Source organism: Antechinus flavipes, chromosome 2 (assembly GCF_016432865.1).
Source record: "Antechinus flavipes isolate AdamAnt ecotype Samford, QLD, Australia chromosome 2, AdamAnt_v2, whole genome shotgun sequence".
Classification (NCBI taxonomy): Eukaryota; Metazoa; Chordata; class Mammalia; order Dasyuromorphia; family Dasyuridae; genus Antechinus; species Antechinus flavipes.
In genome coordinates this window covers 288,094,325-288,238,503 of record NC_067399.1, presented here as the reverse complement: position 1 = coordinate 288,238,503, position 144,179 = coordinate 288,094,325, and positions in this window count along the sequence as shown.

Below are 144,179 nucleotides of genomic sequence, written 5' to 3'. Positions count from 1 at the left end.
CTGAATCCAGGACTGGTCCTCTATTCACTTTATTACTTGGCTGCCCAAATCTAAGTTCCAATGTCTTATTACCAAAAGTTGGATTAATGGATAGTGACCTATTAATTTACTCATTCATTCATTCATTCATTTATTTTTGACATTATTATTGGGGTATGTGAACTTAAAAAAAATAACATAACTTATAATCATGGTGTTTCTATGTATTTTATTTTTTTCATTTAAAAACACTTGAAGAAGGAGTTCACAGACTTGACTAGACTGCCAAGGGAATATGTGGAATAATAACAACAATAACAAAATGTTGAGAATATTTGTGTTAATAAATGAAAAAAAAACTCTAATTTGTTAAAGTAGAGAAAGCACTAACTTACATCCCATAAAATCATGAATCCATGTTTTAAAGCAGAATAATAATATTCCCAACAATCCCATTTTCCTCAATTATTATAACTTCATAGAGCAAAGTTAAGGATAAGGATATAATTTTTAATCTTCATTTCAGTGAGTTTCTTTTTCTTTCTTAGTTTCACAGGAATAACAAGAATGAAAGGGAAGAAATAAATAAATAAAGGTCTTCAGTAAATCAAATTCAATATTCAATATCAATTATTCAAGGGAGTATTCTCTTATATTTCCTTTAGGTTTTCCAGGTGTATCTTTCCAGTAAGTAAATCCTTCCTCTGTCTGCCTATATCACTGTTGTCTGTTTTTGACAGCAAGACAGAGAGAGCAGGGAGTTCTTCAGGTTAACTAGATTTAAAGATCCCCATATTATTACATCCAATAAAAATATATATATTAATTTGCAAAGATTTTTCTTTCTAAGTTTAGGAGTTACCAGAAAGGAAAAGTAAATATTCAGGTGGCTGCTCAAAACCATGGAGACCATACTTAGAAAACTGCATAGTCACATAGAGTGAGCTTTTAGTTATTTTTCTTTCTTCATCTTGTACACAAACCTTTTTCCTTTTCCTTCCTTCCTTCCTTCTTTCCTTCCTTCTTTCCTTCCTTCCTTCTTTTTTCCTTCCTTCCTTCCTTCTTTCCTTCCTTCTTTCCTTCCTTCTTTCTTTTCTTCCTTCCTTCCTTCCTTCCTTCCTTCCTTCCTTCCTTCCTTCCTTCCTTCCTTCCTTCCTTTTTCCTTCCTTCCTATATGGGCATATATCAGAACAGAGCTTTCACTGTTTGTACAATTGTAAAAGATAGGTCCAATAACATTCCCCATATAAGCTCAGCATGATGTTTAAAACTACAAGTAGTAAAACATCGATTTTTTTCTTCTTCTTCCTCCTCTCCCTTTCCAGGGCTTGTCTAGGTTTCATCAGTGTAAATGCCAGATGGAGAGTGACTGGTTTTAACTCATGGATGGAAACATGCCAAGGAGGGAGAGGCTACGGTTTGAACTAATCTTCAAATGGAAGAGGGGGAAACATCAGCAGCCCCCTGGAGGATTTGAAAAACATATTTACACCTCCTGCTATGCCAACAGTGACAGCAACACAAATCATTGATGTGTACAGACAGCAAGATGGAAACATATTTAACCGAGTGGAAATTAGAAACAGCCACTACCCACAGCACCTCATGAAAAAGGTACTTTAATAAGCTCCTTTCCCACCCTCCTCTTATAATTTTGGGAATCTGGAGATATCTGACATCTTTCTATGTTAAGGCCTTTCTTTGTTTCTTTAAGTTAGCAAAATTTAATGTGTTGGGAAGGCCTCTCTTTTGACTTCCTCTTAACTTTCACCTTAGTCTTCCCTGAGAAATGAAAAACTATTGTTTACAATTCTTCAGTAGAGAATAGCAGTGACATATTGGAGTTGGCAGGGTAATGAAGATCTGAACTCTGTGTCAGCAAAATGTCTGGCTCTCACTTAGGAAGAACTGAGTCCATGGAGACATTACTCTGGAGTAGCCATACCCAGAGCATGGAGTTTGATCACTACTGGAAAGATTCTCATTTACTAAAAGTAAACTTTGTTCTTTGTCTTGGACTTCCATTTCTGGCAAAGCTGAAACTAGAACAGAGTGACTGAGGCTTTACTCCATGGTGAAAATAGAGAAAAGCCTTTCTTTCAGTAATGGTCTTTTAATCTTCTGGGCCACTGTTTCTATGCTTCTCCACTTGAAATATCAGAATTCTTAGTTATCACTTTGTCCTTGATATTGGTAATTTGTCATCAGAATGTTAGCATCTGCCAACAGAACTTAGAACATATCAACAATATTTGGATGGATATGTGGCTATATACCCATCTGTCCAAAAATAAGCATCTCTCTGGTGGTAGTGTATCTATGCTTACTTCATATGTGCTATAGAGTTGTATCTTAGTATTCTTCAAAGAATAATATTTTTTTTTTTTTAGAATTTGAGGGGACATTATAAGGTACTCATTTTAAAATTAATGAAAGAGAATAATTCCATATTTCACAAATGTAATAAGATGTTGAGCCAGGAATAACATTCAGATGTCCTGTTTTCTAGTCCAATATTCTTTCCACTATAGCATAATGCTTTGGAATATAGTATAGTCACTCAGGTGTTTCATTCATGGTGCTTCAGAATGTATGAGCTCTCAGTATAATAATTTGTTATTGTTGTTTGGTCATTAAATCACATTTAGCTTTTCATGACCCTATAAATCATAGCATGTCAGTACTGTCCAAAGAGTTTTCTTGGCAAAGATACTGGAGTGGCTTTTCATTTCTTTCTCCAATAAAATAAAGCAAACAGAGATTAAGTGAGGAGCCCAGAATCACACAGATAGTAAATGCCAGAGGCTAGTTTTGAAGTCAGATATTCCTGACTTCAGGCCCAGAGTTCAAGTTCACATAACATCCCTCAAGTTGACATATTTCCAAATACATAAAGTCAATACCTTAAATATCCCAAAAAACAGTAATGATCCCTGGTATATAATGATCTGGAGTCACTTTGGTCACTTCTGTGCTTTGAGGGAGAACTATTCTCTCCTGGTGACTGGCAGCTATACAGTTATTCAGCAAGGCACTTAAAAATGGAAAAGATATGTCTGCATTTATGTGAAAAACAACAAAAACCTGGGGATTTTATGCAATTCTTTATGCAGTCAGATTAAGTAACATCCCAAGTTCTGTAGCTAAGCAATATATAATGACACCATTTCCCCCTACATAATGTGGCACAAGTTTGAAAAATCATTGAATTGCAAATGTAGAGATTTGTGTTCTGATTCCAGACCTGATACATAGTAGTTATCTGATTTAATTGTAATTTTTTTTTTTTTTTTTTTTTTTTTTTTTTGCTGAGACAATTGGGATTGACTTGCCCAGGTTCACATAGCTAGGGAGTTTTAAGTGTCTGAGACCAAATTTGAACTCAGGTCCTCCTGACCACTGCACCACCTAGCTGCTCCTAGTTATCTGATTTAGTATCACTATTTTTCCTTTCTGAATGCTATTCTTATCTGGATAGTGCAAATTATTTGTAGTGTCACTTTTAGCTAAAACAAAGAACAAAAAAACAAAAAAGCAACCCCAAACCACTATCACTACCACTACTACCACCACCACCACATGTGGTGATTCAATGAATTAGTCAAAGGATGCTACTGTCTCTCTTCCATACATATCCTTCAGGTTTCATGATATCTCTTTATGAATTTTTTTTTAGTAGAAATTTGGCCCAACATTAGTCTTTTTTTTATAATTATAACTTTTTATTGACAGAACATATGCCTGGATAATTTTTTACAATATTATCTCTTGCACTCACTTCTGTTCCGACTTTTCTCTTCCCTCCCTCCACCCTCTCCCCTAGCAGTCTTATAGATGTTAAATATGTTATGGTATATCCTAGATATAATATACGTGTGCAGAACTGAACAGTTCTCTTGTTGCACAGGAAGAATTGGATTCAGAAGGTAAAAATAAAGAAAAATAAAAATGCAAACAGTTTACACTCATTTCCCAGTGGTCTTTCTTTGGGTGTAGCTGCTTCTGTCCATCATTGATCAATTGGAAATGAATAAGATCTTCTCTTTGTCAAAGAAATCCACTTCCAACAGAATACATTTTCATACAGTATTGTTGTTGAAATATATAATGATCTTCTGGTCCTGTTCATTTCGCTCAGCATCAGTTCATGTAAGTCTCTCCAGGCCTTTCTGAAATCATCCTGTTGGTCATTTCTTACTGAACAATAATATTCCATAATATTCATATACCACAATTTATTCAGCCATTCTCCAATTGATGGGCAACTACTCAGTTTCCAGTTTCTGGCCACTACAAAGAGGGCTGCCACAAACATTCTTGCACACACAGGTCTCTTTCCCTTCTCTAGTATCTTTTTGGGATATAAGCCCAGTAGTAACACTGATGAATCAAAGGGTATGCACAGTTTGATTACTTTTTGGGCATAATTACAGATTGCTCTCCAGAATGGTTGGATTCGTTCACAACTCCACCAACAATGCATCAGTGTCCCAGTTTTCCTGCATCTTCTCCAACATTCATCATTATTTTTTTTCTGTCATCTTAGACAATATGGCAGGTGTGTAGTGGTATCTCAGAGTTGTCTTAATTTGCATTTGTCTGATCAATAGTGATTTGGAACACTCTTTCATATGAGAGGAAATAGTTTCAATTTCATCATCTGAAAATTGTCTGTTCATATCCTTGGACCATTTATCTATTGGAGAATGTCTTGATTTCTTATAAATTAGAGTCAATTCTCTATATATTTTGGAAATGAGGCCTTTACCAGAACCTTTATCTGTGAAAATGTTTTCCCAGTTTGTTGCTTCCCTTCTAATCTTGTTTGCATTAGCTTTGTTTGTACACAAGCCTTTTAATTTGATGTAATCAAAATTTTCTATTTTGTGATCAATAATGATCTCTAGTTCATCTTTGGTCATAAATTCCTTCCTCCTCCACAAAGCTGAGAGGTAAACTATCCTATGTTCCTCTAATTTATTTATAATCTCGTTCTTTATGCCTAAGTGAGGGACACATTTTGATCTTATCTTGGTGTATGGTGTTAAGTGTGGGTCCATGCCTAGTTTCTGCCATATTAATTTCCACTTTTCCCAGCAGTTTTTGTCAAATAACGAATTCTTATCCCAAAAGTTGGGATATTTGGGTTTGTCAAACACTAGATTCCTATAGTTATTGACTATTTTGTCCTGTGAACCTAACCTCATTCTACTGATCAACTAATCAATTTCTTAGCCAATAATAAATGGTTTTGGTGACTGCTGCTTTATAATATAGTTTTAGATCAGGTACAGCTAGACCACCTTCATTTAATTTTTTTTAATTAATTCCCTTGAAATTTTCGAACTTTTGTTCTTCCATATGAATTTTGTTGTTATTTTTTCTAGATCATTAAAATAGTTTCTTGGGAGTCTGATTGGTATAGCACTGAATAGATAGATTAGTTTAGGGAGTGTTGTCATGTTTACTATATTCTCTCGGCCTATCCAAGAGCACTTAATATTTTTCCAATTATTTAAATCTGACTTTATTTGTGTGGAAAGTGTTTTATAATTTTACTCCTTTTACTTTCCTTTGGTAGATAGATTCCCAAATATTTTATGCTATCGACAGTTATTCTGAATGGAATTTCTCTTTGTATCACTTGCTGTTGGATTTTGTTGGAGATGTATAAAAATGCTGAGGATTTATGTGGATTTATTTTGTATCCTGCAACTTTGCTAAAGTTATGAATTATTTCTAATAGCTTTTTAGTAGAATCTCTGGGGTTCTCTAAGTATACCATCATATCATCTGAAAAGTGTGATAGTTTGTTTTCCTCATTAACTACTCTAATTCCTTTAATCTCTTTCTCGACTCATTGCCTAGGCTAGCATTTCTAATACAATATTGAATAATAATGGTGATAGTGGGCAACTTGTTGCACTCCTTATCTTACTGGGAAAGGTTCCAGTTTTTCTCCAGTGCATATGATACTTACTGATGTTTTAAATATATGCTCCTGACTATTTTAATTAAAATTCCAAGTATTCCTATCCTCTCAAATGTTTTTATTAGGAATGGGTGTTAGATTTTATCAAATGTTTTTTTCTGCATCTATTGAGATGATCATATGGTTTTTTTTAATTTGGTTATTGATATAGTCAATTGTGCTAATAGTTTTACTTATATTGAAACAGCCCTGCATTTCTGGTATGAAACCTACTTGGTCATAGTGTATTATCCTGGGGATGATTTTCTGTAATCTTTTTGCTAATATTTTACTTAAGATTTTAGCATCAATATTCATTAGGGAGATTGGTCTATAATTTTCTTTCTCTGTTTTCAGCCTAACTGGTTTAGGTATCAGTACCATGTCTGTGTCATAAAAGAAATTTGGTAGGACTCCTTCAATCCCTATTTTTTTCAAATAGTTTATATAACATTGGAGTTAATTGTTCTTTAAATGTTTTATAGAATTCACATGTAAATCCATCTGGTCCTGGGCATTTTTTCATAAAGAGTTGGTTAATAGCTTGTTCTATTTCTTCTTCTAAAATGGGACTGTTTAGTCTATTTACTTCTTCCTCTGTTAATCTGGGCAAGCTATATTTTTGAAAATATTCTTCCATTTCATTAAGTTATCGGATTTTTTGGCATAAAGTTGGGCAAAGTAACTCCTGATTATTGCTCTAATTTCCTCTTCATTAGTGGTGAATTCTCCCTTTTCATTTTTAAGACTAATAATTTGATTTTCCTCTTTCCTTTTTTAAATCAGATTTACTAAGGGTTTGTGTATTTTGTTGGTTTTTTCATAGAACCAACTCTTAGTATTATTAACTAATTCAATAGGTTTTTTTTTTACTTTCAATTTTATTGATCTGTCTTTTTATTTTTAGAATTTCAAATTTAGTGTTTGATTGGGGGTTTTAATTTGTTCCTTTTCTAGCACTTTTAGTTGCAAGTCCTATTCATTGACCTTCTCTTTCTCTATTTTATGCAAGTAGGCCTCTAGAGATATGAAATTTCCCTTTATTACCACTTTGACTGCATCCCACACATTTTCGATATGATGTCTCATTATTTTCATTTTCTTGGGTGAAGTTATTAATTATATGTATGATTTGCTGTTTCACCCAATCGTTCTTTAGTATGAGATTATTTAGTTTCCAATTATTTTTTGGTCCATTTTCCTCTGGCTTTTTGTTGAATGTAATTTTCATTGCATTGTGGTCTGAAAAGCATGCAGTTACTATTTCTGCCTTACTGCATTTGAGTTTGAGGTTTTTACATCCTAGTATATGGTCAATTTTTGTATAGATTCCATGAACTGCTGAAAAGAAAGTATACTTCTTTCTGTCTCCATTTTGTTTTCTGCAGAGATCTATCATATCTAACACTTCCAGTATTCTATTTATCTCTTTGACTTCTTTTTAATTTATTTTGTGCTTTGATTTATCTAATTCTGGGAGTGCAAGGTTGAGATCTCCCACTAATATAGTTTTGCTGTCTATTTCATCTTGCAGCTTTCTTAATTTCTCTTTTAAGAATTTAAATGCTACACCATTAAACATTGATGTTTAATATTGATATTGCTTCATTATCTATGCTACCCTTTAACAAGATATAGTGCCCTTCCTTATCTCTTTTAATTAGAACAATTTATGTTTTTGCTTCATCTGAGATGAGGATGGCTATCCCTGCCTTTTTTTACTTCACCTGAAACATAGTTGATTCTGCTCCAACATTTTACCTTTACTCTATATATATTGCTCTGCTTCAGGTGTGTTTCCTGTAAAAAGCATATTGTAGGATTCTAACTTTTAATCCATTCTACTAACTGCTTCCTCTTTATGGGGGAGTTTACCCCATTCACATTTATTTTTAAAAATCACCAATTCTGTATTACTTGTCATCTTGTTAACACCTGTTTTTTTTTTTTTTTTGCTTTTCTTCCTTCCTTCTCCCTTACCCCCCTTCTCAGTATTAAACTTGTGAGTACCACTTGCTTCTCACAGCCCTCCCTTTTTAGTATCCTTCCCTCCACCTTAGAGTTCCTTCCTTTATCTTATTTCTTTTCCTCACAATTTCTATATTTCCTTCTGCTTAGCTTATTCCTTCCATTTTCACTTTTCCCTCTCACTTTTCAATGAGATGGGAGATGTTTCACCATAAATCAAATATGTCTAATATATTTCTCTTTAAGCCAATTCTGATTGCAGCACGATACACACAATATTCACCCTCCTTCATTCGTTCTCTCAGATACAACAGGTTTCCTTTGCCTCTTTGTGAGATGTAGTACCCCTACTTTATGCTTTTCCAGGTACAATTTCCTTTCTGCCTCTTGTTTCTAGAACAAGGTACATATGTATTCTTTATATATATTTATAGCAGAAATATAATTCCCAAGATTTCTTTTTACCTTTTTAGGTTTCTCTTGAATTCTATATTTATAGATCAAACTTTTTTTTAATTCTGTTTTTTTTATTTTTTCATCAAAAATAGGTGAAACTCACTTATTTTGCTGAATGTCCATCTTCTTCCTTGGAAAAAAGATGCTCATTCTGGCTGGGTAAGTTATTTTTGGTTGCATATCAAGTTCCTCAACCTTTCAGAATATCATATTCCACGCCCTTCGATCCTTTAACATGGACACTGCTAGGTCTTGAGTAATCCTTATTGTGGCTCCTCTATATTTGAATTGATTTTTTTCTAGCAGCTTGCAGTATTGTTTCCTTCATCTGATTCTGGACTTTCTTGGTGTTTTGATTTTAGGGTCCCTTTAGTAGATGATTGATGGATTCTTTCAATTTCTATTTTACCCTCTGTTTCTATAACCTCTGGGCAGTTTTTGTTGATAATTTCCTGGAAAATAGTGCCCAGGTTCTTTTTTTCATCATATTTTTTTAATGGAGTCCAATAATTCTCAGATTGTCCCTCCTACATGTATTTTCCATGTCTGTTATTTTTCCAAGAAGGTATTTGATATTTTTTCCATTGTTTCTTTTCTTTTCTTTCTTTCTTTCTTTCTTTTCTTTTTTTTTTTTTTTTGTTGTTGTTTTGCTTGACTGATTCTTGGTGTCTCCTCGAATCATTCAATTCCATTTGTTTGATTCTGATTTTCAATGAAGTATTTTCTTCACTCACTTTTTAAATATCTTTTTCTAATTGTCCAATTGAGTTTTTAAGTGAATTGTTTTGTTCTACAGAATTTTTTCCATTTTGCCAATTTTATTTTTTAGAGAGTTATTTTCTTTTTCCAGTTTACTAATTCTATTTTTCAAGGATTTGATTTCTTTATCCACTCTATCTTTAAATGAATGGGATAACTTATCCACACTCTCTTGCCAAGCTTCCCTTTCCTTTTCCTATTTTTCTTCTTGCTCTCTTGTGAGAACCTTTTTAATTTCTTCTATGAAAGTCCTGTGTGGAGGACCAAGTCATATCCCCTTTTGGAGATTCATCTGGAGACAGTCTGTTTTTAGTCTCCTCAGGGTTTAAAGTCTGCTTTCTATCTGTAGAGAAGCTATCAGTGGTTAAAGTCTGTTAAATTTTTTTGCTCATTTTGTTAGAAAAGAATCAAAGAAGACAAACTAGCAGAAAAAAATCAAATGCAATCTGCTTTTGATTGGACAGCAGTGAGCCACTAGTAGGACAGCAATGTCTGTGCTGTGTCTGACCTGTGAGACTATGAGACTCTGAGAGCTTGCTGAAACACTGTGGGTGGGTGTGGCCAGGTCCCAAGAGATGCTAACTTTTCTGGGTTATAGTCTTTATGCCCTGTGTTTTTTAGCTTTTCTAATTGTCTACTGGCTTGCTGCCAGGGCAAAGTAACCAATACTGTAGTAAAGTAAAGTTAAGATGGCTGAAATCACATCCCCCCTCCCCTCCAGTCTGCTCAGGTGTGAGCTGTTTGTCATGCTCTCGCTACTGCTGCCTGCTCTCAACCTTCACCTGATCTAAAACCATCTACACCTTCGAGCAAAAACTTTTCTGGTGAATTTCAAGGATGTCTTCTCAGTAATAATTTTTTTTTCAGTCAAACACTAATTTTGAGGCTTGTCATGAAATAAATTCTGAGAGAAAACATAGAGCTTAAGTAGATGTGTGTCTCCTCTCTGCCCTCTTGGCTGGAAGTTCTGAATGTTTTTGTTTTTGAGAGAGAAAGATAAGGTTGGAGGGAAAAAAAAGAAAAGGATCTATGATGGGGGATGAAAGTCAAATTAAGGTAAGTTAAGGAGTAGAATGAAAATTTTACAAAATGTCTGTGCAATCAGGTTTTGTAACTGTCTTTTATATTGACATTAATTTGATTTCATCTCAAGTAAATTATTGGGAAGAGGCCACAGCAAAGACCGTAAATATTTCTCTTTGAAGTGATAGATTAAAGGAAGAAGGAATGTTTCATCTGAGCAAAAGAAATCTCAACAATGGAAAAGATGCCCATACTTCTATATCTAAAGGACTCTCACATGGAAAAAAAAGATAGGAATTGTTCTTTTTGGCCCCAGAAAAACCAAAGAAGGAGGACTGAGTGGAAATTTCAAAGAAATAAGTTTAGGTTCTTTGTCAGGAGGTATGAGGGGTGACAAGAACAAAATTTTAAACAATTAAAGCTATTCATAACCCATATCTTCTAATTTTATTATAAAAACTTGGATACTTCATTTTATCTTTGGTCTTCAGTTTCCTTATTATAAAAAGAGTAAGTCTAGGATAGAGAAGAAAAAAAAATACCTTCTAATCAATGACTAGTTAACAAAAATTTATTAAGTATTTATTGCATGACTGACATTGTGCAAAGAAAAGGAAAAGAAAAAAAAGTAAAACAAAGAAAAGAGAGGAATAACAAAACAAATAGAAAAAAATACTGCTCTGAAAAGGATTACATGTAAATGAGAGAGATTACATACAAAGGCCTATGTACAACGAAGATATATACAAGAAAGACTGATGATAATCTCAAAGGGGAGTTTCTAGAATTAAAGGAACAAGGAAAACTTTTTGTAGGAACTAAAATTTTTGCTGCAAATTGATTGAACCTAGGAAGGCTAGAAAAAAGAGATGAGAAATGGGAGCATTGTAGACATTGGGGCTAGTCAGAGTAAATTTATCAAGTCAAGAAATAGAGTATCTTGTACATGGAAGACCAGATACCAGTATCTTGCCCAAAGTTTAAGATTTTTGCCGTCCTACATATTATATTTTGAAGAATCTGGATAGGTTGGCTTAAAATCTATCACAAAATCATTCACCATTCAAATTCAAATTCAAAACACTGTGCTAAGAGGTTAGGATTAAGAGGGAAAAAAAAAGACGTAATCCTCTTCTTTAAGAGATTAAAAGCTAAAATAGGACACAATAAATATATAACATTTTTGGTACATAAAATATGTAATAAATAGGAATATAATATATAAATACAAACACATAAATATTTATATACTATATATAAACACAATATTTATCAGCTCTATCATATGTAATATGTTAATATATAATTTCTATTCTGTATTTACATTATATTATAACATAATATATAATATAGTAATACATAAAATGTATATACTTTAAGGATATAATTTATCCATTATGTCATATGAGCATGTGTATTTCTGTAAATATGTATACACATATAAATATATAGATACATAAATGCATATATAAATATGTAGATAAATATATAGATTAAAGGAATAAATTGAGGCCAGTATGGTGAGATAGATTATTGAATATGTAGAGCTATCTAGAAAAATCACCTAAGATGTATATACACAGAAAGAACATCAATTAAAAAAGTACTTTAAAAATGCACAAAAGAAAAATAGAGAAGCATGCAATGCAATCGTTTCATAATTCTCTCTCTAAATTTAACATATACTCTATAGATAATTTCTTTTAAAAACATATTAAAAACTACATAATTTCTTTCTTGTTCTTCTTTGTATATGCACATTGTTATTTATTAATATCATAGTAAAAAAGGAAAGTAAAGAAGTAAAGAAGGAGGAGGAAAATTCCTATAGATAGAACTTGTTTTGTCAAGGAGCCAAAGAGATAGGCTATTTTCAAATGCAGATTTTGCAAGGGGCATGGATATCCTCAAAGAAAAAGGTTCTTGTTCTGCCCTATAATCCTATGTCTCACCTCCCCATCCAACTCCCTCCTCCCCCCATCCCTCATACTCCTTGGCTAGTGGCAAAGGCAGTCAGGATTAGATGCCATTTTATGTATCACTTCCCTTTTCCTGTAGGAAGCTCAGCCCTATTTTTCTATTAGTTGCTATATATTTCTCTTCCCCTTTTAAAGTGCATCTTGAAACTACCTTCTGTAATTGCAAAATTACAGTCTAGAGGATGTGAATTTAAGTTCTGGCTCTATTACTTAGTGTTCCTATGAACTAAAGCAAAATAATTTCAGTTGTTTGCTCCTTAGTCTCTTCAACAGACTAATGAAGGGATTGCTCAGATATTCTTCATGATTTCTTCTAATTCTAATTGTGATTCTGATTATCTTCTCATATTCCTTTCAATTTCTGTTACTCAAAGAAGGCTAGCTTTTTTCTTGAATATACTATATGTCAAAAAAAATTGTCTTTTTTGTCATGTAACCGTAGATAACATTTATCATCTATTTCAATTCTTTCATTTTGTAGGCATGGATAATTGTGGCCTGGATAGGTTAAGTTGAGTTTGCCTCATTAGTAGCAGAGGTAGGGCTAGGACTCAGGTCTCCTAATTCCCACTCCTGAACTGTTTCACCTATATCATTCTTCTTGGTATCATTCCTGATAGGAAAATTCTCTCTCTCCCTTTCCCTCTCCCTCTGTCTACATCCCTACCTCCCTCCCTTCCTCTTTCTGTCTGTCTGTCTGTCTGTCTGTCTCTCTCTCTTTCTCTCTCTTGCACACATGCACACACACACAGGCAATACATATACACTCATACCAACTTTTTAAACCCATTTTTTTTCACCAAGTATTACATTTAAAAATTTTGAGGATGATGATCTAGAAAAAATAACAACAAAATTCATATGGAACAATAAAAAGTCGAGAATCTCAAGGGAATTAATGAAAAAAAATCAAATGAAGGTGGCCTAGCTGTACCTGATCTAAAATTATATTATAAAGCAGCAGTCACCAAAACAATTTGGTATTGGCTAAGAAATAGATTAGTGGATCAGTGGAAAAGGTTAGGCTCACAAGACAGAATAGTCAACTATAGCAATCTAGTGGTTGACAAACCCAAAGCCCCTAACTTCTAGGAAAAGAATTCATTATTTGATAAAAACTGCTGGGATAATTGGAAATTAGTATGGCAGAAATTAGGCATGGACCCGCACTTAACACCATATACCAAGATAAGATCAAAATGGGTCCATGACCTAGGCATAAAGAACGAGATTATAAATAAATTAGAGGAACATAGAATAGTTTATCTCTCAGACTTGTGGAGGAGAAAGAAATTTGTGACCAAAGAGGAACTAGAGACCATTACTGATCACAAAATAGAAAATTTTGATTACATCAAATTAAAAAGCCTTTGTACAAACAAAACTAATGCAAACAAGATTAGAAGGGAAGCAACAAACTGGGAAAACATCTTCACAGTTAAAGGTTCTGATAAAGGCCTCATTTCTGAAATATATAGAGAACTGACTCAAATTTATAAGAAATCAAGCCATTCTCCAATTGATAAATGGTCAAAGGATATGAGCAGACAATTTTCAGAGGATGAAATTGAAAGTATTACCACTCATATGAAAGAGTGTTCCAAATCATTATTGATCAGAGAAATGCAAATTAAGACAACTCTGAGATACCACTACACACCTGTCAGATTGGCTAAGATGACAGGAAAAAATAATGATGAATGTTGGAGGGGATGCAGGAAAACTGGGACACTAATGCATTGTTGGTGGAGTTGTGAATGAATCCAACCATTCTGGAGAGCAATCTGGAATTATGCCCAAAATATTATCAAATTGTGCATACCCTTTGATCCAGCAGTGTTTCTATTGGGCTTATATCCCAAAGAAATACTAAAGAAGGGAAAGGGACCTGTATGTGCCAAAATGTTTGTAGCAGCCCTATTTGTAGTGGCTAGAAACTGGAAATTGAATGGATGCCCATCAATTGGAGAATGGCTGGGTAAATTGTGGTATATGAATGTTATGGAATATTATTGTTCTGTAAGAAATGACCAGCAGGATGAATACAGAGAGGACTGGCGAGACTTACATGAACTGATGCTAAGTGAAATGAGCAGAACCAGGAGATCATTATACACTTTGACAACGATATTGTATGAGAACATATTTTGATGGAAGTGGATTTCTTTGACAAAGAGACCTAACTAAGTTTCAATTGATAAATGACGGACAAAAGCAGCTACACCCAAAGAAAGAACACTGGGAAACGAATGTGAACTATCTGCATTTTAGTTTTTCTTCCCGGATTATTTATACCTTCTGAATCCAATTCTCCCTATGCAACAAGAGAACTGTTCGGTTCTGCAAACATATATTGTATCTAGGATATACTGCAACATATCCAACATATAAAGGACTGCTTGCCATCTAGGGGAGGAGGTAGAGGGAGGAAGGGGAAAAAAATCGGAAAAGAAACGAGTGCAAGGGATAATGTTGTCAATATAAAGTAATCATTAAATAAAAATTAAAAAAAATTTTTGAGGAAAACAAATTTCAGTTAATAAAATTAAAAAGGAAAAATTCAAAATGGTAGTAGTAAAAAGTATAGAATGTTTATAAATATATTAATTGGCTAAAAGGAGGCTCTATACTATGTGTTATTATGTAGTTTCTATAATGACATCAGGAATATTTTCCCATAGTCATACTTGACAGTTTTCCAAGGTAGTCTTGGAAGGAGCTGAAGTAAGAAAATAGCAGGCAGTTTATTTGCTTTCTCTTGAAACCAAAAGATTTTCATTAGTACAGAATAACATTTAACAAGAGTGTCAGTCTCAGTACTGAGCTCATCCCTGCACTGCCCAGAAGCCAAAACAATGTGTTATCAACTTGCTGTGTATTTCTCCTGCATTCCCTTTACCACTAACATTATTATATACTTTAAAATAGGTGTGCACATAAATTCTCATTAACACTTACCAAAATCCATGCTTATGAATAATCAGCTTCACTCATCAAAACAAAGAAAAAACTAAAATGACTACAAAGTGGAACAAGGTCTCATCCTTGTTCCTCTTACTTATTTTTCTTAAACCCTAAACTTATTTTCTTGCTAAGAAACTTCACTCCTAGCCTACATGCATATTTAAAAGCTATAGAAAAGAACACTTTTATTATTTTCTTCATGTTACCTTAAAATTGTTTACTGAAAGCTATATCTCAAATTAAAACTACAATAGAAAAAAATCTTTGTTGGATATTTCAAACTCAGATATATAATTTGCTATTTTGCCTTCTGAAATCCTACTTTTGACTGTTTCATCTCACTTTCTTCAGTCTAAATTTAAAACAGCTGGTGGGTGAGCAGAGTCAAGATGGAAGTCCACAGGCAGGAAACCAGTAAAACTCTTACAACATTCACCTTCAAATAACTTTAAAATAGCTCTTTAAATAATATTTTGGAATAGCAGAGCCAACAAAAAGTAAGAGTGAAATAATTGTCCAGACTAAGATGACTTAAGAAGTTGACAATATATATTTGTGACATTGGGATTTGGATCGGCCAAGATGGCCACAAAGCATTGGCAGCTCAGGAACTCTCAGGTCAGATATAATAAGGGGGTTGGAAAATTGGTCAGAAGTTGTAGAGGGCCCTTTCCTAGAACTGGGTGCAACTGGCATTGATCTATTTTCCATTGTAATTTTGACTCCCAATTCCAAGGTGGAAGGGTACTTATGGTTGGTCACAAAGAAATAAAAGCCCTGGTCACAGTTCTAAGACAGAGAACAACACTATCACTTATGCTTGATGAAAAACAGTTCCTGGTCATAGCTGCAAGAACAAAGGTTATACTACTGCTTATAGTTGCAGGGGAAAAAGGATCCTTTCTGAGTAAAATACAAAACCCCAAACCGGAAAACAATTGTTATACCTATCTCTGTAGAAGCATCAAAAACTTGCAGATTACTAGATTTAGTTCTGAAATGTATAGCAGAAAAAAAGAGAGTGGGAAAAAGGGGAAAAGAAGCCTGAAACCTCAGATACTACCTACTCACTTCCAGATATGTAGAGCCAAATTTTATTATGTAATCCAAATAAAAAATAGGAAAAAATGAGCAAACAAAAACAGCAACAGCAATAATGACAACAAAACTAATTCTAAAAATTCTATTTTAGTAGCAGGGAAGTTCAAGACAAAAACTCAAAAGAGAATGTGAAAATGGGTACAAACAAAACTACAAAAATATGCTATTTGGATAAAACTTCAAAAAAAATTCCTAAAATTTTTTATTTTGTTTCTCTGTTTTTGTTTTAGAGATAATGATACAAGGAAAAATAAGAAAAGAAATGTGATTAATGAAAAGAAAAAATAATGTGAAAAGAGAATTAATAGCTTGGTAAAAGAGGAATAAAAATGCTTGAGAAAATAACACCTTAAAAACAGAATTAGGAGGCAGAGTCAAGATGGTAGAGAGTAGACAGATAGTTAAGCTCTCTCTAGTTTCCCTAAGATCAACAGTAAATCAAGCCTCCGAACTGGTTTTGGAAAGGAAGAATCCACAAATATGAGAAGTGTAACATATTTCCAGCAGAAGATATTTTGGAAGAACATCAAGAAAAATCTATCTCAGTCTGGCAGGGGAGAGGTGATTTAACATAGGTAGAGTACAAGGACCTAGGATGGAGAAACCTCTGCAACCTGTAGATATCTACTGAGAAGTTCTTATACAAAATAGGGTGGCATCGGCTACTCTGTCCTGGTTCAGAAGCCAGTGGATCAGCAAAGTATCTGTGAGGCTTATAATGCAACTACAGAAAAATCATTTAGAAGTTCAACTGACCAAATGCAAAAGGAGGTAAAAATCTAACTGAAGAAAATGTTATTAAAAATTAAAATTGAACAAATGGAACTAAAAGACTCAATGAGGCATCAAGAATCAATCAAACAAAATCCAAAAAATGAAAAAAAAAATAGGAGAGAATGTAAAATATCTCTGAAAACAATTGAACTGAAAAATTAATCCAGGCAAATGTATCTAAGAATTATTGGACTATCTGAAGACCGTGATGAAAAGAAAAAGAGCCTAGACAACACCTTTCAAGAAATCAAGGAACACTACTCTGATGTTCCAGAACCAGAGGGTAAAATAGTAATTGAAAGAATTCACTTATCATTTCCAGAAAAAGACCACCAAAGGAAAACTCCAAGAAATTTGAGGCTAAATTTCAGAATTGTCAGATCAAGGAGAAAATACTGCAAATGGCCAGAAGGAAAAATTCAACTATCAAGGAACCACAGTCATGATTATCCAGGATTTAGCAGCTTTAAAAGATCAAAGAGCCCCAAATATAATTTCCTGTTTGAACTGCAAAAAAAAAAAAAATCAATTCAGGAAATATTCAGGAAAATTAAACCTTATCTTTCCAGGAAAAAGAGGGGCATTTTATGAAATAAGGGATTTTCATTTATTTTGGATAAAAAGACAAGAGCTGAACAAAAAGTATGATCTTCAAATACAGAACTCAAGAGAAGCATAAAAAGGTAATAAGGGGAAAAAAACTTTTTTAAAAAGGTTAACAAGCTCAGTTTATTATAAAGGAAGAGGATATATAGCTTTCTAAGCTTGTTAGCCAATACTCCTTTATTTCAGGTAGTCCAAGAATCTTATTCTAAATATCATCAGGCAGTGCAGTTTGCCTTCCTTTCCACACTCCTATGCTTCCCCCAGGAAAAAATCCCCATGGTTTGGGACTCAATGAAATTTGACAAATAGATGTGACCCATTAAAAATCTTTTGGTCATCTGTCTTTTATCCATGTTGTAGTAAACACCTTTTAAGGATTTCTTTTTGCAATACCAGCAGCAAAATAGATTTTCCGGGTAGTCACTGAATTCCTTATATAAGCTATTGCAATTATGGGTATATCACAAGGGAAAAAAAAAGATAATGGACCTGCATATACTTCTAAACATTTTGCACACTTTTGTGCACACCACTGGCATTCCCTTTAATCCTCAAGGACAGGCAATAGTATGTTGGAATCCTTACTAACTGCTAACTAATTAGAGTTGATCTAATCTTACAAGAAAATGTTTTGGACAGAACCTGAAACAAGGTACTAAGTACAACTAATTAATACAAGGCTTATGTTCACACCTTTACTCATTGGAGTTCAATGAGTTCACACCTCCCTTGAAGCTCTTGGGGCCAGAGAGCACTATGGGAGAAAACCCACAATCCCTCTCTTTTGTATCCCACAATTCCTCCCTCTTGGATAAAAGAAACAGACAGAGGCTCTCGGGGGGATTTTCACCGGAATGGCATGAAGAGTGGAACTGGCTGGAGGCTGAAGAAAGCAGAGGCAGAGGCTGAAGGACAAAACCTTTGGATTTGGCGACATTCAGAGAGAGCTCTTGGAACCAAGCAGAGAGATAGGCCTCTAAGCTAATCAGGCTATATTGGAGATAATAAAAGATCTGAACTTTCATCACCTGGCTGCATTTGGGAAGAAGATGACCACACCGACAAAATCCTGATTCCAGGGAAGGCACCCAGAGAGAACTTTTATAATATTTTAAAGAAGAACAAGAACTCAACATTTGAACTCACTACAATAGTAGAGAGGAGAAACAGAGACATCAAGGTGCTCTTCTAAAAACAAAAGAAAGGGGAAGCACAGGTAACCCTAGAGAACTTCTAAACTTATCTATATATATCTATATATCTATATATAGATATATAGATAGGTATATAGATATATATAGGTATATATATATATATATATATATATATAATATATATATATATATATATATATATATATATATATTTATTTTTGGTGGAGATGCACTGGCTCTGGCAGACAGGTTTTATAATCCGCCAGAAGGGCAGTGTCTAGTGCAAGCAGCTCCAATATCTTTAGATAATCATCAAGTGATATGGAGAGAGCCAGAAAGTAGTGAATTGAAGGGACCAGATAGGTTAACTGCTTGGGGAAGAGGGTTTGCTTTTATCTCTACAGATAAAGAAGGAATCACATGGGTGCCAATGAGCCGTATTCATCTTGTCTATTGAAGAAAGACAGAAAAAGAAACAATGGAGAAGACCCAAGAAACATCTGGTGATTCCATCTCTATCTACATGTGCCACTGAAAGAGCATGGCAGTTAACCCTATGTGTATGGCAATTGACTCATGAACATCAAAAATTGTTAATGAGACTGAAACAGGGCTTCAATACTTGCAGAAATTATTGGATTCCCTGACACATGAAGTACTGGACAATAGATATGTTTTGGACTACCTGCTTCTGCTGCTGCTTGGCTGCTGAAGGAGGTGTATGTGTAATTGTTATTTATATATCCTCTTTCTAGGACTCATGGAAATCTTTTATAATACCATGTTGATTCATATTGTTTGTTATATTACCTCTTGCTTGTGTAACCTCCCATGCTAATGGATTTATGTATACCTGTTTCAACTAAAACAAAAGAAAGTTGGAGATTTAGAGGGCCACAGATAGTGGGGGAACTCTGTGGAAGATATAAGACTCTTTAGCCCAGAGGGAACCTGCTGATAGTATCTAGTTTGGCTATTCAGCTCCCTTTGGTGTTCTTACCCTTTTTGAGAAGTCATGGAGGGTGTAACCACCTGTGTTCTACTTGAAGTAAGGGATGCTTACAGTAAAGAGAGACATTTACATATCAATAGCAGGGTGCTTATAGTGACCACTTGCCCACTGTCCTGTGATGATGTAATGTTACTATAGTTATCACTTGCTCAGTGTGATGTGATAATATAATGGTTCTACAGTTGGCACATGCTCAGTGTGCTGTAGTGATGTAATTGTACTAAGGTATTTAAGGGCTGAGAGGACTTGAAATAAATAGACTTCATCTTTGACCATCCTTGTGGTTCTCCTGCCTCCTTCACTCTTCCAATAAGATCAAGGTTTGTCCTGAGATCCTCCAGAAAGCTAGTCTGGATGGTATATTTTGGGACCCTAATTTGGGTCTCTAGAAATCACACTATGTTTTGGCACCTGAACAGGAATATCTAACAGAACACGACAATTATTTTACATTTCCTTCTAGGTTTTCTTTTCTTTTCTTTCTTTCTTTTCTTTTTTTTTTTTTTTTTTTGCTCGACTGATTCTTGATGTCTCATTGAGTCATTCATTTTCATTTTTTTCAGTTCTAATTTTTAGTGAATTATTTTCTTCAGTTACCCGAGGGACATGGGGAGAACTCAGAAAAATATGTGTCTCCTCGTACATCTTGGCTCTGCCCTGAGAAAGTCTTTTAAAAATAACTATAGATAATATAAAATATTTAGGAGTCTACCTTGCAAGACAAAGTCAGTACCTATATGAACGTAATTATAAAGCACTTTCCACACAAATAAGGTCAGATTTAAACAACTGGAAAAATATCAAGTTCTCTTGTGTGGTGAGCTTTTTCTTCTCAAAACGCAGCCAGGTGATAAAAGTTCAGATCTTTTATTATCTCCAATATAGCCCGGTTAGCTTAGAGGCCTATCTCTCTGCTTGGTTCCAAGAGCTCTTGCCGCTTTGTCCTTTGCTTCTGCCTCTGCTTTCTTCAGCCTCCAGAGCCAGCACCACTCTTCATGCCATTCCGGTGAAATCTCGACTTGTAGCTTCTTCACTCTGAAGAACTTCTTTGACTGGCCCATTGAAGCTCTATTTATGCTCTTTCGAGAGGGATTGTGGGTTTTCTCCCATAGTGCTCTCTGGCCCCAAGAGCTTCAAGGGAGGTGTGAACTCATATGAGTAAAGGTGTGAACACAAGCCTTGTATTAATTAGTTCTACTTAGTACCTTGTTTCAGGTTCTGCCCAAAACATCTTCTTGTAAGATTAGATCAACTCTAATTAGTTAGCAGTTAGTAAGGATTCCAACACTCCTGGGTTGGCTGACCTGAATAGGACAATTCTTTCTAAATTAATATATTTATTCAGTGCCACCAATCAAATTGCCAAGAAATTACTTTACAGAACTAGAAAAAAATAAAGTTCCTCTGGAAGGGGAAAAAAGGTCAAGAATTTCAAGGAATTTAATTTATAATTGTAAATGTAGGTGGTCTTGCTATACCAGACCTAAAACTATATGACAAAGCAGTGGTCATTAAAAACTGTATGGTACTGTCTAAGACAGTGGTTCTCAAAGTCTGGTCCAGAGCATCCTAGGAATCTCTGAAATCCTTTCAGAGAGTCTACAAATTCATAATTAGTTTTTATTTTTAATGTGATCAATATCTATAACTATAAACCACATAAACAAAAAACTCTTTGGACAGATCCTCAATCATTTTTAATAGGATAAAGATATTGGGAACAAAAAGTTTGAGGACCACTGGTTTAAGAAATAGAGTAGTTGATCAGTAAAATAGGTTAATTTCACAAGACACAATAGTTGATGATTATAGTAATCTAGCATTTGATAAGCCCAAGAACTACAGCTTCTAGTATAAGAATTCACAGTTTGACAAAAATCATTAGAAAAGTGGAAAAAAGAAGGGCAGAAGCTAGGCATTAACAAACACCTACCACTCTATACTGAGATAAATTTGAAATTGGTCCAATATTTTAGACATAAGGAGTTATACTACAAGCCAATCAGAACAAAGGATAATCTACCACTTAAATCTGTGGAAAAGGAAGGAATTTGTGCCCAAACAACTAGAATACTTTATGAAATCCAAAATGAATAATTTTGATTATATTAAGGTAAAAGCTTTTGTATAAATAAAACCAATGCAGACAAAATTAGAAGGAAGCAGAATACTGAGAACTATTTTTACATCTATAAAGTTCTCATTTTTAAAGTATATGGAGAACTGACTCAAATTTATAAGAATACAAGCCATTCTTCAATTGATAAATAATGAAAGGATATGAACAATTTTCAGATAAAGAAATTAAAACCATTTCTAGTCATGTAAAAATGCTTTAAATCATCATTGATCACAGAAATGCAAATTAGGACAACTCTGAGATATCACAACACACTTCTCGGATTGGCTAAAATGACAGGAAAATAGTAATGATAAATGTTGGAGGCGATGTGGGAAGACTGGAACACTAATGCATTGTTGCTAGTGCTCTGAACTGATCCAACCATTCTGGAAATGAATATGGAATTATGCCCAAAGGGTTATGAAACTTTGCCTACTCTTTGATCCAGCAGTGTCTCTACTGGGCTGTTATCCCAAAGAAATCATAAAAAAGGGAAAAGGATCTACATTGTTATGATGTTTTTTGTTTGTTTTTGTTTTACTTTTTGATTTTAGTTTTTTTGTGCAGCATGATAAATATGGAAATCTATTTAGAAGAATTGCATGTTTACCATATATTATATTTCTTGCTGTCTAAGGCTAGGGTTGAAGGAAGGGAGGGAGAAAAAATTGGAACACAAGGTTTTGCAATAAAGAATGTTGAAAATTATGCATATATTTTTAAAATAAAATTCAAAAAACAGAATTTGTATTAAGTGAAAGGTAATATCTGTGAGAAATTAAGGAATAATAAAAATTACAAATTAGAAGAAACTGTAAAACATCTCATTTGAAAAATCATTGGTTTGAAAAATTGATTAAGAAGAAACAATTTAAAATTTATTGAACTATCTGAATTCCACAATTTAAAAAAGCCTAGGCATCAAATTTCAGTGAATTTTTAAGGAAAGCTGGCATGTTATCTTGGATGTGGTGTGTAAAACAAAAATTAAAATAATCCACCAATCACTTACTAAAAGATATTCCAAATTAAAACTCCCAAAAATTAATAGCCAAATTCAAGCATTTCCAGGTGAAAAGGAAGATATTGTAAGCAGCCAGAAAGAAACCATTCAAATATTTTCAAACAACATTGAAGACCACAAAGCTTCCTTCTTAAAGCAATGGAAGGGTTGGGATATAATATTCCAGAAGACAAAAGAGATAGTGGGTAATGAAAAAGAATAAGAAAATGAGGACTGTAGGGAATCCTAGTGAGGAATCCCAATCAGTCTTGGGCATGCCTTTGTGTAAATTTATTTGTTAAGAACTTTGGAATGCACTCCTTGTCATCCAATAAATCTCAGGAAGCATTGGGAGTACTGGCCATCTTCCTATCATAGCTAATGAACATCCTGAATGGTAGGCTTGTGTTTGCCCTGAGAACCTTTCCAGTACCTGGAGTAAAGATAGTCCTCCTATCTTAATGAACTCCCTGTGATAAAATATCCCTGCACCTGAGGAGGACTGTTCTGTCTCGAATTATATATCAAATAAGAATATTGTGTCTTCTTTGCTCTCAGCCTATAAAAAGCCCTTAATGGAAAGGGACTTGAGAGCTCAGTTAGGAAGTTAATGCCACTTCCCTAACACATCTCTGTTCCATTCAAGACTGTGGATCACTGTAACTCAGACTCTCCCAGTTGTTGGAATCCAGATGTTGGAGCTTCTTTGAAGTAGTGAAGATGTGTGTTTTATGATGTCTAATGACTGTTTCGTATAGTGTCTTGGTCACCACTGTGATTGTTAATTGTGCATTACTGTTATACTATGAATTTTCCTATTTTCTTATATCTTATTCAAATCAAGGTTCTTAGCAGCAATAAAGTTCTGTATTTCATTTTTGGGGGCTGAGACAATTGGGGTTAAGTGACTTGCTCAGGGTGACATAACTGGAAAGAATTGAATGTCTGAGGCTGGGTTTGAACTCAGGTCCTCCTGGTTCAGGGCTGGTGCTCTATCCACTGCATAATCTTTAGCTGCCCCCATATTTCATATTTTTAAAGTCTGTGCCTGTTGAATATGAATTCTGAATCTAGATTAATCCTACTGGGGGTGCCTATGAAATGAGTAATATGTGAACAAGTTGTGATACATGACTGTGATGAAGTACTATTGTGCTATAAGAAATGATGAGGAGTATATTTTTTGAGAGAGGAGGAACAGTTATTAAAACTAGTTCAAAGTGAAAAAAAGAGCCAGGAGATTATTGTGATAATAACAGCAATATTGTAATGATGACCAACCGGGAAATATTTATCTACTCTGATCAAAACAAAATTCCAAGATAATTCTAAAAAAAATCATAATTTTAAAAAGTGCTACTTATCTCTACAAATAGAACTAATGAATTCTGAGTACAAAATGAAGAATTCTCACTGTCTCCTGGCTTTTTTTTTGCTACATGGTTAATATGGAAATGTTTTACATGATTTCATATGTATAATTAATATAATCTCGCTTGTTTCTCAGAAGGTAAAGGAAGATTGGAAGAAAGGAAGAGAATTTGGAACTCAGAACTTAAAAAGAAAGACATTATTAAAATTAAAACTATTTTTAAAAAGTGATAGAAAAAATAGCTGATGGAACACTGGATGGAGCCTTGAGCCTGCTTTCAGGAAGACCTGAGTTCAAATCAAGACTCAGACAACTGCTACATGTTTGACCCTACAAAAGTCATTTAATCATTGTCTAGCATTTCTCAATTGTTTTTTGCCATTCTCTTTTTATTTTGTTTTTTTTTTAATATTTTATTTTATTTTATTTAATAATAACTTTATATTGACAGAATCCATGCCAGGGTAGGTTTTTTTTTTTTTTTTTTTTAACCACATTATCCCTTGCACTCGTTTCTGTTCCTATTTTTCCCCTCCCTCCTTCCACCCCCTCCCCTAGATGGCAAGCAGTCTTATATATATTAGATATGTTGCAGTATATCCTAGATACAATATATGTTTGCAGAAATGAACAGTTTTCTTGTTGCACAGGGAGAATTGGATTCAGAAGGTAAAAATAACCCGGGAAGAAAAACAAAAATGCAGATAGTTCACATTCATTTCCCAGTGTTCTTTTTTTGGGTGTAGCTGCTTCTGACCATCATTTATCAATTGAAACTCAGTTAGGTCTTTTGTCAAAGAAATCCACTTCCATCAGAATACATCCTCATACAATATCTTTGTCGAAGTGTATAATGATCTCCTGGTTCTGCTCATTTCACTTAGCATCAGTTCATGTAAGTCTCTCCAAGCCTCTCTGTAATCATCCTGCTGGTTATTTCTTACAGAACAATAATATTCCATAACATTCATATACCACAATTTACCCAGCCATTCTCCAATTGATGGGCATCCATTCAATTTCCAGTGTCTAGCCACTACAAATAGGGCTGCCACAAACATTTTGGCACATACAGGTCCCTTTCCCTTCTTTAGTATTTCTTTGGGGTATAAGCCCAATAGAAACACTGCTGGGTCAAAGGATATGCACAATTTGATAACTTTTTGGGCATAATTCCAGATTGCTATTCAGAATGGTTGGATTCGTTCACAACTCCACCAATAATGCATCAGTGTCCCAGTTTTCCCGCATCCCTTCCAACATTCATCATTATTTTTTCCTGTCATCTTAGCCAATCTGACAGGTGTGTAGTGGTATCTCAGAGTTGTCTTAATTTGTATTTCTCTGATCAATAATGATTTGGAACACTGTTTCATATGAGTGGTAATAGTTTCAATTTCATCATCTGAAAATTGTCTGTTCATATCCTTTAACCATTTATCAATTGGAGAATGGCTTGATTTCTTATAAATTAGAGTCAATTCTCTATATATTTTGGAAATGAGGCCTTTATCAGAACCTTTAACTGTGAAGATGTTTTCCCAGTTTGTTGCTTCCCTTCTAATCTTGTTTGCATTGTTTTGTTTGTACAAAGGCTTTTTAATTTGATGTAATGAAAATTTTCTATTTTGTGATCAGTAATGGTCTCTAGTTCCTCTTTGGTCACAAATTTCTTTCTCCTCCACAAGTCTGAGAGACAAACTATCCTATGTTCCTCTAATTTATTTATAATCTCATTCTTTATGCCTACCCATTTTGATCTTATCTTGGTATATGGTGTTAAGTGTGGGTCCATGCCTAATTTCTGCCATACTAATTTCCAGTTATCCCAGCAGTTTTTTATCAAATAATGAATTCTTATCCCAAAAGTTAGGATCTTTGGGTTTGTCAAACACTAGATTGCTATAGTTGACTATTCTGTCTTGTGAACCCATCCTTTTCCACTGATCCACTAATCTATTTCTTAGCCAATACCAAATAGTTTTGGTGACTGCTGCTTTATAATATAATTTTAGATCAGGTACAGCTAGGCCACCTTCATTTGATTTTTTTTTTGCATTAATTCCCTTGAGATTCTCGACTTTTTATTGTTCCATATGAATTTTGTTGTTATTTTTTCTAGATCATTAAAATATTTTCTTGAAAGTCTGATTGGTATAGCACTAAATAAACAGATTAGTTTAGGGAGTATTGTGATCTTTATTATATTTGCTCAGCCTATCCCAGAGCACTTAGTATTTTTCCAATTATTTAAGTCTGACTTTATTTGTGTGGAAACTTTTTTGTAATTTTGCTCATATAATTCCTGACTTTCCTTTGGTAGATAGATTCCCAAATATTTTATGCTATCAACAGTTATTCTGAATGGAATTTCTCTTTGTATCTCTTGCTATTGGATTTTGTTGGTGATGTATAAAAATGCTGAGGATTTATGGGGATTTATTTTGTATCCTGCTACTTTGCTAAACTTGTGAAGTATTTCTAATAGCTTTTTATTAGAATCTCTGGGGTTCTCTAGGTATACCATCATATTATCTGCAAAGAGTGATAGTTTGGTTTCCTCATTGCCTACTCTAATTCCTTTAATATCTTTCTTGACTCTTATTGCAGAGGCTAGTGTTTCTAATACGATATTGAATAACAATGGTAATAGTGGGCAACCTTGCTTCACTCCAGATCTTACTGGGAAAGGTTTCAGTTTTTCCCCATTGCATATGATGCTTACTGATGGTTTTAAATATATGCTCCTGACTATTTTAAGGAAAAGTCCATTTATTCCTATGCTCTCAAGTGTTTTTATTAGGAATGGATGTTGGATTTTATCAAATGCTTTTTTCTGCATCTATTGAGATGATCATATGGTTTTTGTTTGTTTGGTTATTGATATAGTCAATTATGCTAATAGTTTTCCTAATATTGAACTAGCCCTGCATTCCTGGAATAAATCCTACTTGGTCATAGTATATTATCCTGGGGATGATTTTCTGTAATCTTTTTGCTAATATTTTATTTAAGATTTTAGCATCAATATTCATTAGGGAGATTGGTCTATAATTTTCTTTCTCTGTTTTCAGCCTACCTGGTTTAGGTATCAGTACCATATCTGTGTCATAAAAGGAGTTTGGTAGGACTCCTTCAATCCCTATTTTTTCAAATAGTTTATTTAGCATTGGAGTTAATTGTTCTTTAAATGTTTGGTAGAATTCACATGTAAATCCATCTGGTCCTGGGGATTTTTTCTTAGGGAGTTGATTAATAGTTTGTCCTATTTCTTTTCCTGAGATGGGACTGTTTAGGATATTTACTTCTTCCTCTGTTAGTTTGGGCAAGTTATATTTTTGGAGGTATTCTTCCTTTTCATAAGTTGTTGAATTTATGGGCATAAAGTTAGGCAAAGTAACTCCTAAATATTGCTCTAATTTCTTCTTCGTTAGTGCCGAGTTCACCCTTTTCATTTTTAAGACTAACAATTCGATTTTCCTCTTTCCTTTTTTTAATCAGATTTACTAAGGGTTTGTCTATTTTGTTGTTTTTTTTTCATAGAACCAACTCTTAGTTTTATTAATTAATTCAATAGTTTTTTTACTTTCAATTTTATTGATCTCTCCTTTTATTTTTAGAATTTCAAGTTTAGTGTTTGACTGGGGGTTTTTAATTTGTTCCTTTTCTAGCATTTTTAGTTGCAAACCCAATTCATTGACCTTCTCTTTCTCTATTTTATACAAATAGGTCTCTAGAGATATGAAATTTCCCCTTATTACCACTTTGGCTGCATCCCATACATTTTGGTATGATGTCTCATTATTATCATTTTCTTGGGTGAAGTTATAAATTATGTGTATGATTTGCTGTTTCACCCAATCATTCTTTAGTATGAGATTATTTAGTTTCCAATTATTTTTTGGTTTACTTTCCCCTGGCTTTTTGTTGAATGTAATTTTCATTGCATTGTGGTCTGAAAAGAATGCATTTACTATTTCTGCTTACTGCATTTGAGTTTGAGGTTTTTATGTCCTAATATATGGTCAATTTTTGTATAGGTTCCATGAACTGCTGAAAAGAAAGTGTATTCCTTTCTGTCTCCATTACATTTTCTCCAGAGATCTATCATATCCAATTTTTCTAGTATTCTATTTACCTCTTTGACTTCTTTCTTATTTATTTTATGGTTTGATTTATCTAATTCTGAGAGTGCAAGGTTGAGCTCTCCCACTATTATAGTTTTGCTGTCTATTTCTTCTTGCACCTCTCTTAATTTTTCTTTTAAGAATATAGATGCTACACCACTTGGTGCATATATGTTTAATATTGATATTGCTTCATTATCCATGCTACCCTTTAGCAAGATATAGTGCCCTTCCTTATCTCTTTTAATTAGATCAATTTTTGCTTTAGCTTGATCTGAGATCAGGATGGCTACCCCTGCTTTTTTGACTTTACCTGAAGCATAGAAGATTTTGCTCTAACCTTTTACCTTCAACCTGTATGTATCTCCCCACTTCAGGTATGTTTCCTGTAAACAACATATTGTAGGATTCTGGCTTTTAATCCATTCTGCTAACTGCTTCCTCTTTATGGGGGAGTTTACCCCATTCACATTTATGGTTAAAATGATCAATTCTGTATTACTTGCCATCTTGTTAACCCTGGTTTATGCTTTTCTCCCTTCTTTCCCCCTTACCCCCCTTCCCAGTATTAAGCTTGTGAGCACCACTTGCTTCTCACAGCCCTCCCTTTTTAGTATCCCTTTCCCCTGCTTTAGAGTTCCTCCTCCTATCTTACCTCTTTCCCTCCCAGTTTCTGTATTCCCTTCCACTTAGCTTATTCCTTCCCTTTTCACTTTTCTCTTCTCACTTTTCAATGAGGTGGGAGAAGTTTCACAATAAATTGAATATGTCTAAAATTTTTCTCTTAAAACCAATTCTGAAGGCAGTAAGATACCCACTATATTCATCCACCTCCATTCTTTCTCTCAGATATAATAGGTTTCCTTTGCCTCTTCATGAGATGTAGTGCCCCCACATTACCCTTTTTCTGGTACAATGTCCTTTCCACATCTAGTTTCTAGAGCAAGATATACATGTATTCTTTATACATCTTTGTAGCCGAAATATAGTTCCCAAGATTAATCTTTACCTTTTTAGATTTCTCTTGAGTTCTATATTTGTAGATCAAACTTTTTGTTAAGTTCTGGCTTTTTCATAAAAAATAGGTGAAATTCACTTACTTCATTGAATGTCCATCTTCTTCCCTGGAAAAAGATGCTCATTCTGGCTGGGTAAGTTATTTTTGGTTGCATACCACGTTCCTGTAGCCTTTGGGAATATCATATTCCAGGCCCTTCGATCCTTTAATGTGGATGCTGCTAGATCCTGGATAATTCTTATTGTGGCTCCTCAATACTTGAATTGGGATTTTTTTAGCCACTTGCAATATTTTTTCCTTCGTCTGAGGGTTCTGGCATTTGGCCACTATATTTCTTGGTGTTTTGATTTTAGGATCCCTTTCAGTAGGTGATCGATGAATTCTTTCAATGTCTATTTTACCCTCTGTTTCTATGACTTCTGGGCAGTTCTCTTTGATAATTTCCTGGAAAATAGTATCCAGGCTCTTTTTTTATCACACTTTTCTGGGAATCCAATGATTCTCAGATTGTCTCTCCTGGATCTGTTTTCCAGGTCTGTTGTTTTCCCCAGAAGGTATTTCATATTCTTTTCCATTGTTTGATTTTTTTGGATTTGCTTGACTGATTCTTCTTGTCTCCTGGAGTCATTCAATTCCATTTATTCGAACCTGATTTTCAATGAAGTATTTTCTTCACTCACTTTTTAAAAATCTTTTTCTAATTGTCCAATTAAGTTCTTTTGTTCTACAGAATTTTTTTTTCCATTTTGCCAATTTTGTTTTTTAGAGAGCTATTTTCTGTTTCCAGTTCACTAATCCTATTTTTCAAGGATTTTACTTCTTTATCCACTCTGTCTTTAAATGAGTGGGATGGCTTCTCCAGCCTCTCTTGCCAAGCCTCCCTCTCTGTTTCCCATTTTTCTTCTAGCTCTCTTGTGAGAGCCTTTTTAATTTCTTCTATGAGAGTCATCTGTGCTAAGGAACAGATGATCTCCTCCTTTGGGGATTCACCTGGATACAGTCTGTTTTTAGTCTCCTCAGGATTTAGAGTCTGCTCTCTATCTGTATAGACGCTGTCAAGGATTAAAGTCCTCTTCAATTTTTTGCTCATTTTGTCAAAAAATCAAAGACAAACTAGCAAAGAAAAAAAAAGAAAAAAACCTTAAATGGAGTCTGCTTTTTTTGGCGGATGGGCTAGGTGGTGTCACCAAGCTTTCTCTACAGCCTGTGGGGCAGCAGCGAGGCACTAGCAGGACTGTGCTGTGCCTGTGCTCTGATATCCGAGAGCATGCTGAGACACTGTGGGGAAGGGGTGGCCAGGTCCCGAGAGACTCCAGCTGTTTGGGGTTGTATTCTTCATCCCCGGTGTTTTTAGCTTCTCTGCTGGGCTGCTGGCTTGCTACCAGGGCAATGTCTCCAATCCTGTAGCAAAGTTCTCCCTGCAGAGACGGCTGCAATAACACCCCACCCCCTCTCCGCTCTGCTCCCATGCTCTCGCTGCCACTGCCCTCAGCCTGCGCCCAATCTAAAACCGCCCCCCCCCCAAGCAAAAACAGACCATTCTTGGCAAGTTTCAAGGATGTCTTCTCTTGGTAACTATTTGTGGGGTTTTTTTCAGTCAAGCATTAATTCAGAGGTTTGTAATGAAATGAATAGTGAGAGAAACGCGGAACTTACACAGCTTTGTGCCTCCTCTCCGCCATCTTGTCCGGAAGTCCCCACTTTTCTCAATTGTAAAATAGGTATAATTATATCTGCCCCACTGGATTGTTATGAGGATCAAATGCAATATTATCATTTTTAAAATAATTCTTAGTAAAATGCTGGGTACATACCAGGCACTATATAGATGCTTTTTTTTCCTTTCTTTTGCCTCCACTAGCCTTGTAGGAACTTCTAGGAAGTTAAAATAAATATTCCATTGGAAGAGTAAGTGTATTTGCTAAATATTTTAGAAATCTAAAATTCAGAATCTTACTAAGAGTTTTTGACTTCAGAAACTGAAAATAAAATCTGTTACAGTAACTAAGTATGTTTTTCATGTGCCAAATTTTAGGTATTAGAGAACAAATTATATTTGGATGAATTGTTGAATAAATTAAATTTTCAAAGTAAAATGGTATGAATTTAAATTTTTATTTGTTCCCAAGTGCCACTGTACAATTCTTCATGTTACTGGGACAATGTTTCCTCAGTGCAAAGTATGCGCTATTGTTGTTGCATGTTGTCTTTTGAAATAAAGGAAAGAATGTTTTTGTTATTACTTTGAGTCTATGAGAGGCACATTGTTGGCTCCTTTCCTTAAACCAGATGTCTTAAAATAATTTATATGCAAAAATAATAGTCATTGTGGATCATCCAGTTTTGTACTGTCAAGTTAGAGATCTTTGAATAATATGTTTTACACTGATTTCATTTGGAATATAATCAATCAATTGATAGCATGCATGATATACTTGATTGGCTTTAGCTTTTTTTGGCACTTGGATTCAAAATATTTATATTGGTTTATTGTTATGTTCTCTTTTTAAAACAATTCAGTACTATTATACTGCAAGAAATGATGAGCAGGATGCTTTCAGAAAAACCTGGAAAGATTTACATGAATTGATTCAAAGTGAAGTGAGCAGAATAACGAAAGCACTATACACAGTAAGAGCAATATTATAGGTTTATCAACTGTGAATGAGTTAACTTTTCTTAGAAATAACAATGGTCCATGGCAATTTCAAAGGACCCATAATGAAACATGCAGTGTACATCCAGAGAAAAACATGATGAAGACTGAATGCAAATCAAAACATACTTTAAATTTTTTTCTTCATTTTTTAAAATGTTTTCTTTCACTACATGATTTATATGGAAATATGTTTTCTGTTGGAATCTTTACAAACTGCTAACTCATTAGAGTTGATGTTTTGGGCCAGAATCTGAAACAAGGTACTAAGTAGAACTAATTGATACAGTGCTTGTGTTTGCATTTTTACTCATTGGAGTTCACACGTTTGGGAAATTTCAGGGTTTAGTATGAGATATCTGTATTCACACCTCCCTTGAAGCTCTTAGGACCAGAGAGCACTATGGGAGAAACCCATAAACCCTCTCTCTTGTATCCCACAATTCCTCTCTCTCATATATAAGATACAGACAGAGGCTCTCAGAGAGAATTCAGCCAAATTACATGAAGAGAAGAGCGTCAACTCAGAAGAAGCCACGAGTGGGAGCTGAGCTGAAGATTGAGAAGGCTCTCTCAGAGGCACAACCAGATTCATCTTCGTCTCACACCACTGTGGTGGATGGGCTCCTGCACTTCCTCCACTGAGATCAAGCTGGTCTGAAAGACTTGCCAGAAAGTTAGCCGAGCCCCAAGTGAAAGAGACAAGAGATTCATTCCATCTTTGTGCTGGCTGGAGGCTGAAGAAAGCAGAGGCAGAGGCTGAAGGACAAAACCTTTGGATTTGGAGACATTTGGAGGGAGATCTTGGAACCAAGCAGAGAGAGAGAGGTCTCTAAGCTAACTGGGCTATATTAGAGACAATAAAGGATCTGAACTTTTATCACCTGGCTTTGATTTGGGTGATTATTTACTCTTAATTGAAACTGAAGCTGCCTCCAGAAAATCTCCACGAGAAACCTTCTCCTTCAGAGAGAACCTTCATCTTATATATTTTAAAGAAGAAAAAGATCGCAGTTTTCTATGACTACATAAGTAAAATTCATGTCAATTGCTTGCCTTCTTAATTGGTAAGGGGAGAGGAGGGAAGTACGAACATTTTTTTTTAAAAATAAAATAATAATAAAAATATAAAAATAAAAACAAAAAAACTAATAAATTTTTATACACCATTGGAAAAAATAAAATATTTACAAATAAGAAAACAAGGTCAGTTTAATAAGAATTTATATATATATATACACAACTCATATGTACACACATACACACCTGGCAGAGTGCTAGGTGCTGAAACATAAAGGCTAAAATAAAATCTCTAATTCTCTCAAAGAGTTTATATTCTATTTACATATATCCAATAAAAGATTACAAAATTAAATTAAAGCAGTATATAAATATTGCTTTAATATTTAGATAACACTTCATAGAATTATTTATTATTAATTATCAATTTTAAATTTTTAATTTGAAAGACAGATGTTACATAAAGAAAATCATCATACCAACTTTCCTGAAATCATTTGGTACCCTCCAGAGTCCAGATCTTAAAGGGCTTATTTAAGCATAAAATAGTGTTTTGTTGTTAGAATGAGTGAATAAGAATCTAATTCAACTAGACAAATATTTATCATGTGTTTCTTAAGTGTGAGTTATAAAGGCATTTGCAAACTCAGTGAAATTTTCACACTACTCAATCTCCTTCACCCCATGTATTCATCCAGTTACATTGTCTCATAGATTCTACATCTGAAACACATATTTTATCTAGTCCTTCTATTCACTTATATAAACTCTTTGCTCTGTCTATCAGGTCTTCCTGACCTGATATGGTATGTGGCCATACCTTCCTTGATATTTTCTCCATATTAAAGCTTTCTGTCTCGAATCCTTCCTCTATTTAGTTGTCAATGTTATTTTTTCTGAAATACAGGTTTTTTTCTTGTCACTTCTCTGCTCAGTGCTTGAATGAGTCACAATTGCTTCTAAAAGCAAATGCAAAACCCTCTATTTTTCATTTAAAGAATTTTATTATCTGGTTTCTGCATACCTTTCCAGGCTTGTAACATATTACTCTTATCTACTCTACATTTTAGCGAAACAGATTTTGTTGCTATCTTCCAATAAGATAATCCTTTACCCATTCCCATGCATTTGGAGGCTATCCTCCAAGGCCAGAATAAAATCTTTCCTCAGCTCTCCCTCATACAATCCTTTGCTGTTGTCCAGTCTTGTCTAACTTTTTGTGACCTCATTTTGGATTTTCTTGGCAAAGATACTGGAATGATTTTCCATTTTCTTCTCCAGAAAATTTTATAGATGGTAAATTGAGGCAAAGAGAGCTAAGTGACTTGCTTAGGGTCACACAACTGTTAAGTATTTGAGCCTGGATTTGAACCCAGAAAGATGAGTCTGATTTCAGGCAAAGTGATCTATTCATTGTGCCTTGATTTTCTTTAAAATTCATTATAATCATTTGCTCTTACATGAGGTCATTTCTGACTCTCTTCTCTTCCCATTAAATTATCTTACATTTACTTAAATGTGCTTATTTCTTCACTCCCATTTACAAAAGACAGGTTCATTTTTATATTTATATTACCAATATCTAACATATCAGTTGACGTATTGAAGACATTTCTTGATTGTCTACTTAATTTTTTTTCACCTCATGGAATAGATCTTAAGAATGAGCAATATTTTAAACTTGGTCCTGCTCAGTTGGTTAATATTCTTAAGGTCTTGCTCCTTTATTGAAATTTTGTGCCAGTGTTTTCCACTGTTTAAATCTGATTTTCTTGATCAAATTCAAGCAAAGAAACAAATAGAAATTCATTTTTGCAGCATCTTCTGACACTGTATGATAAAGAGCATCATTGATAAGACAGTGCACCATGATATTTACATTTAGAAAGAAGAAAAATGCTGATTAAACTTTCATTTAGTCCACATATCTCAGTCTGCATTATTCTGAGTAATTCCATCTTTTCTGGTTTGAAAGCCACACACATCCCCAATCACACCATGCCAGAAGCAATAAAACCACATCCAGTAAGAGGAACTGTTTACTACCAAAACATTGAAACATCTTTAAGCCAGTAGTGTTGCTGTAACATATTTTTTGAGTCCAAGACTGATTGTTCAAAAACCCAGGGTACAGTCCCCATACTAGTGGTTTATTTTTTAAATCCATAAAATATATTGAAATGAAGTTTCCTTCATTTCCCAAGTACTGGAAGAAAAAAACTTACAAATAATCCTTTATCAGGCTATATTTGCTGGGAAAAAAAAAAAAAAAAAAAAACAATGTTATTGACATGGGCAAATATGTTGCTGTTGTTTTTAATCAATGAAAGCTGTCCATATAATGATATTACTCTATCTTTTTTCAAGATCATTTTTAAAGATATTCATTTCTTTATGAATCATTTTGGGAGAGAAAAAATGGAACAAAAGGGAAAAACTACAAGAGAGAAAAAAAACAGATAAAAAAAGACGTGAACTTAGCATATGTTGATTTATATTCAATCTCCATAGCTGTTTTTTGGATGCAAATAACCATTTTCTATTTAAAGTTTATTGAGATTTGTCTTGGATCACTGAACCACTGAGAAGACTTTCATAATGATCATCACATACACTTGCTGTTAATCTGTACAATATATTCCTGGTTCTGCATGTTTCACTCAATGTAAATTCACATAAATCTTTCCAGGTCTTTCTAAGATCAGCTTGCCCATCATTTTTATATAACAATAACATTTCACTATTTTCACATAACACAACTTATTCAGCTATTCCCCAATATGGACATCTATCATTTTTCCTTTTTGCTACCACAAAAAGAGTTTCTACAAACATTTTTGCACATGAGGGTCATTTCCCTTTCTTTATGATTTTCTTGGGATATAGATAAAGTAGTGGCAATGCTGGTAGTGCCATTACTTTTAAGGGAAAGTAATAACTTTTAGATTTAATTTCAGTGTCTAAATAATATTTAAAAGGAATAAAAATTGGAATTGCAGTATGAGTAACTCTTAGGTGTGGAAACTCCCACACCCAGTGATGTTTTACTGCAACTTAGAGGTACCTAGAATACTAAAAAGTTTAGTGATTTACCTGACTGTTATATATAACTAGATTTTCAAGATCAGATATGTGTCCACTGAACCATTCTGTTTCTTAATGTAGAGGAAGAATATTACTTTTAGATTCAATGCATTTAGATGGAAATAAAAAAGTTGCATTGACTTAAAAAAAAGGATTTGTGCACAAGAGTAAATAGATAGTATAAACAAAATTTTAAAGATATTAGAGCTCAAAGTAAACTAAGAGGTTATCAGATTTTATACATTTATTTTTCAATTACAAAAGGAAAGTTATAGAGGAAGAACTGCAAAATGACAGATATTTGATTAAATAAATCCAGGTTTTCTGAATCCCAGTCAAATCTATTTCCACCACACTATATTGCTATGTGTTTTCTCTAATCCAAATTTGTATTTGGATTAGAATGTAGCATTAGACTTTGTCTGTAGTAGACAATGAAAATAATTCTGATTCTGATTCTCTAATTCAGCAATTAGAAGAGAGGCTTCAATGAGCTACTGGTTCTGACGCAAACAAAGCAGAGTGATATCTAGAAATCAGTGACATTGTCAAAAGCCTCTTCTATGTAAGAGAGGCTTTACATTATTTCCATAATGCATAATACACCATATTATTATACACTATACACCAGGATTATACATTATGTTTTCTTTTGGTAGGCTGGATTTCATGGAGGTAAGGGAGGTTGGTCATTTTACTTCCTATATGGAAATAGCTGTAAGAAATAGATCAAATCTAATTTCTCTTCACTTAAACCTGAGGGAGGATGATTAGAAATAATGATAGTAAATGTTGGGATATTTTCCATGTTTCCATTTTCTAATCTTATTTCTAGGACCATCCTTCATATCATTATCTGGAAGAACACACCTTAAGTGACTCGTGCTATATATTTTGTGAGCAGAGTCATTCTAAAAGTATAGTGAAATATTGTTGGAATCCTTACTAACTGCTAACTAATTAGAGTTGATCTAATCTTACAAGAAGATGTTTTGGGCAGAACCTGAAACAAGGTACTAAGTAGAACTAAGTTCAATGAGTTCACACCTCCCTTGAAGCTCGTTGGGCCAGAGAGCACTATGGGAGAAAACCCATAATCCCTCTCTCTCATATCCCACAATTCCTCCCTCTTGGATAAAAGAAACAGACAGAAGCTCTCGGTCAGATTTCAGTAGAGTTACGCCAGAAGCCCTCTCTCCGAGGCAAGGCAGAATATTTTCCACTTGGCTGGCTGGTGGCAGAAGTGTTCTTCGGAGAGGAAGACGCTACAAGTAGAGATTTCACTGGAATGACATGAAGATTGGAGCTGGCTGGAGGCTGAAGAAAGCAGAAGCAGAGGCTAAAGGAAAGAACCTTTGGATTTGGAGATACTCGGAGGGCCCTAAGCTAAACTGGCTGTGTTTTGAGAAGAACAAGAACTGATTCAGATCCATCTGAACTAGACTAACTGCTAAGTAATTAGAGTTGATCTAATCTTACAAGAAGTTGTTTTGGCCAGAACCTGAAACAAGGTACTAAGTAGAACTAATTAATACAAGGCTTGTGTTCACACCTTTACTCATTGAAGTTCAATGAGTTCACACCTCCCTTGAAGCTCGTTGGGCCAGAGAGCACTATGGGAGAAAACCCATAATCCCTCTCTCTCGTATCCCACAATTCCTCCCTCTTGGATAAAAGAAACAGACAGAAGCTCTCGGTCAGATTTCAGTAGAGTTACGCCAGAAGCCCTCTCTCCGAGGCAAGGCAGAATATTTTCCACTTGGCTGGCTGGTGGCAGAAGTGTTCTTGGGAGAGAGGAAGACGCTACAAGTCGAGATTTTCACCGGAATGGCATGAAGACTGGAGCTGGCTGGAGGCTGAAGAAAGTAGAGGCAGAGGCTGAAGGACCAGACCTTTGGATTTAAAGACATTTGGAGAGAGCTCTTGGAACCAAGCAGAGAGATAGGCCTCTAAGCTAACCGGGCTATATTGGGATAATAAAAGATCTGAACTTTTATCACCTGGCTGCTTTTTGAGAAGAAAAAGATTACAACATTTTGGCGCCCTGAACGTGGGGCTGACAGAACCCTTCAGTGGATTTCAGTGGAAAAGCTACGATCCTGATTCAAGTGGAAAAGCCTCTGATCCTGATCCAGTGGAAAAGACTCTTCAACCCAGAAATTAGAGTGAGTACAACAAAGAAATTTTGTTAAAAGAGTTAAAGTAGAATTTAATCTAAGATGGGACAGATATTTAGAAAACAGCCTGTTTCTGTTCAAGGAAAATGTTTAGAGAGCATTGTCAAAATTATGGAAAGCCAAGGTTTAATTATAAGTTTACAGCAAATCACTGAACTTTTACAAACTGTAAAGGATATATGTCCTTGTTTCTCTCTTGATAAGGAATTAGATCTAAATGAATGGAAATTGGTTGGAGAGGATCTTTGTCAATTCTATGATAAAAATGGGCCTAACTCAATAATTAATACATATAATGTAATACAATTGGCTATAAGAAGTTATTTAAGTGATAGAATGATGAAAAGGAAAGTACAGGAGGAAGAATTGCCAACTTTACTAGGTGAAAAGGAGGACAAATCAGATGAGAATGGAGTTAATTACAATTCTGAGTATGATACTTCACAGAAGGAGGAATTAGGTGATTCCACATCTCATGACCCTCCCCCCGCAATTAACCCTTCATGGGTAGAACAAGGGGGAGGGAGAGAGACAGAAACACAGTCAGCTTCTCCTGTAAAGCAGAATTTAACAAGATTAGAAAAAGCATTAATTAAGGCAAAAAATGAAGGAGAAGATATATCTGATTTTATAAATGCATATCCTGTGATTGAAGAGCTCAACTCCTCAGGTCAGAAAGGGAGAAGATACACTCCTTTTAATTTGGAAAAAATTAAAGATTTGAAAAAGGGTTGCACTCTTTATGGGGCTACATCATCTTATGTGAAGATGTTACTGGATAATTTGTCTTATGAAATCTTAACCCCGAATGACTGGAAATCCATCACTAAAACATGTCTTGAACCAGGACAAAATTTATTGTGGCTTTCAGAGTTTCATGAATTATGTAGGATTCAAGCCCAACGCAATAGGCAAACAGGAGCTATTGTACAAGTTGCTTTTGACCAAATAGCTGGTGAAGGTCAGTATGCAGAGAGTTCAGAACAGATTTATTATCCCATAACAGTGTATGAGCAAATTTCTAAGGCTGCAATAAAAGCTTGGAATTCTCTCCCTGGACAGAAAGATGGAAATAATGTTTTCACAAAAATAGAGCAAGGTCCCAATGAACCTTTTGCAGATTTTGTGGGACGTTTACAAACAGCTGTAATAAGAACCATTGGAGACAATGCAGCAACAGAAATAATGACTAGACATTTGGCTAAAGAAAATGCCAATGAGATTTGCAAGAGAATTATATGGGGGCTAGACAAAGATGCTCCTTTAGAGGAAATTATAAGACACTGTGCCACAGTGGGCACAAATGCTTATTATGCCCAGACTATGATGAACATGGAAAGACAAGGTCCTTCTTGGCAGAGGAATTCTAGAGAAACTCGTCGATGTTTTCAATGCGGAAAAATTGGACATCTAAGAGCCCAATGTAGATACAGAGATACAATGAGAAGACAGGGTGAGAGAAAACCCAAAACCCCATGTCCAAAATGTAACCGAGGCTTTCACTGGGCCTCTAAATGTATATTGACCCAGAGGAATGAGAGGCAGGGCCCAGCTCTAAAGTATCAATCAAAGGACAGGTGGGGCATGATAGCAGCTGAGGTCACACCCAGAGAGACTTTAGAAATTCAGGATTCTGATGTCATCAACCAACAGAAAAGCAATCAGGATTACAGTTGGGAAGTAAGACAACAAGACAATATCCAATGCAAACAGCTCCAATGTAATTACCAGATGATGAGGAGAAATCCCAAAAGTGGTAAATAGAAGAGAATTAGATAGGTTAACTGCTTGGGGAAGAGGATCTGCTTATATTTCCACAGGTGGAAAAGGAATCAGATGGCTAACAATGAGACTGTCAAAAGAACTTTAAAATCTTCATCTTTCAGTTCCTGAAAAACCAGCAAGAATCACTGGATTCCCTGAGATGAAAAATTGTTGATGAGACTTTTGCAGTACTTCAGAGCTTACAGGAATTATTAGATTCCTGGCGCATGAACTAATGGACAATGGATTCCTTATGGACTATTTCTAGGACTTATGGACATTTGTAAATTTTCAGGTCGATTTATGTTGTTACATTACTACTAGCCTGTGTTATATTACTATGTGCTTATGTATTTTAAGCAATTGCAAGAATCATTGGATTTCTTGAGATGAAAGATTGTTGATGAGACTTTTGCAGTAGTTAAATTTTCATGTTGATTCATGTTATTTGTTACATTACCACTAGCCTGTGTTATATTGCTGTGAGCTTTTGTAAATTATGTATAATGCCTCCCATATTGATGGATTTATGTATACCATGTATATCTGTTACAAAGTTCTGGCCCATATTGATGGATTTAAACCCCCTATGTTTTAAAACAAAAGAAAGGGGGAGATGTTGGAATCCTTACTAACTGCTAACTAATTAGAGTTGATCTAATCTTACAAGAAGATGTTTTGGGCAGAACCTGAAACAAGGTACTAAGTAGAACTAAGTTCAATGAGTTCACACCTCCCTTGAAGCTCGTTGGGCCAGAGAGCACTATGGGAGAAAACCCATAATCCCTCTCTCTCATATCCCACAATTCCTCCCTCTTGGATAAAAGAAACAGACAGAAGCTCTCGGTCAGATTTCAGTAGAGTTACGCCAGAAGCCCTCTCTCCGAGGCAAGGCAGAATATTTTCCACTTGGCTGGCTGGTGGCAGAAGTGTTCTTGGGAGAGAGGAAGACGCTACAAGTAGAGATTTCACTGGAATGACATGAAGATTGGAGCTGGCTGGAGGCTGAAGAAAGCAGAAGCAGAGGCTAAAGGAAAGAACCTTTGGATTTGGAGATACTCGGAGGGCCCTAAGCTAAACTGGCTGTGTTTTGAGAAGAACAAGAACTGATTCAGATCCATCTGAACTAGACTAACTGCTAAGTAATTAGAGTTGATCTAATCTTACAAGAAGTTGTTTTGGCCAGAACCTGAAACAAGGTACTAAGTAGAACTAATTAATACAAGGCTTGTGTTCACACCTTTACTCATTGAAGTTCAATGAGTTCACACCTCCCTTGAAGCTCGTTGGGCCAGAGAGCACTATGGGAGAAAACCCATAATCCCTCTCTCTCGTATCCCACAATTCCTCCCTCTTGGATAAAAGAAACAGACAGAAGCTCTCGGTCAGATTTCAGTAGAGTTACGCCAGAAGCCCTCTCTCCGAGGCAAGGCAGAATATTTTCCACTTGGCTGGCTGGTGGCAGAAGTGTTCTTGGGAGAGAGGAAGACGCTACAAGTCGAGATTTTCACCGGAATGGCATGAAGACTGGAGCTGGCTGGAGGCTGAAGAAAGTAGAGGCAGAGGCTGAAGGACCAGACCTTTGGATTTAAAGACATTTGGAGAGAGCTCTTGGAACCAAGCAGAGAGATAGGCCTCTAAGCTAACCGGGCTATATTGGGATAATAAAAGATCTGAACTTTTATCACCTGGCTGCTTTTTGAGAAGAAAAAGATCACCACAAAATATGAAAATTGCGACTTAAGGCTATGCTTTTAATGACAAGAGAGGTGTAGATAGTAATCAGGATATATAGTGTCAAATGACAGCAAAATAGAAAGATAATGAAGTTATGGGTAGAAGACATTCTCCTGAGAATTTCTTAATCACTTAGATAGTTAACAAATATTTGTTAAGCACTCCCACATGCCAAATATTATGATAAACTCTAGATTTACAAAGAAAGGCAAGAAATTCCCTTCTTTCAAGGATTTTACAATCCAAGTCCTCAATAACAAAGGTGGAGGAAGAAACATTAGAAGAATGGATTTTAGATATGGAATATGGATTACAGTAGAAGTGAAGATAAGAAGTTAGGTGAAAGAGGGGCTCATTGCAGGTTAAAACCAAAGATAATTTTGAATACTTGTTTCTATGAACATCATTTTAATTGTACTGAACTCTTCATGAGACTGTTTGGGGTTTTCTTGGCAAAGATCATGGAAAAGCTTACCATTTCAATCTCTGACTCATGTTATAGATGAGAAAACTAAGACAAATATATTTAAATAACTTGGCTAAAGTTACACAATTATTAAATGTCTGAAATCAAATTTAAATTCAGGAAGATGAGTTTTCCTGACTCTAGCCCTGGTGATTTTTCTGTCATTCCAACTACTGCCTGCTGGGAACATAATAGATAATTTAATTAGGGATGCCATAAACTAGTAGGGAATAGAGTACTAGAAATATTAAAAATATTGGGGATTTAGTGAATGAATGTTCTGAGGTAGGCATCTTCAGAGACTATCTACAAGCTTTCCCATCTTCAAAATTTACCACGATTTTTAACATAATAAATCATACAGGAAAATTCAACTGCACTCAGTAATAAATCAGATTGAGTACTTACAATGTGGTCCACTTTTGCTACATATTCTCTTTTTTTTCATTAATAATAGCAATAAAAAGAGATTTGGGGAAGATGAGGGAGAAAGTCAGAAAATTTCAGTCTCTCCAAATTTCTTTCACAAACATATAGGACACAAAAACTTGAACAGTGAAATGAAATGAAACACATCATAGTTACATACATTTATAGTGATATTATTTTAAGAACAACTTTGAGTGAAGAAATCATTTTGACTATTATAAACAGTTAAATTAACCACCAAAGAACTATGAAGAAAGATGATATCTGAATGCAAAAAAAGAACAGATTAACTAAAGCATATATAGACTGATTTTAGATACATATACATATCTGCATCTAATGGTAACTAGCATTAGGGAGGGAAGGGGAAAAAGAAAAAATAAAGAGAAAAATTAAATTTACTATATATTTAAAAGGAATAGCAAGCTGCATATAATAGATTAGCGGTTTCATGTGCAATATTTTTTTTTTAATTCTGTTGTTATATAAATGCTTGTTTTATTTCATAAATTAAAAATAAAATATTATTTTAAATGATAATAATGTTGGTTATTATTATTTAATTTAGGTAGTCATTGTTTTACATTGTTTCTGAGACGTTTACAAGAGGGAGATTAACCTATTAATATGAATATGTCAAATCACCATCTTTGTCAAAAATGTATATTCTTTTCAACTACAATAAATGAAATGACATGTAGAAGCACTATAAAAGCTCTTTATAATAATGGCATATGTTGCACCCTATAGATAATAGTATCATTAAAAAGACAGGGAAATGAGGACTTCATAGGTTATTATCCTACTTGAAGAACTGTCTATTTTTTGTGTCAGGAAAGATCCCTTTGGCCATGTTAAGTGTGAGATGGTAAAAAGATTCTACAACCCATTTTTATTTCTTTATTCACAGTAAATATGTAGCTTCTATTTTTAATCCTAATCTCTTTCACACACAAAAAAAAAAGTAGAGCATGTTCTCTCAGAACATAGTATAGAAGCATAAAGTTTAAGTCACTAGACTACAAAATAATAAAAACTTCATTACTTTAATTTAAAAAAAATGTACAACCATGAACTCTTCTTGATTACTAAAGCATTACTTAATATTTTCTAATTATCTTCTTGTTTAAAATGTCATATTAATATGTAAAATTAAAATAATATTCTGGTAACATCATGGATGAGATAACTTCTGTCATTTAAAACATTAAGAGACATAGTATATGGGATACACCTTATTCTTTCTGCATATACATTTTCCTTTCTTATCATCAACAACAAAATATGTTTTTCTTTTTCTTTCTTTTTTTTAAACTTTTAACAAAATGTATTCCTCAAGGACCTCAGGAAAATTCAGAATGCTTCTTAAATGTTATAGACTAGTGACAAATCTCACTATAAGGTCTGTCCTTTTAATCCTACCATCATAATAATGATGGTCAAGAGAAATTACTAAAAATAAATGCTTCGGGGTGGAGCCAAGATGGCAGAGAAGGCACATACGACTTCCTAAGCTCCTCTCATAACCTCACGACCAATTATTAAATTCAGCCTCAAAAATAATGCTTGACTGGTAAAACCCAGGAGGATTAGAAGTACAACAACTCACTAGCCAAAGATAATCTGGAAGATCACCAGGAAAGGCTTGTCCTAAGGGGCAGCAACAGACCAGCACATGCAAAGTAGGAAAGGCTAGCAAACAGAGCTGATGGGAAAGTGGGTGGCCTCTGTGGTTAGAAAATTACAGAGGCAACTCTAGCATAGGCTGATTGCTCTGCCTTGGTTTCAAAACAGCAGATCAGCAGAAAAATTAAATCCAAAAGCAGAAAGTATCCTAAAACAAGCCAGAACCTAACAAAATCTGGCTATACCCACCAAAAACCAGAAGTGAGAGACTCAGCGCAGACCTTAACACAGCTCTGCAGACCCATATCACTGTATAGGACTTCTTCGGGGCAGTTACAAATTTGCACTGCAGGTGGGCACAGCCCAGGGAAGCCTCTAATCTGCACAGTGAAGACTCCGCCTGGGGCAATAGAACTTCCACAGTGTGACTGTGCTTCCCTGGGCAGAGACATTTCCAGTCTGTGCAGGACTACTTGCTGGTCAGCTGCTAATACCCACAGCTCCCCGTGGGCTTTGGCCTGGGGTAGTGACACTTTCACTGCTCAGCATCTACCCTTAGGGCAGTTGCTAATCCTCACAGCCCGGGTTCTTCACTGGGCACTTCTGAAGCTTGGGCCAGTGCTAATCAGGTCTGAATCACTTCTGGTGGGGAACATTTTCCCAGAACACTCCCTTACCTCACTCATCTTTGCAACCCATTTATCCCTGCTTTGCAGAGGAAGCTGGTAACCTCCTTGCCCTGAAGGCAGAACCTAAAAGCTTTAAAAAATGAGTAAAATAAATAAAAAAGGATGATAAATAGATCAATAGATCTATACAGAAAGAGAGCAGGTTTGCGACCCCGAGGAGACTAATAGCAAACAGTCTCCAGACAATACCCCAAAGGGGAATGTTACCTGGCCCCCATCACATAATGCCCTCTTAGAAGAGACCATTAAAAATCTTAAAAGAAAGCTAGAAGAAAAATGGGGAAAGGAAAGAGAAGCTGTGGAAGAAAGTAGCAACTTCCTGAAATGTGAATTGGAAAAGATAAAGAATTCCCAGTGTGTGCAGGAAAGCAGAATTTGTGAATTGGAAAAGGTTAAAAAAAATACCAAGAAAGTAGGATTTGTGAATTGGAAAAGATAAAGAATTCCCAAGAAACTAGGATTTGTGAATTGGAAAAAAGAAAATAACTCACTTAAAAAAAATACTGAAATGCAAAAAAAAATTTCATAGAACAAAACAACTCATTTAAAAACTCAGTTGGATGTATGCAAAAAGAAGTTAAAAAAAAAAAAAGCTAATGAAGAAAATAAATAATTAAAAATTAGAACTGAACAAATAGAAACCAGTGATACATTGAAACATCAAGAATCAGTCAAGCAAAACCAAAAAAATGACAAATTAGAAAAAAAAAAAGTATTAAATATCTTCTTGGAAAAATTACAGACCTGGAAAATAGATCTAGGAGAGATAATCTGAGGATTATTGGACTTCCCGAAAATTATGATTTAAAAAAAAAAAAGCCTAGATACTATTTTACAGGAAATCTTCAAAGAGAACTGTCCAGATGTAACAGAATCAGAAGGTAAAATAGGCATTGAAAGAATTTATTGAAGACCTTTTAAAAAACATCCCCTAAAATAAAAACTCCAAGGAATATTGTGGCCAAATTTCAGAACTATCAGATTAAAGAAAAAATATTGCAAGCAGCCAGAATAAAACAATGCAAATACTGAGCTGCCACAATAAGGATCTCCCAAGATCTGGCTGCCTCCACATTAAAGTATGGAAGGGCCTGGAATCTGGTATTCTGAAAGGCAAAAGAATTTGGAATGCCACCAAAAATAAATTATCCCGCTAAGCTGAGCATTTTCTTTCAGGGAAGAAGATGGACATTTGATGAAACAGATGACTTTATTTCTAAAGAAAAAAACCAGGACTAAACAAAAAATTAGATCTCCAACCATAGGATTCAAGAGAAGCAGGAAAGGGTAAAAAGAACTCTTGATAAATGTATTTCTGTTATGGATATACATAAAGAGTACATATATAATTTGATTTTACTGATATAACATAAAAAAGGGAAGTAGAAATAAAAAGGGGATAGTATCAGAAAAATGGAAAAGGGAAGATAAAAAGAGAAAAACTGCATCTCATGAAGAGGTAAAGAAACCCTATCATATCTGAGGGAATTTAGAGAGGGGGAGGAACATTGTGTGAATTTTACTCTCATCAGAGTTGGTTCAAAGAGAAATATTGACATATATGGTTTAAAGAGAAACTTCTCTCACCTCATTAAAAAGTGGGAGAGGAAAAGAAAAAAGGAAAAAAGTAATAAGGGAAAGGTACAAGAAAGGGGAAGAGATTCAAACTGGGTAGGAGGGATTCTAAAGAGGGAGAGCTGTGTGAGGCAAGTGGTGCCCATAAGTTTAATACTGGGAAAGGGATTGGGGGGGGGCAAGAAAAAGAAAAGCATAATCTGGGGATAATAAGATGGCAGGAAATACAGATTTAGTAATTTTAACCATAAATGTGAATGGGATGAACTCTCCCATAAAGCAGAGGCAAATAACAAACTGTATCAAAAGTCAGAACCCTATAATATGTTGTTTACAGGAAACACATTTAAAGCAGGGAGACATCTTCCCTGTCACCACAATAAATTTTTTTTATTGTCAGGTCCCTTTGTTGTGGGAGTTTTTTTTTTTTTGCTCATTTTCCCAAGCTATTTATTGACTTTGAATTTTATGTTAAATTTTGGCTCTTTCAAAGGGCACTATTACAACTGCTGTTTCAGAGTTAAAATATGTTTTTTTTAAGTTTTTACTTAATATGATAAGAGTGAAAAAAATATGAAGTAACTGCTCTCCTGGCCTGAGCTTAGGTCTTTACCTAAGGAGGGACTTCATTCCTCTACAGCTGTCAGTGTTAATGCTCCACTTTTCCTTGTAATTATGATCAGATTTCCTGTTCTCTTGTAGTCATAAATATTAGTGTTCTTTTTTTGCCTTGGAAATGTGATAAGGGCTTATACTCCTTGGCCTGTGATTCATAGCATTCTTTTCTGCCTTAAAAATGTGATTAGATAAAAAAGGGAAAAGGGTACACATGTGCAAAAATGTTTGTGGCAGCCTAGTGGCAAGAAACTGGAAACTGAGTGGATTCCCATTAATTGGAGAATGACTGAATAAATTATGATATATGAATATTATGGAATATTTTATAAAAATGGTCAGCAACATGATTTCAGAGAAACCTGGTGACACTTAACATGAATTGATGCTAAGTGAAATGAATAGAATCAGCAGAATATTGTACAAAACAACAGCAAGATTATATGATGATCAATTCTGATGAACGTGACTCTCTTCAACAGCAAAGTGATTCAAGCCAGTTTCAATGGTCTTGTGAAGAAAAGAGTCATCTGCACCCAGAGAAAGGACTATAGGGACTGAGTGTGAATCACAATATAGTATTTTCACTTTTTTGTTGTTGCTTCCTTGCATTGTGTTTACGTTCTTATTTTTTCCCTTTTTGATCTAACTTCTTGTGCAGCATGATAATTGTGGAAATATGGATAGAACGATTACACATGTTTAACTCATATTGAATTACTCACTCTCTAGGGGAAGGGGGAGGAAAAGGAAGGGAGAAAAAGTTGGAAGACAAGGTTTTGCCAGGATGAATGTTGAAAATGATTTGTGCATTTGTTTGAAAAGATAATGCTTTAATAAAAAAAGAAAAAGAAACTGTCATCAGGGCCTCTATTTCCTTGTGACTGCTAGGACTAGTGTTTTTATTTTCTCTGAAACTGTTTCAGAACAGATCTTGGGCAATGCAATTGTGTATTCGACCCAGTGTCAGCAAATGGCCCTATGTCATCATTTTCTAATCACTTGTGTGACTCTTTAAATCTCCCAAAGTTGTTGCAGCAGCTGCCATTTCAACTACTTCTTGCATTTTATTAATGCAATCAAATAACAAGCCTGTGTTATTCTCCAAACCTGACCACCATTCAGGTGTAATAGACCTTTCTTAAAGACATTATAAATTGTCAGGTTAGAAAATTCCCCCTCTTTTTTTTTGTTTTTTTTTTTTTTTGTTTGTTTCTGCCTCTTTGGAACTTAATTTGAAGCATTCTTTATTTTTTTTAACAAGTAATAACTATTATACCTTGATTTGCTGAAATGCAAAAAAAACAATTAAAAACAAGATACAAAGAGTATTTGAAGATAAACATCAGTTGATTTTTAAAAGCACTGGCTGGTTTGATGCAAGTGTTTGTATATATATTATGCATTTTCTAAATCTTAAGCCACTCCAATACTGGTATTTGAATCATGGTAACAATGTGCTTATTTCCAATATAGGACTCATTAAAATTAAGTGAAACATTATTTTAAAATTTTTGGAGGGGAATATTGGGAGAGTTTAGTAAGTTTTTGACTTTATTATTCTCTCTTGACTCTGCTTTGTTATGCATTTTTTCAAATAAACAAGAACTGTTTCCTCATTTCATCTATAAGCCCATATCAATCCTATTATGGAAAAGATGTTAAAATTTGGTATAGTGTTACAATATACAACTTCACTGATCTCCGAGAAAGTTCATGAGGGAAAAGATTCAGATTTTGATTTGGACACTTAATAGGTGTATGAATCTAAGTCATTTATTCTCTGTCTCAGTTTCTTCATCTGTAAAGTTGATATAATAAAACTTTTCTTTCAGGTTTATTGGGATATAATAATATATATCTAAACATTTTGTAAACATTAATGCTATATAATGTTAGCTAATTAGCTAGCTAACTGTAGTAGTAGTACAGTAATAGCAGCAGCAGCAGTAGTAGCAGCAGCAGCAGTAGTAGTAGTAGCAGCAGCAGCAGCAGCAGCAGCAGCAACAGCATTTCTAATATGAGTATCCACTGGAAAGTTTACAAAAAATTGTCCTCTATTGCCACATGAACTTTATAAAGTGGGGGGAATGTGAAATAGAGCATATTGGAACTAGTGATTTCTAGGATTCCAGAAACTAATTGATTAGATTGGATTCATAGCTAAGGGAAACCTGCTTACATCTACCCGATCTCTATTTAATCTATTATGCATTCTAAAATGAGAAAGGTCTAATTGGACTATCTTATTTTTCATGTATCTTAAAGGGAAGAAATGTATGCTTTATTATAATAATTCAACTTGTATCAAAAGAGTTGCTAATTGCTCTTTGCTAGAAATTTCATGATTTAAAAATAAATGTACACATGTAAAAATATATCTTTTCTGCTACACAAAAATCTCTTTCTCCTCCAGTATACCTTTCATGCAACTATAACACCTTGTGACAGAACATAAAAAAGAACTGGATATTTCTACAAATAGTGATATTGCTAAGTGCATTTACCCATCACTTCAGTAGATTTAACCAGCTTAAGAAAAACAATCCCAATGCTAGAAATGAAATTCAGCACCATCAATTAAACTTTATTGAGTATCCATTTAGTGCCTAGTACTAGTCTAGGGGGCTATATTCTGTTATAGCATAAAATCCCTTGTGGTTGCCTGTGTTCAAAGCCCATTTTCATCCATCAGTAAACTGCCAGCTAGTTTTCTCTAAAGTGCTGAAAGCAGAAGGCAAAGTTCAGAAGGAGATCACTTCAAAATCCTTTTTGGGCATAGAAGAGAGAGAGACACATGGACTGAGTATTAAATTCTAAACAAGTGAGAGATTTAAACCCATTTGAATATATCATTACATCAGTTTCCATGGCAAATCATCTAAATAACAGCTTGGAGATAAAGCTCTAGTTAACAAGCCCCTCTAGACTGTTTTGGAATTGCTTGAAACTTCCATGCCATTTTAATATAAGCCACTGAATGGATTATTTGCAAGCTCAATAGCAACCAATATTCATTGATTTTCCATTTTGAGATTAACTATTTTACATACCTTTTGGCAAAAAAATGGGAAAAAAGAAAGTTTGTAAACTGAGAAAACTTGAATCCCTGAGATGATTCTGGGCTTATGCTCAAGAAGAGTGTTGCAAGCATTTCTTGCATTCTATTTCTATTATTATCATGTCCTGAAAATCTGTTGATTTAATTTCTGTGGCAAAATATATTATGATACTATTTTTGAAATCATCAATAAGGTCACTCTATGTGGTCACATTTGTTGCTGTAGATGAAAAAATTAGAATGCCAGAAGGATCTAAAATTTCACTGATGGAGGAAAAAATTAGTATATGAATTATCTTTAGCAATGCTGATCACCACACATCAATATTTTGGTGTATAAATACTACTGAATTATTCATACTCACAAAACTAATATTTGTTAGAGATATGATTTGAACCCATGTCTACTTTACTCTAAGCCTGTACTTTCCATTATTACCAAGTTTCCTTTAGATAACAATTTTATTTAATAGGATCTGAATCTTTTTTAAAAAGAAATGATATGAGGATCTTCTGATGTGGAAACTCTACCACAAATCATGGTAATGATCCATCTGCATTTATAGTTTTAAAGAGATTACTGAGATACGATGAAAGATTTAAGTGACTTAGTAAATATTAGATGTATGTTTTAAACTTTAAACCAAAGTTTTCTGGATGCTAAGTTCATGCCTCTATCTCCAATGCTAGTGTCTATTCTAGACGAAGTGGGTTTTAATATGCAATTTCTCCAAAATCAACAACTTTTCCTTTAATTATTTTAGAATAATTCTAATGAGACATAATCTCACCTCAGCAATGCCAGTCTGATCCTGATCCCAAGTTTAAAATATTCTAATTATTTTAGAATGTCTCATTAGAATTATTCTAATACAAAAACAAAAAAAAATTCAGAATTAAGAACATTTTGATTAAGTAGAAAGTAGGGAAAATAAACTATAAAATTCTTAATGAGGGAGAGAATGTAATCTAGGTATGTGCATTTTCCTTTTTCAGCACACAAAAATAACACTCAATGACATTAAAAGACAACACATTATAAAAGGATTAAAGGAAATACTTTAAAAAAAAACACAAGTCATTACGACAGGATATTACTGAGGCAAATAGTTTAGTATGATTAAAAAAGGATTAGAATTAATGAATGAGAAGAATATCTGTAGTTACATTAGCAGAGGATATAAAAGATAAAGGCTATAAGTTCCCATGCTTCAGTAATAAAAATTAGAAGATAACCAGTTAAGCTTGGGAAAATATTTCCTCTCTGGGTCTTCTCTGGCATTAGAAAAGCTTAAGTCACTCTCTCTAAACCATACAGCATTGCTCCTTGCCAAAACTTTAAAAGCAGACAAAATGGACCTTGGGATTCCTTCCACTAGACAATTCCAATATTCCTAATTGGATAGATCCCAGATAGATATTACTTAGGCCATCAAAGTGCAGAACAATTGTGTGAGTGGGGGGGGCGGGAATTATTCTCACTTCTCATCTAGGATGATATTTCCAAGGGTTTTTGAGTGACTCTTTCAACCACATTAGATAAAGCCAGTTCAATTTCTCTCAAAGCTTCTTGAGCTTCTTTTGTAAGCTGTTGTGGTGAGTTTAAAGCACTGTCTCCCCCTAAAATGTCATATAATTGTTGCAATTGATAGGTAGTCAAGCCTAACACTGGCCGCATCCATTGGATATCTTCTACCAATTTCTGAAAGTCATTTAAGGTATTTAGCTTCTCTGTTCTTAAGGAAAGTTTTTGTACAGTGAGCACCTTAGGATATACTTCATATCCTAAATATTGAAAAGGAGCATGTCTTTGAATGTTTTTCTGGAGCTATGTGCGATTTGTAGTATCTCAGTGCTTCCATGGTCTTTTGTAGACATGCTTCTAACATTTATTCCTCATCCCAATATATCATCCATATAATGTAATAACATAGCTTTTGGAAATGCTTTCCTTACTGGAGTAAAAACAGCAGCAACATACATTTGACACATAGTAGGGCTTTTTTTCATTCCCTGTGGCAAAACGGTCCATTCATATTTTTTATAAGGCTCAGCTAAGTTAATGCTGGGTACTGAAAAGGCAAATCTTTTCATATCCTCCTTATCAGAAGGATAGAATAGAAACAATCCTTAAAGTTTTTTATGCCAAATTGCACTTAATGTTTATGCCAAAGAGGCCATTCTCTAGGCAATTGAGTAGGAGATGGAAGTCCAGGCTCATGATAGTTTCCATCTGTTCATTCACCTTTCTTAAATCAGTCAACATCCTCCATTTTCCAGATTTCTTTTTTACAACAAATACTGGGTTATTTCAAGGACTTAGAGAAGGTTGTAAGTGTCCTTGGTCAAGTTGCTCCTGTACTATATCTAATAAGGCTTGAATTTTTATCACTACCTAAGGGCCACTGTTCTATTCACACTGGTGTATCAGTTTTCCATTGGATAGGAACAGGTGAAAGTATTGGCAGGCCTTCAACAGCAGCCCTGCCTAAAAAAATGAAGTACTCATTTTTAACCCTAATTGTTGTAAAATGTCTCTTCCACACAGATTGATAGCATTTTTTTTAACTATAAAAGGAATAAAAACTCCTGTTTTGCCTTCAAAAGTCCATCTCATAGGGGCAGCACTAACTTCACCTGCTATTGATCCTCCTATGCCAGACATGTAGGTATCTGCTTTAATCTTTGACCAGTGACTGGGCAAGTTAACACCTCTAATGACTATATGATCTGCACCTGTGTCTACTAATCCTTCTAATGGTAGGCCATTTATATAGATCATGAGCATAGGTCAGTCAGCTGTAACAGCTACTGTCCAGTTTATTCCTGGATTTTGTGTCTTGGAGTCAGAATCTGGGCAACTATCGCCAGTTTGCTTATTAGGAGTCTGTATCAGTAAACCTGATGCTACTACTTCTCCTGGGTGATAAGTCATACATTGTCTACCTGTATTAGTGACTGGGATATTATCTACACATTCCCCAGTTTCCCACATGAGTGTGTGGATGGACACTGTTTTATACGTATTCCCAGGAGGCAAAATGGTCAAGCCTACTGTGCCTGGAGGCAAGGGATCCATAGGCTGGAGAAGAACAGATTTCACTTCTGCAGGGGGTATCTCAGTTGTCCCAGCTGCATACAACTCTATTCAACCCAATTGTAATCCCTTTCTCCCATCATATGGCTTCCTGGCTGATTGTTCATGTCTGGGTACTGGACTTCTAGGCACTCTCTGGGTGTAGCATCAGCTGCCATCATCCCCCAAGTGTTTTTTGTCTTGGGCCCTGGGACTGGGCCCCTCATCCCATTTTCTTGAATCAGTCTACATTCTGAGGCCCAATAGAAGCTTCTGTTGCATTTTGGACAGGAGTATTGGCTCTTGTTCTCCCACCCTGTTTTTTCATTCTGTCTCTGTAGCAACATTGAGCTTTCAAATGCCCTTCTGAAAGCAGTGACAAGTATCTCTAGAAGTCCCTTGCCAGATGGGATCCTGTCTTCCCATGTTCGGATCTTGGGGATTCTCCTTCATAGCCTGGTTATAAAAGGTATTTGTGCCCACTGTGGCACAGGGTCTTATGAGCTCCTCTAAAGGAGCATCCTTGCACAGTCTTAGTATGATTCTTCTGCAAACCGCATTAGCATTTTCCTTAGCAAATTGCCTTATCAAAATGTCTATTATTGCATTTTCACCATTAGTTCTTGTGATAGCTGTCTGCAAATGTCCCACAAAGTCAGCAAAGGGTTCATTTGGCCCTTGTGTTATTTTTGTGAAGGCCTCACTCTTGTCATCTTTATTGTGGAGAGAAGCTCATGCTTTGATAGCATTAGCAGCAATTTGCTCATATGCTGCTATGGAGTAATTAATCTGTACTGTGACGTCTGCATAGGAACCTACACCTCTTAGTAGGTCACAGGTGATTGCAGTATGAACTCCACTTTGACTATTTTGTTGGTTTTGTATCCTACAGCCTTCAGTATATTCAGAAAGCCACAATAAGTTTTGTCCAGGTTCTAGGCATACCCTTGCTATAGATTTTTAGGCATTAGGGGTTAAGATTTCAAAAGCCAAATTCCATAATAATATCTCAACATAAGCTGATGTAGCCCCATAATGAGTGCAAGCCTTTTTCAGGTCTCTGAGAATTTCTATATCAAAAGAAGCATATTTTCTACTTTCTTGACCTGAAGAGTTAAACTGTTGAATCACAGGAAAAATGTGAGGTTGGAGCTCAGTTACATCTCTCCCCTCGGCATTGGGTTTAATTAGTCCCTTTTGCAATCTAGTCATAGGAGTGGTTGGATGCTGGTGGGGAGGTGCTGGTGCTGTCACTGCCTCCCTGCCCCCACTACTCCTTCTCCCTCCATCCCAGAAGGTGATGTTGATGGAGGAGAGTCAATTAACTGCTCCTTAGGTGGGGCTGAAGCTGCCTTGTGGGGTGGAAAGTAATCACACTCTTGAGCCTCACTTAAATCTCCATGCCCTGTGGGGATATAGTCATTAATCTGTTCATTGTCTTCCTCCTTTATTTCAGGCTTCTTCAACTGGCTATTCCTAGAACTCTTTTTCTTTTTTCTATGACTTATTGGATTTTTTAAGGCCAACTGTATTATATTGTATACATAGAATGCCTCTATGGAAATTGAACGAGGACCTTTTTGCCTTGTAATAATCAGAGAGCTGGTGCCCTATTAATGTCCAGTTATCTGGAAAGATTTGCTCTTCCTCCAAGAACCAAGGGGACATGTGTTTTAATGTACCCAGAAGTCTATCTGTCTGTTCCCAAGTTATAAATAGCCCTTGTCCTTGTATCAGCTTAAGCATGCTTTCTGTAGTGCCACTTCTGGGTGGGGGTAGAAGTAGGGATGGGGTGGGGGTGGAGGCTTTCCTAACATCTGTTCCATTTTAGCCAGAAAAGGGTACTAGTTTAGTCCTTAAGAAAATAATTTCTCTGTTTTTCTATTAAAATACTCACCTAAGGTCCTAGTCACCAGAGACTTCTTCAGTGAAAGTAGGGTCCTTGATTCCCATGCTTGGGTACCAAGTATGATAACTGGGCATTTTAAAATCAGTCAGAGTCAGGAATTCAGGTTAAGGGAAAATTCTCAATCTTTATTTTTTGTGGAGGTGAAGGGGGATGGTGATAGAAAATGAGAGCAGCCACGGCATGAATCCAACCAGCAGTATCTCTCCTCTCTCTCCGCCCCTCTCTGCCCATCCACCAAAATCGCCCCTATATCATTTTCCATACAACACATCAAAACTTGCACAAAGAGTGGGAGGGGGCCATTCTTTTTCCAAGCATATATTAATAGAGTATGGTCCAATTACTATATTTAGCTTCATGTGCTTGGGACCTCAGTGCATCAACTCCAGCTTCAGCCCATTACACAGCTCTTCCAAGAATACACACTTTATTTATTAAGTTTTATAGATCTCAATTTATTGTGTAGCAAAGGTTTCTTTAAAACCACCTATATTAGATTGTACACAGGATTCTGCTAAATATTGTTCTCAACATTTAACAGTATAACTGAGAATAAGAGTAAAAATGAAGGTAAAATAATAACAAGGCCATGACTACCAGATCCTTTTAAATGAAAGAGCTATATATTTTGTGATCAAATAAGCTGTTTTTTTCCCCATTGGCATCAGATTGTATATTTTACCCAATACAATGGTGGAGTATGGGGTGGAAAAGCCTTTGAAATGCTTTTAAAAGAGAAAGATTCTTCTTTGGAGAGATGATGGCAAAATTAAAAGCATCCCTTCATTCACAAAGGTAGTGAATGATTTTTTTAATGGACCTTACTTACTTCTTTAGTGATACACTACAAGGAAAAATGAAATGAAACAATGGAATTTCCTTTGTGGTTCTTATTTGAAGGTGTCAAAAGTTGTCATTGTTTAAGAGGTCTGGAGATACAGTAATTTCAACCCTTTGAAATTTCCACTTCCCTTTTGATCCATAGGCATATACTGTTGTGAGAGAGTAGGGAAGTCATGATTATTTGGCAAAAATGGTAAAATACAGTGACTAAGATTCACCACTATTCTTGACCATATGATCATGACCCATGGTTCAAAAGTCACCATGAATTCTGGGGCATTGGCTGATTAGTAAACTGAGTATTTTGGCTGTCTGCCTTATTAAAATGGGAGGCACTACTGCATCATGGAAAATGTCTAGGTTTCCATCCTATCTCTGTTATTTACTAATGTGTGAATCTAGGTAAGTCAATGAAAGTTCCTTTCATTTATAAAATCAGCTGAATTTTGTTATCTACTTCACAAGCTGGTTGTTGGGATTTAAAAGATATGCTATATGTAAAGGAGTTTTGGAAACACCTAAATTTTTCTCAGCTTTAAATCTCTGCCTGTGGTTTTAATCTGTCTCTCTGCTTCTCTCTGTATGTCTCTTTCTTTGTCTTTAAAACGCTCCTCCAAATAGATCAAAATAGCTTTTCAAAATTGTAATATTTCTTTGTGGAAGAAGTGGAGAATTGTAGGTGTGAAGCTGTAAGGTTCAAGGGATGTGTTGCTTAGTTTTGCTGAGCATATTTTACTCATTCTTCTCTGTTTTTTCTTCTCTCCTCTCCTTTGTTCTCTTCTCTTCTGTCTTCTCCTCTCCTCTCCTCTTTCATATTTGATAAATGTCTTTCTAAGTTGGTGATCTTGTGTTATTATATATGATGTATTCCAGGTTCTGCTTGTTTGCTCAGTATTAGTTAGTATAAATCTTTCCCGACCTTTCTAAAATCAGCTTGTTCATCATTTCTACAGAACAATAATATTCCTTTATCTACATATACTACAATTTGTTTAGCCATTCCCCATTCAATGGACTTCTACTCTCATTTTCCAGTTCTTTGCTAATACAAAAAGACCTGCTACAAACATTCTTTGCACATATGGGACTTTTTCTCTCCTTTATGATTTCCTTGGGATTCAGACTCAGTAATGACACCACTGGGTCAAAAGATATGCAAATTTTATAACCCTCTGAGCACAATTCCAAATTGCTTTCCAGAATGATTAAATTATTTTACATCTCCATCAACAATGTATTAGTGTCCCAGTTTTGCCACATCCCTTCCAACATTTATCACTATTTTTTTCCTGTCATTTGAGCAATCTGAGAAATATGAGATAATACCTCTTTTTTTTTAATTTGCATTTCTTTGGAAGAAAATATAGCTTGCCCAGATTAACAGAGGAAGAAATAAATACACTAAACAGTCCCATTTTAGAAAAAAGAAATAGAACAAGCTATTAACCAACTCCCTAAGAAAAAATCCCCAGGATCAGATGGATTTACATGTAAATTCTACCAAACATTTAAAGAACAATTAACATCAATGCTGTATAAATTATTTGAAAAAGTAAGGATTGAAGAAGTCATACCAAATTCCTTTTATGACACAGACATGGTACTGATACCTAAACCAGGTAGGTTGAAAACAAAGAAAGAAAATTATAGATCAATCTACCTAATGAATATTGATGCTACAATCTTAAATAAAATATTAGCAAAAAGATTATAGAAAATCATCTCCAGGATAATACACTATGACCAAGTAGGATTTATGCCAGGAATGCAGGGCTGGTTCAATATTAGGAAAACTTAGTATAATTGACTATATCAATAACCAAACTAACAAAAAACCATATGATCATCTCAATACACGCAGAAAAAGCATCTGATAAATCTAACACCAATTCCTAATAAAAACACTTGGGAAGATAGGAATAAATGGACTTTTAATTAAAATAGTCAGGACCATATATTTAAAACCGTCAGTAAGTATCATATGCAATGGGGAAAAACTGGAACCTTTCCCAGTAAGATCTGGAGTGAAGCAAGGTTGCCCACTATCACCATTATTATTTAATATTGTATTAGAAACACTAGCCTCGGCAATAAGAGTCGAGAAAGATATTAAAGGAATTAGAGTAGGCAATGAGGAAACCAAACTATCACTCTTTGCAGATGATATGATGGTATACCTAGAGAACCCCAGAGATTCTACTAAAAAGCTATTGGAAATAATTCATAATTTTAGCAAAGTAGCTGGCTACAAAATAAATCCCCATAAATCCTCAGCATTTTTATACATCACCAACAAAACCCAACAGCAAGAGATACAAAGAGAAATTCCATTCAGAATAACTGTTGATACCATAAAATATTTGGGAATCTATCTACCAAAGGAAAGTCAGGAATTATATGAGCAAAATTATAAAAAAGTCTCCACACAAATAAAGTCAGACTTAAATAATTGGAAAAATGTTAAGTGCTCTTGGATAAGCTGAGCGAATATAATAAAGATGACAATACTCCCTAAACTAATCTATTTACTTAGTGCTATACCAGTCAGACTCCCAAGAAAACATTTTAATTATCTAGAAAAAATAACAACAAAATTCATATGGAAGAACAAAAGGTCAAGAATCTCAAGGGAATTAATGACAAAAAAAATCAAATGAAGGTGGCTTAGCTGAACCTAATCTAAAATTATATTATAAAGCAGCAGTCACCAAAGCCATTTGGTGTTGGTTAAGAAATAGATTAGTTGATCAGTGGAATAGGTTATTATTATAGGAATTCATTTTACATAGCAACAAGATTATATGATGATCACTTCTGATGGATATAGCTCTGTTCAACAATGAGATGATTCAGGCCAGTTCCAATGATCTTGTAATGAAGAGAACCATTTACACCCAGAGAGAGGATTGTGTGAACTGAGTGTGGTTCACAATACAGCATTTTCACTGTTTTTGTGTTTTTTTATTGCATTTTATTTTCTTTTTCATTTTTTCTGGTTGGTTTGATTTTTCTTATGCAGCAAAATAATTTTATAAATAGGTATGCATATTGTATTTAACATGTATTTCAACCATGTTTAACATATTTTGAACTACTTACCATCTAAGGAGCAGAGAGGAAGGGGAGGGGGGATTGGAACACAAGGTTTTACAAGGGTTAATGTCAAATTAACTCATGCATTTGTTTTGAAAAATAAAAATGTTTTAATAAAAAAATTAAAATTTCTACTCCAAAGAGTAATGTGAAATGGAATAAGAGAACTCAAAAAAAAAATGAAAGATCAAATTAGAAAGGTTGAGGAAAAACTAAAGAAAAAAATAAAACCTCCAAGAAAAACAAGAAGATTATTAAAAAATAACCAATTAGAAAAAAGAGATCCAGAGTCTCAAAAATGAAAATAATTATTTTAAAATTAAAATTGGGCAAGGGGAAGCCAGTGTAGCTATGAGAGACTAACAAATAACAAAACAGATTATAAAGAATGTGAAAAAAACATGTGTAAAACATCTCAGGAGAAAAACAACAGAGATGGAGAAGAGATCAAGAAGAGACAATGTGAATGTTGTGACCAAAAAGAGAACCTTGACACAATAATGCAAGAAATAATCCAAGAAAATTGTTCCAGAGTGATAGAACATCAGAGGAAAGTCAAAATAGAAAAAATAAATCCACCAATCACTTCAATTACATCCTTTGTGGAAAACTGATAAGAATATTATTGCCGAATTTCAAAATCTCCAGTTCAAAGGGAACATTTTTCAAGAAACAAGATAAAAAAAAATTCAAACATGCTAGAGCTATAATAAGAATTGTACAGGATTTGTCAGCAGCCCCACCTGCTGCCAAAAATACCATATCCCGCAAAATTATCTATAATTTTGAATAAGAAAAAAAATGGGTTCTCAAGCAACTTACAGATTTTCAGGACTTTCTATCAACTAAACTGAAACTTAACAGAAAATTTAACATATAAGAGCCAAGATCAAAGAGCAATTTTAAGGAACTCACCATGGACAAACTGTTTAAACATGGACAAATTGTTTGTGTGTGTGTGTTTTTTTTTTTTTTTTTACATAAGGAACACATACTTTATATTTAAGATTTACACCAATAGTAGGGTAAAATCAAAATAAAGATTAGCAGGGTAATTGTAAAAATAGTACTCATGTTACACAAAGGGGGTGCAAAGGATGAATAGACGTAGAGACTTTAGAGGGGGTAAGAGAGCTGATAGTTCTGAGAACCTACTCACATCAACAATGTGTTCAATAGGCAACATTACATATATACCATACAAGGTATATCACCCTCCAAAATCTATAAAGAAATAGGCAGGGGGAGATAGGCAGTTGGGGAACAAAGGGTGAGGGAAGAAGCCAAAAGAGGGATCCTTGGGTGGGGGAAGTTAAACAATAGCCAAGTATTGGCTATTATTGGCAAGTATTGGGGGAAGTAAGCCAAGTTATGGATCACAGTTTAATGAAAGAGTTAGCAGGGATAGGAAAGACACCATATATGTGGTATATGTGTGTGTGTGAAAGTATGTGTATATATGTATATATCTACATATGTAGCATATTTTCTCCATTGCATAATGGGGAAATACTAATTCCAGCATTATCTACGTCTGCTATCTCCACTTTCCCTAATTTGTTGTTAAGATTAGATAAAATTTCAACATAACACAAATGTGCTTTGTAAAATGTAAAATGGTACAGATTAGAGACAATGTCTCTCATTCATTCATACATTTATCACTACATGTTTGGTATAGGGAAAAGGAGTGAGAATTTAATTTGTAATAATAACTGAAACTTACATGTATAAGAGTTTCCAGTTACAAACACTTAATAGCATATCTTGCCTGAGCCTATATATCTGAAAAATGAGTTTTGTATTCTCAACAGTGCACTAAAACTGGGGACAATTGATACAAAACCAATAGCTAAGTCAGACTCAGGATGGGTATAGGGTTGGATGAGATCAATTTCCTATTCCCACCTCTATCCTTGGCTAGATTTGCAAGTAAAGAAACTGAGGTTAAGAAAATCTAAACTGTTTAGATTTTCTTAACTGTTGAAGATCATATAATTATTTATCAATGGATTCCATTTTATTTTCATATTGAAGACAATATGGTATAGAAAAATAAAAGTTTGTTCTAGATCATAAGAATTGTATTCAAATTTTGTCTTTATTGTTTCACTTAAGCCAACTTCAGTCCCAGATTATTCCTGTATGAAATTTGGAATTTGACTAAATTGTATCTGAATTTCCAGTTTTAGAATTGTAATTTTGCAATCCTATTCTGTGATAGTTTGATATGTTTATATTTTAATCAATATAAGTATTCTTTTGTTTAACTCATGCAAATCAGTTATTCACACAGTAGATGTATGTATGAGTTGCTATGACCAAAAAGTGATCCCTCTGATATCAAATTCTCTTTAACCATGTTCTTGTATGTCATGAATACTACAAAAGTTCACATCAAAATATTTTTTTTACATAAGGAGAATCTAGTAAAGTTCACACTTTGCTGGCATATATTCAAGTGTCACCTCTTTGCTTTATTAAAGGTCAAATCATTTAGCTTACAAAGTGAAGGGGTTTAAATCAGATGATGTCTAAAGTTTAGACCCCTTCACTTTATAAGCTAAATGACTGGCTAATCTTTTGTCCCTGGTGTCAAAATTAGTAGTAAAGCTTGAATTTGAACTCAGATTCTCTGACCTAAAAATCTCATTATATTCCCTACATCAGAGAAACCATGTTAACCTCAAGAGCTGCCATTAAAATATAAATCAATAGTCAGTGTTGCTTTAGTCTAGAAAAAAAATTCTAAGATACCTTAGTCAGAAAATATGCTGTGTGAAATCAAGCTGATACTAAATTCAGTGTTATTTACTATAATATTCTTTATGAACTCTGGCATCCTTGAGAATTTCATGTTACTTTCTTTGTTTTGATTTTATGCTCTTGTTCTGTTAAAATCCTAGCTCAAAGTCTCATTATGTTTAAAGGTGATCCAGAGTCTTAAAAGTAAAGTTGAATGAACAGGCTTCACATATTGACCTAATGACATCATCAAAAGATCTGCTTGACAAAACTTAACACCGGAATGTTGATCACCATGTAAAAAAAAATTTGGTTGCAGCAATTCTCTTTATAAGGTTGTGGCCTATTTCTTTAAAGGATTGTAATTAACCTGGATGAAATAATGTAGATTTATTAAAGGACAGATAAAACATTTATTGAGCACTGTACTAGGAAATATACTAAATACTAAAGATACATAAAATAAATCAACTCAGAGCACCTATTAAGGTGCTCACATACTAGTAGGAAGAGAAGAAACATAAATAGATACTATGAATGTAAGAGGGAAAGAAGGGTACACATGTGGAAGCAAACCAGCTAGTGAGAAGGAGGAGCAATGGAGATAGTGAATCAAGTGGGAGTGAAGTGATCATAGTTTGATTCCCTTATGAAACTGCAGTTGTAGTTAGACTCATCATTCAGATAAAGAAGCCCTGACTGAAAGTTTCTCAAAGTGAACAAAACTGCTGAGGAACAAATGGAACATTCTAGAGACTGAGGTGATCTGGAAGTGTTAAAAAAAAGTAAGTATGTATTTCTATTTCAGCAATGAAAACAATTAGAATAGGATGGAAGAATAGCTGAGATGGAGATAGTTGTAAATTTATATTGGCTTATAACTTTTAAAAAACCTAAGAAAATCATTACATATATCATCGTGACATATATGTAAAGCATTTGTAGAATATAAAAGATAGATAAAAAATAAGATAAAGTCAAATTCATTTTATTGAATGGATTATGAGAGTGTCACTTAATATTGAAGAATATTATTGAGAATGGATTAAGCAACCTACCCTTCAATTGAGGTGTCTACTATCTACAAAGGGGACATGCATTACAAGTCCAATCCCATCACAAGGAAATTGGAAGGACTGACTCCCTATTTATTGGTAATTGATTTTGCACTTTATTTGGGTTATATCAAATATATTTTGAAGTTCTCTTTTCTCTAATTCATATTATACTTGGAGCCATTTATTATTAGGGTAAGAAAGGACTTCAGAAATAAATTTAGTTCAAAATACTCCTTTTAGTGATCGAGAACCTGAGCACTATTTATACAAAGTTTCAAATTCACATTGTAAGTCAGTGAAAAGAACAAATTCCTACCATACAGTTTTCCATAACTGGAATGGGCTGTCTTGAAAAATACTGTGGATTCTCCATAATAGAACACTACATCTTAGAGTTAATATAGATAAAATTCACACATGGGGATGGAAGAGAGAGGAGGACTAAATTATTCCTGATGTCCTTTCACTATTAAAGTTCTGTAATTGCCTCTGTGAGTAAAATAGTACTTTATGTTTTGCATCATATTAAATACTTCAGTATTTCAATGGATTAAATTTGACAAGCATTTATTAAGCAACCACTATTCTCTAGTTTCTTTGCTACATGTATATGAAAACAAAAAAAAAAATTAATGATACTTACATTATATTTGATATCAGTTTTTAGGATTATAGCACTTTGGGCATAGTTCCAAATAGCTTTACAGAATGGTTTAATCAGTATACAACTTCATCAGTAATTTAATTTTCCTTATCTTTTTTAACATTTTTAACTTTGCTTTTCTGTTATATTACCAATCTGAAAGGTGTGAAATAATAGTTTGAATATGCTTTCACTTGCATTTCTCTCATCAATAGTGCTTTATAACATTTTTATATGACTACAGAGAGCTTTGATTGTCTAAAAACTGCAATTTCATATTTTTTGATCATTTATTTATGTAGGATGGGTTCTGATTTCTGTAAATTTGGCTCAATTTTCTATATGTTGAAAAACAAAGTCTTTTTCTGGGAAACTAATTGTAATTTTTTCACAGTGATGGTTGCCAAGTGTGTATTTCCCTCAATCCTACCTCTCCCCAATTTATTCTACACACGTTCTCTTTTCTTTTGCTCTATTTTCAAATAGTATTTTGCTTCTGAATTTTACCTCCCCAAAATTACTCTCTCTTCTACAAACTCTTCCTTTCTTTATTCTCTTTCCTTTCTACTTTTCTTAATGATAAAATAGATTTCTACTTCCAAATGAATGTGTAGATTATTCCTTCTTTGAGCCAAGGCTCATGTTCTCCCTTTGCCATTTTCCCCTATGCTGTAAAATTTTTTTCAGGTCTCTTTTATGCATGATAATTTACCCCATTCCAAATCTCCCTTTCTCCTCCTCCCAGTGCATTCTTCTTTCTGAATTCTTATTATTATTTATTTTTAGATAATTATACCATCATATTCAACTTATATCTTTGCAATCTGGCTATTTATATTTGTTATAACTGCCTTATTGAGGAGAATGATTTTAGAGTTATAAATATCATTTTCTCATGTGGAAATATAAATAATTTGACTATATAATTTTTATGATTTCTCTTTGCTGCTCACCTTTTTTATACCTCTTTTGCATCTTGTATTCAGAATATGAAATTTCTATTCAGTTTTGGCCTTTCCTTTAAGAATGCTTGAAAATCCTCTATTTCATTTGATATCTATTTTTGTTCCTAAAGTATTATACTCAGTGTTGTTAGGTGATTCTTAGTTTTAATGCTATCTCTTTTGCCCTCCAGAATATCATATCACAAGCATGCTGATCTTCTGATATAGAAGCTGCTAAATTTTGCATTATCCTGACTGTAGTTCCATGATACTTGGATTGTTTCTTTGTGGATTTTTGCAATATTGTCTCCTTGACCTGGGATTTCTGGAAAAACATCTGATTTAGAAATCAGTAAGGAGAGATCATTAGAAAACAAACATGACTACCTGAAAGCTATGACCAAAAAAAGAAGAAAAAAACCCTTAGAAATCATATTTTAAGAAATCAAAAGAAAACTGCCCAGATTTCAGAATCGAATCAGTGTAGAGATAGAGTTACTAGTCACCTCCTGAAAGAGATCCCAAAAGGAAAACCAGGATCATTGTAAGCAAAACCCAGAGTTTGTGGGATCAAAGAAAAATACTGCAAGCAGCCAGAAGGTATTAAAATGCTAAGAATCTAGACTGGATTACAGCTTAAGAACTACTGTAAAGGAGTAGTAATCTTGGAATGTGATATTTCAGAAGGCAAAGGATATATAGGTTTACAAACGAACTAGCAACTATTCAGTTCTATTTCTGAACTGTACTTGGCTATAATATTCCTGGGAATTTTCATTTTGGGATCTCTTTCAGGATATCATCTGTAGATTCTTTCAATTTCTATTTTACCCTCTTATTCTAGAATATCAGGACAGTTTTCTTTGATAATTTCTTGAAGGATGGTATCCAGACTCTTTTTTGATCATGACTTCAAATAATTTCTAAATTACCTTTTCTGGGTCTATTTACCAGGTCAATTGTTTTTCCTTGAGATATTTCAAATATTTTCTATTTTTTCTCATTTTTTTGGTCTTGCTTTATTGTATTTCTATTGAGCTTCAAGGAGTTTGGTACAGTTGTTTTCAGAGATTATTATAGGACTCTGTAAGTTTCAGTTCTTCAAAGGTGGTATGATCCAAGAAGAAGTTATTACCCTTCTGACCCATGGTTTTGTCTGTAAATGACCACAAGCACTTTTTTTTTCTGCCCTGGAACTATGAGGAGGAGCCTGGATTTACTCTGGCTGTATATAAGAGCTATCCTATTGGGGTTCAATTGGAAATGGCCATTTAGATGACACAACTATCACTGTTCCCCTGCCCCTCTTTTCCTTTTCCCTCTCTTTTCCTCTTTCCTCTTCTCTCTTGTTTCTTCTCTCCACTCCTCTTCTCTCTCTACTCTTCTTTTTCCTCTGTCCATGTCGGGTATCATATCTGTGGATGCTCTGCCCAAAGAAATGTAAATTTTGATCTCTGAAACCTTTAATGTTCTTATTGGTTTTCTAGAATTCTTGGAGCAGCCTTCTTTTCAGTAATCACTGCGAGAATAGCCAGGTGTTAAAGTCTAAATCCTTTATTATCTTCTTCACAATCTATTTTCTTTGCCTGAGGTGGGCAGCTTTCTGAAGAGCCTTTCAGACCAGCCTTGGTCTCAGTGGGGGCCTGTCACCACCAGGTGCCTGACCAAAGATGGAATCGAATCTCTCTCATTATATCACTAGGAAACCATTATTTGTTGTAAGATTAAATCAATCATACTGAACTTAAAGAACTATTAATCACCATGCTAAACTATATAACCATTGTCTTATCAATTCCGCTGACTTAAGATCTTGGAAGATCCTTGTTTCAGAGTTCTGGCTCTGATTGCCTTTCAGAAAAGAAGAACAAAGAAAAACAATAACATCAGCATGTGCATATTTATACAAATAAATATATACATACACATACACACTCACATACACACACAAACACACATTTGTTTTTTGTTTTTGAAGAGATCTGTGATGTTAGGGAGGTTATGACGTGACATGCAAATGAATTAGATTTAAGTGAGGGAGGTCTGTGCCAGATCATTTGCCTCACCTGCCTTTCCAGAACTATTTATGTCCAGTGGTAAGATGAAGATCAAGATGGCTCTGGATGAAATGGGAGACCTTGGTCTTTTTATGGTAAGGTCATCAATAGGTCTCAGTTTGAGGCTTCACAAATTCAATGATTAAAGTTAGGTAGCTATTAAAGCAAATAATCTCTGTTTTCATCTAGTCTCCCCCCCCCAAAAGAAAACAAAACAAAACAAAAGAAAAATCAAAACAAATGAATGGATCTTGGAACAGTTTCTATCCAAAGCATAAACAACTACTATTTATCTTCAATGTGAGTCAATCAGGACCCAAACAATGATCAAAGGGGCTTAGCCTAGGAACTATTAATGGCCAATTAGAATCAGATTAATTTTGGTCTTCAACAGATCTCAGTTTGGTTCATACAATATACACAAATATACACATGCTGTGGTATAGGAGGGATTGAAAGTAGTCAAGAAACCTTCATTTACAAGCAATAACATATAGGAGATTTTTTTTTTTCCAAGCATAAAGAACCCTTATTTTTGGATTAGATGATTACAACATCAACCTCTGAGAGTTAAGATTCTAATTAGCAAATGTACTAGCTTGAGAACCTTGAAAGAATAAATATATTCTAAGACTAAAAACACAGAATTCCCCTTTTTAATAGATTTTTCCCCTTCTACTGTATGACTGCACTCATCGTACATATGACTAGTGATTTCCCTGCATTTATCCAATAATGTTTTCATTCAATCATCTTTTTTGACATTGCCCCTCAAAATGCAACAAAGCACCCTGAAATTTTCCAGTGAACATCTAAGAAAAAAATTTGTTTTAGTAACAAAAAGAACCAGTTTATGATTGCCCCTATCTGGATATAGTCAGATTTTCCCAACATAATTCAGTGTAATAAAAGAAAAAAGAGTGTGATGGAGGTCTTCTATCATAGACTATACCATCCTGCTTAATTCCATGCCTCTGTTTCAATACTTTTGCAATCTGACCAATACATACCTTACTAAGAAAATATTGGATCTCTTACAAAGAAGAAAGCAAAGTTCTATTGTGTGGGGAGCCGGCACTAATCTACAGGTGATAAAGCCACATTCCTAAGACTCCTCTAACCTTGAACAAACAGACATCTAGACGCCTCCTGGAGCTTCCTACATCATCAAAGGCCTCTGGTCAACTCCTCTTGCAGTGGGAAACAAACCCTTTATCTAGGGTCTCCTCTGTACTGAGTTTGCACGACCCCCACTCCCTCACAAACCACCATAAATACTTGTACTTTTGCCCACAATAAACGAGACTTAATCAGAAAGCCTGTCTTGTCTCCCTTCTGCGCGACTCTTGTCCCGCCCTTCCTCTTCTCTCTTCGCAGGGCCTTTTACACACACTGTCCAGCAAGTTCTGGACACTATTGGAAGCATGATGTTGTGCCATCCCAACAGTGTTTGGTACCACTCTATTATATCCTATTTGACACTGACTGGATTTTTCAGTATGTTCAATTTTGTTATTAACTACTTTCTTATTCATTGATGGTAGATTCTCTTATTCCAAAACTCATTTTTATCTCCTGTTAATAACCTACTAATCCCACATTCCATTTTCAAATATCATAGGTAATAATAAATGGTCAGTTTTAGATGAACTTCTATCGCTTCCTCTGACTTCTTACTGAAAAGTCGCATTGGTTACTATTTAGTCTCTGTCTGTGATGACTAAACAATGAGCCACAGAATCCTATATTTTTTCTCAGCACTGGATATATGATACAAAGGCATATTTAGGTCTATTCACTTTAAATATGTATTTGTATAAATAATCTAATGAGTTGGCCAGAATACTTGTTGCAACTATTACTATCTCCTATAATATATGATCTGAAGAAGTTGTGATATTAAATCTCATCAAGGTCTTATCTCCAACCCAGCAGACTTGGTGTTGCAACCATTATAACCAATGCTTACTTCCTGGACTTCCAATTGAAATGAAGATAAATGGTTCATTCTTGAAGGAAAGTTTCTAATTTTGTGGTCTTCTCTCATATCATTATTCACAACTTTTGCTCTACATCATATTTCTTAATTCATGTAATGATTTAAGCACTTAGAATAACAAAAATATTTTCCTAAGAAGAGGATATTGGAGAAGAGTAAAATATGTTTACTTCCAAACTGAGATGAAGATATTCTATCAATGTGATTTCATTAAAATACAACATGAAAGTCTGGGTAATGGGAAATCCTGGGAGAAAGGACATGATATTGTTCCCTAATTCAGTGGGAGTGAAAAAGCATAACAAAATGTTCCTAAGACCATAATGGCATGTCAATAGGCCAGAAACAATAGAAAGATTTAATCTTTGAGTAATTTTTGTGGAATCAGACAAAGTAACAATTCTTTATAATTTCCTTCATTGTACATTCTTAATCTTAGTTCTGAATCCTGTAATTGACTTGTGGTTTACTTGTTTCATTTCAAACCTTTGGAGATTTCTGCGTCACAGATACTCTGGTAATTGAAGTATATTGGAGTATGAAATTAGACTTGGTCTTCTAATTGAGACCCTACTCTTACAGATCTAATACCTGCTTTACAGTAAAAATCAATTTTTTTCTTTTTGTTTTCTCTCCCTGTTTTGGATTTAATTTACTGGTATCCATTAATCTTTCACTGAACTGCAATTGTTTCAGCAATAGGGAAAATCTCAAGTCAAGTAAAAATATAGAATATTATAGTAATATCTAAGCCCATTCATTCTCAGCACTATCTCCTCATTAACTCTTTTCTAACAAGGAAAATATTTTTTTTTTTTTTAATAACTTTTTATTGACAGAACCTATGCCAGGGTAATTTTTTACAACATTATCCCTTGCACTCACTTCTGTTCCGATTTCTCCCCTCCCTCCCTCCACCCCCTCTCCCAGATGGCAAACAGTCCTTTACATGTTATTTTTTTTTTTAATTTTTTATTTAATAATTACATTATATTGACACTCATTTCTGTTCCGATTTTTTTTTCCCCTCCCTCCCTCCACCCCCTCCCCTAGATGGCAAGCAGTCCTTTATATGTTGGATATGTTGCAGTATATCCTAGATACAATATATGTTTGCAGAACCGAACAGTTCTCTTGTTGCGTAGGGAGAATTGGATTCAGAAGGTATAAATAATCTGGGAAGAAAAACAAAAATGCAGATAGTTCACATTCGTTTCCCAGTGTTCTTTCTTTGGGTGTAGCTGCTTTTGACCGTCATTTATCAATTGAAACTCAGGTCTCTTTGTCAAAGAAATCCACTTCCATCAAAATATGTCCTCATACAATATCGTTGTCGAAGTGTATAATGATCTCCTGGTTCTGCTCATTTCACTTAGCATCAGTTCATGTAGGTCTCTCCAAGCCTCTCTGTATTCATCCTGCTGGTCATTTCTTACAGAACAATAATATTCCATAACATTCATATACCACAATTTACCCAGCCATTCTCCAATTGATGGGCATCCATTCATTTTCCAGTTTCTAGCCACTACAAACAGGGCTGCTACAAACATTTTGGCACATACAGGTCCCTTTCCCTTCTTTAGTATTTCTTTGGGATATAAGCCCAATAGAAACACTGCTGGATCAAAGGATATGCACATTTTGATAATTTTTTGGGCATAATTCCAGATTGCTCTCCAGAATGGTTGGATTCGTTCACAACTCCACCAACAATGCATTAGTGTCCCAGTTTTCCCGCATCCCCTCCAACATTCATCATTATTTTTTCCTGTCATCTTAGCCAATCTGACAGGTGTGTAGTGGTATCTCAGAGTTGTCTTAATTTGCATTTCTCTGATCAATAATGATTTGGAACACTCTTTCATATGAGTGGTAATAGTTTCAATCTCATCCTCTGAAAATTGTCTGTTCATATCCTTTGACAATCTATTTTCTTTGCCTGAGGTGGGCAGCTTTCTGAAGAGCCTTTCAGACCAGCCTTGGTCTCAGTGGGGGCCTGTCACCACCAGGTGCCTGACCAAAGATGGAATCGAATCTCTCTCATTATATCACTAGGAAACCATTATTTGTTGTAAGATTAAATCAATCATACTGAACTTAAAGAACTATTAATCACCATGCTAAACTATATAACCATTGTCTTATCAATTCCACTGACTTAAGATCTTGGAAGATCCTTGTTTCAGAGTTCTGGCTCTGATTGCCTTCAAAAAAGAAGAACAAAGAAAAACAATAACATCAGCATGTGCATATTTATACAAATAAATATATACATACACATACACACTCACATACACACACAAACACACATTTGTTTTTTTGTTTTTGAAGAGATCTGTGATGTTAGGGAGGTTATGACGTGACATGCAAATGAATTAGATTTAAGTGAGGGAGGTCTGTGCCAGATCATTTGCCTCACCTGCCTTTCCAGAACTATTTATGTCCAGTGGTAAGATGAAGATCAAGATGGCTCTGGATGAAATGGGAGACCTTGGTCTTTTTATGGTAAGGTCATCAATAGGTCTCAGTTTGAGGCTTCACAAATTCAATGATTAAAGTTAGGTAGCTATTAAAGCAAATAATCTCTGTTTTCATCTAGTCTCCCCCCCAAAAGAAAACAAAACAAAACAAAAGAAAAATCAAAACAAATGAATGGATCTTGGAACAGTTTCTATCCAAAGCATAAACAACTACTATTTATCTTCAATGTGAGTCAATCAGGACCCAAACAATGATCAAAGGGGCTTAGCCTAGGAACTATTAATGGCCAATTAGAATCAGATTAATTTTGGTCTTCAACAGATCTCAGTTTGGTTCATACAATATACACAAATATACACATGCTGTGGTATAGGAGGGATTGAAAGTAATCAAGAAACCTTCATTTACAAGCAATAACATATAGGAGATTTTTTTTTCCAAGCATAAAGAACCCTTATTTTTGGATTAGATGATTACAACATCAACCTCTGAGAGTTAAGATTCTAATTAGCAAATGTACTAGCTTGAGAACCTTGAAAGAATAAATATATTCTAAGACTAAAAACACAGAATTCCCCTTTTTAATAGTTTTTTTCCCTTCTACTGTATGACTGCACTCATCATACATATGACTAGTGATTTCCCTGCATTTATCCAATAATGTTTTCATTCAATCATCTTTTTTGACATTGCCCCTCAAAATGCAACAAAGCACCCTGAAATTTTCCAGTGAACATCTAAGAAAAAAATTTGTTTTAGTAACAAAAAGAACCAGTTTATGATTGCCCCTATCTGGATATAGTCAGATTTTCCCAACATAATTCAGTGTAATAAAAGAAAAAAGAGTGTGATGGAGGTCTTCTATCATAGACTATACCATCCTGCTTAATTCCATGCCTCTGTTTCAATACTTTTGCAATCTGACCAATACATACCTTACTAAGAAAATATTGGATCTCTTACAAAGAAGAAAGCAAAGTTCTATTGTGTGGGGAGCCGGCACTAATCTACAGGTGATAAAGCCACATTCCTAAGACTCCTCTAACCTTGAACAAACAGACATCTAGACGCCTCCTGGAGCTTCCTACATCATCAAAGGCCTCTGGTCAACTCCTCTTGCAGTGGGAAACAAACCCTTTATCTAGGGTCTCCTCTGTACTGAGTTTGCACGACCCCCACTCCCTCACAAACCACCATAAATACTTGTACTTTTGCCCACAATAAACGAGACTTAATCAGAAAGCCTGTCTTGTCTCCCTTCTGCGCGACTCTTGTCCCACCCTTCCTCTTCTCTCTTCGCAGGGCCTTTTACACACACTGTCCAGCAAGTTCTGGACACTATTGGAAGCATGATGTTGTGCCATCCCAACAGTGTTTGGTACCACTCTATTATATCCTATTTGACACTGACTGGATTTTTCAGTATGTTCAATTTTGTTATTAACTACTTTCTTATTCATTGATGGTAGATTCTCTTATTCCAAAACTCATTTTTATCTCCTGTTAATAACCTACTAATCCCACATTCCATTTTCAAATATCATAGGTAATAATAAATGGTCAGTTTTAGATGAACTTCCATTGCTTCCTCTGACTTCTTACTGAAAAGTCGCATTGGTTACTATTTAGTCTCTGTCTGTGATGACTAAACAATGAGCCACAGAATCCTATATTTTTTCTCAGCACTGGATATATGATACAAAGGCATATTTAGGTCTATTCACTTTAAATATGTATTTGTATAAATAATCTAATGAGTTGGCCAGAATACTTGTTGCAACTATTACTATCTCCTATAATATATGATCTGAAGAAGTTGTGATATTAAATCTCATCAAGGTCTTATCTCCAACCCAGCAGACTTGGTGTTGCAACCATTATAACCAATGCTTACTTCCTGGACTTCCAATTGAAATGAAGATAAATGGTTCATTCTTGAAGGAAAGTTTCTAATTTTGTGGTCTTCTCTCATATCATTATTCACAACTTTTGCTCTACATCATATTTCTTAATTCATGTAATGATTTAAGCACTTAGAATAACAAAAATATTTTCCTAAGAAGAGGATATTGGAGAAGAGTAAAATATGTTTACTTCCAAACTGAGATGAAGATATTCTATCAATGTGATTTCATTAAAATACAACATGAAAGTCTGGGTAATGGGAAATCCTGGGAGAAAGGACATGATATTGTTCCCTAATTCAGTGGGAGTGAAAAAGCATAACAAAATGTTCCTAAGACCATAATGGCATGTCAATAGGCCAGAAACAATAGAAAGATTTAATCTTTGAGTAATTTTTGTGGAATCAGACAAAGTAACAATTCTTTATAATTTCCTTCATTGTACATTCTTAATCTTAGTTCTGAATCCTGTAATTGACCTGTGGTTTACTTGTTTAATTTCAAACCTTTGGAGATTTCTGCTTCACAGATACTCTGGTAATTGAAGTATATTGGAGTATGAGATTAGACTTGGTCTTCTAATTGAGATCCTACTCTTACAGATCTAATACCTGCTTTACAGTAAAAATCAATTTTTTTCTTTTTGTTTTCTCTCCCTGTTTTGGATTTAATTTACTGGTATCCATTAATCTTTCACTGAACTGCAATTTCTGGCAAGATTTATATAAAGAATGCATATAATAAATCTTCTTTTCCTTCTTGTTCTTTTTCTTCTTTCTGTTCTTGTTCTTGTTCTACTACTTCTTGTTCTTATTCTGCTCCTGTTGCTTCTTTTAACTTTATTTGTTTGTAAAAGAAGCAGCACCTTATTTGGATTAGCTAATGTGTAGCTTTGGAGCTGACACTAATCATACAAGTGTTTGAATGTGTCCTCTTATCTTCTTTAATTCCCAACTAATTTTTCATCTAATCTTTCATTCACAGAAAAATGAAAAATCTGAACAAATAAAATTTTACCAGTTGGCAAAATACCAAATGTGACTGGTCTTTCCATGAATTCCATAAACCAGGAAAAAAACTCTTATTTTTACATCAGTGACACATTCTGCAACAAATAATTATTGATAACATCTAGAAAGACAAGTGTCTTGCTGATCCCCGGCTGTTTCCATGATAGCTCATTTTGTAGTGAAAACCTCTGTACTTCTGCACATATAAGTCATAAAGCACAAAGACAATGAGAGAATCACAAATAATAATAATATTGATTGACTAGAATCCAGTTTCTTAAGCTATTGCTATTATTATAAAATTACTCATTATAAAGGTTTAAGCAGCTCTACAGTATTCCACTATCCCATCAACTATACTATTATTGTTCACTTTATGGAGATATCTAAGGTGAATGATTGAAAGTCACAAGAAAGAGTAATTCTGAGATACCTACATGAATAATGAAAGCTCATGATATTATTTTGTTTATGTAGTTCTTCCAAAACAGCGGGTCAGAAATGTCTATGAGATAGCAGGTAAGTGATGGAGAAATTTTTTGAAGCACATGGAAGTTAAATGACTTGCCCAATGTCTGCTATGAAGTATCAAAAGTGGAATTTCAGCCCAAATCTATCTAACCCATGCCCAACATTCTATTACCTAACATAGTGTGGTGATTCTATAATATATATGACAAAACTTTATTGATTCACATTTCATTTTTTCATGGCACCATGTTAATTTATAAATTTTGCCTTACAGAAGATATATGAGATTGAATCTCTTTTTCCTGAAGAGCTGGTGCCTCATGGATATAAAATATTTCATGTGAGAGATACATTTGATGTATTGCTTAATTTTGCTTACTTGTTATTTTTTTCTTCTTTTTTATTGCTCTGTTATCTGATGTTATTTTGGGAAGAGAGAAGAAAAAAGGTAAATTGGGAAATGAATTTAATGTAAAAGAAAAAGTTATCAATAAAAACTTTATTATTTAAGATGATACTTATGCAAGTACTTTTATATAATTTTGATAGAATCCCTGCTGAAGAATATCATTGATTTTTCTATAAAGTGATAGTCTACTAAGGAAAAAATATCAAAACCACATACCGAGCAAACAGTAGAAAAAATACTACTTTCAAGCACTTTGGAAACTTTTACATCACAATTAATGTAGTAACTACTAGCCATTATCCTCTATCAATTAAAATATGCATTCTAAAGGCTTCTGCTATGTTATAGTTTGTTGGTTTTTAAGCTTAGCTTTATTACACAGTTGAAAGTAATGAGACAAAGTTTGTTTTAAAAAATATTCCAAGATTTTGACTTTTCACAAAATTATGCTCGTGCAAGGATTCTCATTAGGCTTACTTAATGAAGGTTTACTATATTTCCATATCGTCCCATATTCTAATCATCTGAAATCCATTAAATTTATTAATGGGAGTAGCTGTTAAGGATAGTGCCAAAACACAGATGAAAGCATTTGACACCTATGAGTACATCTGGGCTGATAATTAAGTGCCTCCAAAAATATCAACTTCATCAAGAATTTCCAGGAATCCAGCATAAAGCTCTATTTGGAATTTAAAATCTCAGACTAAGTGAAATAACTTTCCCTACCAAAGAAAGGAATCTAAACTTTATATTGCAGAATGTTTTTAAGATGACAATTATATGTTTTTACAAATAGATATCAGTATGATGTCACGAAATTTTGGTTCTACTCTTTCTCTTTCCTCCTTCTCACATTTCTTCGTGAAACAACATAGTTTTGTCAAGGTCACTCGGGTGATTTGATAGGTGTCAGTGTGCTTTTTATACACCACTAACACTTGTAAGTCAGTCTTGCATGCCTTTTGGGAAACTAATCTCAATCCATTTAGAACTACTGCTCCCTTGGTAAGGCCTTCTTTCTTTAGCATCCAATAAAAATGGCCAGGTTGCCAAAGTCTGCAGTAGAACTGAAGGTCTTTGTAGAGAACAATCAATAGAAATAAGTTTACTGTGAATGGAAATGAGGAGCTTAATCTGTCAGTTCATCAAGGGCTATTTCCTTAGTAATCACCAAATTAAAAAAAATGTGACCTTCAGTGTAAATAGATATTTAAAAAGCTGTTCCAAATTGAGGGTTAAAACATACCAAAGCCCCTGTAAGAAAGACTGAGCTAGCTCCTCTGAGAATGTGTGAATATTTTTATATAGAAAAAAATAAAAATAAAAAAACAACATAAACAGAAAACTGCAATATATTTGAAAAATAAGTTGAGAAAATGCTGAATTGGAAAGAATTTATATATATATATATATATATTGATATGTTAAAAGCCTGAGAATTGTTTCAGCAATAGGGAAAATCTCAAGTCAAGTAAAAATATAGAATATTATAGTAATATCTAAGCCCATTCATTCTCAGCACTATCTCCTCATTAACTCTTTTCTAACAAGGAAAATCTTTTTTTTTTTTAATAACTTTTTATTGACAGAACCTATGCCAGGGTAATTTTTTACAACATTATCCCTTGCACTCACTTCTGTTCCGATTTCTCCCCTCCCTCCCTCCACCCCCTCTCCCAGATGGCAAACAGTCCTTTACATGTTAAATAGGTTACAGTATATCTTAGATACAATATATGTATGCAGAACCTAACAGTTCTCTTGTTGCACAGGGAGAACTGGATTCAGAAGGTATAAATAACCCGGGAAGAAAAACAAAAATGCCAGCAGTTTATATTCATTTCCCAGTGTTCTTTCTTTGGGTGTAGGTGCTTCTGTCCATCCTTGATCAGTTGAAACTGAATTAGCTCTCTTTATCGAAGAGATCCACTTCCATCAGATTACATCCTCAAACAGTATCGTTGTTGAGGTATATAATGATCTCCTGGTTCTGCTCATTTCACTTAGCATCATTTCATGTAAGTCTCACCAGCTCTCTCTGTATTCTTACTGCTGGTCATTTCTTACCAAACAATCATATTCCATAACCTTCATATACCACAATTTACTCAACCATTCTCCAATTGATGGGCATCCATTCATTTTCCAGCATCTAGCCAGTACAAACAGGGTTGCCACAAACATTTTGTCACATACTGGACCCTTTGTCTTCTTTAGTATCTCTTTGGGGTATAAGGGTAGAAACACTGCTGGATCAAAGGGTATGCACAGTTTGATAAATTTTTGAGCATATTTCCAAATTGCTCTCCAGAATGGCTGGATGTGTCTAACAAGGAAAATCATAGCTGTCAGATGATTTAGAGAAACTGTACCTTAATTTTTCTGTACAAAAATAGCTATCTATTCTATGATTCCATATCATATGATACATAGATTTGTTCTTAAAGAAGGACATCTATAATAGTATTTTTTGTGAATTATCTATTTCACTATCTATATCTATATCTATATTTATATATAGGTAGATATATACTTTATTATTTGTTGCTCCCCCCATTTTGGGGAAAAATATCACTTTTTTTTCTGTTCTAAGATATACAAAAAGTTGTAAATTGAACTTAATTAAACCCTGATTTAACTACTGAACCTAGCTATTCACTTTCTCTCTTTAAGGCTTTACAGGCTCCATTCTAAGGCAAGCTACTGCTGCTAATATTCACAGAAGCCTACTATTTCAGGTTTTTTTTTTGTTGTTGTAGGATGCTACTACCTTGTTGTGAGACTCCACAACTATGGAAAAAAAATACTACAATGCTTTTTATTCTTTTATTTATTTACTTTTCTTTAGTAGTAAAGCAGAAAATGCATACAGAAAAAAAAAACAGAGCTAGTATTAAACAGAGCACACCCAGACAAAACTATTAGATTCCTGATTCTAGAAGATTAAATGTTATAGCTCTCTCTTAAAAACTAAATGCAGTCATGTGCAAAAATGTTTGTGATAGCCCTTTTTGGATGGCTAGAAACTGGTAACTGAATGGCTGAATAAATTATGATATAGAAATGTTATGGAATATTATTGTTCTGTAAGAAATGACCAATAAGATGATTACAGAGAGATCAGGGGGGACTTACATGAACTGGTGCTGAGTGAAACGAGAAGACCAGAAGATCACTTTACAAGGCAACAAGACTATATGATGATCAATTCTGATGGACATGGCTCCCTTCAACAATGAGATGATTCAAACTAGTTCCACTTGCTTTGCGATGAAGAGAGCCAGAAAGAGGACCATGGGAACTGGGTGTACTGCAACATAGCATTCTCACTCTCTCTGTTGTTGCTTGCATTTTGTTTCCTTTCACAGTTTTTTTTTTCTTCCTTCTTGATCTGCTTTTTCTTGTGCAGCAAGATAACTGTATAATATGTATACATATATTGGATTTAACAAATATTGTAACATATTTAACATGTATTGGACTACCTGCTATCTAGGGGAAGGAGTGGGGGGAAGATGGGAAAAATTTGGAACAGAAGGTTTTGTAAGGGTCAGTGTTGAAAAATTACCTACCCATGCATATGTATATGTTTTGTAAATTAAAAAGCTTTAATTAAAAAAAAAAAAAAACCTATGTCAGGTAACAGGACTGATGTGATCCCACTGAAGCAATCTGCTGCCATAGTGTGTTTAAAAGAAGAAATGAAAAATCCAGCTCATTGACAGATAAGAACAGAAATTAAGCATCCTTCTGAAAATAAACCTTTTGCTTCAATCTCCGGCTGGGTGCAGCATATTACCTAAGTAGGTTGGCTAGGCTGGATTGTGTTTAATGTGTCCCAAAGCAAAGAATTCCATCTGTGCCAGCCCAAGGCAACTAAAAAAAACTAAAGCTTCCAGCCTGCTTTTCCAGACAGAATTTAGAGTATCTCCAGTGCAAAGAGGAAACCTTCCCTTTGACCTCAGGTTTTTCACTTCCTGCTGTGCTTGTCCCCTGAGGGAAGAGAAAGAGGGAAGTTAGTGGAGGAATGGGACTTTTTTCTCCTTCTATGTAAGTTCTCCTGTTGCACACTTTTACTGCTTAATGTCTACCCATTGGAGATAAGAGAAGTAGTGAAGTCTCCATGTCCATGATTAGATCTCTGTCATCTCATACAATACTTCCTTCTAGCCTGGTCTCTTTTGGGAAGAAAAAAAAAAAACACTTCCAACTCAATGATGAATATTCTCATATCTGCTCATATTTATAGGGTTCTAACCCCCCAGGCAAAACCTGCCCCTGACTCCAGCCCAAACCTCAGAGAAATCCTCAAACACTTGATGACAGGAACAAGTCTACCCAGTCTGTAATTCCATCAGAATTATGTGAACATTTAGACATCCTGATTAAACCATAGGAATCAGTTAATAAGAAAGTAGCACCAACAGGATGTAAACCAAGACATTGGCCCACAAACTTCAATAAATCTTTGCCTCAGCATGGTGTCTGCACATTATCCTTTTTTGCTATTTTTGGTTGAACTTATGATAAAAAAAAATATCACTGTCAAAAATTAATTCTCACCCCAGTCCAGGGTCTTTTCTATATGCATTCTGGGTAACTATATGCAAAGTTAAATTGAAAGCTTTAGGACCTCACCATGTTAGCAATCTCTTTCTGAACCTCAAAATCTATATATCTTATGATGTAATCAGATTCCATAAATATCTCGATCTTGCTTTGTTTGGAGGATAACTCTGGCAAAACTCCAAAAATGAGAAGAGTTCTCTCTCAGTGCAGAATTCTCAATGAATCTTAATAAATGCCTTTACTTGATTTGGAGATGGACTGAGTCCTGAATTCTTTCAAAGGTGTCAATAAATATTATCTGCCTGAACCCCAACAATACCTTTTGCATTACAATGATTCTGAATCCCTTTAAATTAAGCAACCTTCATTTTCCATGTCTCATTTTTACTTTTTTTTCTTCTCAATGATCCACACCCAAATTTCAACTAAACATTATCCAACCCTTTGTACTTCATAGGTGATAAATTTCCCTTTATATTAAATCTCTAACTTTCCCATTCCTCCAGTACTAAAATATGGTTCATCCTAGATGCCACAGCCACCTTGACAACCCTGACAATACCTTCACTCATTCTTCTTAATTTCCTGGCAAAAGTAAAGGAGTTGGAATACTCTTTGCTTTCCATTTGTATTTATGTTTTCTTCCTCTAACTTTATCACTCAGTGAACTCTCCTTGGAGGTGAATGCTATGTACTACTCCATCAAAATTATGGTATTCATATTGTATAGATTTCCTGTTCCCAAGCTACTCCTCATCCTTTCTCAATTAATGAAGTTCATGACAGAATTTTTTTTTCTTTTCTTCGACTTTTTCCCTCACATTGAAGGATTTCAATATAAATATTGACTCTGCCTTAAATATATTAAATACACAATTCTACCCTATTGCTTCACTGTCTATGCTACCCTTTGGCAAGATATATTTTCCTTCCTTATCTCTTTTGATTAGATCAATTTTTGCATTTGCTTGATCTGAGATAAGTTTGGCTACCTCTGCTTTTTTTACTTCACCTGAAGCATAATAGATTCTGTTCCAGCCTTTTACTTTACTCTGTATGTATCTCCCTGCTTTAAATGTGTTTCCTGTAAACAACATATTGTAAGGTTCTGATTTTTGATCCATTCTGCTATCCACCTCCACTTTATGGGAGAGTTCATCCCATTCACATTTATGGTTAAAATGACTAATTCTTTATTTCTGGCCATGTTGTTATCCCCAGATTATATTTTTCTTTTACTTGTCCCCTCCCCGCCCCCAACCCTCTTTCCCAGTTTTAAACTTATGTGCCCCATTTGTATCACACCTCTCACTCTCTTTAGGATCTCTCTCTCCACCCGCCTTGAATCTCTTCTCCTTTCTTGTACCCTTCCCTTATTACTCTTTTTCTTTTCTCTTTTTCTCTCCCCCTTTTTAATGAGGCGAGAGAGGATTTTCTGTAAAACAAGTATGTCAATTATTTTCTCTTTGAGCCAACTCTGATGAGAGTAAGATTCACACAATGTTCCTCCCTCTCTCTGAGTTCCCTCAGATATGATAAGTTTCCTTTGTTCTCTTTGTGGAATGTAGTTTCCCTCTTTTTATCCCCCCTTTCCTCTTTTTCTAACATTATCCCTTTTCCATTTCTACTTCCCTTTTTTATGTTATATCAGTAAAATCAAATTATACATATAGTCTTTTTGTATATTCACAACAGAAATATAATTCTCACGAGTTCCTTTTACCTTTTCTGCATCTCTTGGGTCCTATGGTTGGAAATCACTTTTTTAGTTTAGTTTTGGGTTTTTCCTTAGAAACAAATGGAATTACCTGTTTCATTAAATATCCATCTTCTTCCTTGGAAGAAAATGCTCAGCTTAGCTGGGTACTTTATTCTTGGCTGCAGTCCAAGTTCTTTTGCCTTTCAGAATATCAGATTCCAGGCCCTTTGATCCTTTGATGTGGATGCAGCCAGATCTTGGGTTATCCTTATTGTGGCACCTTTATATTTAAATTGTTTTTTTCTGGCTGCTTGTAAAATTTTTTCCTTAATCTGATAGCTCTGAAATTTGGCCACAATATTCCTTGGAGTTTTTCTTTTAGCATATTTTTCAGAAGGTGTTCGATGAATTCTTTCAATGACTATTTTATCTTCTGATTATATTACCTCTCAACAGTTCTCTTTGATGATTTCTTGTAAAATAATATCTAGGCTCTTTTTTCATCATAATTTTTGGTAACTCCAATAATCCTCAGATTACCTCTCCTAGATATCTATTTTCCAGATCTGTGTTTTTTTCCAAGAAGATATTTCATGTTTTCTTTCCAATTTACTTTTTTTTTTTTTTTTTTTTTTTTTGGTTTTGCTTGATTTATTCTTGCGGTCTTGAATCATTAGTATCTATTTGTTCAGTTATGATTTTTAATGAATAATTTTCTTCATTAGCTTTTTTTTTACTTCTTTGTGTATATGTCCAATTGAGTTTTTAAATGAATTGTTTTGCTCTATAGTATTTTTTCCATGTCATTATTCTTTTTTAGTGAATTGTTTTCTTTTTCCAATTCGCAGATCCTACTTTCTTGTGAGTTCTTTGTCTTTTCCAATCCACAAATCTTACTTTCTTGTCCACAAATCTTACTTTCCAGAGATATTTTTACCTTTTCCAATTCATATTTCAAAGCTTCTCTTTCTTTTCCCCATTTTTCTTCCAACTCTCTTTTGAGATTTTTAATGGTCTCTTCTATGAGAGTAAATGGAGACAGGTAACATTCCCCTTTGGGGTATTGTCTGGTGACTGTTTGCTATTAGTTTCTTTGGTGTTGCAGACCTGCTCTTTTTCTGTATAGAAGCTATTAATCGACCTTTTAATTTTTTTACTAATTTTTAAAAATCCTTTAGCTTATGCCTTCAGGCCAAGGGGGTTCTCAGCTTCCTCTGTAGAGCAGGGTGAGATGTAAGCAGGCTTCTAGAATGTTCTGAGTGAAAGTTTCCCCCTCCCCCTCAATTGGAGGTGATTTAGCACAAGTAATTTAGTCCAGTGGAGAACCCTTGTGTCATTTAGTGACTGCCCCAAGGCTAGAAACCAAACATTAAAGTGTCACTGCCCCGGGCCAGAGCCCCCTTGAGGCTGTGGGTATTCACAGCACAGCCTGACTTGGATGGAAATCTCCACCTGGAAGTCTCTGCCCAGAAGCAAATTGCTTCTGCAATTTCTCTAGTGCCTCAAGCCGAGCCCCACACTGTGCATATTAGAGGCTGCCCCTGCCCTGCTACTATGCAGGTTCACAACTGCCCCAAGGAAAATCCCTGTATTGTGGGTTGGAGCCGAGGGCTTGTGCTGCGATCTGTGCTCTCACTTCTATCCTGGGGCTTCACTCTGTCTACTTCCAGCTCTCTCCCTACCCCCTCTAATCTTCTCCCAAGCCCCTCAGAACAAACCTTTTCTGGCGAGATTCCAGATAATCTTCGGCTGGTGAGTTGTTGTACTTCTAATCTTTATGAGTTGTAGCAGCCAAGCCCTATTTTTGGGGCTGAAAATAATATTGATAGTGAGGGTAAGAGAGGAGCTTAGAAAGTCGCATGCACCTTCTCTGCCATCTTGGCTCTGCCCCCACCAATTTTATTTTTTAGGGAGCTATTTTCTTTTTCCAGTTTACTAATTCTGTTTTTCAAGGATTTGCTTTCTTTATCCACTCTATCTTTAAATGAGTGGGATGGCTTCTCCACACTCTCTTGCCAAGCTTCCCTTTCCTTTTCCCATTTTTCTTCTAGCTGTCTTGTGAGAGCCTTTTTAACTTTGTTCTATGAGAGTCTTCTGTGTTGAGGACCAGATCATATCCCCCTTTGGGGATTCATCTGGAGATATTCTGGTTTTAATCTCCTAAGGGTTTAAAGTCTGCTCTCTATCCATATAGAAGCTATTAGTAGTTAGGGTCTGTTTAAATTCTTTGCTCATTTTGTCAGAGAAGAATCAAAGAAGACAAACTAGAAAAAAAACAAAAATAAAAACAAATGCAGTCTGCTTTTTTTTTTTTTTTTTTTTTGGAGGGGGGGTTTGCTGGATGGTGTTCCTGAGCTTCCTCTACAGACTGTGGGGGCAGCAGGGAGGCACTAGAAGGACAGAAATGACTGTGCTGCATCTGCACTCTGAGACTCTGAGACTCTGAGAGTGTGCTGAGACACTGTGGATGGGTGTCACCAGGTCCTGAGAGACCCTAGCTTTTGGGGTTATAGTCTTCACCCCCTGTCTTTTTAGCTTTTCTGCTTGTCTACTGGCTTGCTGCCAGAGCAAAGTATCCAATACTGTAGTAAAGCTCTCCCCATAGAGATGGCTGTGATCACACCCTACCCCACTCTGGTTTGATCAGCTGTGAGCTGCCTGCTGTGCTCTCGCTGCCTCTGCCTACCTTCAGCCTGTGCCTGATCTAGAGCCATCCCTGCCCTTGAGCAAAAACAGACTTTTCTGGGGAATTTCAAGGATGTCTTCTCTTGGTAATTGTGTGTGTGTGTGTGTGTGTGTGTGTGTGTGTGTGTGTTTCAGTCAAGCACTAATTCCAAGGCTTGACATGGAATAAATTCTGAGAGAAAATGTGGAACTTAAGTAAATGTGTGCATCTTCTCCACCATCTTGGCCAGAAGTCACAAACATTTATAATAAAAAGACCAGAGCATAGCAAAATAATCAGAAAAAGGATACCATAAAGGATTTAATAATGCTTATCTGTTTACACTCCTACTTTGGGAGGATGATACTTGTAACTCATAAGAACTTTCTCATTGTTATGTCAGTTAGAAGGATTATTTATAGACAAAAAATATAGGTGTCTGTTGAATATGAAGGGATAATATTTTTAAAAAGAAAAGAAAATCAATAAGTAAGAGATGAATTTACTAGAAAAAAGGGAAATGGAGAAATGAAATGGTGTAAATTATCTGCCATTAAAAAAGGCAAGAAACATCTTTTTTAATAGAGCGGGAAAAGAGGAAGTTGGGGGAGCTATTGATGCTTACTCTCATCAGAAGTGGCTCAAAGAGGAAATAACATACATACTGAATGTGGATATAGAAATCTTAACCTGCAGGAAAGTAGGAGTGGAAAGGGATATGGAAAGGGGGAAGGGTGGTAGAAGAGAGCATATTGAGGGAGGAGCTGGTCAGAAGTAAAATACTTTCAAAGAGCAACAGTGAGGAAGTAAAGAGAGAATAGATAAACAGGGGAATATACAGTTCACAATAGTAAATATGAAAAGAATTTTGAAGAAACTTTCTCTGATGAAGGCTTCATTTCTCAAATATATAAGAGATTGGATCAAATTTATTTTTTAAAAAAGTCATTTTTCAAATGATAAATGATCAAAAGATATGATCTATGTTTAAAGGGTTATAAAATCATGTATATTTTTTGACCTAATAATACTAGTACTAGGCATGAGTCCCCAAAGATTTTTTTTTAAGAAAATGAATCTATAGGCATAAAAATATTTATGAAGCTCTATTCTCAGGGCAAAAAATTGAAAATTTAGGGGATGCCCATCATTTGGGGAATGGCTGAAAAAATTGCCATATGCCAATATGAAAGAATACTATAGTTCTATAAGAAATTATGAGTAAAGTGCTCTCAGAAAAACTTGGAAAGTCCTCCATGACTTCAATCCAAGTGAAATGTACTGTATACATAGGTACAGAAAAGTTGTGGGATGATCAGATGTGAAAGAATTTTCTTTTCAGTAATACAATGATCCATGCCTACTCTGAAAGACTTCATATGAAAAATTTTATGTTTATCCAGAGAGAAAACAGTGTTTTAATTGTGTTTGACTATGTCTGGAAACATATTTTTTTTAAACTTTCCTTTTTTATTGAGGTTTTATTTAGGAGGGGGATAAGGAGACATATTTTCTTTTGCAGCAAGTATTTAATGGAAATGGTTTGCACAACTTCACATGGATCCTTTCATTGGGAATAATTGGGAAGGAAGAGGGGAAAACTGGAGCTAAAATTTAAAAAAATAAGTGAAAAAATGCTTTACATGTAATTAAAAAAATAAAAATCAGTGAACACAAAACACTTTATTATGTGTGTATCAGTATCATTATTATAATAATTACTTTCTTCAAATATTTTGAATCTCAAAAGAGCAAATAAGCCTCTTGAGAGCAGGCACTGATTTCATTTCTGTCTTTTTATATTCATGATTTATTCCAGTGCTTCACATGTAACAGGCATTCTTTTTAAATCAAAATCTTGCTTAGACTACATTTAAATCAACACAACAAATAGTACATAGAAATTAAAGTGATTACAATGACTTACCTACATATTCCAAGCTCATGTGGGGTTATGATTTGTCACAGTTTACCAGTGATTCATGTTTGGATTTTTAAAAAGGTTGATGACCTTTAGATACTTGTACAAAGTTAAAACAAACAAACAAACAAACAAATAAACATAATACTATTAAGGTGGGGGGGAGGTGGAACCAAGATGGCAGAGAGCAGACATGACTTTCTGTGACCTCCTCTGACCTTCTCTCAAAGCAACAGTAAATTAACACTATAAGCTGGTTTTGGAGTCAAAAAATCCAAAAATATTTGAAGTACAACACGCTTCGAGAATAAGATACATTGGAAGAACTTCAGAACAGGTCTGTTTTGAACAGGTATGGGGACAGTTTGCCGAGCCCAGACTGCAGCACAGAAAGACTTGGGCAAGGAGCTGGAGTAAGGAGTTAGAATGTTTGCACCTTCCATGTACCTGGGAATCTTCTGTGAATCTCTTTGGCTACTTTGTCCTGGTTGCAAATAGGTGGTTTGTCAGATTTGCTACAAAAGGCAAATTGTTAACCACTGAGCCCTAGAACATGGGACTTAGCTGCAACTACCCAGCACTGAAATTCAATCAGCAAAATTGCCTTAGGGCAAACTAAAACAACTATTACTCCTTTACTTTAAGAGTAGACCTCAAGTCTTAAAAAAAAAATGAGCAAAAAACCCCCAAAAGACGTCTCATTATAGACAACTTTTATATATAGAGAGAAGAATAGATTTCAAATCCTGAAGTTGCTGAAAGCAAATAAACTCCAGATGAAACCCCAAAGAGAGATATGAGCTGATTCCCATTTCACAAAGCTTTCTTGGAAGATAACATAAAGCATCTTAAAAGAGATAGAAGAAAATGGGAAACAGAAATGAGATCTTTGCAAGAATGGATGGGAAAAGCATATAACTCCTTACAAATAGATTTGATGAATGATAAGTGGTCAAAGGATATAAATAGACAATTTTCAGATAAAGAAATTGAAACTACTTGTAGTCACATGAAAAAGGTGCTCCAAATCACTATTGATCAGAAAAATGCAAATAAAAGCAACTCTGAGATACCACTACACACCTGTCAGATTGGCTAAGATGACAGGAAACAATATTGACAAATATTGGAGGGGATGTGGAAAAACTGGGACACTGATACATTGTTGGTGGAACTATGAATGGATTCAGTCATTCTGGAAAGCACTTTGGAACTTTGCTCAAAAAGTTATCAAACTGTATATATCCTTTAATCCAGCAGTGTTTCTACTAGGATTATATCCCAAAGAGGTCTTAAAGGGGGGACAGGGACTCACATGTGCAAAAAATGTTTGTGGCAGCCCTTTTTGATGAGGCAAGAAACTGGATTAGAGAATGACTGAATGTTATGGAATGTTACTGTTCTGTAAGAAACAATCAACAAGATGATTTCAAAAAGTCTTGTAAAGAGCTACATGAAATGATGTTAAGTGAAATGAGCAGAACCAGGAGATAAGTATACATGGCAATAAGAAGACTATATGACAATCAATTCTGATGAACGTGGTTCTCTTCAACAAGGAGGTGATTCAAACTAGTACCACTTATTTAGTGATGAAGAGAACTATCTACACCCAGAGAGAATACAGGGAGAACAGAATGTGAAACACAACACGGCATTCTCACTCTCTCTGTTGTTATTTGCTTGCATTGTGTTTTCTTTCTCAGTTTTTCTTTTTTTTTCCTTCTTGATCTGATTTTTCTTGTGCACCAAAATAACTATAAATACGCATATTTATATTGGATTTAACATGTATTGGACTACCTGACAGCTAGGAGAGGGGATGAGGAGGAGGGGGAAATTAGGAACAAAAGGTTCTACAAGGGTCAATGTTGAAAAAAATTATCCATGAATATGTTTTGTAAATAAAAAGCTTTAATTAAAAATATATTTGGTGAAATGGAAAAAGCATATAATGCCTTACAAAATAGATATGAAAAAATATACTAATTCATTGAAATTTGTAAAATGGAAAAACAATGCAACAAACTAAATAATTCAATTGGCCAAAACCAAAAGGAGTTCAAAAAGGTACATGAAGGAAATAATATCATCAGAATTGGTTATTTTAACTGTGAATGTGAATGGAATGAACTCTTTTATAGAGAGCCAAACTCTGGAGAAGTATACTTGAAACAAGTTATTAACTTAGTGGAATTGATGAGATGATAGTTTTCTAATTCTCTAATTCACATATATACTTAGTACATAGTATGGTGATGCAATGTTTCTCTAGTTCACACATAATCAGTGTGCTGTCATGATGTAATTGCAAAAAGGTTAAGATATATAAGGGCTATTGAGGACTGAAAATGAGACATTCCATTTTTGACCATCCTCCTGGTGGCTCTCCTGCCTCTTGCATTCCTTCACAAAGATCAAGACTGGGCCAGAATAAAGACTCTAGATTATATTCCCAACCATTCTTGTGGTGTTTATCCTGCTGAGACCAAGGCCCATCCAAAGAACCTCTAGAAACCTAGCCAAAATATTTTATGTTTCCATAAAACAAAAGTGGCTAGCAGACAGAATTAAAAGCCAGAATCCTACAATGTGTTGTTTATAAGAAACACATTTACAGCAGAGTGATATATACTGAATGAAGGTAAAGGGCTGGAACAGAATATGTTATGCTTTAGAAGTATAAAAAAAAATAAAAAACAGGGGTAGCAAGCCTGATTTTAGGTCAAGTAAAACAAAGATATATATAATTAAAAGAGATAAGGAAGAAATTATATTTTACTAAAGGGTATCATAGATAATGAAGCAATAACAATATTAACATATATGTGCAAAGTGGTATAGCATCCAAATAACTCAAGAAGTTAAGAGAGACTTCCAGTTAAGATGGCGGAGAGGAGGCTCACAGCTGCATAAGCTCCGCGCTTTCTCTCACTATCCACTTCATTACAAGCCTCTGAATCAATGCTTGACTGAAAAAAAACCCACATATAGTTACCAAGAGAAGCCATCCTTGAGATCCACCAAGAAAGGTTTGTCTTTACTGGAGGGCTGGGACGGTTTTGGATCGGGCACAGGCTGAGGGCAGCGGCAGTGAGAGCACGGGAGCAGACTGGAGAGGGGGTGGGGAGTGATTGCAGCCGTCTCTGTGGGGAGAGCTTCGCTACAGGTTTGGATATTTTGCTCCAGCAGCAAGTCAGCAGCCCAGCAGAGAAGCTAAAAACACCGGGGCTGAAGAATACAACCCCAAACAGCTGGAGTCTCTCGGGACCTGGCCGTCTCCCCCTTCCCCCCCCAAAGTGACTCAGCACGCTCTGGGATCTCAGAGCGCACGCGCAACACAGTCCTGCTAGTGCCTCACTGCTGCCTCCTGCAGTCTGTAGAGGAAGCTCGATAACATACCCAACCCCTCCCCCAAAGAAAGACTCCAGTTTTTTCTGTTTTTCTTTGGTAGTTTGTCTCTGATTAATAGACAGAATGAGCAAGAAGCTGAAGAGGACTTTAACCCTTGACAGCTTCTACACAGATAGAGAGCAGACTCTAAATCCTGAGGAGACTAAAAACAGGCAGTCCCCAGGGGAATCCCCAAAGGAGGAGATCGTCTTTTCCTCAGCACAGATGAACCTCATAGAAGTGATTAAAAAGGCTCTCACAAGGGAGCTAGAAGAAAAATGGGGAAAGCAGAGTGAGGCTTGGCAAAAGGAGAGGGAAGCTTGGGAAAAGGAGAGGGAGGCTTGGCAAAAGAGCCTGGAGAAAGTTAAAGAGAGAGTGGATAAAGAAGTAAAATCCTTGAAAAACAGGATTGGTGAACTGGAAAACAAAATTGGCGAAATGGAAAAAAATTCCACAGAACAAAAGAACTCAATTGGACTATTAGAAAAAGATTTTAAAAAAGTGAGTGAAGAGAATACTTCACTGAAAATCAGACTTGAACAAGTGGAATTGAATAACTCGAGGAGACAAGAAGAATCAGTCAAGTAAATCCAAAAAAATCAAACAATGGAGAAAAATGTGAAATACCTTCTGGGGAAGACAACAGACCTGGAAAACAGATCCAGGAGAGACAATCTGAGAATCATTGGACTTCCAGAAAAACATGAGGAAAAAAAGAGCCTGGACACTATTTTCCAGGAAATTATCAAAGAGAACTGCCCAGAAGTCATAGGAACAGAGGAAAAAATAAACATTCAAAGGATTCATTGATCACCCACTGAAAGGGATCCTAAAATCAAAACACCAAGGAATATAGTGGCCAAATGCCAGAACCCTCAGATGAAGGAAAAAATATTGCAAGCGGCTAGAAAAACCCAATTCAAGTATCAAGGAGCCACAATAAGGATCACCCAGGATCTGGCAGCATCCACATTAAAAGATCGAAGGGCCTGGAATATGATATTCCAAAAGGCTAAGGAACTTGGTATGCAACCAAAAATAACTTACCCAGCGACAATGAGCATCTTTTTCCAGGGAAGAAGATGGACATTCAACGAAGTAAGCGAATTTCATCTATTTCTGATGAAAAAGCCAGAACTTAACAAAAAGTTTGATCTACAAATATAGAACTCAAGAGAAATCTAAAAAGGTAAAGATTAATCTTGGGAACTATATTTTGACTATATAGATGTATAAAGAATACATGTATACCTTGTTCTAGAAATTGATGCGGAAAGGACATTGTATCAGAAAAAGGGTAAAGTGGGGGTAGTACATCTCATGAAGAGGCATAGGAAACCTATTATATCTGAGAGAAAGAATGGAGGGGGATGAATATAGTGGGTATCTTACTACCTTCAGAATTGGCTTTAAGTGAAAAATCTTAAGACATATTCAATCTATGGTGAAACTTCTCCCACCTCATTGAAAAGTGAGAAGGGAAAAGTGAAAAGGGAAGGAATAAGCTAAGCGGAAGGGAATACGGGAACTGGGAGGGAAAGGGGTAAGATAGGGGGAGGAACTCTAAGGCGGGGGGAGGGATACTAAAAAGGGAGGGCTGTGAGAAGCAAGTGGTGCTCACAAGCTTAATACTGGGAAGGGGGGGAAAGGGGAAAGAATGGAGAAAAGCATAAACCGGGGTTAACAAGATGGCAAGTAATACAGAATTGGTCATTCTAACCATAAATGTGAATGGGGTAAATTCCCCCATAAAGAGGAAGCGGTTAGCAGAATGGATTAAAAGCCAGAATCCTACAATATGTTGTTTACAGGAAACACACCTGAAGCGGGGAGATACATGCAGGTGAAAGGTAAAAGGTTGGAGCAAAATCTACTATGCTTCAGGTGAAGTCAAAAAAGCAGGGGTAGCCATCCTGATCTCAGATCAAGCTAAAGCAAAAATTGACCTAATTAAAAGAGATAAGGAAGGACACTATATCTTGCTAAAGGGTAGCATGGATAATGAAGCACTATCTATATTAAACATATATGCACCAAGTGGGGTAGCATCTAAATTCTTAAAAGAGAAACTAAGAGAGCTGCAAGAAGAAATAGACAGTAAAACTATAATAGTGGGAGATCTCAACCTTGCACTCTCAGAATTAGATAAATCAAACCACAAAATAAATAAGAAAGAAGTCAAAGAGGTAAATAGAATACTAGAAAAGTTAGATATGATAGATCTCTGGAGAAAATGTAATGGAGACAGAAAGGAATACACTTTCTTTTCAGCAGTTCATGGAACCTATACAAAAATTGACCATATATTAGGACATAAAAACCTCAAACTCAAATGCAGTAAGGCAGAAATAGTAAATGCATCCTTTTCAGACCACGATGCAATGAAAATTACATTCAACAAAAAACCAGGGGGAAGTAAACCAAAAAATAATTGGAAACTAAATAATCTCATACTAAAGAATGATTGGGTGAAACAGCAAATCATAGACATAATTAATAACTTCACCCAAGAAAACGATAATAATGAGACATCATACCAAAATGTATGGGATGCAGCCAAAGCGGTAATAAGGGGAAATTTCATATCTCTAGAGGCCTATTTGTATAAAATAGAGAAAGAGAAGATCAATGAATTGGGTTTGCAATTAAAAATGCTAGAAAAGGAACAAATTAAAAACCCCCAGTCAAACACTAAACTTGAAATTCTAAAAATAAAAAGAGAGATCAATAAAATTGAAAGTAAAAAACTATTGAATTGATTAATAAAACTAAGAGTTGGTTCTATGAAAAAACCAACAAAATAGACAAACCTTTAGTAAATCTGATTAAAAAAGGGAAAGAGGAAAATCAAATTGTTAGTCTTAAAAATGAAAAGGGAGAACTCGCCACTAACGAAGAGGAAATTAGAGCAATAATTAGGAGTTACTTTGCCCAACTTTATGCCAATAAATTCGACAACTTAAATGAAACAGAAAAATACCTCCAAAAATATAGCTTGCCCAAACTAACAGAGGAAGAAGTAAATATCCTAAACAGTCCCATCTCAGAAAAAGAAATAGAACAAACTATCAATCAACTCCCTAAGAAAAAATCCCCAGGACCAAATAGATTTACATGTGAATTCTACCAAACATTTAAAGAACAATTAACTCCAATGTTATATAAACTATTTGAAAAAATAGGGATTGAAGGAGTCCTACCAAACTCCTTTTATGACACAGACATGGTACTGATACCTAAACCAGGTAGGCTGAAAACAGAGAAAGAAAATTATAGACCAATCTCCCTAATGAATATTGATGCTAAAATCTTAAATAAAATATTAGCAAAAAGATTACAGAAAATCATCACCAGGATAATACACTACGACCAAGTAGGATTTATACCAGGAATGCAGGGCTGGTTCAATATTAGGAAAACTATTAGCATAATTGACTATATCAATAACCAAACAAACAAAAACCATATGATCATCTCAATAGATGCAGAAAAAGCATTTGATAAAATCCAACATCCATTCCTAATAAAAACACTTGAGAGCATAGGAATAAATGGACTTTTCCTTAAAATAGTCAGGAGCATATATTTAAAACCATCAGTAAGCATCATATGCAATGGGGAAAAACTGGAACCTTTCCCAGTAAGATCTGGAGTGAAGCAAGGTTGCCCACTATCACCATTATTATTTAATATCGTATTAGAAACACTAGCCTCGGCAATAAGAGTCGAGAAAGAAATTAAAGGAATTAGAGTAGGCAATGAGGAAACCAAACTATCACTCTTTGCAGATGATATGATGGTATACCTAGAGAACCCCAGAGATTCTACTAAAAAGCTATTGGAAATAATTCATAATTTTAGCAAAGTAGCTGGCTACAAAATAAATCCCCATAAATCCTCAGCATTTTTATACATCACCAACATAACCCAACAGCAAGAGATACAAAGAGAAATTCCATTCAGAATAACTGTTGATACCATAAAATATTTGGGAATCTATCTACCAAAGGAAAGTCAGGAATCATATGAGCAAAATTATAAAAAAGTCTCCAGACAAATAAAGTCAGACTTAAATAATTGGAAAAATATTAAGTGCTCTTGGATCGGCCGAGCGAACTTAATAAAGATGACAATACTCCCTAAACTAATCTATTTATTTAGTGCTATACCAATCAGACTTCCAAGAAAATATTTTATTGATCTAGAAAAAATAACAACAAAATTCATATGGAACAATAAAAAGTCAAGAATCTCAAGGGAATTAATGAAAAAAAAATCAAATGAAGGTGGCCTAGCTGTACCCGATCTAAAATTATATAATAAAGCAGCAGTCACCAAAACCATTTGGTATTGGCTAAGAAATAGATTAGTGGATCAGTGGAAAAGGCTAGGTTCACAAGACAGAATAGTAAATTATAGCAATCTAGTGTTTGACAAACCCAAAGCCCCTAACTTCTGGGAAAAGAATTCATTATTTGATAAAAACTGCTGGGATAATTGGAAATTAGTATGGCAGAAATTAGGCATGGACCCACACTTAACACCATATACCAAGATAAGATCAAAATGGGTCTATGACCTAGGCATAAAGAACGAGATTATAAATAAATTAGAGGAACATAGAATAGTTTATCTCTCAGACTTGTGGAGGAGAAAGAAATTTGTGACCAAAGATGAACTAGAGACCATTACTGATCACAAAATAGAAAATTTCGATTACATCAAATTAAAAAGCCTTTGTACAAATAAAACTAATGCAAACAAGATTAGAAGGGAAGCAACAAACTGGGAAAACATTTTCACAGTTAAAGGTTCTGATAAAGGCCTCATTTCCAAAATATATAGAGAACTGACTCAAATTTATAAGAAATCAAGCCATTCTCCAATTGATAAATGGTCAAAGGATATGAACAGACAATTTTCAGAGGATGAAATTGAAACTATTACCACTCATATGAAAGAGTGTTCCAAATCATTATTGATCAGAGAAATGCAAATTAAGACAACTCTGAAATACCACTACACACCTGTCAGATTGGCTAAGATGACAGGAAAAAATAATGATGAATGTTGGAGGGGATGCGGGAAAACTGGGACACTATTGCATTGTTGGTGGAGTTGTGAACGAATCCAACCATTCTGGAGAGCAATCTGGAATTATGCCCAAAAAATTATCAAATTGTGCATACCCTTTGATCCAGCAGTGTTTCTACTAAAGAAGGGAAAGGGACCTGTATGTGCCAAAATGTTTGTAGCAGCCCTGTTTGTAGTGGCTAGAAACTGGAAAATGAATGGATGCCCATCAATTGGAGAATGGATGGGTAAATTATGGTATATGAATGTTATGGAATATTATTGTTCTGTAAGAAATGACCAGCAGGATGAATACAGAGAGGACTGGTGAGACTTACATGAACTGATGCTAAGTGAAATGAGCAGAACCAGGAGATCATTATACAATTCCACAACAATATTGTATGAGGACATATTTTGATGGAAGGGGATTTCTTTGACAAAGAGACCTGAGTTTCAATTGATAAATGATGGACAAAAGCAGCTACACCCAAAGAAAGAACACTGGGAAACGAATGTGAACTATCTGCATTTTTGTTTTTCTTCCCGGGTTATTTATACCTTCTGAATCCAATTCTCCCTATGCAACAAGAGAACTGTTCGGTTCTGCAAACATATATTGTATCTAGGATATACTGCAACATATCCAACATATAAAGGACTGCTTGCCATCTAGGGGAGGGGGTGGAGGGAGGGAGGGAAAAAAAATTGGAACAGAAACGAATGTCAATATAAAGTAATTATTAAATAAAAATTAAAAAAAAAAGAAGTTAAGAGAGATGCGAGAAGAAATAGATAGCAAAACTATACTAGTGGGATCTCAACTTTGTTCTATCAGAACTAGATAAATCAAACCAGAAAATAAGCAAGAAAGAAGTGACTTTTTCTAACAATGAGATCACTGATGCCAGTTTCAATGACCTTGTGATGAAGAGAGCCATCCACACCCAGGGAGAAAGGACTGTGAGAATTAAATATAAATCACAACCTAACATTCACATTCTTTTTGTTCTTTGCTTGCATTTTGTTTTCTTATTCACTTAATTTCCTTTCTGATCTGATTTTTCTCATGCACCAAGAGAATTATGTATACATAAATATGTTTACACATATTAGATTTAACATATATTTTAATATGTATAACATATGTTGAATTACTTGCCATCTAGGGGAGGGTGTGAGGGGAAGAAGGGGAAAATCTGAAAAACAAGGCTATGCATGGGTCAATAATGAAAAATTATTCACGCATATGTTTTGAAAATAAAAAGCTTTAACAAATTTTAAAAAAAAAATAGATGTAATACTCTATTTGAAGTGTGGCTGCCTGACAGTTTCCATATAAGTTCTTGTAATTTAGGGAGATAATATTAACTTTATTTATATACAGTAGTTTCGTTTTCACAAACTGTCCTCATATTTATTTTAACATATACCATTAATGTTTTTTGCAAAATTTCATCAACTGTGCAAGCAGTCATCTTCTTGTTCAGAGAGGTGTGTGTGTATGTGTGTGTGTGTGCGTGTGTGTGTGTGTGTGCTTGTAATGACTCTGAATACCAGATATTCTCACAGAAGACCCTGTTATCTAAATAGTTTCTTCTTTCCCTTTTGAATGCATTCTTATCAAGCTTTCAGGGACTTTATTAAGGCATGCAGTTTATCCTACCATACACACTTGGCCTTTAAAAGATAAATCTATGAAATTCAATAAAGCATCCCCAGAGCTGCTCTATACTGCACCTGTTATTTTTTGGCACATATGTAGAGTTTTGTATTTTCTGTAAAATATCACTCAAAATTATATAAACACATCTACTCATCTAAATTGCTTGAGAAACAACAATGAAGGAAGTCTATTTTTTTTTTTCCCAGCACAATAGCCAGATTAGTCATCTCCACTTGGAAAAAACTTTGAAATATTCTCAGAACAACTTAGGCTGGTTGCAATGTATTATGATTACATTACATTAGAATATGAGAAGTTTTTAAATCTATACATAAAACAAAATATTCTAATTTGCATATAAAAATAATATAATGAAGAAGAAAGAAATTTAAAGGACGAAGTCTTTACTTTTTGTTTGCAATTTGCAAAGAGTTGTTGTGTATATAAACATGTATACACACATACTTCTACACATACACACATATATGTGTGTATATATACATGTGCATACATGTCAACATTAAATATTTAAAATGTCTGAATTTATTCTTAATATGCACATATGCACAATGTGTGTGCATGTGTGCATGTATAAATATATGGATGTGTCATTTGGTTAAGGATGTCCCATTTATGAGGACTTCTTTCATTATTACCAAAAAAAGACAGTATAAAGTATACAATATTAGAGATCTGCCCAAGGCTCAGTTATTTCTTTATGATTATAGCCAGTAAATATCAGGATCTACATAATAGACCTACATACACACATGCCTGAAAGACAGATGTAGGGGAAAGAGTTGAAGAAAAAAAAAAGAAGTCTTTTTGACTCCAAGTCTAGACCTCTAACTATTCTGCCTCTTAGATATGTGTGTAGATAGGTATATTAACAGAACAGAGCAATATTGAATGTGTGTAAAGAGATTTTTAAAATGACTTATTTATACAAAACATTCATAGGAGTTGTTTCTGCAAAAAAAGAATTGAAAATTAGGGAATGCTCATCAAGTGGGGAATGGCTGAATAAACTGTAGAATGTTATTATGATGGAATACTATGAGACTATAGAAGTGATGAGCTAGATGCTTTCAGAAAAATCTCAAGAGAATTCTAGGAGTTGATGCAAAGTGAAGTACTGTATAACAACAATATTGTAATATGATCAGCTGTGGATAATATTTTCTCAAAAATATAGACATCTAAGACAAACCTGAAAGTTTTATGAAAAATGCTTTCCAGATCCAGAGAAAGAACTGATGGTACCTTAATATAGATTGAAGTAAACTTATTTTTACGTAAATTTGTGAAGGTTTTCCCCCCCTTGTCTATATTTTCTTTCTGATCATGGATATTATGGAAATGATTTGCATGACTACACAGGTGTAATATTTTTCTGAATTGTTTAATTTTTCTGGTTATACATGTGTATTAACTTTTTAATATACATTTTCTTATGGATCATATTGAGAGAGAAAAATCAGAGCAAAAGTGAAAAGCCATAATAGAAAAAAAATAAGAAAAAAAGTTAGCATAGCATGTGTTGACCACATTGAATCTCCATAGTTCTCTTTCTGGATATACATGGCATTTTCTATCCAAAATGTATTGTGATTACCTTGGCTCACTGAACCATTGAGAAGGACCAAGAATTGATCCTTCATACAGAAGGAATTGATGATCACACAATCTTGATGTTACTGTGTACAATGTATTACCACTTCTTTTTGTTTCACTCAGCATGAGTCTGTGTAAACCTTTCCAGGCCATTCTAAAATCAGCTTGTTCATCATTTTTTTATAGAACAATAATTATGATTTTCATATATCAAAACTTATTCAGCCATTCCCTACTTGATGGGCATCTACGCATTTCCCAATTCTTTGCCACCACAAAAACAGCTGCTATAATCATTTTTACATATATGGATCCTTTTCCCCTACTTTATGATTTCATTGTGACATAGGCACTGCTAGTCCAGAGGCTAAGCACAATTTTATAGTCCTTTGGGTATAGTTTCAAATTGTTTTTCAGAATGGTTGGATCATTTCACAACTCCACCAAAAATACATTAGTATCCCAATTTTCCTACATCCCCTCCAACATTTTTCATTTTTTGCTTGTCATCTTAGCCAATCTGAGAGGTATGAGGTGGTACCTCAGAGTTGTTTTAATTTGCATTTCTTTAATTAATAGTGATTCAGAGCATTTATCACAGATATAATCAAATAAAAAAACAAAAAGTTTTCAAAATAAATGTTAATTTTTTAAAAAAATGTATCTAGGAAAAAATAAAATACTAAATTTAAAATAAATAAATAGAAAAAAATATGTTTTTGTAATGGGAACTTTCAGCAAGAGCTCAGTTATGAAGAAAAATGTGCAGCATGTTCTGACTTACTTCAGACCATGAGTTTAGATCAAAAGTTCTATTATTTGAATGTTTCCTGACTGCTGGCTCTATAAATAATGTTTTTTTTTAATTGGCTGATGAGCTTTAAATATGAGTTCATGCAAATATTACTAATTGGTCAACTGAATCTCTGTCTTTACTGAAGGTGACTGAGGTAAGAATTGCCGTAATTCAATAATGCAATAGACTATTCCATAGTGGCCTGCTGTCACCATTTCAGACTCTATGTGTTGGGTGATGCATGACATTTTCTATTCTTTGCCTTTTATATTTGTTCTTTGCTGCTTTCTGATGAAGAAAAACCGCAGATGACGTGAACTTGTGAGCTTCAAAAAATCCACCAAACAATCAGAATATCTTCACATCCCTCTAATCCACATTGGCAGGTAAATACACTGCATTCACTCATAAGGTCTGAGATCTTATATACCAATCCACTATTGCATATACCTTTTTAATTTTTTCATTGCACTATTCTTTCTTCCTATCTCTCATCTATCTCTCCATCTGTCTGTTTGTATTATTTGCATACTCTCTAGTTTTTATTTACCAGCTATCTCTCTATGATCTACCTATCTACACTCTATGTCAATTGAAACTCCAAATATTCTATTTAAACACATTGCATATTTTTATATTGATAAACTATATTTATTTATATTATTGTATACTATAAAATATATGCTATAGACTATACACTGTTATATATAAATTGTAGACATGTTATTTCCCCAAAAGAATGTAAGTTAATTGTGATTAGGGCTTATTTAATTTTATGTAACAAAATTTCTAATTAGATAATCCAGGATCTGAAATGTAGTAATCATTTGATAATTAATGGATTATTGATTTACACTTTGATAGAGGCAGGTATGGATATCCACAGCTAAAAGAAGCAATATGTTGTAATATATAGAAATGCAGTTTTAGGATTTGGAGGACCTGAGTTGAAGGCTTGCCCCTCATGTATATATATAGTTGTGTAATTAAAGAATCTTCAATATTCCATGAGATTATTTTAGAATATGAACTGCTACAAATGAACTGCCATCCATAATGATAGAAGGCCCTATATAAAATAAGCAGTCCCTAGATAAAAAAAATCAATTGGGAGGGGAGGATTTATTAGAAAAACTGAGCTCTAATATAGTAGAATAATTACTTTTCTTCTCATGAAGCATTTTTACCCCAACTGAATCCAGCTTAATATTATTCATGTCAGTGGTCATTTTTTAAAGAAACTTTCAAAAAAAAATCTATAAAACTCTTCTTTAAAACCTACCTCTTCAAATTTGAAAGTTATCTAATCAAAAAATTTCACTTTAGAAGCAATGCCCACTCAGTTCATTACTATGAGCTTAATGGTTCTAGAGGAGTTACATTTAATATTCCCTTTGAATCTGATTTTTCAAAATCAATTAATTCTTAATTTTAATTTCATATCTTCTGGGCCATTGATTCTTTTCCTCATTAGGCTCTTTTAATCACTTGGCTTCCTCACACAGGAACTGTGCAAGTTTTTAAGAGAAAAGTTTCTTAAGAAGAAAAAAAAATCAAATGAATATGCTCTAACAAGATGAATTTATATTTTTTCTCCTATTTGAAGAGTGCAAAAGCTTAAGCACTCACCACATGAAAACGCCATATTGGACATCTCTAATTCCTTTGTACATATCTTACCTGCCTTCATTCATATCCTTAATGTCAACTCCTTTACCTTTGTAAGATTAAAATAATGGTAATAATCCTAACTCAGTTCCATTTTTGCATAAAATATTATGAGTGATGAGGAAATAAATGTATTGGTGGTAAATCATTTTATCAATGGAGTAGAAACGTTGTTATATGAAATTTTAATACATTTGAGTTTTTAATGGTTGTAGTATTTTTGATCACATATGAAATTTCTGGTAGAGGAAGTTCTCTGAAAAAAAAAAGATATGTTAAATCTATCTATCACAATTTATGCTGATTAGTAGATAGTTTCTTATTATTTGTTGGAAGTTCCAACTGGATAAGGATTCAACATCTTTGAACCTCCAAATAGAATTGTTTCAGTAGTTTAGTTGTCCCAAAGAGGCATCTGGACATAATATTCTTCTGAAGTATTAGTCAAGGATCTGTAGAATCAGAGAAATATTGCATGAAAGTTTGGTGGGAGCAAGGGATAGAAGGCAGTACTTTCAGGTATCAATGAAGTATGATTCAAAGGAATGTAATTAATCATGGATCTTTTCTTAAATAGGCAAACAATCCATTTAAACATTAAACACTTATTTATTAAGCATTTACTCTGTCTATCTGATCCTTTCTGTCTTAATTTTATTTTTTTTATTTTTCTCAATTACCTGTAAAAATAATTTCTGACATTCATTAAAAAAAAAAAAAAAGTTGAGTTTCAAATTATCTCTCTCCAATTCTCCTCCAACCACCCCTTTTGAAGAAGGCAAGCAATTTGATACAGATTGTACATGTTCAGTCTTCCAAAACACATTTCCATATTAACATGTTGGAAACAAAAGACAAAATCAATAGAAATAAATAAAAAAGAGGTGGATAGCATTTTTCATCATAAGTTCTTTGGAATTGTCTTGGGTCATTGTATTCTGAAAATCACTAAATCACTAATATCACATTGGTATCTTACAACAAAGCTATAAGATGTTCTCCTGATTGAGCTTACTTCACTTTGCATCTGTCTATACAATTCCTTTCAGATTTTTCTGAAACCATCTTTCCTGTCAGTTCTTATAATACAATATGTTCTATAACAATCATATACTACAATTTGTTCAGCCATTCCCCAGTTGATGGGCATACGCTCATTTAAAAAAAAAAATTCCTACCACAAAACAAGCTGCTATATTCTTTACATACATATCCTTTCTTGTTAAAAAAAAAAATCTTTGTGATATAAATCTAAAAGTGCTATTATCTTTTCAAGGTAGTAAGCAATTATAAAGCCCTTTGGACATAGTTTCAAATTGCCTTCTGAATGGTCAAATTAGTTCATAAAACCAAAACAGTGTGTTAGTATCCTTATTTTTCCCACATTCCCTTGAATAGTTATTTTATTTTTCTATCATATTAACCAGTCTGAATGATTTGATGATATCTTTCAGAGTTGTTTTAGTTTGTATTATTTCTACAAATATTTATTAAGACAATAGATTTAAATTTGTGGGTTTTTTTGCTGAGATCTGATTGTTCATATCTTTTTTTTTTTACCATTTATCAATCAGAAGTGACTTATAATCTTTTAAATTTGATTCAGTTTTCTATCTATTTGAGAAAGGAGCCTGAGATTTACAGTAAAATATTTTCCCCAGTTTCCAACTTCTTTTCTAATCTTGTCTGCATTAGTATTGTTGGTGCTAAACACTTTTTTTTTACTTTATTGTAATAAAAATTATCTATTTTAAACCTATAAATGCTTTCTATTGTTCTTGGTCATAAATTCAGCCCTTTGGCATAGATATGACAAATTAATTATCTTATGACTATATGCTTTATGTATATATCATTTATCCATTTTGATTTCATCTTGGTGTAAAATGTGAAATACTGGTCTATGCCTGATTTATGCCAAACTGCTTTCCATTTCCTCAGCATTTTTTTTTTTGTCAAATAGTGATTTTTGGGGGCCCAAAAGTTTAGATCTTTGGATTTATCAAACACTAGATTACCATTATCTTGTGTACTTAAATATTCCACTAATTCTCCATACTTTATAGTCAATAGCAAATTACTTTCATGATTAATGTAATAGTTTTTGAGATACGGTACTGCTAAGTCACCTCCCTTCACATAAAAAAAAACAAAACAAAACAAAACAAAACAAAACAGCAAATGGATTATTTGAATGTTCTTGACCTTTTGATATTCCAGATAAATTTTGTTATTGTTATTTATACATTTTGGTTTTTTGATTAGTATGGTATTTAATAAGTAAATCAGCTAGAATTATCATTTTATTATATTGGGTTGGCTCTGCACAAATAGTTAATATTTCTTCAGTTGTTAAGATCTTCAGTTTTGTGAAAAGTTTTTGTTTTTGTTTTTTTTTTTTAATAATTCTGTTTGTATAATTATAGGGTTATTCTTGGCAGATAGACTCCCAAGTATTTTATATTGTCAGCAATTATTTTAAATGTCATCTCTTTCCATCTTTGCATAACACTTTTGATCTGGCTAAGAGCAATAATAGGGCATTCTTTTGTTTCTTTTCAAATGTTGAAAAAAAAATAGAATGCCAAACAGAAGTATGGATAGTAACTGGGGAAGGAATTAAAAATCTTTATTTTCAAAACACATGAATGGATAATTATTCAACATTGACTCCTGAAAAAGCTTGTGTTTCAAATTTTCTTCCCTTCCCACCAATCTCTTCAACAAACAACAAGCAATCCAATACATGTTAAACATGTGCAACTCCTCTATGAATAGTTCTATAATTACCATGCTCCACAAGAAAAATCAGATCAAAAAGGAAAAGAATGAGAAAGAAAACAAAATGAAAGCAAACAACAACAAAAAGACTGATCCATATTCAGTTTCCACAATCTCTCTTCATCACAAGACCATTGAAACTGGTCTGAATCATCTCATTTTTGAGAAAAGCCATGTCCATCAGAATTGTCACATAATCTTGTTGTTACTATGTACAGTAATCTCCTGTTTCTCCCCAATTCGCTAAGTATCAGTTCATGTAAGTCTCTACAAAAAATGCTGCCACAAACATTTTTTGCACATGTGGGTTCCTTTCCCTCCTTTTTGATCTCGTTGGGATACAAGCCTAGAAGAAACACTGGTGGATTAAAGGGTATGCACAGTTTGATAGCCTTCTGGGCACTATTCAAATCGCTCTCCAGAATGGTTGAATGAGTTCAGAATTCCATTAACAATGCATTAATGTCCCAGATTTCGCACATGCCCTCCAACATTCAACATTATCTCTGCTGCCATCTTAGCCAATCTGAGAGGTATGTATTGGTACTTCAGAGCTGTCTTATTTTGCATTTCTCTAATCAATAGTGATTTAGAGCACCTTTTTATGACTAGAAATGTTTTTAATTTGTTCATCTGAAAACTGTCTATTTGTATCCTTTGATCACATATCAATTGGAGAATGGCTTGAATTTTTAGAAATCTGAGTCAATTGTCTTTATATTTTGAAATGAGGCCTTTATCAGAAGCCTTGAATCTTAAATTTTACCCCAGTTTATTGCTTTCCTTCTAAACTTGTCTGCATTGTTTTTGTTTGCAGAAAAACTTTTTAACTTAATATACTAAAAATTATCAATTTTGTATTTAATAATGTATGCCAGTTCTTCTTTGGTCACAAATTCTTTTTTTTCTCCACAGATATGAGAACTAAACTATCCTTTGCTCTTCTACTTTGCTTATGAGATCTCTCTTATGTCTAAATCTTGAACTTATCTTGGTATACAGGGTTAGGTGTGGGTCAATGTCTAGTTTCTGCCATATTAATTTCCAGTTTCCCAACAGTTTTTGTCACATAGTGAGTTCTTATCACAAAAGCTTGGGTCTTTGAGTTTGCCAAATACTAGATTACTATAGTTATTGATTGTTTTGTCCTGTGATCCTAACCTATTCCACTGATCCATTGTTCTATTTATTATCCAGTACCAAATGGTTTTGATGACTGCTACGTTATAATAGAGTTTTAGATCTGTCACTGCTATGCCAACCTCATTTGTATTTTTCCCTTAATTTCCTTGAAATCTTGAACTTTTTTTCTTCCAGATAAACTTTGTTATTATTTTTCTTGATCTCTAAAATAATTTCTTTGGCATTTCATTGGTATAACATAGAATAAGCAGATTAATTTAGTTAGCATTGACATTTTTATTATATTCCATTGGCTTACTGATAAGCACTTGATATTTTCTCAATTGCTTAGATCTGACTTTATTTTTGTGAAAGTGTTTTGTAATTTTGCACATATAACTCCTGTCTTTGTTTTGGCAGGTAAGCTCCCAAATATTTTATATTATCTACTGTTATTTAAAATGGAATATCTGTATCTGTTGCTACTGGAATATATTGATAATATAGAAAAGGGCTAATGATTTATGTGGATTTATTTTGTGTCCTGCAACTTTGCTAAAGTTATGAATTATTTCTAATAGTTTTTAGTTGATTCGCTAGGATTCTATCAGTATACCATCCTATCATCTGCAAAGAGTGAAGATGTGGTTACCTCATTACCTGTTCTAATTCATTTAATCCCCTTTTCTTTTGTCATTGCCAAACCCAACATTTATTTTATTTATTTATTTAATAACTTTTTATTGCTAGAACCCATGCCAGGATAATTTTTACATCATTATCCCTTGCATTCACTACTGTTCCTATTTTTCCCCTCCCTCCCTCCCTCCACTCCTTTCCCCAGATGGCAAGCAGTCCTTTACATGTTGAATAGGTTACAGTATATCCTAGATACAATATATGTGTGCAGAACCAAACAGTTTTCTTGTTGCACAGGGAGAATTGAATTCAGAAGGTATAAATAACCCAGGAAGAAAAACAAAAAAGCAGTTTATATTCATTTCCCAGTGTTCTTTTTTGGAGTGTAGCTGCTTCTGTCCATCCTTGATCAATTGAAACTAAATTAGCTCTCTTTATCGAAGAGATCCACTTCCATCAGAATACATCCTCAAACAGTATCGTTGTTGAACTATATAATGATCTCCTGGTTCTGCTCATTTCACTTAGCATCAGTTCATGTAAGTCTCGCCAGTCCTCTCTGTATTCATCCTGCTGGTCATTCCTTACAGAACAATAATATTCCATAACGTTCATATACCACAGTTTACTCAACCATTCTCCAATTGATGGGCATCCATTCATTTTCCAGCTTCTAGCCACTACAAACAGGGCCGCCACAAACATTTTGGCACATACAGGTCTCTTTCCCTTCTTTAGTATCTCTTTGGGGGTATAAGCCCAGTAGAATCACTGCTGGATCAAAGGGTATGCACAGTTTGATAACTTTTTGAGCATAGTTCCAAATCGATCTCCAGAATGGCTGGATGTGTTCACAATCCCACCAACAATGTATCAGTGTCCCTGTTTTCCCACATCCCCTCCAACATTCCACATTATCTTTCCCTGTCACTCTAGCCAATCTGACAGGTGTGTAGTGGTATCTCAGAGTTGTCTTAATTTGCATTTCTCTGATTAATAATGATTTGGAGCAAATTTTCATATGTCTATAAATAGTTTCAATTTCTTCATCTGAGAATTGTCTGTTCATATCCTTTGACCATTTATCAATTGGAGAATGGTTTGATTTCTTATAAATTAGAGTCAATTCTCTATATGTTCAATAGTTTTCTTTCTTTCAATTTTAGCAATCTCCTCTTTTATTTTCAGACTTTCAAATTGGATGGTTTTAATTTGTTCTTTTAACTAGCCTTTTTATTTGCAAGACCAGTTCATTGATCTTCTCTTTCTCTATTTTATGCAAATGAACATCTACAGATATAAAATTTCCCCTAAGATCTGTTCTAGCTGCATCCCATAAATCTGGGTATGATGTCCCATTATTATCATTCTCTTGGATGAAATTATCGATTGTGTTATATCACTTGTTGCATAAATGTTTATTATTGATATTATTTTGTTATCTATGGTACCTTTTAGTAAGATGTAGTTTCCTTCCTTATCTCTTTTAATTAAATCTATTTTTGCTTTTGCTTGATCTGAGATCAGGATGGCTATCCTTACTTTTTTTTTTTTTTAATTTCAGATGAAGCATAGTAGATTCTAATCCAGACTTTTACCTTAATTTTGAATGTGTCACTCTGCTTTAAATATGTTTCTTGCAAACAACAAATTTTAGGATTCTGCTTTTAATCAATCTGCTTTCTGCTTCCTTTTTATGGGAGATTTCATTCTATTCACTTAGAATTAAAATTACTAATTCTGTATTTCCTGCCATCTTGTTTCCCCTTCTGTTATACTTTTCTCTTTCCTTTCCTCTTTCCTTCCTCCTTCCCTTTTTAACATTCCATCCCTAAAACAACCTTACTCTTTTACAATCCCTCTTCCTTGCTTATATCTTTCGCCTTCTACTTCTGTTCTTCCTTCTATTAGCCTCTCTGTTTCGTTTCCTTTTTCCTCTGTTATTTCACGGTAAGGCGAGACAAGCTTCTCTGTGAAGCTAAATGTTTCTTATGTTGTCTCTTTGAGCCAAATCTGATGAGAATAAGATTGACACATTGAGCACTATGTGAGTCTTTCTCTTATAATCATCCTTCCTTTTTTTCCTCAATTGTAGTAGGTCTTTTTTTTTTGTCTCTTCATGAAATGCAATTTACCCCATTTTAACTCCATTTTCTTCTTCTTCCAGTAAAATCACTTTTCCTCCTCTAATTTATTTATATCATCACAATAAAATCAAATTATGCCTGTCCCCTTTAAATGCATACATAACAGAGATACAGATCTCAAGAGTTAAACATATCACCTTCACATGTAGGGCTACACATTTTTTTTTTAATTTTTAGAAGAAAATTATTTTTTATCCTTTCCTTTTTTCCTTTTTATGTCCTTAGTTATGTATTTGAAGATCAAATTTTCCATTCAGCTCTGTTTTTTTCATTAGAAATAAATGAAATTTACTTGTTTCATTGAATGTCCATCTTTTCTCCTGAAAGATAATGTTCAATTTTGCTGCATAGGTAATTTTTTGGCTGAAATCCAAATTCCTTTATCTTTCAGAATATCAGATTCCAGGCCTTCAATTTTTTAAAGTGGAAGATACTAGGTCCTGAGTAATTCTGATTGTGGGTCATCAATATTTTTTTTCTGACTGCTTGCAATATTTTTTGGTTGATGCAATAATTTAGAAATGTGACTATGATATATTTTTTTGTTGTTGTTGTTTGTTTGTTTGTTTGTTTGTTTTTCATTTTGGGATCTTTTTCAGGAGGTGATCAGTGAATTCTTTCAAGGCTATTTTACTTTCTGGTTCTAGGACATCAGAGTAGTTTTCCTTCATGATTTCCTGAAAGATGTTGTCTAGGCTCTTTTTTTAAATCATGCTTTTTAGGAAGTCCAATAATTCGTAGATTTTCTCTACTAGATCTATTTTCCATGTGACTTGTATTTCCAATAAGGTATTTTACATTTTCTTCTATTTGTTTTACTTTGTTTTTGTTTTTTTGTTTTTTGTTTTTTTTTGGAGTGATTCTTAATGTTTCATTGACTTTCATTTATTCTATTCTAATTTTAATAAATTATTTTCTTCACTTAGTTTTTTATTTACTTTACATTTGTCCAATTAAAGTTTTAAATGAGGTGTTTTGGTCATTTAATTTTTTTCTATTTTGCAAATTCTATTCTTCAACAAATTGGTTTCTTTTTCATATGTATTTTCTAAGAAGTTGTATACTTATTCCATTTTATCAATTCTATATTTTTCCATTTTAGCAATTCTATATTTTGCCCTGAAGGCAGTGCTGTTGACTGACTTCAGGTGCTAGATGGATGTGGCCAGATGCTGCATTATTCTGGGATAAAGGGTGATTATTTGCCTTTTGTTATTTTATTCAATGTCTCACAGCTAATTTGCTAATCCACTGGCTTGTAACTGGGACAAAATAGCCAATGCAGCTATAATATGCCCAAATGCCTCTTTGTAGATTCCCTGTGCTGAATCTGTACTTGGCCAGCTTCTCCTGGCCTGATTGAAGCAGAACTTTTTCTGCAGTTTTTGCAAAGCATCTTCTGCTGGAAATTTATTACTCTCCAAATATTTGTTTCTGTCACTCCAAAATCAGTTCAGAAGCTTAATCTGGTGTTAATATGAGGGACAATAGCAGTTGCTCAGATAAAGACTTGTTTACTCTCTGCCATTTTGTTTCTGTCCCCCAGAAATTCACTTTCTAAAGCTGAAGGTAACACACACCAAATGAACACAAGGAATAGTAATTATGAATGGACTGATCACTACCCATTAATTTCTTTTTTCTGAATAAATCTATTTAGTTCACATCATAGCCAAATTATCAGGAAAATGTACTTCCTCATCAAAGGACTCACTCAAATATTTCTTCTCTATACTTTTCCCTTCTTCCACACTCATTGTTGCATTATTTCCTTTTTGTCTCCAGCCTAAAAAATTTTCATCTTTCTTCATTACTAGGAGAAAAAAATGAATAACCTCTTTCATACTGAAATGCTAACAAATGATGAGATTTAAAATATGGTCCCTCAAGTTTATGATAGAATAAATGAAATCCAGGTGTAATCTTACATTTGGATTTGAGGAAAAATAATTTCAAAAATTCTAGAAAAGTATTACATAATCTAAAATTATACCTTTCAATTCTCCTCATTTTCACTATATTAAATATTTTTCAATGTAAATAGATTTTGAGTATTAGACAAGGAGGGGGCAGAACCAAGGTGGTGCAGAGCAGATACAACTTTTAGTGACCTACTCTGACCTTCTCTAAACCAAGTTAGATTAAGCCTCTAAACTGGTTTTGGAGTCACAGAACCCACAAATATTTGGAGCACAACATATTTCCAGAAAAAAAAAAAGATGCCTTGAAAGAACTTCAGAACAGATCTGTTTCAAATGGGCAGGGGGACAGTCTGTCTAGCCCAGACTGCAGCACAGGGAGACCTGGGCAAAGAGCTGGGGTGGGGAGTCAGAAAGTTTCACCTTCCATGCATCTGGGAATCTTCTATGAGCCTCTTAGGGTATTCTGTCTTGGTTGCAAGAAGGTGGTTTGGAAGATTTGCTAAAAAAAGGCAAATTGTAAACCACTGAGAGCCCGAAGAATCTGGGGCCTAGCTGTAATTACCAAAAGTCAATCAGCAGAACTTCCCTAGGGCAAACTCAAGCAGTTGTAACTTCTTTGCAATAAGAGCAGAACTAAAGTCTTAAAAAATTAATAGAAAACAAAAAAGAACTCTCACCATAGACAACCTTTATGTAGCGAGAGAACAGACCTCAAATCCTGTAGTTCCTAAAGAAAAAAAAAAAACAACTCCAGATAAAGTCCCAAAGGGAAATATGAGCTGATTCCCATTTCACAAACTTTCTTGGAAGATTGCATAGAGAATATTAAAAGAGAGTAAGAAAAATGGGGAAAGGAAATGAAATCTTGGCAAGGAGGGGTGGGAAAAGCATATAACTCCCTACAAAATAGATTTGATAAAATAGAAAAAGTATATAATGCATATAATATATGAAAAATATACCAATTCTCGAAAAACAGAATTTGTGAAAAGGAAAAAAAATGCAAGGAACAAAATAATTCAATTGGCCAGATACAAAAGGAACTAAAAAAGGTAAGTGAAGAAAAATAGTACACTAAAAATTAGAATTGAACAAATAGAAGTGAAGGACTGAATAGGACTTCAAGAATCAGTCAAACAAAACAAAAAAAAAGTTGGAAAAAATAGAAAAATATATGAAATATCTCCTGGGAAAAACAACTGATCTGGAAGTAGATCTAGGAGAGACAATCTAAGGGTTAGTGGATTTCCTGAAAGCCATGATGAAAAAAGAACCTAGATATTCTTTCAGGAAATCATAATGTAAAACTGCCTTGATGTCTTAGAATCAGAGTATTGGATTAGATATCTGCTGTGATATATTATATCTCTTAAATTCTGAGATTTAATTTTTCCCCCAGGGATTAAAATAATAAATAAATATAAAATATTCTCAAACTGGGAAATTGGAAGAATCAATAATATATATTTAGGCATAGTGAAATTGTGTTTCTCTATGCAGGTGTGTGTTTATGTGTGTGTTTTCCTAATCTATTAATTTCCACTTATATAGATATGTATGTATATATACATATTCACACATATACATATACAGACTGCACATGTGCCTGCATATAAATCTATACCTTATATAGCCCATGCACATACATGAATGCATATCACAACTCTATACATAGGAACAAAAAAAAAGTGTATACACAGGAATATATACATATATGCATGTTTATGTACGGGTATATCTAAGTGAATCTACTACCAGATACGCAAATCATTTGTATTGTATAGTAGTAAACAGTTGCCTTATAGTTTTCAGACACACAACTTGAATCTTTATCTTCTTATTATAAAATTCCATCATTTAATCACTATATTTATATTATGGCTGATTCTTACCTTTAACATAAATGGTGTTCAATAGATATCTTTTGTGTGTATCCAATTAAATTGAATCTAATCTCCTCTTGCATATTTCTTGGGACAATAATATCTCCCTCCACCCCATCCCTTACATGCATAGTCTATATTATAGGAGACAATTTACTACAAGCTTAATATGAGAAAGCACATATTTTATTCTTTGAATTCTTCATAACATCTTATAAAATTCATTATATAAAATAAGTACTAGATACATTTTAATGAATGAAAAAATCAATACCAAAGTCCTGAATCACCTACTATTTTACTATGAAATATAGATACTATTTCATTCACTGATATATTTTTTACATAAAATCAGAAAAACAAATATACTTAATAGGTCACATTGTTTTTGTCAAGTTAATATCCAATTTCACATTTCATTGTGAATCACTTCATCATATGCCAACAAAGTGTGAAATATGCAAGTTGGAAGGAATCTTTGAGGTCATGTATTTTGATATCTATCTTTATAAGAATCTGCTTATGCTGTGCCCAGAAAAAGTCCAGAAAACCTTCATTTGAGTATCTTTAATGTTGAAGAACTTAGTTACTCTCAATGCTTTACACTCCAGTGTTTGTCTTTATTGAATCCACATGTGTTGTCTTCAAAATTTTGCATTAAAATCTGTCTTTTATCTCCAGATATGTTTTGTCTCTATCTGTGAATACTACTCTTCCCTCCTCTCCCAGTTACATATAAAACAGTTTTGGTTATACATGTACATTCACTTTTTGCATATTTCCATATAAATCATGTGGGGAAAGAAAAATCAGAGCAAAAGAAAAAAAGGAAAAAAAAACCACAAGAACCCTTCTTTCTATGACATAGACATTGAATGTTCTGAAATTTCATCCATGCAGAGAAACAGATTTCCAATAACAGAGGTTATCCAAAAGTGGATTAACCCAAAAGTCCTCCAGAGAACCACTGTAGGAAGTGTTGAGTTTGATTTCTATCTCTTTTGATGTCTTCAAACAAGGGGTAATATGATAATTTGTCAGATTTATCATAGTAAAGATTTTTTTAATGTATAGGCTTGTCTAGTTGGTCACCAAAGGTATTTTGTCCTTTTTAGGGTAAAGATCTCTGATTCTAGAGACTAGATAACCTGAGTTCAAATAGTTCATTTGACACATCACTTGTATGTCATTAGATAACACTGAAAATCTGAGTGCCTCAATCACCTCGTCTAAGACAGTTGGACTAGTCTATATCTAATATCTCTCATCTATCTATATCTTTGAACCCAGTGATTCTATTATTTTGTATTATAGATGAGCACTGAGATGCTTTGCAATTCTGAGAGGTTATATATGTCAGCAGAAAAAAATATGCTCAGTGCTATATAGAACCATAAAATAAAACATTCATTTAGAACTTGACAAATATTGATTAATGCCTTTCAATATATACATTTTCACTGAGAGTTCAGAATCTAATAAGAATAAATGAATGATTGTTTCCATTTCCTTATGGCATAGAATGATAAATGGAAGTCTGTGAGGATTCATATAAGCAGTTGCACCTAGTCATGGCTGCTTTATATCTATACTGAAACAAGGGCTCAGCCTTGGAGACCATGTTTTGGAACTAGCTGCTATTTCAATTTGAATTTTCTTCTTTGTATAATTATCTCTTGGCTATTTTTAGAAGTCAATCTATAATACTGTGAAATCTGAACCAACCCCTTCAAGCCCTAGCTAAGTGATGCACAATGCACAGTGGCACACCAGCCACAGGGTGAACAGATGGTCAAGTCTATGCAAGTGAAGCACATGGAAGGAAGCATGTGGTGCACTAGACAATGTGTCTTATTGTGACAGATGAGAAGACTTAGGTTTTTTTTAAGTAGTTCCTTTATTTAGTATCCTTTAGTTGAGGAACAATTGGGTGAAGCTTAACTGTGGAAAAAGAGTATAGAGATGATCTTAGTAGCTAAGCAAATTAAAAATGATTATGGTTTCAGCAGCCAAAGGTTTATCCAGGACAATCAATGATTTAGAACATATTGTATAATAAATTTATAGCTGAAAGTCACTTCAAAAGTCATCTAGCCTCAAAATTTCAAATGAGAAAATTAAGTTACTTGTTTTAAGTCACACAAGAAAGAAATCAGAGATCACCTACCTAAACTCCTCTATTCCTTCCATCATGCAGATGAGAAATTGGTGCTTTAAGATTACCTTCTATTTACATTGTTTATATTTTGAATGGACATATTTCTTTGTATTTTGTTTCTTCTATTAGAATGTGAGGGTATTCTGTTAGAATTCTGAGGATATGAATCACGTTTTTGTCTTTCCCAATACTTATCACAGTGTCTTCTGTGTACTAAATTCTGAACAAATGTTTATTCACAGACTAAATAGTAGGAAAAAGATCACACAGCTATCCAATAACAGAGTTCCTCTGACTCTAAACACTATAATATTGTTGAGTGAAGATCTTGCTAATATATTGTTACTGACATGATAATAGATCTTGGTAAGAAGCAGTTTACTTTTTTTTTCAGATACCATTTCAAGTTCTTGGTGTGTATACATGCACATGTGTGTGAGATGTTTCTATGTCTATTTGTGAGTCAAAGACAGAGACAGAAAGACACAAAGACAGACAGATAGAGACAAGTGAACAGAAACAGAGAGCATGAGTGTTTGTGTATATGTGTGTATAAATTGAAAATGAAAGCTGTGCATATAGGTGTTTACCATCATTATTATCATTGCTCTTACTATTTTGCTAAATAAATGTGCTTAGGAGAGTAATTCCAACAAATTATAATTGTGGGAAAAGTGATTTGGGAGAAGAGACATAATATGTAGAACCAAATAAGAGTATAGATTTTTCCTTGCTATATTTCAAATACAAAAAAATGTGTATTAGAAAAGACATATATTTGTGTATGCATACACATATTTTAATACAATTTCTAATTTTGTATTTGACAAAACTGTGGTCCAAATAAAGGAAATGACATAATTAGCACCACATCAGTAAGTAACAGCAGCACTGGGATGAGAACCCAGAGACTCTGATTCTTAATCCAGTGCTCTTTCCTTTCTATCAGCATGTGTGTGCCATCAAAATACAAAAATTATGAAATAATTTTATATATCATACTGTATTTTGGCTCCTGATGGATAGCACAGCACATCATTAGATAGATATGCTTCTTTTTACTGCTAAAAACTATTTAATGTTCTTAATACAGTACTAAAAAAAGAGAAATGGACTTAGGATCAGAGGAACTGTATTAAACACACAGTCCTATTTCTTGCTAGTTCTTTGACCTTGAAATAACAATAATGTGTGTGAAAACTGGTTTCTTCATTTGTAAAATAGGAACATAATATTTGGATTACTTAACACAAAGGGTTGTTGTGAGGAAAGTATTTTGTAAAGCCTAACATACTGTAGAAATATGAGCAATTATTTTATTGGAACTCAGATGGAGTGTTATAATAATAGCATATCCTGTCCACTAGATCTTTGGGATTAAAGATCACAATCACAGTCACTATAAGTTAAAAGTTAAAATCCATGAAATCGATTCAGTCTCTTCCTTTGTCATCACTCTCCAGTGATATCATTCTAGATAATCAGGCATTAATTCAACAAACATTTATTAAAAATCTACCCATACAAGCCACCAGACTAGATACTGAGGGAAATGCTCAAAAAATCTTTGCTCTCTAGGAGCTAATAATTCAGTAGAAGAGATAGGAGAGAAAAACAAATAATAAAAAATAGAATATATATTATTTGTTCTTTCAAATCTCTGGGAACAGATTTTTCCTAAACAAAATTTAGACATTTGCATTTATGTATTCAAATGTAATTAATTCCTTGTTATATTTTAGCAGCCTAACACTAACTACCCTGTCCTACCCCATAGAATATTTCATGATCATAAAGAAATATAGTTAATCAAAACTCACCATCAATGGTTACAACTATCGCCTGAAATATTTCATAATTATAGAACCACTCTGCAATCCATGCCTACCCACTTGTACCCATTGAGAGGTAAGAAGTGAATCTTCTATACCTCATATTAATTTTTACTCCAAACATTAATTTAGCTTCTCTTTAGTATTTTTATTTACATTGCCATAAGCATGCCAACTTTTTTTCTTCTGTTTCTTTCTTTTCATCTCACCCTCCCTCTCCCTTTCTTACTCTCCCTTCCTCTTTTCCTCTCTCTCCCCCTTCTCTTACTCTGTCCATCTGTCTGTCTGCCTGTCTTTCTCTGTCTCTATATCTCTATTTCTGTCTCTTTTTCTTTCTCTGTCTCTATTTCTCTGTTTCTCTCTGTCTCTCTCTCTCTTCAAAAAAAGGAGAAAAAAATATTAACACTGATAATGTTAAATTTAGTAGCATACCATTACATATATAGCATATTCAGCTAATTGTATCATAGATTGTTCAAAATGTCATGGGCTAGTATGTACTAAAAATTGGGAAAAGAAAGCAATTCCTAGAAAAAACAGAATTTGTATAACAGAAAAATAAAATAACTTCTTAAAAAACAGAATTTGTGAAATGGAAAAAAAATCCAAAGAATAAAACAACTCATTCAAAAATTCAATTGGACAAATACAAAAAGAATTTTAAAAAGTAAATGAAGAAAATAACACAAAATGATTCAGAATTGAACAAATGGGAATGAGTGATTCAATAAGGCAACAAGAATCAGCCACACAAAACCAAAAAAAAAAAAAAAATGAAAAAATAGAAAAAGTGTAAAATACTTAATGCGGAAAACAACTGACCTAAAAAATAGATCTGTGAAAGAGAATCTAAGGATTATTGGATTCCCTGAAATACATGATGAAAAAAAGAGCCTAGACACTATCTTTCAGGAAATCATCAACGAGAACTTCCCGGATATCATAGAAACAGAAGGTAAAATGATCACTGAAAGAATTCACTGAACACCTCCTGAAAAAGACCCCAAAATTAAAACCCCAAGGAATATTGTAGCTAAATTTGAGAACTATCAAACTAAGGAAAAAATATTACAAACTACCAGAAAGAAAGAATTCAAATACCAAGGAGCCACAATCAAGAGAAAAAGAAAAATGTAAAAAGAAAAAAAAATACCTCTTGAGAAATGTATTTCTATTATGGATATACATTGAGAATACATGTATAATCTGATTTTACATTATAATATAAAAATAAACTAGAGATGTAAAGAGTATTTTAACAGTAGAAGGGGGGGGAAAGTAAAATGAAAGAAATTACATCTCAGGAAGAGGAAAAGAAAATATTATAACTTAGGGAAAGAAGGGAGAGTAATGAATATTGTGCGAATCTTACTCTCATCAGATTTAGCCCAAAGAAAGATTGTTAGATATATTTGGTTTCACTGAGAAATATCTCTCATCTTATAGAAAAGTAGAAGGGGAAAAGGGAAGAGGTTGACCAAATAGAAGTGAAAAGAGAACTAGTAGAGAGGAAAGACATAAGAAAGGGGGTGAGGCTCTAAAGGCCAGGACTGCTTGTGGAAAGTAGTGCTCATAAGTAAAATACTGGAGAGGAGGGAAAGGGGAAAAGGTAAGGAAAAAAGTCTAATTTGGGGTTAATAAGGTGGCAGAAAATAGAGAATTAGTAGTTTTAATGGTAAATGTGAATGGGATGAACTATCCCATAAAACACATGTCAATAGCAGACTGTATTAAAAGTCAGAATCCTACAATATGTTGTTTACATGAAACCCATTTAGAGCAGAGTGCTACATACAGAGTAAAGGTAAAAAGGTTGGAGTAGAATCTATAATGCTTCAGGTGAAGTAAAAAAAAAAAAAGCAGGGGTAACCATCCTCATCTCAGATCAAGCAAAAGCAAAAATTGATCTCATTAAAAGAGATAAGGAAGAGGAAATTATATATATATTTTAATTTTTATTTAATAATTACTTTATATTGACACTCGTTTCTGTTCCAATTTTTTTCCCTCCCTCCCTCCACCCCCTCCCCTAGATGGCAAGCAGTCCTTTATATGTTGGATATGTTGCAGTATATCCTAGATACAATATATGTTTGCAGAGCTGAACAGTTCTCTTGTTGCATAGGGAGAATTGGATTCAGAAGGTATAAATAACCCGGGAAGAAAAACAAAAATGCAGATAGTTCACATTCGTTTCCCAGTGTTCTTTCTTTGGGTATAGCTGCTTTTGTCCGTCATTTATCAATTGAAACTCAGGTCTCTTTGTCAAAGAAAGCCACTTCCATCAAAATATGTCCTCATACAATATCGTTGTCGAAGTGTATAATGATCTCCTGGTTCTGCTCATTTCACTTAGCATCAGTTCATGTAAGTCTCGCCAGTCCTCTCTGTATTCATCCTGCTGGTCATTTCTTACAGAACAATAATATTCCATAACATTCATATACCACAATTTTACCCAGCCATTCTCCAATTGATGGGCATCCATTCATTTTCCAGTTTCTAGCCACTACAAACAGGGCTGCTACAAACATTTTGGCACATACAGGTCCCTTTCCCTTCTTTAGTATTTCTTTGGGATATAAGCCCAATAGAAACACTGCTGGATCAAAGGGTATGCACAATTTGATAATTTTTTGGGCATAATTCCAGATTGCTCTCCAGAATGGTTGGATTCGTTCACAACTCCACCAACAATGCATTAGTGTCCCAGTTTTCCCACATCCCCTCCAACATTCATCATTATTTTTTCCTGTCATATTAGCCAATCTGACAGGTGTGTAGTGGTATCTCAGAGTTGTCTTAATTTGCATTTCTCTGATCAATAATGATTTGGAATACTCTTTCATATGAGTGGTAATAGTTTCAATTTCAGAGGAAATTATATTTTGCTAAAAGGTACCATAGATAATGAAGTAATATCAGTATTAAATATATATGCACCAAGCAGCACTGTTCCATCTAAATTCCTAAAGAAGAAGTTAAGAGAGTTGTAAAAAAGAAATAGACAGCAAAACTATAACAGTGGGAGATCTCAAACTTGCTGTTTCAGAACTAGATAAATCAAATCACAAAATAAATAAGAAAGAAGTTAAAGAGGCAAATAGGATAGTAGAAAAAATAGATATGATGGTCTTTGGAGAAAATTGAAAGAAGACAAAAAGAAGTACACATTTTTCTTGGCAGTTCATGGAATCTATACAAAAATTGGCCACTTATTATGACATAAAGACCTCAAAATTAAATTCAGAAAGGCAGATATAGTAAATGCATTTTTTTTTCAGATCACAACGCAATAAAAATTACATTCAATAAAAAGCCACGGAAAAATAGACCAAAAATAAATTGGAAACTAAATAATCTTATCCTAAAGAATGAATTGGTGAAATAGGAAATCATAGACACAATCAATAATTTCATCCAAGAAAATGACAATAATGAGCAACATATCAAAATCTGTGGGATGAAGCCAAAGCTGTAATAAGGGAAAATTTTATATCTCTAGAGGCTCACTTGCATAAAATAGAGGAAAAGAAGATCAATAAATTGAGCTTGCAACTAAAAGACGTAGAAAAAGAACAAATTAAAAACCTCCAATCAAATACCAAACTTGAAATTCTAAAAATAAAAAAAGAGATCATTAAAATCGGAACTTAAAAAAAATTTGAATTAATAAATAAAACAAAGAGTTGGTGTTATGAAAAAAACAACAACAAAATAGATAAACCTTTAGTTAATGTGATAAGAAAAAGAAAGGAAAATCAAATTATTAGAAAAGGGGAAACTATCCATCAATGAAGAGGAACCTAGAGCAATTTTCAGGAATTACCTTACTCAGCGTTATGCCAATAATTTTGACAAAGTAAGTGAAATGGAAGAATACTTACAAAATGTACATTGTCCAGATTAAGAAAAGAAGAAATAAATTACTTTAATAGTCCCATTTTAGAAAAGGAAATAAAACAAGCTATCAATCAATGCCCTAAGAAAAAAATACCCAGGACCAAATGGATTTACATCTGAACCCTACCAAACCTTTAAAGAAGAATTAACTCCAATACTATATAAAGTATTTGAAAGAAGAGAGAATGAAGAAGTCCTACCAAACTCCCTTTAAATACTGACATGGTACTGCTACCAAAACCAGATAGGATAAAAACAGAGAAATAAAATTATAGACTATTATCCCTTTTGAATGTTGATGCAAAAATATTAAACAAAATATTAGCAAAGAAATCATAGATAATCACCCCAGAATAACAAACCACAACGAAATAGGATTTATACCAGGAATGCAGGGCTGGTTCAATATTAGGAAAATTATTCATGTAATAGACTATATCAATAACCAAATTTTTAAAAATATGATTATCTCAATACATGCAAAAAAGCATTTAATAAAATCCAACACCCATTCCTATTAAAAAAACACTTGAGAGTATAGGAATAAATGGACTTTTATTTAAAATAGTCAGTAGCATCTATTTAAAACTATCAGCAACCATCATATCTAATAGGGATATACCAGAACCATAGCCAATAAGATGAGGGGTGAAAAAAGGTTGCCCACTATCACCATTGCTATTAAATATTGTAATAGGCATCTAGCCTTAGCAATTAGAGAAGAAAAAGAGATCAAAGGAATTAGAGTAGGCAATGAGGAAACCAAATTATCATTCTTTGCTGATGATATGGTGATATACTTAGAGAACACCAGAGATTCTACTAAAAAGCTATTAGAAAAAATTCACACCTTTAGCAAAGTTGCAGGATACAAAATAAACCCACATAAGTCATCAGCATTCTTATATATCACTAACAAAGTCAAACAGATTTACAAAGAGAAATTCCATTTAAATTAACTAGTGATTGTATAAAATATTTGGGAATCTATCTTCCAAGAGAAAATCAGGAACTATATAAGCAAAACAACAAAACACTTTCCATACAAATAAAGTCAGATCTAACCAATTGGAAAAATATTAAATGCTCTTGGATAGGGCAAACAAATATAACAAAGATTACAATACTACCTAAACTAATTTATTTATTTAATGCTGTACCAATCAGACTTCCAAAAATCTATTTTAATAACCTAGAAAAAATAACAACAAAGTTAATATGGAAAAACAAAAGGTCAAGAATTTCAAGGGAACTAAAGAAAAAAAAAATCATATGAAGGTGGCCTAGCTGTACCTGATCTAAAACTATATTATAATGCAGCAGTCACCAAAACTATTTGGTATTGGCTAAGAAATAGATCAGTGGAATAGATTAGGTTCAAAGGACAAAACAGTCAATAACTATAGCAGTCTAGTGTTTGACAAACTCAAAGAACCCAGCTTTTGGGATAAGAACTCACTGTTTGACAAAAATTCCTGGGAAAATTGGAAACTAATTTGACAGAAACTAGGCATTGACCCACACTTAACACCGTACACTAAGATAAGGTCAAAATGAATTCATGACCTAGGCATAAAGAATGAGATTGTAAATAAAGTACAGCAACACAGGATAGGAAACTAATTTGGCAGAAACTAGGCATTGACCCACACTTAACACCGTACACTAAGATAAGGTCAAAATGGGTTCATGACCTAGGCATAAAGAATGAGATTGTAAATAAAGTACAGCAACACAGGATAGTTTACCTATCAAATCTGTGGAAGAGGAAGGAATTTATGACCAAAGAAGAACTAGAGATCATTATTGATCACAAAATAGAAAATTTTGATATCAAATTGAAAAGTTTTTGTACAAACAAAAGTAATACAGACAAGATTAGAAGGGAAGCAATAAACTGGGAAAACATTTGTACAGGCAAAGGTTCTGATAAAGGACTCATTTCCAAAATATATAGAGAATTGACTCTAATTTATAAGAAAACACACCATTCTCCAGTTGATAAATGGTCAAAGAATATGAACAGATAATTCTTAAAGAAATTGAACCTAATTATTAAATAAAAATTAAAATAAATAAATAAATAAATAAAAATTGTGGAAAAAAAAAAAGAAATTGAACCTATTTCTAGCCATATGAAAAGCTGCTCCAAGTCACTGTTAATCAGAGAAATGCAAATTAAGATAACTCTGAGATACCACTACACATCTGTCAGACAGGCTAGAATGACAGGGAAAGATAATGTGGAATATTGTAGGGGATGTGGGAAAACAGGGACACTAATACATTGTTGGTGGAATTGTGAATACATCCAACCATTCTGGAGAGCAATTTGGAATTATGCCCAAAAAGTTATCAAACTGTGCATACCCTTTGATCCAGCAATGTTACTACTGGGCTTATATCCCAAAGAGATCTTAAAGAAGGGAAAGGGATCTCTATGTGCAAGAATGTTTGTGGTAGCCCTCTTTGTAGTGGCCAGAAATTATAAACTGAGTGGATGCCCATCAATTGGAGAATGGCTGAATAAATTGTGATATATGAATATTATGGAATATTATTTTTCGGTAAGAAATGACCAACACGATGATTTCAGAAAGGCCTAGAGAGACCTATAGGAACTGATGCTGAGTGAAATGAGCAGGACTAGGAGATCATTATACACTTCAACAAGAATACTATATACTGATCAATTCTGATGGACCTTGCCATCTTCAGCAGTGAGATGAATCAATGGAGCATTAATGAATTGAACCAGCTACACACAGTGAAAGAACTCTGGGAGATGACTAGGAACCATTACATAGAACTCCCAATCCCTATATTTTTGCCCACCTGCATTTTTGATTTCTTTCACAGGCTAATTGTACAATATTTCAAAGTCTGGTTCTTTTTTGGTCTTGTATACTTATTTTGTATTTAATTTATACTTTAATATATTTACCATATTTTGGTCATCCTGCCATCTACGGGATGGTGTGGGGGGAAGGAGGGAGAAAATTGGAACAAAAGGTTTGGCCAAAAAAGACTCTGGCCACACTTTCCACATTACAAATCATTTGTGATAATTAAATGATCCTAAAGTAAACAAATCAAAAAGAAGTAAGGGTTCAATGGGGAGGGTTTGTATTAATAGAGAGAGATTTTCCCCTCACTTAGTAGGAGATTGGAAAGTAGAAGCATGTCACACAGGATAAAAAGCAAAGGAACAAATCAACTATTTACTTGGCATGTTACTACTGTAATGCCAGAGAAACTGAAGCAAGATAGAGATTAGAGAGTTATAATATTTTATTTGAAAGGGAGAGATTTTGGGGGATAAAATGTCCCAGAGCTGAATGGGACTATTGTCTCCCAAGCATCCAGCAAACAATGTGCATTCTCAATGACATATATATATATACATGGCTCAGATACAGGGGATAGACCGAGGGAGGGGTGGAGTCAGGGTGCTGAAAGCAGGAACAGGACTCTCACAGGGTGGGGGGAGCCACCAGAGATGGGGAAAGGCACCTTGATAAGATAGTATCTGATATTCTGATAGATTGGGATGAGGAGAAGCATTCTGATATTCTAAAATATAAGATATTTTATCCTTTTCAAATATTCTGATAATTAAGAGGGAGGGATCAATTTGCAGGATTGAGCAGAACAATTGAGGCAGAACAATTCAAAAACAATTTAGGGAAACTGAGTCAGGACAATTAGGGAAACTGAGTCAGGATAATAAAAGAGAATTGTGACACAACATTACCACAACTACTATTTTTTTTTTCATTTTTATTGTTTCCACGTTTGACTCTTCATGACCCAACTTCAATTTTATTGACAAAAATAGTGGAGTGGCTTGCCATTTTCTTCTTCAGCACAGTTTATAGGTGAGAAAATTGAGACAATGCAGTGTTAAGTAACTTTCCTGATTATTGTAATAAGTGTTGTTATAAAATATAACATAGGGTGGAGCCTAGATGGTGTAGAGGACACACACATCTATCGAATGCTTTTTTTCCCTCAGACTACTTTTTTCATAAAACACCTTTGGAATTAGTGCTTGACAAAAACCCCACGAATATTGGGAGTACAACACATTATCAACAGAAGATAACCTTAAAATTCACCAGAAATGATCTGTTTTTGCTCATGAGTGGGGGATGGTTAGACCAGGTGCCGGGTCAGGAAACTTGACAGTGAGAGCATGGGATACAGCTAATACTGAACAGACCTGAGAAGGATGGGGGTGGTCTCACCTGGCAGAAAATTTATGGGGAGAATTTTACCACAGTGTGAGCTAATTTGCCCTGGCAGCAAGCCAGTAGATCACCAGAAAAGCTATCAACATAAGGCATAAAGAATATAACCTCCAAACACTACAGTCTGTCTGGACTGACCACATCTACCCAGTACCCAGAGTGACTCAGCATGTTCTCAGAGTTCAACCACTGTGCAAATGCAGTGCAGTCATTGCTGTCCCACTGATATTTCATTCGAACTTTTTGTTGTCTGTAGAGGAAGTTTGGTAATACCATACTGTCCCAAAAGCAGACCTCAGCATTTTTTTTTTTTTTTTGGTTTGTTTGTTTGTTTGTTTGTTTTTGTCTCTTTTTTGTCAAAATGAGTAAGAAGGTAAAGCGGGCTCTAACCATAAATAGCTTCTATAGCAACAGAGAGCAGACTTCAAGCCCTGAGGAGACTAAAAGCAGATTGTATCTAGATGAAATCCCAAAGGGGGATATGATTTGATCCCCATAACACAAGGATCTCATAGAAAAAATTAAAAAGGCTCTTACAAGAGAGCTCGAAGGAAATGATAAAAAGGAAAGTGAAGCTTAGCAAAAGCATCTAGATAAGTCATCCAATTCATTAAATTATACAGTGGATAATAAAAACAAATTCCTGAAAACAGAATTAGTGAATTGGAAAAGGTAAACAATTCCAAGGAAAACAGAATTACTGAGTTGGAAAAAGAAAATAACTCTCTAAAAAAATAAAATTGGCGAAATGGAAAAAAAAAATTCCAAAGAATGAAACAACTCATTTAAAAACTAAATCAGATAATTACAGAAACAAACAAACAAACAAACAAAAATGAAGAAAACAATTCATTAAAAATCAGAATTGCACAAATGGAAATGAATGACTCGAGGAGACACCAAGAATCAGTAGAGCAAAATAAAAAAAAAAAAAAATGAAAAAATTGAAAAAAAAAAGTTAAATACCTACTTGGGAAAACAATGGACCTGTAAAATAGATCTAGGGGAAATAATCTGAGGATTATTGGACTTCTTGAAAAATATGATAAAAAAAGAACCTAGAAACTATTTTTCAGGAAATCATCAAAGAGAACTGCCCAGATATTACACAAACAGAGGATAAATTAGACATTGAAAGAATTCATTGATCACCTACTGAAAGATGTCCTAAAATCAAAATTCCAAGAAATATTATGGCCAAATTCCAGAATTATCAAACCTAGGAAAAAATACTAGAAGCAGCTAGGAAACAAGAGAAGGAAAAAGAAAATCAAATATAGAGGAGAAACAATAAGGATTACTCAGGATCAAGCAGTATCCACATTAAAGAATTTAAGGGTATGCAATCTGATATTCCAAAAGGCTAAGGAATTTGGCATGCAGCCAAGAATAACTTACCCAGACAAAATGGGCAATTTTTTTTTGAGAGAAAATGGACATTCAATGAAATAGATGAATTCCACCTATTTCTGATAAAAAAAAAGAACTAAAAAAAATTTGATCTCCAAATATAGGAACCAAGAGAAATATAAAAAGACAAAAAGAAATAATTGGAACTATATTTCTGTTAGAGTAAACAAAAAGAATACATGTATAATTTGGTTTTATTGTTATAATATAAAAAATAAGCTAGAAATGGAAAGAAAATTTTACCAGAAAAAGGGAAAAATGGAGGTACTACATCCCATGAAGAGGCAAAATAAACCTCTTATATCTGAGGGAAAGAAGGGAGAGAGATGAACATAGTGTGTATCTTACTCTCATCAGAACTGGCTTAAAGAAAAATAAATATCAGACATATTTGATTTACAGAGAAACTTCTCCCACCTCATTGAAAAGTGGAAGGGGAAAAGTGAAAAGGGAAGGAGTAAGCTAAATAGAAGGGAATACAGAAATAGTGAGGAAAAGGAATAAGAAAAGGGGAGGAACTATAAGGTGGGAAGGAGGATCCTAAAGAGGGAGTGCTACATAAGGCAAGTGGTCCTCACAAGTTTAATACTGGGGAAGGGAATAAGGGGCAAAGAAAAGAGAAAAGCACAAACTGGGGTTAACAAGATGGCAGAAAATACAGAATTAGTAATTTTAACCATAAATGTGAATGGAGTAAACACATTTAAAGAAAGGCAATGCATACTGAGTAGAAGTAAAATGCTGGAAAAGAATTTGCGATGCTTCAGGTGAAGTCAAATAAGTGGGGTAGTCATGCTGATCTCAGATTAAGCAAAGGCAAAACATGATCTAATTATAAGAGATAAGGAAGGGCACTATATCTTGCTAAAGAGTAGCATAGATAATGAAGCAATATCAATGTCAAACATATGCACGAAGTGGTATAGCATCTAAATTCTTAAAGGAGTTAAGAGAGCTGCAAGAAGAAATATACAGCAAAACTTTAATAGTGGGAGATCTCAACATTGCACTCTCAGAATTAGATAAATCAAAGCATAAAATAAATAAGAAACAAGTCCAAGAGGTAAATAGAATCCTAGAAAAGCTAGGTATGATAAACCTTTAAAGAAAAATAAATGGAGACAGAAAGGAGTACACTTTCTTTTCAGCAGTTCATGGAACCTATACTAAAATTGACCATATATTAGGACATAAAACCCTCAAATTCAAATGCAAAAAGTAAATGCATCTCTTCAGATCATGATGCAAGGAAAATTACATTCAATAAAAAGCCAGGGGAAAATAGACTAAATAATAATTGGAAACTAAATAATCTCATCCTAAAGAATGATTGGGTGAAACAGCAAATCATAGACAAAATTAATAATTTCACCCAAGAAAATCACAATGAGCAGTCATACCAAAATATGGTGAAAACGGCCCGAGCAGTAATAAGATGAAATTTTATATCTCTATAGGCCTACTTGCATAAAATAAAGAAAGAGAAGATCAATGAATTGGGCTTGCAACTAAAAGTGCAAGAAAAGGAGCAAATTAAAAACCCCCGGTCAAACATGAAACTCGATTCTAAAAATAGAAGAAAAGACTAATAAAATCAAAAGCAAAAAAAAACCTATTGAATTAATAAATAAAATTAAGAGTTGGTTCTATTTTTAAAAAATAGATAAACGCTTTGTACATTTGATTAGAAAAAGGAAAGAGATAAATCAAATTGTTAGTCTCAAAAATGAAAAGGGAGAACTTGCCACTAATGAAGAGAAAATTAAAGCAATAAATAGGAGTTACTTTGTCCAATTTTATGCCAATAAATTTAATAATTTAAATAAAATGGAGGAATACCTTCAAAAATATAGCTTGTCCAGTTTAAAAGAGGAAGAAGTAAATTGGATAAACAATCCCATCTTAGAAAAAGAAATAGAACAAGCTATTAATTAACTTCCTAAGAAAAAATCCCCAGAACCATATGAATTTGCATGTGAGTTCTACTAAACATTTAAAGAACAATAAACTCCAATGCTATATAAACTGATTGAAAAAAATAGGGACTGAAGGATACCAAATTCCTTTTATGACACAGACATGTTAAAGACACCCAAACCAGGTAGGTTGAAAACAAAGAAAATTATAGACCAATTTCCCTAATGAATATTGATGCTAAAATCTTAAATAAGATATTAGCAAAAAGACTACAGAAAATCATGCCCAGGATAATACACCATGACCAAGTAGGATTTATACCAAGAATGCAGTGCTGGTTCAATAATAGGAAAACTATTAGCATAATTGACTATATCAATAATCAAATCAACAAGAGCCATATGATCATCTCAATATGTGCAGAAAAAGCATATGATAAAATCCAACATCCATTCCTTTTTAAAACAGTTGAGAGTATAGGAATAAAAGAACTTTTTCTTAAAATAGTCAGTAGCATCTATTTAAAACCATCAGTAGCCATCATATGTAATGGGCATAAACTGGAACCATTCCTAGTAAGATCAATAGTGAAATAAGATTGCCCACTCTCACCATTACTATTCAATATTGTATTAGAAATGCTAGCTTCAGCATCAAGAGTTGAGAAAAAGTTTAAAGGAATTAGAGTAGGTAATGAGGAAACCAAATTATCACTCTTTGCAGATGATATGATGGTATACTTAGAGAACCCCAGAGATTCTACTGAAAAACTATTAGAAGTAATCCACAACTTCAATAAAGTTGCAGGATATAAAATAAATATACATAAATCCTCAGCACTTTTATATACCACCAACAAAATCAAACAGCAAGAGATACAAAGAGAAATTCCATTTAAACTAACTGCTGATATCATAAAATATTTGGGAATCTATCTGCCAAAGGAAAGTCAGGGACTATATAAGCAAAACTACAAATCACTTTCCACACAAATGAAGTCAGATCTAAATAACTGGAAAAGTATTAAGTACTCTTAGATAGGCTGAGCAAATATAATAAAGATGATGATACTACTTAAACTCATCTATTTATTTAGTGCTGTACTAATCAGAGTCCCAAGAAACTATTTTAATGACCTAGAAAAAATACCAAAATTCATATAGAAGAACAAAAGATCAAGAATTTCAAGGGAACTGATGAAAAAAAAAATCAAATGAAAGTGGCCTAGCTGTATCTGATCTAAAACTATATTACAAAGTAATGGTCACCAAAATCATTTGGTATTGACTAAGAAATAGACTAGTTGATCAGTGGAATACGTTAGGTTGACAAGACAAAATATTAATAACTATTGCAATCTAGTGTTTGACAAACACAAAGATCCCAGCTTTTGGGATAAGAATTCACTGTTTGACAAAAACTGTTGGAAAAATGGAAATTAGTATGTCAGAAACTAGCCATGGACCCACATTTAACACTGTACAACAAGATAAGATCAAAATCAGTTTATGATCTAAGCATAATGAAGGAGACTACAAAGAAGTTAGGAGAACACAAGATAGTTTATATCTCAGATTTGTGGAGGAGGAAAAAAAATTGTGATCAAAGAAGAACTAGAGATCATTAGTAATCACAAATAAAAATTTTGATTATATCAAATTGAAAAGCTTTTGTAAAAACAAAAGTAATGCAGACACGATTAGAATGGAAGACAAACTGGAAAACATTTTTACAGTTAACGGTTCTGGTAAAGGCCACATTTCCTGTTTTTTTTTTTTTTAATAGCTTTTTATTTACAAGTTATATGTATGAGTAATTTTACAGCATTGACAATTGCCAAACCTTTTGTTCCAATTTTTCCCCTCCTTCCTTCCATTCCCTCCCTAGATGGCAGGATGACCAGTAGATGTTAAATATATTAAAGTATAAATTAAATACACAATAAGTATACATGACCAAATCGTTATTTTGCTGTACAAAACGAATCAGATTCTGAAATATTGTACAATTAGTCTGTGAAGGAAATCCAAAATTCAGGCAGGCAAAAATATAGGGACTGGGAATTCAATATAATGCTTCATAGTCATCTCCCAGAGTTCTTTCGTTGGTCGTAGCTGGTTCAGTTCATTACTGTTCCATTGGAACTGATTTGGTTCATCTCATTGCTGAAGATGGCCAGGTCCATCAGAATTGATCATCATATAGTATTGTTGTTGAAGTATATAAGGATCTCCTGTACATTTCCAAAGTATATAGAGAATTGACTCTAATTTATAACAAATCAAGCCATTGTCCAATTAATAAATATTCAAAGTATATGAACAGACAATTTTCAGATGATATAATTGAAACTTTCTAATCATATTAAAGGGTGTTCCAAATCACTATTGATCAGAGAAATGCAAACGAAGAGAACTCTGAGATACCACTATATACCTGTCAGATTGGCTAAGATGACAGGAAAAGATAATGACAAATATTGGAGGGCATGCATGAATACTGTGACACAGATGCATTGTTGGTAGAGCTGTGAACAGATCTAATCATTCTAAAGAGCAATTTGAAATTATGCTCAAAAAGTTATCAAACTGTGCATACCCTTTGATCCAGCAGTATTACTATTGGGCTTATATCCCAAAGAAATATTAAAGAAAAGAAAGGGGCTAATATGTGCTAAAATGTTTGTGGCAGCCCTTTTTGTAGAAGACAAAATGGAAATTGAATAGATACCCATCAATTAGAGAATGTCTGGTTAATTGTGGTTTATGAATATAATGGAATATTATTGTTCTGTAAGAAATGACCAGCAGGATGAATACAAAGAGGCTTGGAAAGACTTAAATGAACTGCTGCTAAGTGAAACATGCAGAACCAGGAGCTCATTATACACTTCAACAACATTACCATATGAGGATATATTCTGATGGAAGTGGATATCTTGGCAATGAGAAGATCCATTTCAGTTCCAATTGATCAATGGTAACCAGAAAGAGCTACACCCAATGAAAGAACACTGGGAAATGAATGTGGACTGTCAGGGTTCTTTAAATGGGCCAACACAGTGCAACAGGAGGTTTGAGTGGCCCGAGAGTAATTTTCTGTGCCTAGGGACTGTCCCATGGGCAGGGCTCTTGTCATATTGAGATAGCTTCATAACAGGAGATGGCTACCTCCCTGATTATCTGTGTGTGTGACCTCACAGACCCTTTTAAAGCCCAATTTCAGCAGGAGGTCAATCTCTTTATCCTGGTATAGCTTATCTAAGTAGATGTATAGCCAAGAGAGGTAAGGAGCCTGATAGTGACCACATGGGTTTCCAGACCATGTGTTCATTAGAAAGTTAACAAGTCATAGCAATATGTGAGAAAGTTTACACATGGCTATTCTTCAGTGTGCTATCAGTTATTAAACTACTATTCAAGAAATCATAGCCAGAGTTCTCTGAAGGTCTCATAGGGTGTGAGCCACGTAGAATTAATTGACACCTCAAAGGTCAGTGGTCAGAGATACCCTGATGCTCTGAGAATTAGGAGAGACTGGCAATTTGAAATATCGGGTAACACTAGGACTTTCACAAATGAAGTGACCGCCCAGGGTAAAGTAATAAAATGATATTTTATAGTGGACTAATTGCATTTTTATTTTTCTTCCTAGGTTATTTTTACCTTTTTGAATAAGATTTTTCTTGTGCAACAAAATAACTGTACAAATAGTACACATATATTGTATTTAAGATATACTTTAACATGTTTAACATGTATGAGACTGCCTGCCATCTAGGGGAGAGCATGGAGAGAAGGAAGAAAAAAATTGAAATAGAAGTAATTACAAGGGAGAATGTTGAAAAATTACCCATGCATACATTTTGTCAATAAAGAGCTATAATAAAACAAAAAAGAAAAGAAAAGTCACTTAACCCATTTACCTCAAAAATAATATAAAATAAAATATAAAATAACAAAACAAAACAAAGAATGGAAAAAATAAACAGAATGTGAAACATCTTATTTAAAAAACATCTGAAGAACAGATAAAGAAGAGAAAATATAAGAAAAATCAGACAATCTGACCTTTGTGACCAAAAAATAAAAATTACCTCAACACCAAGAAATAATTCAATGAAATTGTTCTGGAGTGATAGAATATGAAAGGAAAACAGAAAAAAGTTCACTGACTACTACCTCAAAGACATCCTTTTCAGGAAACCCACAAGAATATTCTTGCCAAATTTCAAAAACCTCAAATAAAAGAGAATATTTTTTTCAAGAAACAAGAAAAAGAAAAACAATTCAATTATGCTGGAGTCACAATTAAAATTGTATAAGACTTCTTAGCAGCCACAATTAAGGATCATAGGTCCTAGAATCATATATATTGGCAATGAAAAGAACTAGACTTACGATGAAAAATATCATATCCATAATATTGAATGAAAGAAAAATGGAAATTAAACAAACTTGAAGACTTTCAGGACTTTCACCAAAACCTAAACGATAGAAAAATTAACATATAAAAGACAATATCAAAAATTAATTTCAAAGAACTTAACATGCACAAATCCTTTTTTTTTTAAAGGAAATGTAGAACCTACATTTAAGAGTGACATCAGAATTTTGGTAGCTCAAAAGAAAGATTAGGGCACATTTGAGTATGAGTGAGCTTCAAAAGCAAGACTTTCTAGGAAAAGGTAAAAATACTAATTACAGAATGCAAAGGAGGTGCAGAGGACAGAAAAACACAGCACCTTTGGGAAGGAGAGGAGGGCTTATAGTTTTGAAAACCTACTCAAAGTAGGAATGGTTTAAATAGTCAACATTTCTTATAACCATGAAAGATATAACCCCCTCCAAAATCAATTAATAATAAGAAGGAAGAGATGGGGAAAGGGAACAAGATAAGGTTGGATACAGAAGTATATGTAAATTTGGGGTAGTGAAATAAGATGTGTAAATTATTGGACAAAATTAATATGTAAATTATATTATTATATACACATTCTTAAAATGGAAATTTCTTGTTATATATTTTGAATGCTCCTTGATGTTCTGCTGGGCACATGACATGACATGTTTTATTTTGTTTTGTTTTTCTTTATTTTTTTTTATTCCCATTTTGTTTATTTTGTATTTAGTCCACTTTTAAAAAAAGAATATAAGGTGGGGATCCTAAAGATGTGTATAGTAATGGTAGTGGAACAAGGTGTGTAGATTAATGAGGAAGAGGTAATAAAGAGAGGGAAGGGTAGCATAAGATAAGGTGGGCATATAAAAGAATGTTTAGTCTAACCAGAGTGGGATTAGCTGTGTAGAAGAATGGAAATGAGACTGAAAGTAAAGGAAAGGCTGGGAGAAAGAAATAAGGAAGGGATCCATGGGTATGGGGAGCTTAAGTACAACAATACAAGTTAAGGATCAGAATTAAAGTACATAAGTTATAAGGAATAGCAAATAAGTGATATACATAAATACTACAAAAAGGATCAGAAATAGAATTTACTAGAATAGTTATCATCAGTCTTATAAAAAGTCAATTCAATCAAGAGAGTAATTTGCATTATATTTCATCCATATTGTTATTTTTAGATGCATGTTTACATATAGGTAAACATATATTCATCTATATGTATTTGTATACATGTTAGTATGTATAGACATATGTATATGGGTGTAAATGAGTATCAATGTGATTGTAAATGTAAATATATCTGTGCTTCACTGTAACTTGCTTGTGGGGGGGGGGAGGCATGAAAAAGGAAAAAAAAATAAAGTAAAAAGTGTTCAGCAGAGAACAAAATAATAACCTCAAAGGAAATAAAGAAAAGATGAACAACTCATGAATATAATTTCTTCTAGATACTTCCTGCCAAGATGGCAGAGAGGATGCATACATCTACTTAAGCTCCGCACTTTCTCTCAGAATTTATTTCGTGACAAGCCTCAGAATTAGTGCTTGACTGAAAAAAAAAACCCACAAATAATTACCACAGAAGACATCCTTGAAATTCTCCAGAAAAGGTCTGTTTTTTCTCGAGAGTGGGGATGGATAGAACAGGCACAGCCTGAGGGCAAGCAGCAGCAAGAAGAGCACAGCAGATGGCTCACACTGAGGAGACTGGAGGAAGGCGGAGTGTGATCTCAGCCATCTCTGAGGGGAGAGCTTTACTACAGTATTAATTACTTTACCCTGGCAGCAAGCCAGTAGACAAGTAGAGAAGCTAAAAACACAGGGAGTGATGACTATAACCCAGAAAAGCTAGGGTCTTTCAGGACCTGGCCAAGATAATACACTATGACCAAGTAGGATTTATATCAGGAATGCAGGGGTGGTTCAATAATAGGAAAACTATTAGCATAATTGACTATATCAATAACCAAATTATCAAAAACCGTAAGATCATCTCAATAGATACAGAAAAAGCATTTGATAAAATCCAATATCTGTTCCTAATAAAAACATTTGAAAGTATAGGAATAAATGGACTATTCCTTAAAATCCTCAGGAACATATATTTAAAACTGTCAGTAAGCATCATATGTAAATGGAGAAAAACTGGAACCTTTCCCAGTAAGAGCAGGAGTGAAACAAAGTTGCCCACTATCACCATTATTATTCAGTATTGTATTAGAAACACTAACCTTGGCAATAAGAGTTGAGAAAGAGAATAAAGGAATTAGAGTAGATAATATGGAAAGCACTCTTTGCAGATGATATGATGGTGTACTTAGAAAACCCCAGAGATTCTACTAAAAAGCTATTAGAAATAATTCACAACTTTGGCAAAGTTGCAGGATGCAAAATAAATCCACATAAATCCTCAGCATTTTTATACATCACCAACAAAATCCAACAGCAAGAGATACAAAGAGAAATTCCATTCAAAATAACTGTCGATACATAAAATATCTGGGAATCTATCTACCAAAGGAAAATCAGGAATTATATGTGCAAAATTACAAAACACCTTCCACACAAATAAAGTCAGATTTAAATAATTGGAAAAAAATTAAGTACTCTTGGATAGGCTGAATGAATATAATAAAGATGGCAACACTCCCTAAACTAATCTATCAATTTAGTACTATGTCAATCAGACTCCCAAAAAACCATTTTAATGACCTAGAAAAAAATAACAACAAAATTCATATAGAAGAACAAAAGATCGAGAATTTTAAGGGAATTAATGAAAAAAAAAAATCAAATGAAGGTGGCCTAGCTGTATCTGATCTAAAACTACACATAAAGTACAGTACACATAAAATACAGTACACATAAAGCAGCTGTCACCAAAACCATTTGGTATTGGCTAAGAAATAGATTAGTTGATCAGTGAAATAGGTTAGGTTCACAAGACAGAATAGTCAGTAACTATAGCAATGTATTATTTGACAAACCCAAAGATCCCAACTTTTGAGATAAGAATTCATTATTTGACAAAAACTGATGGGAAAAGTGAAAATTAATATGGCAGAAATTAGGCATGAATCCACACTTAACACCATATACCAAGATAAGACCAAAATGGGTCCATGATTTAGGCATAAAGAATGAGATCATAAATAAATTAGAGGAACATAAGATAGTTTACCTCTCAGACTTGTGGAGGAGGAAGGAATTTGTGACCAAAGATGAATTAGAGATCATTATTGATCACAAAATAGAAAATTTTGATTACATCAAATTAAAAAGCCTCTGTACAAACAAAACTAATGCAAACAAGATTGGAAGGGAAACAACAAACTGGGAAAACATTTTTACAGTTAAAGGTTCTGATAAAGGCCTCATTTCCAAAATATATAGAGAATTGACACTAATTTATAAGAAATCAAGCCATTCTGCAATTGATAAATCGTGAAAGGATATGAACAGACAGGTGTTGAAATTGAAACTATTCCCATTCATATGAAAGAGTGTTCCAATTCACTTATGATCAGAGAAATGTAAATTAAGACAACTCTGAGATACCACTACACACCTGTCAGATTGGCTAAGATGACAGAAAAAAAAATAATGATGAATGTTGGAAAGGATGTGGGAAAACTGGGGCATTGATGCATTGTTGATGGAGTTGTGAACAAATTCAACCATTCTGGAGAGCAATCTGGAATTACGCCCAAAAAGTTATCAAACTGCGCATACCCTTTGATCCAACAGTGCTACTACTGGGCTTATATCTCAAAGAAATACTAAGAAGGGAAAGGGTCCTGTATGTCCCAAAATGTTTTTGGCAACCCTGTTTGTAGTGGCTAGAAACTGGAAAATGAATGGATGCCCACCAATTGGAGAATGGTTGGCTAAATTGTGGTATATGAATGTTATGGAATATTATTGTTCTGTAAGAAATGATCAGCATGATGAATATAGAGAGGCTTGGAGAAACTTATATGAACTTCTCATTATATACTTCAACAACAATACTGTATGAGGATGTATTCTGATGGAAGTGGATATCTTTGAAAAAGAGATTTACTTCAGTTCCACTTGATGAATGATAGAGAGAAGCAGCTACACCCAAACAAAGAACACTGGAAAATGAGTGTAAACTGTTTGCATTTTTGTTTTTCTTCCTAGGTTATTTTTTCTTTCTGTATCGAATTCTCCCTATGCAACAAGAGAACTGTTTGGCTCTTCACACATATATTGTATCTAGGATATACTATATAACATATTTAACATGTATAGGACTGCTTCCCATCTAGGGGAAGGTGTGGAGGGAGGGAAGGGAAAAGTTGGAACAGAACTGAGTGCAAGGGATAATGTTGTAAAAAATTACCCAGGTATATGTTCTGTCAATAAAAAGTTACAATTAAAAATAATTTCTTCTATTATTATATATGTTTTCTTGAAATGGAAATTTTTTGTTATATAATTTTGTATCCTCCTCGATGTTCTGCTGGCCACATGGCATGACATGTTTTGGTTTGTTTTGTCTTTCTTTTTTTTAAATTTTTTTCTTATTTTGTATTTAGTACAATTTTTAAAAAAAGACTATCTACCATCCTAGCCTTTGTGTAAGTGGAAAGATTGTTGATATTGATATAGTAACAAATCCTTGAAATACTGAAATAAGTATATGAACAGATTTAAATCATGATGGAACTATTATCTCTAATGTATGACACTCCTACTTCAAGTGAAGCTCAAAACTCTTTCATGTACTCTTATCCTATGTGTTAATTATTAATGTTTGTCTTCTCTAATAAATACATCATATTTTATTTATTTCACAAGCTGAAATTCTTCCTTAGATTCCTTTAATAAGCCATGAGTTTTCATTTAATATTCAAATTGTCCATTTACTTGGATATAGACAATTAGATGGTATGGAGGATAAAGTAATGGGAAGGGAATCAGGGAGACATCAGTCAAACCCAGTGTAAATTGATCTTAAACTCCTTAAGTCTTAATTTCCTCATCTGCAAAATGGGAGTGATAATATCACTTGTCTCCTAGGATTGTTGTGAGAATAAAATTAGATAATATTTATAAAAGATCTATTATGCATTAAAGAGTTACTTAAATGCAAAATATCATGTATATTACACATAATCATAACCTTGATGTTTAAATAACATAAAACACTTTCTGCTACTTGGTTTGCTTATAAGGTAACTGTACATGTTTCTTTGCCATCTAGTTATGTTCACAAAGTCACCTTTTGCATTTTTGAAAGGCAATAAGTGCTCTGACCACTACATTTCCTTCAAAGTGGGAATTGAAACAGGAATAGTGATGAGAAGTATGAATTCACTGATATTAAGAAATCCTATATAAGGAATCTTCCTCTATCAATGTAGATTGATACCTTTTCTGTGACTGGTATTCTTAAGAGATTTGTCTGAGACTTAGACTCCTGAGAATTTGAGTGCCTCACTAAGAATTACAGTCAGTAGCTTTGAGAAGCAAGATTGAATCCAGGTCTTCATGATTTCAAGATAAGCTTCTATCCATTACTTTACACTGTCCTTCTAAATTATAAAGGTATTTCACTACATATTTTAAATATGCAGCACTTGGCAAGCCATAGGCAAAGTCTGAATCTTTGAGGATTTTTGATTAATTGTCAGGTACCAACTTTTCCCGTCCATTCCAATTTCTTGTGCTTCAGATTAGAATTTAGATTAGAGAGTACTTTAATATTCACATTGTACATTTTTATTATTTTTATTTTGAAAAGAAAATGTATGCAATATCCATAGTTACTATACTGACATTTTCAGCACTATTAAGATTTCTTTTTTTAGGGGCCTTATTACCAATGTATAAATATAATTTGAGTTATAATCAAAGACATTTTTTAACCCTAAGGTTGTTCCCTTTTTTGACAGTTCTGCATGAATTGAATATCCTATGGGATTTTGAGACTTTAATAAGAATTTTTGAAGATATCTGAGTATCTTCAAAAATATATTATATATAATATGCATATTATTCTATATTCTAAATGCTATATATTTGATTAAATGCATATACATAGTATACTATATTTTATTTAGATGTATAAATTTCAAATATATATTAAATTTATTTTTTTTTCCATTTTGCCAAATTTATTTTTAAGAAGTTGTTTTCTTTTTTTATTATTATTATTATTTTTAATTTAAATTTTATTTTATTTAATAATAACTTTGTATTGACAGAATCCATGACAGGATAATTTTTTTACAACATTATCCCTTGCACTCGCTTATGTTTTGTTTTTTCCCCTCCCTCCCTCCACCTCCCCGCCCCAAGATGGCAAGCAGTCCTATATATGTTAAATATGTTGCAGTATATCCTAGATACAATACATATTTGCAGAACCGAACAGTTCTCCCGCTGCACAGGGAGAATTGGATTCAGAAGGTAAAAATAACTCGGGAAGAAAATCAAAAATGCAAATAGTTCACATTCATTTCCCAGTGTTCCTTCTTTGGGTGTAGCTGTTTCTGTCCATCATTTATCCACTGAAACTCAGTTAAGTCTCTTTGTCATAGAAATCCACTTCCATCAGAATACATCCTCATACAATATCGTTGTCGAAGTGTATAATGATCTCCTGGTTCTGCTCATCTCACTTAGCATCAGTCCATGTAGGTCTCTCCAAGCCTCTCTGTATTCATCCTGCTGGTCATTCCTTACAGAGCAATAATATTCCATAACATTCATATACTACAATTTACCCAGCCATTCTCCAATTGATGGGCATAAATTCATTTTCCAGTTTCTAGCCACTACAAAGAGGGCTGCTACAAACATTTTGGCACATACAGGTCCCTTTCCCTTTTTTAGTATCTCTTTGGGGTATAAGCCCAATAGAAACACTGCTGGATCAAAGGGTATGCACATTTTGATAACTTTTTGGGCATAATTCCAGATTGCTCTCCAGAATGGCTGGATTCGTTCACAACTCCACCAACAATGCATCAGTGTTCCCGTTTTCCCGCATCCCCTCCAACATTCATCATTATTTTTTCCTGTCATCTTTATATATTAAATTTATTGAATTTTAATAGTTATAACACCATCATGCACAACCACAGTTTTGAATTTTGTTTTCTTTCGTTTATTTTTTTTTTCTTTAAATACCTTTTTATTGACAGAACCCATGCCAGGGTGATTTTTTACATTATCCCTTGCATTCATTTATGTTCCAATTTTTCCTCTCCCTCCCTCGACCCCCTCCCCCAGATGGCAAGCAGTGCTTTACATGTTGAATAGGTTACAGTATATCTTAGATACAATATATGTGTGCTGAACTGAACAGTTTTCTTATTGCACAGGGAGAATTGGATTCAGAAGATATAAATAAACCGGGAAGAAAAACAAAAATGAAAGCAGTTTATATTCATTTCGCAGTGTTCTTTCTTTGGGTGTAGGTGCTTCTGTCCATCCTTGATCAATTGAAACTGAATTAGCTCTCTTTATCGAAGAGATCCACTTCCATCAGAATATATTCTCAAACAGTATCATTGTTGAGGTATATAATGATCTCCTGGTTCTGCTCATTTCACTTAGTATCAATTCATATAAGTCTTGCCAGTCCTCTCTGTTTTCATCCTGCTGGTCATTTCTTACCAAACAATCATATTCCAAAACGTTCACATACCACAATTACTCAACCATTCTCCAATTGATGGGCATCCATTTATTTTCCAGCTTCTAGCAACTACAAACAGGGCTGCCACAAAAATTTTTGGCACATACAGGTCCCTTTCCCTTCTTTAGTATCTCTATGGGGTATAAGCCCAGTAGAAACACTGCTAGGTCAAAGAGTATACACAGTTTGATAACTTTTTGAGCATAGTTCCAATTGCTCTCCAGAATGGCTGAATGTGTTCACAATTCCACCAACAATCTATCAGTGTCCCTGTTTTCCCACATCCCCTCCAACATTCCGCATTATCTTTCCCTGTCACTCTAGCCAATCTGACAGGTGTGTAGTGATATCTCAGAGTTGTCTTAATTTGCATTTCTCTAATTAATAATGATTTGGAGCATATTTTCCTGTCTATAAATAGTTTCAATTTCTTCATCTGAGAATTGTCTTTTCATATCCTTTGACCCTTTATCAATTGGAGAATGGTTTGATTTCTTATAAATTAGAGTCAATTCTCTATATATTTTGGAAATGAGGACTTTATCAGAAGCTTTGACTGTAAAAATATTTTCCCAGTTAATTGTTTACTTTCTAAACTTGTCTGCATTTGTTTTGATTGTACAAAAGTTTTTCAATTTGATATAATCAAAATTTTCTATTTTGTGGTCAATAGTGATCTCTAGTTCTTCTTTGGTCATAAATTCCTCCTTCTTCCACAGGTATGAAAGGTAAACTATCCTATGCTCTTCCAATTTATTTTTAATCTCATTCTTTATGCCTAGGTCATGAACCCATTTTGACCTTATCTTGGTGTATGGGTTAAGTGTTGGTCAATGCCTAGTTTCTGCCATATTAATTTCCAATTTTCCCAGCAATTTTTGTTAAACAATGCATTCTTATCCCAAAAACTGGGGTCTTGGGGTTTGTCAAACACTATATTATTAAAGTTATTGGCTGTTTTGTCCTTTGAACCTAACCTATTCCATTGATCAACTAGTCTACTTCTTAGCCAATACCAGATGGTTTTAGTAACTGCTGCTTTATAATATAATTTTAGATCTGGTACAGCTAGGCCACTTTCATTTGATTTTTTTTTATTAATTCCCTTGAAATTCTTGACCTTTTGTTTTTCCATATGAACTTTTTTTTCCCTAGGTCATCAAAGTACTTTTTTGGGAGTCTGATTGGTATAGCGCTAAATAAATAGATTAGTTTAGGTAGTATTGTCATCTTTATTATATTTGCTTGCCCAATCCAAGAGCATTTAATATTTTTCCAGTTGGTTAGATCAGACTTAATTTGTGTGGAAAGTGTTTTGTAGTTTTGCTTAAAAAAGTTTCTGATTTTCTCTTGGCAGATAGATTCCTAAATATTTTTTACAATCAGTAGTTACTTTAAATGGAATTTCTTTTTGTAACTCAAACTGTTGGGTTTTGTTAATGATATATAAGAATGCTGATGACTTATGTGGGTTTATTTTGTATCATTCAATTTTGCTAAAGGTGTGGATTGTTTCTAATAACTTTTTAGTAGAGTCTCTGGGGTTCTCTAAGTATACCATCATATTATCAGCAAAGACTGATAATTTGGTGTCCTCATTTCCTATTCTCATTCCTTTAATCTGTTTCTCAACTCTCATTCCCAAAGCTAGCATTTCTAATGCAATATTGAATAGTAACAGTGATAATGGGCAATCTTGTTTCACTCCTGAACTTATTGGGAATCTTTGAAGTTTGTCCCCGTTACATATGATACTTACTGCTGGTTTTAAATAGACGCTACTGATTATTTTAAGGAAAAGTCCATTCATTCCTATACTCTCAAGAGTTTTTAATAAGAATGGATGTTGGATTTTATCAAATGCTTTTTCTGCTTCTATTGATGATCATATGGTTTTTGTTAATATGATTATTAATATGGCCAATTATACTGATAGTTTTCCTAATATTGAACCAGCCCTGCATTCTTGGTATAAATCCTACTTAATCATGGTATATTATCTTGAGGATGATTTTCTGTAGTCTTTTTGCTAATATCTTATTTAAGATTTTACTATCAATATTCATTAGGGAGATTGGTCTATAATTTTCTTTCTCTGTTTTCAACCTATCTGGTTTAGGTATCAGTACCATTTCTGTGTCATAAAAGGAATTTGGTAGGACTCCTTCATTCCCCATTTTTTCAAATAGTTTATAAAGCAATGGGGTTAATTGTTCTTTGAATATTTGGTAGAATTCACATGTGAATCCATCTGGTCCCAGGGATTTTTTTTAGGGAGTTGATTAATAGCTTGTTATATTTCTTTTTCTGAAATGGGACTATTTAAGCAATTTACTTCCTCCTGTGATAATCTGGGAAGCCTGTACTTTTGGAGGTAGTCATCCATTTTACTTAGGTTATCAAATTTATTGGCATAAAGTTGGGCAAAGTAACCCCTTATTATTTCTTTAATTTCCTCTTCATCTGTGGTAAGTTCTCGCTTTTCATTTTTAAGACTACTAATTTTATTTCCCTCTCTCCTTTTTCTGATCAGACTTACCAAAGGTTTATCAATTTTATTGGTTTTCTCATAAAACCAACTCTTAGTTTTATTAGTTCAATAGTTTTTTTTTTTTTTGTACTTTCTATATTATTAATATAGAAGGAGATCCTTTTAATTTTAGAATTTCAAGTTTAGCAATTGATTGGGGGTTTTTAATTTGGTCTTTTTCTAGCTTTTTAAGTAGCAGGCCCAATTCATTGATCTTCTCTTTCTCTTTTTTATTCAAGTAAGCCTCTAAGGATATAAAATGTCTCCTTATTACAGCTTTGGCTGCATCCCACAAATTTTGGTATGATGTTTCACCATTGTCATTATCTTGAGGGAAATTAATGTGTCTATAATTTGCTGTTTCACCCAATCATTCTTTAAGATGAGATTATTTAGTTTCCAATTACTTTTTGGTCTATTTACACGTAACTTTTTATTGAATGTAGTTTTTTATTGCATTGTGATCTGAAAAGAAAGCATTTGCTAATTCTGCCTTCCTGCATTTAATTTTGAGGTCTTTATGACCTAATATATGGTCAATTTTTATATAGGTTCCATGAACTGCTGAGAAGAAAGTATACTCCTTTCTGTCACCATTCAGTTTTCTCCAGAGATCTATCATACCTAATTTTTCTAATATATTATATACCTCTTTAATTTCTTTCTTGTTTGTTTTATGATTTGATTTATCTAAATCTGAGAGTGCAAGATTGAGATCTCCCACTATTATAGTTTTGCTGTCTATTTCTTCTCGCAACTCTTTTAACTTCTCCTTTAGGAAGTTAGATGCTACACCACTTGGTGCATATATGTTTAATACTGATATTGCTTCATTGTCTATAGTACCCTTTAGCAAGATATAGTTTCCTTCCTTATCTTTTAATTAGATCAATCTTCGCTTTTGCTTGATCTGAGATAAGAATGGCTACCCCTGCTTTTTTGACTTCACCTGAAGCATAAAAATTCTGCTCCAGCTTTTTACCTTTACTCTGTATGTATCTCCCTGTTTTAAATGTTTTTCTTGTGAACAACAGATTGTAGGCTTCTGACTTTTGATCCAGTCGGCTATCTGCCTCCTCTTTATGGGAGAGTTCATACCATTCACATTTATGGTTATGCAGCTCTCCCTCTCTAGTATCTCTCCCTCCTCCCTTTGAATCTGTTCCCCTTTCTTGTACCCTTCCCTTATTACTATTTTTTCCTTTTCCCTTTTCCTCTCCCACTTTTTAATGAAGTGAGAGAAGAATCTCTGTAAAACAAATATGTCAATTATTTTCTCTTTGAGCCAATTCTGATGAGAGTTAGATTCACACAATGTTCCTCCCCCTCTCTAAGTTCCCTCAGATATGATAGGTTTCCTTTGCCTCATCATTTCATGTAGTTTCCCTCTTTTTATCTCCCCTTTTCCCTTTTTCTGATACTATCCCCTTTCCATTTCTACTTCCCTTTTTTATGTTATATCAGTAAAATCAAATTATACATATGGTTTTTATGCATATCCACAACAGAAATACAGTTCTCAAGAGTTGCTTTTACCTTTTTCTACTTCTCTTGAGTCCTGTTGTTGGAGATCAAATTTTTTTTTAAGTCTGTTTTTTTCCTTAGAAACAAATGGAATTCCTCTATTTCATTAAATGTCCATCTTGTTCCATGGGAAAAAAAAATACTCAGCTTAGCTGGGTAGTTTATTCTTGGCTGCATTCCAAGCTCTTTTGTCTTTCAGAATATCTCATTCCAGGCTCTTTGATCCTTTAATGTTGAGGCAGCCAGATCTTGCATGACCCTTATTGTATCATCTCAGTAATTGAACAGTTTTTTCCTGGCTGCTTGTAAAATTTTTTCTTTAGTCTGAAAATTCTGAAGTTTGGCCACAATATTCCTCAGAGTCTTTATTTTAGGGTCTTTTTCAGAAGGTGTTCAATGAATTCTTTCAACGCCTATTTTCCCTTCCGGTTCTATTATTTCTGGGCAGTTCTCTTTAATGATTTCCTGTAAAATAGTATCTAGGCTCTTTTTTTCATCATAATTTTCGGGTAGTCCAATGATCCTCAGGTTATCTTTCCTAGATCTATTTTCTAGGTCTGTTGTTTTTCCAGGTAAATATTTGACATTTTTTTTCCCAATCTTTCATTTTTTTGGTTTTGTTGGACTGATTCTTGATGTCTCAATGAATTAGTCATTTCTATTTGTTCAGTCCTGATTTTTAGTGAGTTATTTTCTTCATTAGCTTTTTTTACTTTTTTTGTATATGTCCAATTGAGTTGTTTTGCTCTATGTAATTTTTTTTCCATTTCACTAATTTTTTTTTAGTGAGTTATTTTCTTTTTCCAATTCACAATTTCTGTTTCCCTGCACTTTTTATGAGTTTTTTTATCTTTTCTAATTCACATTTTGCTCGCTTGCATAGCTTCTTTTTCCTTTCCCCATTTTTCTTCTCGTTCTTTTTTAAAGTTTTTAATAGTCTCTTCTAGGACAGCCTTTTGTATTGGAGACCAACAATTTTCTGGAGACTGTCTGCTATTAGTCTCTTCAGGGTTCAAAAGCTGTTCTCTTTCTGTCTAGAAAATATTAATTGTTCTTTTCAATTTTTTACTCATCTTGGTAAAGCCTGTATGGTCTGCCTTCAGAGCCAGGAGGTTACCTGCTTCCTCTGCAGAGCAGTGAAAGGTATATGGATGGGTAGCTGTCCTTCTAGCCAGCTACAAAATGCAGTGAGGTATTGGAGTGCTCTGGGAAAGAGTTCCCCACCCTGGAGTAACTCAGGCCTGCAGGGCCGAGCTGGGAAAGTGTCCTACAAAGAACCCAGCTGTGTGAGATAAGGAGTGCCATGGGGCTAGAGACTGAGCAATGAGAGTTTCACTACCCCAAGCCAAATACTGCCCTGGGGCTGTGGGTGTTAGCAGTTGAGCAGTGAATGGATTTTCAGGGATGGGAAGTGTCTGACCCAGAAGCACAGTGTGCTGGGGAAGTGCTATTGCACGCATGTAGGATTCAGAAGGTAAAAATAACTCGGGAAGAAAATCAAAAATGCAAATAGTTCACATTCATTTCCCAGTTTTCCTTCTTTGGGTGTAGCTGTTTCTGTCCATCATTTATCCATTGAAACTCAGTTAGGTCTCTTTGTCATAGAAATCCACTTCCATCAGAATACATCGTCATACAATATCGTTGTCGAAGTGTATAATGATCTCCTGGTTCTGCTCATCTCACTTAGCATCAGTCCATGTAGGTCTCTCCAAGCCTCTCTGTATTCATCCTGCTGGTCATTCCTTACAGAGCAATAATATTCCATAACATTCATATACTACAATTTACCCAGCCATTCTCCAATTGATGGACATCCATTCATTTTCCAGTTTCTAGCCACTACAAAGAGGGCTGCTACAAACATTTTGGCATAAACAGGTCCCTTTCCCTTTTTTAGTATCTCTTTGGGGTATAAGCCCAATAGAAATACTGCTGGATCAAAGGGTATGCACATTTTGATAACTTTTTGGGCATAATTCCAGATTGCTCTCCAGAATGGTTGGGTTATTTCACAACTCCACCAACAATGCATCAGTGTTCCCGTTTTCCCGCATCCCCTCCAACATTCATCATTATTTTTTCC